Source organism: Bufo bufo, chromosome 8, assembly GCF_905171765.1.
Source record: "Bufo bufo chromosome 8, aBufBuf1.1, whole genome shotgun sequence".
Classification (NCBI taxonomy): Eukaryota; Metazoa; Chordata; class Amphibia; order Anura; family Bufonidae; genus Bufo; species Bufo bufo.
This window is the reverse complement of record NC_053396.1, coordinates 184,215,687-184,359,865: the sequence shown is the minus strand read 5'-3', so window position 1 is coordinate 184,359,865 and position 144,179 is coordinate 184,215,687. Positions and strand designations below refer to the sequence as shown.

Genomic DNA, 144,179 nt, shown 5'->3' with positions numbered 1-144,179 from the left:
GGATAATTGCCTGCACAGGGGGCTGTTCCAGCACAGGGACAGACACAACTTGAGAGGCAGGAGGGGTGAGGGGAACCTCCTGTGAGGAGGAACTACTAGCCTGCGCTCCCATAGCAGCACCGCACATAAAAGACCCGGCCACACTAGTACATGCAGCCGAGGAAGAAGGGGGCGGAGCTAATGAAAAAGGGGGCGGAGCTAATGTCCCGGCGCGAACATGGAGCTGCCGGCTGGCCCGAGAAGAACCAGCACAGACAGCAGCGCCCGAGGTAACAGGGGAAAAGCAGGAGGGACTGTGACCAAGCCTAACAGGGGGGCGGATTTGCCGAGCAGACCGCCGGCCCCCCGCTGAGGCACTCGGGCAAGTATCAGGGACAACCTCCCCAGCAGCACACGCCATACCAGGGGAGAAGGAAGGCAAGGGAGGCCCAAGGCTGCCCAGGAACGAGCGCAGCCATCCCTCACCCCCCTCCGCCATTCTCGCCAGCAAAACCTCCCGTAAGGGAGCATCACCTGCAGCCATCTCTATGCAGAGCTGCACTCACGGCACCACGCTTCCGCTCAAAGAGGAAGGGGAAGGCGGGAACAGGGCTTAAGTAACCGCTAGCCCCCGCCTCCCCCATCTCCCGGGCAATTAACCCCTTCATATCCTCCTGAGACCCATAAAATCACTAGGGGACATAAACAACCGCCGCAGGGGCTAACAGGGAGGGAGAGGGGAAAAAGGGGGGGGGGGGGGGGAGGACCACCAGTCCCTGTCCACCCTCCCTATACAGTCAGGTGGCCACCAGAAGTACCCCCCTACCCACCCGCGATCCCCAGCCCTGAATGCCAGCATTTCTAAATTACTTGCCTTTCAAATGCTGTCATTCCGTCTGGTGGAGACGGATAGTTTTAAAGGCCTTATGGCGGTGGCTGTCCCACAGTACGTCGTGCCCAGCCGCCACTACTTTTCAAGGCGAGCCATCCCTTCGCTGCATAACCTGCGCAACGCCGTCTGTGGCAAGGTCCACCTGACTACGGATACGTGGACCAGTAAGCACGGTTAGGGCCGTTATATCTCCATAACAGCACACTGGGTAAATGCAGTGGCGGCTGGGCCTGAAGCGGATAGCAGTTTGGCACATGTTCTTCCACCACCGATGATTGCAGGGCGCTTCAGTTTGCATCCTGTTGCTTCCTCCTCCTACTCTGCTTCCTCAACCTCTACCAGCTCCTCATCCGGTCAGCGTAACACCTTCACCACCAACTTCAGCACAGCCAGGGGAAAACGACAGCAGGCAGTTATAAAACTTATCTGTTTGGGGGACAAACCCCACACCGCGCAGGAGCTGTGGACGGGCCTTGAACAACAGACCGATGAGTGGTTTGTGCCAGTCAGCCTCAAGCCCAGCCTGGTGGTGTGTGATAATGGGCGAAATCTCGTAGCAGCTCTGGCACTAGCCGATTTGACGCACATCCCTTGCCTGGCGCATGTACTGAATTTGGTGGTGCAGAGATTCCTTAAAAATTACACCGGCATGTCAGAGCTGCTGCATAAAGTGCGGGCTGTCTGTGAGCGCTTTCGCCGTTCTCACCCTGCTGCTGCTCGCCTGTCAGCACTGCAGCATAACTTCGGCCTTCCCGTGCACCGCCTCATATGCGACGTGCCCACAACGTGGAACTCCACCATGCACATGCTGCCCAGACTGTGCGAGCAGCAGCAGGCGATAGTGGAGTTTCAGCTGCAGCACGCACGAGTGAGTTGCTCGGCGGAACAGCACCACTTCACCACCAATGACTGGGCCTCCATGCGAGACCTGTGTTCCTTGTTGCTCTATTTCGAGTACTCCACCAACATGGCCAGTGCCGATAACGCCGTTCTCAGCGTTACTATACCACTTCTATGCCTCCTTGAAAAAATGCTCCTGGCGATGATGGAAGAGGATGTGGCACAGGAGGAGGAGGAGGAGGAGGAAGAGGGATCATTTCGTAGGGTTTCCGGCCAGTCATTCCCAAGTGGCTTCGAGGGTGGGTTCCTGCACCCACAAACCCAAGGTAGACAATTGTCCAACCAGGGCACAGTTCTGGAGGATGAGGAGGTGGAGGATGAGGAAGAGGAGATGGAGGAGGAGGAACCATGTTCACAGCAGGGTGGCACCCAGACCAGCTCATGGCCATCACTGGTGCGTGGATGGGGGGATATAGAGGATACAGACGATACACCTCCCACAGAGGACAGCTTTTCGTTGCCTCTGGGCAGCCTGGCACACATGAGCGATTACATGCTGCAGTGTCTCCGCAACGACCGCCGAGTTGTCCACATACTAAATTGTTCTGATTACTGGGTGGCCACGCTGCTGGATCCCCGTTACAAGGACAACGTACCGTCCTTAATTCCGTCACTGGAGCGTGATCGTAAGATGTGCGAGTACAAGCGCACGCTGGTAGACGCGCTGCTAGTGGCATTCCCACCTGACAGCGGGGGCACAGTGGAAGCACAATGCGAAGGCAGAGGACGAGGAAGAGGTCGCCAACGCAGCTGGGGCACCGCCAGCACCTCAGAAGGTAGGGTTAGCATGGCCGAAATGTGGAAAAGCTTTGTCAGCACGCCACAACAACCAGCACCACCAGCTGATATGGAACGTCTTAGCAGGAGGCAGCATTTCACCAAGATGGTGGAGCAGTATGTGTGCACACGCCTACACGTACTGAATGACGGGTCTGCCCCCTTTAACTTCTGGGTCTCCAAATTGGGCACATGGCCTGAGCTTGCCCTTTACACCTTGGAGGTGCTGGCCTGCCCGGCAGCCAGTGTATTATCTGAACGTGTGTTTAGCACGGCAGGGGGCGTCATCACAGACAAGCGCTGCCGCCTGTCCACAGCCAATGTGGTCAAGCTCACGTTCATTAAAATGAACCAGGCATGGATCCCTCAGGACATGTCCGTACCTTGTGCAGAATAGACATGTATACCGGCACTAACCAGCCATTGTTATACTGCAGCACAATTGCTCATGTTTGTATTTTGGATATTTCACACTCTTTTGGAGTGTACCTTATTTTTTCAAAATTAAATTAAAACCAAAAACCTGTGTTGGCTACCTCGTCCTCCTCCACCGCCGCTTCCACCTACTCTGCTACGTCCACCGCATCCTCAAACTCCTACTCCATATGGAACTCCACCTCATAAATCCATTTTTTTTTTTGTACGTGTTTTATTTTGTATCATTTCACTACTTTGTCATTAACATTTTCGGGTGAAATTCACCAATTTTTGGGTGTATAGTACCACTGCTATACCTAGTAGACAGGTAAAATAAAATTTAAAAAAATTGTCAGTTACATTTTGTGGTGAAATTAACAAATTTTTGGGTGTATAGTACTACTGCTGAACCTAGTAGACAGGTTAAACAAAAAAAAAATTTCATTTTTCTTTTTCAGGTGAAATTATCCAATTTTTGGGTGTGCAGTACCACTGCTATACCTAGTAGGCCGGTTAAAAAATAAATAAATTGTCATTTACATTTTAGGATGAAATTCACCAATTTTGGTGTGTATAGTACCACTGCTATACCTAGTGGAACGGTAAAAAAAAATAAAAAAAAATTGGCAGTTACATTTTCTGGCGAAATAAACTAATTTTTGGGTGTATAGTACCACTGCTATACCTAGTAGACAGGTTAAATAAAAAAAATTGTCAGTTATATATTCTGGTGAAATTCACAAATTTTTGGGTGTAATATACCCCTCCTCTACCTAGTTGACAGCTTAATACATTTTAATAATTTTTCTGGGGTTACATTCTTGGGTTGACATTATACAATTTTTGACGTGAATAAACAACTGCTATGCATAGGTGACAGGGAATAAAATTTTATAAATTATTCAGTAATTAATGCGCACCTCATCCTTACATTCAATGCTTAAACTTTGAAAAGTTGTCACACTTTTATGCTTTAATAATTTCTCCCATATTTCAACTCTAATTTTAAATTTGAAAAAATGAATCCTCCCTTGGATGTGGTCTCTCTTTCTCATGCTCCCTCTCTGGCCTGGAACGCTGATTCCCCGCCACCCGTTATCACAATGGTAGGTGCATAAAAGAACATCGAAAGTTGATAGAGCAGATATCAAATTGGATCGTGAACATCACGGGGACATGCGACATGGTGGGGCAGTAAGTGTGCACACGCTTACACGAACTGACTGACAGGGGTCAGCCCCTGCAACTTCTGGGTCTCCAAATTGGGCACATGGCCTGAGCTTGCCCTTTTCCCCTTGGAGGTGCTGGCCTGCCCTGCAGCCAGTGTATTGTCTGAACGTGTGTTTAGCATGACTGGAGGGGGTTATCACAGGTTATATTTCCCAATGTTTTGAGGTGTACCCTAATTTTAAAAATAAAATTTAAAACCAAAAACCAGTGTAGGCTACCTCCTCCTCCACCGCCGCTTCCACCTACACCGCCACATCCACCGCCTCCTCAACCTCCTACTCCATATGGACCTGGTACTCCTAGATCAAGATTATTATTTTTTATTTTTACATATTTTATGTTATTTAAAGTCATTTCCCTATCCACATTTGTTTGCAGAGCACTTGCCATGCTCTTAACCACATTTTGACGCCATTTGCAGTCCTCTAGCCCTTTCCATGACATTTTTACAGACATTTTAGTGCTCAAAAGTTAGGGTCCCCATTGACTTCAATGGGGTTCGGGTTCGGGGTCAAGTTCGGGTGCCGAACTCGAACTTTTTTCCGAAGTTTGGCCGATCCCGTTGAACCCGAACATCCAGGTGTCCGCTCACTCTAGTGCTGAGTCAATTGCAAAAACTGAAATACTATTCTCTAATGCATTAGTAGTCAACCCGTGAATGCGTACAAACTGTCCATCAATCAAGTTAACTCCTGCCCCACAATCAAATGCTTTGATTTTCACAGTTTTGGACTGTAGCGCCACCTCGGCAGACAGGAGAAAATGGGTACTACCAGTAAAAGACTAAAGTAGGTTTTCTTGCTCCCCACCCACACTACCAATAGTAATTTGGGGATTAAACTTTTTTTTTTCTTTTTGTTTACACCTTGATGCTGCAAGTACGGACAAATATTCACAAAATGTCCCTTCTTGCCACAACAAAAGCAGACTCCTTTCACATGACCCAAGCTTTTGCCAGTAGTTCCAGGAGTAGCTCCTCCTAACTGAATAGGATCATCACAAGGCACAACCACCCGTGTCTCTCCACCATAAGTGTCAAAGGAAGCAGTACCCTTATTGGACAGTACGTCCTGAAGGTGAGGACCCCTAGATCTCTCCCTCAGGCGTCTATCAAGACGTACAGCAAGGGACATAGCTGCTTTCAATGACTCAGGATTTTCATGAAAAGTCAATGCGTCCTGCAGTCTCTCAGAGAGACCCTGGCAGAATTGGCTACGGAGAGCAGAATCGTTCCACTCTGTATCCGTAGCCCATCTCCTAAATTCAGAGCAATAGGTCTCCGCAGAACATTCTCTCTGCCGCAAACCCCGTAACTTGGTCTCGGCCTGAGAGATCCGATCCGGGTCATCATAGATAAGACCCAAGGCTCTAAAGAATTCATCTACCGACCGGAGGGACGGTGATCCGGTCGGCAGAGAAAAATGAGCGTCCTCTTTAAGTAATGAAATAATCATACCCACATGTTGACACTCATCACCAGAAGAGTATGGACGCAGCCTAAAGTAAGGTAATTTACATGACTCCCTGAACCGGATGAAATTGTCACTACCCCCGGAAAACCTGTCCGGGAGAGCTACCTTCGGTTCAGGGCAGGCCTAGAACCCACCAACGGAACCAGCAGCCTGTGGACTCTGAATCTGAAAAACCATCGGACGGAGGTTTGCTACCTCCAAAGTCAGAATCTGCAGCTGTTCGACCAGTGCAGTCATAGCATCCATAGCTGCACAGATCAGAACAAAAAATGGCGGTATGGGCTCTGGATAAAGTCATAGATGTAGTAGGGGAGAACACCAAAAGACAACAAGGAGGAAGGGAAAAGACACTGCTAGGGAAGGAAAAGGGTCACCACCTATAAAACCCTGCTCCTGGCCCTAACTCCTATCCGTATGGGCACCTCCCGATGGTAGAGATGCCCATACACAGGAACCTAGAAAACCCTGGTGGCCCTCGGATGCCCTAATGGTAATGACAGAGCAGAGACAACCTTCTCCTTCCCTGGTGAAGGAACCAGCGTCTCGCTGAGGCCTAGCAAACAACAAAGGTGGGGGAGAATACAAAATACAACAAGCGGAACACTTAACTTCTGAGGCTGATGGATGATAGATGATGGATGAACAGGACTTCAACTAGAACCACACTCCAGCTCTTCCAAAAACCAAATGAAGCTATCCAGAGCAAGGAGTGATGGGTAAAGTCAGACTAAATAGGGGGAGGTAAAGGTCACATGATCCACACTTGAACAGGAGGTGTGGACATACAAGCAATCTGCTCTAAAGCCCTGATAGAAACCCTCGGGATATAAATACATACAATCAACGGTCAATAGACCAAAAAATATACCTTTAGGGGTCTCTACTAAATAAGTGTAGGATAAGAACGTATATCTTTATTTCTTCATTTAAAACACTAACTGTCAGGGAAAACAAGGGGGGATTTCTTTAAAAATACCTTGTGGCTACTAGTAATTACTAGCGGTAGCTGAGGGGGATTGGTGTCCCCTCTACTGGCTGTTATGTGCACAGCCAAGTGCGCTATGCACTCAATTTGGGGACAGGTCAGAAGACTGGTGTTATAGAATTGTTATTGGCTTTGGTGGGAGTATACTCTCTCCTTATTGAGGAGGACTGTTGGTAACAATGAGGAGCTTGATTTACAGTGGAGTCAGACAAACAGTTGCAATGGTTAATGTGCTTAATCCATTGGCAAACAGCTTGTACATGTAACATGTCTTTGTATCAAGCGTACATAGTGAGTAATTTGATTCCACAATTCGTTTTCTGTTAATTTTGCCTGTTTATATCACAGGCTAAACATTTACAGGTAATGAATATTCTTAAAAAACACTGGAAGATACTTACCAATGACCGAGAACTAAGTACGGTTGTATCACCATATCCCAGCGTCACCTACAGAAGAGGACAAAACCTCAGGGATAAATTGTTTTTTTACCTACAACACAAAAAACAAATGAAACTTGGTTAAAATCCAATATTGTGGGCTCATTCCCTTGTGGTAACTGTACATTGTGTAAGTACCGTATATACTCGAGTATAAGCCGACCCGAATATAAGCCGAGGCCCCTAATTTTACCCCCAAAAAATGGGAAAAATTATTGACTCGAGTATAAGACTAGGGTACATATAGCATCTTATGCTGGTCCCCCTCATGGCCCTATGTGTCCCCTCATGTGTCCTAAACTGTGCACATAACTGGCTTTGTGCGTAAAGTATTTTACTAGTGTGTAAAACAATCTCTCTCCTATTGATAACAGGTCCAGCATCTGTACTCACTGTCACTATGAATGCACTACAGCGAGCGGGAGCGAGCTGGCCGGCGTGTGACTGACTTCACTTAGTAACGCTCCTTCCACTTCAGGAAGCAGGAGCGTTACTAAGTGACGTCAGTCACGCGCCGGCCGGGCCGCTCGTTGCCGCTCGCTGCAGTGCATTCATCGTGAAAGTGAGTACAGAGGCTGGACCTGTTATCAATAGGAGAGAGATTGTTTCACACATTAGTAAAATACTTTACACACAAAGCCAGTTATGTGAGCGGGGCCCCTTCATATATAATCGCTGCATTTTCGGGTCAGCCAAATCGCTCCTACTGGGAGCTTAACAGAGGTGCCGCGCGGACGTGCTGGGAGCTGACCGGAGCAGCTGTAAAGGTAAGTAACAGCTTCTCCGGCCCCCAACATGTCATGGTCTGTATTATGGCAATGTAAGTTGCCATAATACAGACCTAGACTCGAGTATAAGACGAGGGGGGCTTTTTGAGCACAAAAATATGTGCCAAAAAACTCGTCTTATACTCGAGTATATACGGTATGTACCCAAGGTCAAGAAATTAAAAAATACGGTGGATGGCCGAGAATTTACAATAAGAGAGTTTTTTAATTGTCGTAGCAGTGGGATTGTGTATGTGGCATCATGTACCTGTCGGAAATTATATGTTGGTAAAACAACACAGGAGCTCAGGAGGAGGATATCAGGACATATTAGTGCCATTAATACAGAAAAAGACACCTCACTGTATAGACATATCACATATACTCACAACAGTAATCTTGATGTCCTAAAATTTTGGGAACTGTCTAAAATCAAATTGGGCCCTAGAGGTGGTAATTTGGATCAAAAACTGCTTCAGGAAGAAGCAAGATGGATCTATAGGTTACAGACCCTTAGCCCTAAGGGCCTCAATGAAGGATTCTCATATACGGCCTTCATTTAGCATTTTACATAACATTATTATGCGTATACAATGAAGTCACGTCGATGCGCCTGCATTAGTCAGTGGCATGCGCAAGTTAAGTTAACTTACCGGCCGATCATTGGCTACTGGCTTAGTGGGCGGGTTCCTGTTACGCATATCAGCTGGTGCACTGAAGCGCGCGCACGCAAGTACCCCATATCCCCTGACGAAGCCACTTCTGTGGCGAAACATGTCGGGAGGGGTGTAATAGTGCTGCGCTTCCATTTTTAGGCAGCTCAAGTCGGCCTCCTAGTGAGCGAGAGGGAATACTGAGGGGCAATCAGTCAGTCGTCTGTGTGATCAGTAGGTCTGCTACTGTGAGGCTAGGGCAGAGGACAGATGGAGTCAGTATGCAAACAGTGATTAGCAACAGTGTCTCCCACTGAGCTCATATGCTCAAAGTGAAACCAAGTGAAACCAAAACCAAAAGAGGCTATCAGATCACTAATGTGCAGATAATCTTTCAGACCTTCTAAAACCTGTCACCGGTGTGACATTTTCATTAGCAGGCGGGGTACCATCTGGTGTCTTTAGACGAGGAGAGCCTTTACACCTGCATCCCTCATGATATGGGTGTGATGGCCGTCCTGGACGTCCTTCACAACGTAGACATCAGCAATTTATTATGTGATTTTGTCAGTGAAGCTCTTATGTTTATTTTGGCCAACAATGTATTAATGTTTGGTAATCAGTGGTACAGGCAAAGACTCGACGCGGCAATGGTAGATAAGAGAAGATTTCACAGCAGCATATCCAGTGTGACTTTTATTGGGGACCAAGAGTGCACACACATAGCAATACGACGTTTCGGCTACGCAGTCGCCATTCTCAAGTATACTAGTACAAAGTTAGTCAAACATATAAATATCGTAATAAGCCCCCCATGTGACAGAATAAGACCAATAAGTACCACCTGTGTATTAATTAAAATGATCACTGCTACCAATAGAAATGTTGCACCACAATCATATGTACCTGGTATTCATTAAAGAAACTCTACCTGCATCGTCGTATTGGCAATACATGTCGGCGTCTCCATAGGTCCATTGCGCATGTCCGTGATGTCATCGCGTCGATGTATGGGCGGGGCGCCGTCACCACAGCCAGCAAGAAAGCCGCACCCATCTCTACAGAAGCGCTGCATGTGAACCAATAGACACCGCTATTATCGGTCACATGCCAAGCGCGTCATCAATCACGTGACCATCACATGACCCTCAAAAGGTCCTAGAGCACTGTAAACATACGAAGGATAACAATAGATCTGCTCTGCAAACCACAGCTGTATGTTATATTTAATGCACTAAAAAGAGCAGTCATATATCCCATAAGTCTCATTGTGTGGTTTGAACATAGAATAGAATATTAGGCAGAGCGCCAATATAATCGGTCACTGAAACCATATAGGAGACAATGACAATATCATTATCCACAAGTATTACCAAGACTCAGATACAAAAGGGAAATATATATAAAACAATGAGTAACCATGTACATTATGGGGCAAGTGACCATGTAAGTGAGATGCCTAAAAAATTCAAGTGAATAAAGGGGTGTGTAACAAATATATATATATAATAGCAAATACCGCAGCAGCACAGTCAGACAGTGTGCACTGGGTGCAATTCCTCACAGAGGTCGGCTTCTCCTCCACGATATGTACTTTTCAAAGGACGAGGAAGCACTTCCAGATTTCGGTGACAGGGTGAAGACCCCAAACTTTATTCCCCAGCAACATTTCGGCCTACTCAATGAGGCCTTTGTCAAGCTATGCAACAGTGCAAAAATACAGGGTATATATACCCACAAACCAGTGCAATCACAAGATACAATTAGTGAATTCACATGTTAACAATCATTACGGTAAGTGTCGATCACATGACCTCCATCGATGCTCTGTCACATGATACTCTTTATGTCAAATCCATATTAACAATAAATACATATGAGTACAAAATATAAAAAAATGTTATCAGTGATTGTGCAGTCATTGTTATACAGTGCAGGAGTGATTCCTATACATATATCTATAGCCCTTCTCATACAACATATAGGAGCCAAGCACCTACAGTATCTCTAGTGTAATACAAAAGTGCTAGGTGTATATCAAGAGTTAGAAATCTATTAGCAAATAAGAAGGATACAGCTGCATCCTATAGAATATTAAAATAGCAGCGCCTACCATCAATGGTTCAGCGTGGCCGCGAGTGTTGGGGTCCCCATCTTGGCCATGCGCATGCGCCGGGTCAGACAGTCCTCCCCATCCTTCCGGCTCCCGCTACGTACCCACGCTCTCACGTTCCCTGAAACGCAGCGTCATATCGTGGAGCGCATCGTACGAGTCGCAGAGGAGGGAGGAGAGTGAGGACCATGTGGCACGGCTACAATCACCCAGCATCAAGGGGGCGTGCCAATAGTCATGGCAACCCGGGATGTTTACATCCCGGCTTGGACATCAGTGGGGATACCCGGACAATCGTGAAAGAACACACAATCATCACATATGCCTCCGTGAATGTAAGGGGGGGCCGAGGGGTAGCACTGTGCTGTCAGTAACGACCGCTAAGGTCGCACCGCTCAGCACCCAGATCACACTGTTGTCCCATGGTTTCCCAGCTGACAGACCGAGGACCTACAGTGCCACTCTCAGCCACCCCCCCCCCCATCCACTCACTCTCACTGGTGCAACTTCAATGGGTTTTAACCCTTTACACCCACAGTGTATCATGGCGTGAACAATTCATGCTAACTGACCCCGCAAAACTTGTAACCAGTTTCTCCGCACTTCCATCACCACCACTGTACAGGTCATGATTACTTATTACATCCAGACTGACATCATGCAATTTGCAACACATCTCTGACAGCACCCACTGATGTCCACTTGATCTTCATACGGTTGAAGCAGCCACACTCGTGGACCCCCCTAGTCCATAAACGGTATTGTCCACTAGAAATAGACAAAGGGCCATTAAGCCTGTCCAGAGATTCTATAAAAAATAGAAATAGAAGATACAAGTCAGTTTCCACAAAATTAGCACTGTTGTATATATTTCCCATACCAGACTAGACAGATGTAGGTGGTGGTGATGGAAGGTGGTTTCCCGATTGTCCGGGTATCCCCACTGATTTCTAAGCCGGGATGTAAACATCCCGGGTTGCCATGACTATTGGCACGCCCCCTTGATGCTGGGTGATTGTAGCCGTGTCACATGGTCCTCACTCTCCTCCCTCCTCTGCGACTCGTACGATGCGCTCCACGATATGACGCTGCGTTTCAGGGAACGTGAGAGCGTGGGTACGTAGCGGGAGCTACATGTCGGCGTCTCCATAGGTCCATTTCTAAGGCGGGATGTAAACATCCCGGGTTGCCATGACTATTGGCACGCCCCCTTGATGCTGGGTGATTGTAGCCGTGTCACATGGTCCTCACTCTCCTCCCTCCTCTGCGACTCGTACGATGCGCTCCACGATATGACGCTGCGTTTCAGGGAACGTGAGAGCGTGGGTACGTAGCGGGAGCCGGGAGGATGGGGAGGACTGTCTGACCCGGCGCATGCGCACGGCCAAGATGAAGACGCCAACACTCGCGGCCACGCTGAACCATTGATGGAAGGCGTTGCTATTTTAATATTCTATAGGAAGCAGCTGTATCCTTCTTATTTGCTAATAGATTTCTAACTCTTGATATACACCTAGCACTTTTGTATTACACTAGAGATACTGTAGGTGCTTGGCTCCTATATGTTGTATGAGAAGGGCTATAGATATATGTATAGGAATCACTCCTGCACTGTATAACAATGACTGCACAATCACTGATAACATTTTTTTATATTTTGTACTCATATGTATTTATTGTTAATATGGATTTGACATAAAGAGTATCATGTGACAGAGCATCGATGGAGGTCATGTGATCGACACTTACCGTAATGATTGTTAACATGTGAATTCACTAATTGTATCTTGTGATTGCACTGGTTTGTGGGTATATATACCCTGTATTTTTGCACTGTTGCATAGCTTGACAAAGGCCTCATTGAGTAGGCCGAAATGTTGCTGGGGAATAAAGTTTGGGGTCTTCACCCTGTCACCGAAATCTGGAAGTGCTTCCTCGTCCTTTGAAAAGTACATATCGTGGAGGAGAAGCCGACCTCTGTGAGGAATTGCACCCAGTGCACACTGTCTGACTGTGCTGCTGCGGTATTTGCTATTATATATATATATTTGTTACACACCCCTTTATTCACTTGAATTTTTTAGGCATCTCACTTACATGGTCACTTGCCCCATAATGTACATGGTTACTCATTGTTTTATATATATTTCCCTTTTGTATCTGAGTCTTGGTAATACTTGTGGATAATGATATTGTCATTGTCTCCTATATGGTTTCAGTGACCGATCATATTGGCGCTCTGCCTAATATTCTATTCTATGTTCAAACCACATGTTTACAGTGCTCTAGGACCTTTTGAGGGTCATGTGATGGTCACGTGATTGATGACGCGCTTGGCATGTGGCCGATAATAGCGGTGTCTATTGGTTCACATGCAGCGCTTCTGTAGAGATGGGTGCGGCTTTCTTGCTGGCTGTGGTGACGGCGCCTCACCCATACATCAACGCGATGACATCACGGACATGCGCAATGGACCTATGGAGACGCCGACATGTATTGCCAATACGACGATGCAGGTAGAGTTTCTTTAATGAATACCAGGTACATATGATTGTGGTGCAACATTTCTATTGGTAGCAGTGATTATTTTAATTAATACACAGGTGGTACTAAAGAGTTGCTTGTGCTTATTAGTCTTATTCTGTCACATGGGGGGCTTATTAAGATATTTATATGTTTGACTAACTTTGTACTAGTATACTTGAGAATGGCGACTGCGTAGCCGAAACGTCGTATTGCTATGTGTGTGCACTCTTGGTCCCCAATAAAAGTCACACTGGATATGCTGCTGTGAAATCTTATCTACCATTATACATGGGACGGATTGGCGGTTCCATCACAGCTGATGCATTCCGGAGAGGTCAGAAGGTCCATTTTGTGCTGCTCTACAACTACTTCTTATCTCGGCACGGCAATGGGCACTCCCGTGTGATGTACATTCGCCAACATCTATGTTTCTAGATTAGAAGACAAAGTTGTATTCTTTACTGGAGGCCCCTACTTGTGTCACATCAAATTTTTTCTAAGATATGTCGATGATATTTTTATGGTATGGTCTGGTACTGAGGACCAATGTGTTGAATTTGCTGCCTTTTTGAATGATAATAACAATATGGGCATGCTTTTCACTCTCAACTTTGGAGGTTCCAGCCTCGACTTTCTGGATGTCACTGTCAGGGTGGTGGGTGACGTTTTGGTCACCAGTGTGTATCACAAACCCATGGCGACCAACTCCTTTCTCCACCATGGCAGTTTTTTCACAGAGAGAGTCAAAAGATCTGTCCCTTATGGGCAATTTGTCAGATTGAGGCGTATTAATAGTGCAACTGAAGGCCTTGATGCACAAGCACTAGAATTTAAAGAATGTATGAAAAAAATAGGTTACCCTGAAATTTTTTTGGACTCAGCCATAAAAAAAAACAGGGAATTGTCCCAATATGATCTACTTACCAACAGAAACAAATCTCATAGAAATGTGAAACACTTGGGGTTGCTGAGGAGGGCCAGAAGAAGAGATTTGTCTTTTCCTTTAAGTTTAGCCCGATGGCAGACTGTATACGGAGATCTAGCCATAGGAATTGGGAGATTCTGAAAAAAGATACTTCACTTATGGAGTGTGTAGATAGACCACTTATCACAGGAGGAGCCACACTATCAGAGACAGGCTAGTGTGGAGTCGATTCACATATGGCACCAATAGCAACCGGTTGCGTGACAGAAGACCTAAAGGCAACTTAAAGTGAGGCAATTGCTCATTTTGTAAGTTCAATTCCCAAAAGAAGACACTTAATGTGGGAGGTGTACACCACAGAGTGTCCTATTTTATTACATGTAGAAGCACATTTGTAGTTTACCTTCTTGCATGTGAATGTGGCCTCTTATACATAGGGAAGACCATCAGATGTATCTTTTAAAGGGTGAGGGAAAACTTTAACTCTGTACAGTCAGGAAAGGGCTGTCTCAGGTTTATCAAACATATGAGGGAAACACACAATTATAATTGCAGTACCCTCAGGTTTGCTGGTATTGAATTGGTTCCTAACCCCTCTTTGGATGGAGATAGGCAAAAAATGCTACTCCAAAGAGAAGCCAGGTGGATTATGCGCACAGGAGCTTTGGGTCAATTAGGACTTAATGACCGCAACGATTTAAGTGTTTTTCTGTAATGGCTATTAGGGTTGCACACTTGTTTTTATATTTATACTTATGGTATGTCTTACCACTTTTTTGTATGTATGTCATATGAAGCTTGTCAGTTGTTGTATATTGTCATTAGTGATGAGCGGCAGGGGTCATATTCGAATTCATGATATTTCGCAAATATTTTGTAGAATATTCGTTGAAAATGTGCAAATTCGAATGCTCGTTATATTCTACATTCTTTTTTTTTAAACTCAAATCGGCAAGGTAATGATCGTGTAATATGTGAATATTATGCGATCAATACAGGCGTGGGTCAAAAACGAATATATAGCGCTATAGAATATAGTGCTATATATTCGTTTTTAAAATATTCGTCGTTTTTTTCCATCTGAACACATGATTCCTCCTTGCTTCTTGCTTTTGGGTCAATGAGTCATTGGCCCACAAGCAACTCAGATGGAAAAAATGGCGAATATTCTAAAAAACAAATATATAGCACTATATTGAATATAGTGCTTTTTATTCGTTTTTTAGAATATTCGTCATTTTTTTTCCATCTGAAGTGAACACTGCTTCCCTTCAGATGGAAAAAAATGACAAATATTCTAAAAAAACGAATATATAGCACTATATTCGATATCTTCAAAGGATTTCTGTGAAAATGGGGAAAAAATGAAAGGAGGTTCTTGTAGGTAGCTGCGTTTGAGGTTTGCAGTTCTGAGCTACAGTTCTGGTAGGAGGCACAGCCAGCCTCAGCACCTCATTTCTCACTCCCTGGCTTCCCTGTTTGTCCATATTTTACTCACACAATTCTTCTTTGTAATTCTATGTTTTTCGCTTAACTGTCCTTGGTAGTAGTATACAAGCTTGATTGATTTCTGACTATCCCTGACTCCTTATGATCATTTTTCTGGCAGACACTATAAGACCCAATTACCCTGATTCACAGTTCAGCACAGAATGATGTTCTGCTCCTTCTGCTAGGGCACCTGTCTGCCTCTTGCAGCAATGATTAGCTCATCTATACACTGCGTGCAGAATTATTAGGCAAATTAGTATTTTGACCACATCATCCTCTTTATGCATGTTGTCTTACTCCAAGCTGTATAGGCTCGAAAGCCTACTACCAATTAAGCATATTAGGTGATGTGCATCTCTGTAATGAGAAGGGGTGTGGTCTAATGACATCAACACCCTATATTAGGTGTGCATAATTATTAGGCAACTTCCTTTCCTTTGGCAAAATGGGTCAAAAGAAGACTTGACAGGCTCAGAAAAGTCAAAAATAGTGAGATATCTTGCAGAGGGATGCAGCACTCTTAAAATTGCAAAGCTTCTGAAGCGTGATCATCAAACAATCAAGCGTTTCATTCAAAATAGTCAACAGGGTCGCAAGAAGCGTGTGGAAAAACCAAGGCGCAAAATAACTGCCCATGAACTGAGAAAAGTCAAGCGTGCAGCTGCCAAGATGCCACTTGCCACCAGTTTGGCCATATTTCAGAGCTGCAACATCACTGGAGTGCCCAAAAGCACAAGGTGTGCAATACTCAGAGACATGGCCAAGGTAAGAAAGGCTGAAAGACGACCACCACTGAACAAGACACACAAGCTGAAACTTCAAGACTGGGCCAAGAAATATCTCAAGACTGATTTTTCTAAGGTTTTATGGACTGATGAAATGAGAGTGAGTCTTGATGGGCCAGATGGATGGGCCCGTGGCTGGATTGGTAAAGGGCAGAGAGCTCCAGTCCGACTCAGACGCCAGCAAGGTGGAGGTGGAGTACTGGTTTGGGCTGGTATCATCAAAGATGAGCTTGTGGGGCCTTTTCGGGTTGAGGATGGAGTCAAGCTCAGTCCTACTGCCAGTTTCTGGAAGACACCTTCTTCAAGCAGTGGTACAGGAAGAAGTCTGCATCCTTCAAGAAAAACATGATTTTCATGCAGGACAATGCTCCATCACACGCGTCCAAGTACTCCACAGCGTGGCTGGCAAGAAAGGGTATAAAAGAAGAAAATCTAATGACATGGCCTCCTTGTTCACCTGATCTGAACCCCATTGAGAACCTGTGGTCCATCATCAAATGTGAGATTTACAAGGAGGGAAAACAGTACACCTCTCTGAACAGTGTCTGGGAGGCTGTGGTTGCTGCTGCACGCAATGTTGATGGTGAACAGATCAAAACACTGACAGAATCCATGGATGGCAGGCTTTTGAGTATCCTTGCAAAGAAAGGTGGCTATATTGGTCACTGATTTGTTTTTGTTTTGTTTTTGAATGTCAGAAATGTATATTTGTGAATGTTGAGATGTTATATTGGTTTCACTGGTAAAAATAAATAATTGAAATGGGTATATATTTGTTTTTTGTTAAGTTGCCTAATAATTATGCACAGTAATAGTCACCTGCACACACAGATATCCCCCTAAAATAGCTAAAACTAAAAACAAACTAAAAACTACTTCCAAAAATATTCAGCTTTGATATTAATGAGTTTTTTGGGTTCATTGAGAACATGGTTGTTGTTCAATAATAAAATTAATCCTCAAAAATACAACTTGCCTAATAATTCTGCACTCCCTGTAGTGTCTGTCGGCCTGGGAGCCAATCAAGGCAAGCCTATCGTGAGTCATGTGAGCACCCTTCTTCCTCCTTAGTGCTTTTTTTCTACAAACGCGCTGTTTTACTGGATTCGTCCGAAACTAACCTGAATTATTCAAATGAAGAAGCCCTGCTGATTGGACTAATCGATTCTAACAGGATAAATTGATTCTGTAGAATGTTTTCGCTCATCTGTAGATTAGACCGAACCTGATTTGCTACTAACTGGCTCACTCATCTTTACATCTCATTGACTAAAGTCCCTTGAGGGAACTCAAATATGTGTAAAAACAAGTTTAAAAAAATATTTTATAAAAATCTAAATAATATATAAAATTCTAATAAATTTCCCATAAAAAAATAAATAAAAAATAAAGATCATTTGCCCTGCCACATCTCCAAATGCCTGTGCTATTAAAATGTTAATTTTTTAAAAATGAATAAAAAGTAATCACCCTGCAAAAAATGAGCCATCAGTCAGCTCTTTCAGTCACAAGCGATCCAAAACGGATCCAAAATGTTAGTGACCAACTTCTATGTCTCCTTGAAAAAATCGTTTTGGGCGATGACGGAAGAGGATGTGGCACAGGAGGAAGAGGAGGAGGAAGAGGGATCATTTCCTCTGTTATCAGGCCAGTCATTCATAAGTGGCTCGGAGGGTGGGTTCCTGCACCAACAGAGGCCAGGTGCACAATTGGCCAGCCACGGCACAGTTCTGGATGATGAGGAGGATTAGGATGATGAGGAGGAGGAACCATGTTCACAGCAGGGTGGCGCCCAAAGCAGCTCATGGGCATCACTGGAGCAGGCTGGGGGGATACAGAGGACACAGACGATACACCTCCCACAGAGGGCAGCTTGTCGTTGCCTCTGGGCAGCCTGGCACACATGAGCGACTACATGCTTCAGTGCCTGCACAACGACTGCCGAGTTGCCCACATTCTAACCAGTGCTGATTACTGGGTGGCCACCCTTCTGGATGCCCGCTATAAGGACAACGTGCCGTCCTTAATTCCGTCACTAAAGCGTGATCGTAAGATGCGCGAGTACAAGCGCACACTGGTAGACACGCTGCTGACAAGGCAAAGGCAGAGGAGGAGGAAGAAGTCGCCAACGCAGCTGGGGCACTGCCAGCACCTCAGAAGACAGGGTTAGCATGGCCGAAATGTGGAAAAGCTTTGTCAGCACGCCACAACAACCAGCACCACTAGCTGATATTGAATGTCTAAGCAGGAAGCAGCATTTCAGCAACATGGTGAACAGTACGTGTGCAGACACGTGTGCACAAGTACTGAATGATGGGTCTTCCCCATTCAACTTCTGGCTCTCCAAATTGGGCAAATGGCCTGAGCTTGTCCTTTACACCTTGGAGGTGCTGGCCTACCCTGCGGCCAATGTATTGTCCGAACGTGTGTTCAGCGCGGCAGGGGGGGGTGATCACAGACAAGCGAGCGAGACCTATCCACAGACAATGAACCAGGCATGGATCCCACAGGACTTGTCCGTACCTTGTGCAGAAGAGACATGTATACTGGCCTTACCCAGCCATTGTTATACTCCAGCGCACTTTCTCTTTGTTTTCCTTTTTATATTTCCGAATGTTTTGGGGTCTTCCCAAATTTATTAAATAAATAAATAAATTAAAAAAAAATACAAAAATGGTGTTGGCTACCTCCTTTTCCTCCATCGCCGCTTCCACCTACACCGCCACTTACACCACCTCCTCAACCTCCTACTCCACTTTGATCTCTGCCTCCTAGTTCAAGATCATTATTTTTTAATTATGTTATTTTAATTCATTTCCCTATCCACATTTGTTTGCAGGGCAATTGTCCTGCTCTTACCCCTATTTTGCTTCCTTTTGCAGCCCTCTAGCCCTTTCTATGACTTTTTTAGAGCCATTTTAGTGCCCCAAAGTTCGGGTCCCCATTGACTTTAATGGGGCTCGGGGTCGGGGTCAAGTTTGGGTCCCAAACCCAAACTTTGCGGCAAAGTTCGGCCGAACCTGGCGAACCCGAACTTCCAGGTATTCGCCCAACCCTACTGATAGTGCCTCCAGTTCCTTCACATTGTCTTCCACCTGGTCCCCTGCTGAAAGCTCAGAGTTAGCACTGGTGGCCCATGGGCATCTGTATGCCACCTAAACCCCTTGCAAATCAGCCAAGCAGTAACTTATCCCTTGCAAATCAGCCAAGTCATGCAGCAGTCACTTATGGCTAACCACTTATGTTTGAGGATGAGGACATGGTAGGACCACTGCAGCATGTCTCTGATGATTATGATGATGAAACACAGGTCAGCTGCTGCGGCTTTCTGCAGTGCGCAGACTGGAAAGTAGGGCAGGGATGAGGAGTGGGTGGAAGATGATGTGGAGGATGATGAGGTCCTAGACCTCACATGGAATTAAAGGATAACTGTCGTATTTTTTTAATTATTTATTTGAGTATTGGATTGTGGTGATTAATATCAACTTTGTTGGCCCTATTTCAACTTTTCACTGTGTATTCAATTACCCCTTAATTCCACATTTTTGTTCCCTCTACTGCCTACTTTTACCTGTGCTTAAAATAGGGTTGCTAGGCATGGTCCGTCTGTCTGTTGATAGACGGAGCGTGCAGGGTCACATTACTGACAGCCAGGGACTGTAAGTAAATGATTAAAGCCAGGTCCTCCCCAGCAGCTGATAACAGTGCCTGGGCTGTGTGCACTTCTCCCTGTCTCTGCGCTTGGCAGACGCTCCCTCACTCAGCAGACTTGGAGAATGCAGAGTGGAAGCAGCGCATAGCAGGGAAGGGAGATCTGCCGTCTGCTCAGTGTATAAATGAAAGCAACATGTGGTAAGAGGACCCCTTTGTGCTGCAGGAGATTAACCCTTTAGGGGGGAGGGCTCTGGTTACTGACACTTTTGGGGGGCTATTGTTACTGGCTAGTGAGGGCAGGCGGGATTAGCCTCTTGGTGAGGGCAGTGGCGGCCATCTTAACTGAATAGTGAAATTGCAGTTTTATGCAGACTGGTTGCTAAGGGCTGAATCTTTTTAAATATGGGGTAAGTCAGTCTAATAGTAACTGATTCTGGAATATCATGTTATTAGTAACTACATATATGAAAATTGAAATTAGGGTTTAAATGTGACAGTTATCCTTTAACCACCTCAGCCCCCAGTGCTTAAACACCCTGAAAGACCAGGCCACTTTTTACACTTCTGACCTACACTACTTTCACCGTTTATTGCTCGGTCATGCAACTTACCACCCAAATGAATTTTACCTCCTTTTCTTCTCACTAATAGAGCTTTCATTTGGTGGTATTTCATTGCTGCTGACATTTTTACTTTTTTTGTTATTAATTGAAATTTAACGATTTTTTTGCAAAAAAATGACATTTTTCACTTTCAGTTGTAAAATTTTGCAAAAAAAACGAGATCCATATATAAATTTTGCTCTAAATTTATTGTTCTACATGTCTTTGATAAAAAAAAAATGTTTGGGTAAAAAAAAAATGGTTTGGGTAAAAGTTATAGCGTTTACAAACTATGGTACAAAAATGTGAATTTCCGCTTTTTGAAGCAGCTCTGACTTTCTGAGCACCTGTCATGTTTCCTGAGGTTCTACAATGGCCAGACAGTACAAACACCCCACAAATGACCCCATTTCGGAAAGTAGACACCCTAAGGTATTCGCTGATGGGCATAGTGAGTTCATAGAACTTTTTATTTTTTGTCACAAGTTAGCGGAAAATGATGATTTTTTTTTTTCTTACAAAGTCTCATATTCCACTAACTTGTGACAAAAAAATAAAAACTTCCATGAACTCACTATGCCCATCAGCGAATACCTTGGGGTCTCTTCTTTCCAAAATGGGGTCACTTGTGGGGTAGTTATACTGCCCTGGCATTCTAGGGGCCCAAATATGTGGTAAGGAGTTTGAAATCAAATTCTGTAAAAAATGACCAGTGAAATCCGAAAGGTGCTCTTTGGAATATGGGCCCCTTTGCCCACCTAGGCTGCAAAAAAGTGTCACACATGTGGTATCTCCGTATTCAGGAGAAGTTGGGGAATGTGTTTTGGGGTGTCATTTTACATATACCCATGCTGGGTGAGAGAAATATCTTGGCAAAAGACAACTTTTCCCATTTTTTTATACAAAGTTGGCATTTGACCAAGATATTTATCTCACCCAGCATGGGTATATGTAAAATGACACCCCAAAACACATTCCCCAACTTCTCCTAAATACGGAGATACCAGATGTGTGACACTTTTTTGCAGCCTAGGTGGGCAAAGGGGCCCATATTCCAAAGAGCACCTTTCGGATTTCACTGGTCATTTTTTACAGAATTTGATTTCAAACTCCTTACCACACATTTGGGCCCCTAGAATGCCAGGGCCCATTTGCCCACCTAAGCTGCAAAAAAGTGCCACACATGTGGTATCGCCGTATTCAGGAGAAGTTGGGGAATGTGTTTTGGGATGTCATTTTACATATACCCATGCTGGGTGAGATAAATATCTTGGCCAAATGCCAACTTTGTATAAAAAAATGGGAAAAGTTGTCTTTTGCCGAGATATTTTTTTCACCCAGCATGGGTATATGTAAAATGACACCCCAAAACACATTGCCCAACTTCTCCTGAATACGGAGATACCAGATGTGTGACACTTTTTTGCAGCCTAGGTGGGCAAAGGGGCCCATATTCCAAAGATCACCTTTCGGATTTCACTGGTCATTTTTTACAGAATTTGATTTCAAACTCCTTACCACACATTTGGGCCCCTAGAATGCCAGGGCAGTATAACTACCCCACAAGTGACCCTATTTTGGAAAGAAGACACCCCAAGGTATTTCGTGATGAGCATAGTGAGTTCATGGAAGTTTTTATTTTTTGTCAAAAGTTAGTGAAATATGAGACTTTGTAAGGGAAAAAAATAAAAATAAAAAAATCATCATTTTCCGCTAACTTGTGACAAAAATAATAAAATTCTAGGAACTCGCCATGCCCCTCACGGAATACCTTGGGGTGTCTTCTTTCCAAAATGGGGTCACTTGTGGGGTAGTTATACTGCCCTGGCATTTTCCAGGGGCCCTAATGTGTGGTAAGTAGGTAAATGACCTGTGAAATCCTAAAGGTGCTCTTTGGAATGTGGGCCCCTTTGCCCACCTAGGCTGCAAAAAAGTATCACACATGTGGTATCGCCGTATTCAGGAGAAGTTGGGCAATGTGTTTTGGGGTGTCTTTTTACATATACCCATGCTGGGTGAGAGATATATCTTGGCAAAAGACAACTTTTCCCATTTTTTTAAACAAAGTTGGCATTTGACCAAGATATTTATCTCACCCAGCATGGGTATATGTAAAATGACACCCCAAAACACATTGCCCAACTACTCCTGAATACGGAGATACCACATGTGTGACACTTTTTTGCAGCCTAGATGCGCAAAGGGGCCCACATTCATTTTATGAGGGCATTTTTAGATATTTGGATCCCAGACTTCTTCTCACGCTTTAGGACCCCTAGAATGCCAGGGCAGTATAAATACCCCACATGTGACCCCATTTTGGAAAGAAGACACCCCAAGGTATTCAATCAATGAGGGGCATGGCGAGTTCATAGAAATTTTTTTTTTTGGCACAAGTTAGCAGAAATTGATATATATATTTTTTTTCTCACAAAGTCTCCCTTTCCGCTAACTTGGGACAAAAATTTCAATCTTTCATGTACTCAATATGCCCCTCACGGAATACCTTGGGGTGTCTTCTTTCCGAAATGGGGTCACATGTGGGGTATTTATACTGCCCTGGCATTCTAGGGGCCCTAAAGCGTGAGAAGAAGTCTGGAATATAAATGTCTAAAAAATTTTACGCATTTGGATTCCGTGAGGGGTATGGTGAGTTCATGTGAGATTTTATTTTTTGACACAAGTTAGTGGAATATGAGACTTTGTAAGAAAAAAATATATAATTTCCGCTAACTTGGGCCAAAAAAATGTCTGAATGGAGCCTTACAGGGGGGTGATCAATGACAGGGGGGTGATCAATGACAGGGGGGTGATCAGAGAGTCTATATGGGGTGATCACCCCCCTGTCATTGATCACCCCCCTATAAGGCTCCATTCATATGTCTGTATGTGTTTTGCGGATCCGATCTATCTATCCGTGGATCCGTAAAAATCATACGGACATCTGAATGCAGCCTGACAGGGGGGTGATCAATGACAGGGGGGGTGATCAATGACAGGGGGGGTGATCAATGACAGGGGGGTGATCAGGGAGTCTATATGGGGTGATCACCCCCCCTGGAAGGCTCCAGGGAGACGCCTGTATGTGTTTTGCGGATCCGATCCATCTATCAGTGGATCCGTAAAAATCATGCGGACATCTGAATGGAGCTTTACAGGGGTGTGATCAATGACAGGGAGGTGATCAATGACAGGGGGGTAATCAATGACAGGGGGGTGATGAGGGAGTCTATATGGGGTGATCACCACAGTCATTGATCACGCCCCTGTAAGGCTCCATTCAGACGTCCGTATGCGTTTTGCGGATCCGATCCATCTATCAGTGGATCCGTAAAAATCATGCGGACATCTGAATGGAGCTTTACAGGGGTGTGATCAATGACAGGGGGGTAATCAATGACAGGGGGGTGATGAGGGAGTCTATATGGGGTGATCACCACAGTCATTGATCACGCCCCTGTAAGGCTCCATTCAGACGTCCGTATGCGTTTTGCGGATCCGATCCATCTATCAGTGGATCTGTAAAAATCATGCGGACGTCTGAATGGAGCTTTACAGGGGTGTGATCAATGACAGGGGGGTAATCAATGACAGGGGGGTGATCAGGGAGTCTATATGGGGTGATCACCACAGTCATTGATCACGCCCCTGTAAGGCTCCATTCAGACGTCCGTATGCGTTTTGCGGATCCGATCCATCTATCAGTGGATCCGTAAAAATCATGCGGACATCTGAATGGAGCTTTACAGGGGTGTGATCAATGACAGGGGGGTAATCAATGACAGGGGGGTGATGAGGGAGTCTATATGGGGTGATCACCACAGTCATTGATCACGCCCCTGTAAGGCTCCATTCAGACGTCCGTATGCGTTTTGCGGATCCGATCCATCTATCAGTGGATCCGTAAAAATCATGCGGACATCTGAATGGAGCTTTACAGGGGTGTGATCAATGACAGGGGGGTAATCAATGACAGGGGGGTGATGAGGGAGTCTATATGGGGTGATCACCACAGTCATTGATCACGCCCCTGTAAGGCTCCATTCAGACATCCGTATGCGTTTTGCGGATACGATCCATCTATCAGTGGATCCGTAAAAATCATGCGGACGTCTGAATGGAGCTTTACAGGGGTGTGATCAATGACAGGGGGGTAATCAATGACAGGGGGGTGATGAGGGAGTCTATATGGGGTGATCACCACAGTCATTGATCACGCCCCTGTAAGGCTCCATTCAGACGTCCGTATGCGTTTTGCGGATCCGATCCATCTATCAGTGGATCCGTAAAAATCATGCGGACATCTGAATGGAGCTTTACAGGGGGGTGATCAATGACAGGGGGGTAATCAATGACAGGGGGGTGATCAGGGAGTCTATATGGGGTGATCAGGGGTGATCAAGGGTGATCAAGGGGTTAATAAGTGACAGGGGGGGGTGTAGTGTAGTGGTGCTTGGTGCAACATATTACTGAGCTACCTGTGTCCTCTGGTGGTCGATCCAAACAAAGGGGACCACCAGAGGACCAGGTAGCAGGTATATTAGACGCTGTTATCAAAACAGCGTCTAATATACCTGTTAGGGGTTAAAAAAAACACATCTCCAGCCTGCCAGCGAACGATCGCCGCTGGCAGGCTGGAGATCCACTCTCTTACCTTCCGTTCCTGTGAACACGCGCGCCTGTGTGCGCGCGTTCACAGGAAATCTCGCGTCTCGCGAGAGGACGCGCCGGCGTGTCCACCCAGAAGAGCAGGGCCGCCGCAAAGACGCAATCCTGCGTACGGCGGTCCTGAGGAGGTTAAAGGGAACCTGTCACCGGGGATTTTGTGTATAGAGTGGGCCATGGGTTGCTAGATGGCCGCTAAGCACATCCGCTAAGCACATCTGAGATGTGTCCTGACTCATCTCAAGGACAGGACTCATCTCAGGTTAATTTGCATATGCATCAAATCGTTTTTTTTACACAATAAAAGCACACAGAGCTATGGGGACTTGATATTGCGGATGTGCTCGTGGCCATCTAGCAACCCATGTCCTCAGCTCTATACACAAAATCCTGGTGACAGGTTTCCTTTAAGGTAATCCGAGTGATGTAAGAAGAGGTAGTGGTCAGGCAGTGCCAGCCACAAAGTATAAGAGTGAGCAGGGTTCAAAAGCAGAGTGGCCGGCCCCTAGCCAGTATGCCTGCTACTGCTTACCATGCCGAGGGACAGAGCACACCAAAGATAGTTCAAAGGAGCTCCCTGGCATGGCAGTTTTTCAGACAATGTGCTCATGACAAGACACAGGTGGTTGCACTCTGTGCAGTCAAAGCCTGGAGCAAGGCATAAATGTTCTAAACCTAAGCACCACCTGTGAGCCCTGGCCCTGAATGTCATCATTTCAAAATTCCTGGCCTTTGAAATGCTGCCATTCCGTGGAGAGAAACACTTTTGAAAATTGTATAGTGGTGGCTGTCCCACAGTGCATGGTATCCAGCCACCACTACTTTTGCAGGCGGGCCATCCCTGCTGTGCACGAAAAAGTGGAAGACAAAATCAGGTGTGCACTGCACAACTGCATCAGTGGCATGATCAACATAACCACCAATACGTGGAGTAGTATGCATGGGAAGGGACATTATATCTCCCTAATTGCCCATTGATTAAATGTAGTGATGGCTGGGCCTGAGACAAAAAGCATTTTGGCGCATGTCCTACTGCCACTGAGAATTGCTGGACGTTTCTCATTGCCTCTTGTTGGCTCGTCCTCCACTTCCACCGCTACCACCTCCTCATTGTCCTCTACCGCCTCTTCATCCGGTCAGCATAATACCTGCACCACCAACTTTAGCACAGCTGGGGGGAAACAACAGCAGGCTGTTCTGAAAGTCATCTGTTTGGGGGAAAAACCCTACACGGTGCAGGAGCAGTGGACAGACATTTAAAAACAGACTGATAAGTGGTTGGTGCCACTGAGCCTCAAGCCTGCCTGGTGTTGTGCAATAACTGGCGAAATCTTGTAGCCGCTCTGGGCCTAGCTGGTTTAATGCACATCCCTTGCCTGGTGCATGTGCTGCATTTGGTGGTACAGAGGTTCCTGAGAATTTACCCCGAGAAATTACCCAGAGCTGCTGCAGAAAGTGCGGGCCACCTGTGCACTCTTTCAGCAAGGAACTCCACCTTGCACATCCTGGAGACACTGTGTGAGCAGAATCAGGCGATAGTGGAGTTTCAGCTGTAGCACACATGGGAGAGTCACTATGCAGAACAGCACCACTTCACCACCAATGAGTGGGCCTCCATGCGGGACGTGTGTGCCGTGTTGTGCTGTTTTGAGTACTCCAACAACTTGGCCAGTGCTGATGATGCCATCATCAACATTACTATACCACTTCTAAGCCTCCTTGAAAAATGCTTTAGGTGGAGGTGGTGGCACAGGAGGAAGAGGAGGAGGAACAGCGATATTTCACATGTTTATCAGGCTGGTCTTCCACAAGTAGCTCGAAGGGTGGGTGCTTGAACCATCAGCAGCCAGGTGCACAACTGTCCAGTCAGGGCACAGTTTTGGAGGATGAGGAGGATGATGAGAAGGAGGAGGAACCATGTTCACAGCAGGGTGGCACCCAATGCAGCTCATGGGCATCACTGGAGCATGGCTGGGGGAATACAGAGGACACAGAAAATACATCTCCTATCAAGGACAGCTTGTTGTTGACTTTGGTCAGTCTGGCACACTTGAGCAACCACATGCTACAGTGCCTGTGCAATGACTGCCGAGTTGCCCTCATTCTTACCAGTGCTGATTACTGGGTGGCCACCCTGCTGGATCCCCGCTACAAGGACAAATTTCCGTCCTTAGTTCCGTCACGGAAGATGTGTGAATACAAGCGCACGCTATTAGATGCATTACTGACGGCATCCTACCTGACAGTGGGGGTCAGTGGAAGCACGAGGTGAAGGAGGATGAGAAAGTCGCCAACTCAGCTGGGGCACTGGTGCCACCTCAGAAGGGAGCATTAGCGTGGCCAAAATTGGGAAAACCTTTGTCAGCATGCCACAACATCCAGCATTACCATCTGATACGGACCGTATTAGCAGGAGGCAGAGTACGTGTGCACAAGTCTGCATGTACTGACTGATAGGTCTTCCCCATTTAACATCTGGTTCTCCAAATTGGCCACATGGCCTGAGCTTGCCCTTTACAACTTGGAGGTGCTGGCCTGTTCTGCAGCAAGTGTATTGTCCGAATGTGTGTTTAGCACGGCAGCCAACGTCCACAAGATCACGTTCATTAAAATTAACCAGACATGGATCCCATTAGACCTTGGGCTGTACCTTGGGCTGAGTAAAGAAGTATAGCAGCCGCACCCAGCCATTGTTATACTCTAGCGCAGTTTGTTCATCTTGTTTGCCATTTCCCAATGTTTTGGGGCCTCCCAAAATTTGCTGTTGCTGTTGTGTCAGTTTTATGTCTGGCTTTGCTTTGTGTGCTTGCTCCAAATTTATTAAATGGTGCACCTTAATAATATATTTGGCGTGGGTGCAATGTGGTTTACACCTATATGTGTAAAAGTAAACCAGGAGGTTGCCTAGTGTAGGTAGCAACTATTTTGCAACTCTTGCAAAAGTTGCACATCTTAAATGTGCCATAATCCAGGTCTTATTTCACTCTTAGACATAAACCGATTTGAAAAGCAACAAAGAACAGAAATTGTTGCAAAATTTGACCAAATGTCATAGAAAAAAATGCAATCAGCATCACATGTGACATTTTTAAACCAAAAAGCTGACGTATCTGAATTAATACAGTAAATGTCCCACAAAGTATTTATCTATAGTTGGATCCTGCAGATCCAACCATATTGCTATACATTTGTTCCATATTTCTTGATAATGAACCAAAGGTAAATTAGGAAAAGTAGAGAGAAGACAGAAGGAAGGCTGGCTGAAGGATCAGACTGCGTAGAGTTTGTTTGTAGTCTGTTACCATGGAGACCCATGCTTATGAGTGGCAGGAAATGTTAAATCAAGATTATTAGCAAAGTCACTTTTTTTTCCAATTTCTCTGCCTCCTCCGTTGTCATCCTCAGTTTCTCTTTTTCAGTAGCCCTTCATCGTCCCTTTCTCTCAGTCACAAGCCCCTTAGCTCCCCTCCTCTTATCCTCCCTTCTCTGCCTCCTCCACTTTCTTCCTCTAGCATTTCCGTCTCCCATTCAGTTTTTGAATGTAGCCAGCTGCAATTTATTAAATAATTTAGATAATTTCTGCTATGTAGGAAACCAGGTTTTAATTAGGTGATAAACTGGCTAAATTCTATAACTCTATTGTGATTGCATGTTTGCCGATGCAGTAACTGCGCTGTCTGCCAGTACCCTAAGGTGCTCAAACTTAGTAACCTAACTCCCCAGCAGTCATTTCAACGCTTACTGTATATTTAGAAAATAAAAATAAAAAATGTTTGAAAATGTTAGACGTAGGGGAAGATTTATCAAAACTGGTGCAAGGAAAAATTGTCTTAGTTGACCCTATCAACCAATCATATTCCACCTTTCATTTTCCAGAGCTCTTTTGGAAAATTAAATATGGAATCTGATTATTTGCTATGGGCAACTGAGCCAGTTCTCCTTTGGACCAGTTTTGATAAATTATCCCCAATGTCTTTGTGGTGCTAACATATTGATGACCTAGCCATAGAATTGGTCCTAAATATCAGATCTTTGGGTGTCCAACAGCCAAAATCTCCCCCCCCCCCTCCAAATAGCCGTTAGTGGCAGCCTCCTTTCCAGAAGTGAATAGTGAACAGAGCCTGAGCACCTCAGCTCTGTAGACTGCGTTGTGACTGTTCTTGGGTAACTGAAAGTGGCTACTACCCAGTGTACAGCGCTGTCGTGTTTAGGCTCAGTCCATTGTTTACTTGGAACTGAGGCTGCAGCTAATACGTATAGATGAGCTGGGGGATGAAGGGTGTTGGATGGCCATCAATTTGACATTGATGACCTATTCTATGTATTGGTCATCAATATCTTCGTTTTGGAACATTCCTTTAAGTCTATATATTAAATAACTATGTACAGGGATGCAGCGTAATTAATCATCTATAAACGAAAGTTAATGAATATCAATTTCACATTTTACCATGGGACTTGGAAAAATATGGGGGTCATTTATGATGCTGAAATATGCCTAAATAAGGCGTATTTCAGGAGCAGATTGTGGCGCAATGATTATTTGCATAGCAATCTGCAACTTCTCCCTGCTCACGCCAGGGGCATGGCATGGGCGGGGAAGAAGATGAGCCAGTGTTCTAACAAAAATCCTTACTTCGTGAAAATACCTTACCCCTCGTGACTTCCGGGGGAGGGCCTCAACTTCTGGGGTGTGCGCCTCAGCGCAAGCGCACTACCACGGCCTGGGTAAGGTAAAATTACAGGGAGCGCTGACTCACGGACACGCCTGTGTGCGCCTCAGGGGTAAGGAGATCTGATGGTCTTTTCTACTTACCCTCACACTGCGCACGCGCGGATTGTGGAATCTCCTCTTGCTCCCAGCACTATCAGCCATCCGGGGGGTGGGTGGTGAGTGAAGCATATTGGGGGGCGTAACTCTAACCCTAACCCTTGTGAGGGTAAGGAGATTTCACAATCCAAGCATGCGCAGGGTGATGGTAAGGAGAAAAGACCGTCAGATCTCCTTACCCCTGAGGGCGCACGCGCGATGTCCGTGAGTCAGCGCTCCCTGTAATTTTACCTTACCCGTGCTGTGGTAGTGCACTTGCGCTGAGGCGCACACCCCCGGAAGTTGAGGCGCACACCCCCGAAAGTCGTGAGGGGTAAGGTATTTTCACAAAGTAAGGATTTTTGTTATAACACCGGCAAGCCCAATTCATTCAGGCGTAGAAAAAGGTATAAATGTGAGGCAACAAAGAAGCTGTCTTACATTTAGAACTGGCAGAGGATCCGCCAAAGTTAAGTACGCCTCTTCATAACTTCAGTGGATCCACCGCCAGCTCAGTGACCACTAATATGCCTTTTTACTGACGTAAACAACTGGGGGTTTTAGCTAAACAGCTGGCTTTAATCAATCATTACATGTTCCCAAAATGGTGCATTAAAAACTATAGCTTATCCTGCAAAAAATAAGACCTCATACAAGTACATTGATGGATAAACGAAAAAGTTATAGCTCATGGAATGCGATTTAAAAAAAATGTGTGTGGTCACCAGCATCTAAAACGCCAGTCTAAATGTGCCCCTATGTTTCTTATCCATTTGCAAATTGCATATTTTTTAGAAAGGTACAGGTTAATTAAAGGGTTTGTCTCACTTCAGTAAATGGCACTCATCATGTCGACAAAGTTAATACATACACTTACTAATGTATTGCGATTGTCTATATCGCCTCCTTTGCTGGCTTGATTCATTTTTCCATCACATTATACACTGCTCGTTTCCAGGGGTTTTGACCACTAGTGATGAGCGGGAGGTGCCATATTCGATTCCGCGATATTTCGGGAATATTCGATTGAATATTTGTCTTATATTCGTCGAAATCGAATATTCGTCATTATTATATTTATCGCGATTAATATGCAATTTAATTATTTGCATATTGTGAGTTTAACTGTATAAGGCAACTTTCCTATTGGTTGGCTATCTAGAATTAACGAAGATAACGAATATAGCGCTATATTCTCTATATTTGTTAATTCTAGCAAGCCAATAGGAAAGGTGCCTACGGACAGCTCTAAGTTGGATTCGCAATGCGAAAATATTACTTTGCCTATTTTTTGCAATAAATAGAATACTATTCGTTATATTCGTTAATTCGTTATATTCATTAATTCTAGCAAGCCAACCATTAGGAACTTACTTAAATTACTCGCATTGCGCATCCAACTTAGTTCTGTGTATAGGCAATGGTCGGCTTGCTGGAATTAACGAATATAACAAATACGAATATAGTGCTAGATTCTCTATATTCGTTAATTATAGCAAGCCAACCATTAGGAACGTTGCCTATACACAAAATTAAGTTGGATGCTAAATGCGTAATTTTTCTCGAATTGCGCATCCAACATTGAGCATGGTCTAGATGACCGTGATTCTCACATCCGAAAGTACATTCTAGCATGGAGGCGTTGCCATGGTGATGGGAACGCTCCATGCGCACACGAAGTCGGCACTCGGCAGACACGCCAACGGGCACTGACTGGAGCGGGCAAGGAGCACGGAGTCCCCCGGACATGTAAGAAGAACTGCTTTTGGGAAGTGGGAACAACTTTTAAAAAAAACTTATATTTGAATTAGTGAATATATGGCATTATATTCTAAATATTCGCGAATTAGCAAAGTGCTGATATTCAAGATTAAAATTCGCTATTCGAATATTCGCGCTCAACACTAATGACCACCCTGCAATCCAGCACACTATAGGAAAAAGTGCCAGACTGTCTGGAGTGCACATAGACGAGAACTTTTTCTTATAGTGTGAATGCACAGCCACTGCTGCTGGACTGCAGGATGTCCGTAACCCCTGGATATGTGCAGTGTATAATAGGATGGAAAATGAATCCAGCCAGCAAAGGAAGAAATATGGACAATCACAATACATTATTAATTGCCCTATATTAACTTTGTCTACATGATAAATGCCATTTGCAGAGGTGAGACCACCCCTTTAGGTTTGTCTTAAACTTTGTACTTGCAGCGCAGTGAGTCACAGTCCTGAAATTTGTTTCTCAGTCAATGGGATTGGATCCAACTTAAAGAACTGAGTTCACCCCTCAGAGAAAAAACTATCTAGATGGCTGTTGAGTAACCTGGTATTAGTTTTGACAAATACAACCCTCTTTTTGGATCCTACATATAAATAATCCTGATTTACCTAGTGAGACATTTAATTCTGGACAACGTTGTCAACATGGAACTCACCACTTTGTTACTGCTAGCATGCATAGTCTTCATCCTTCTAAGCATAACACAAACTACAAAAGGGAAGATCAAAGGCAGATTGCCACCAGGGCCAACACCATTGCCTATCCTCGGAAACCTTCTTCAACTCAATGGTAAAGAACCTTTTAAGTCACTTGTTAAGGTAAGTTTATATAAAAAAATGTTCTGGGTGAGAGTAATTTCAGTAAGTGGAAAGTTAAAATAGACACAGATCCATCCAGGTCCACCACCAGTCATTGCTAGATTATATATAACCTTCAATGACATTTTCTATTAGATAAGCATCTAGCCCTTTTCCAAATGCTGACATAGTATCTGCCATTAATACGTCTTGGGGTTGGCCATTCCATAGTGTAATAACATGTGTTAGAAGGGGTGGATATGTCACCCAGAGTCCTCATCTGGGTGAGATAAAAAAAAAAAGAATCCTGAAAGCTCTATTTGTTTCACCAAAGTGTAGTTTTGAGGGTCCATTAGCATATAGTGTATAGGCCCATAACTGCTTTTGTTTTTTAGCATTTTTTTTCTTTGTCATGACGTGGCTCCTTTAAAGGATTGTGAATAGTGTTGAAGTGGGAGGCGAGATCTTTTCCTGAGCTTAGTGGAGATGGCTAGAAGGGAGGAGATATAAAAGGGTGGCTATGGTGGGGCAGCAGTCAGTCTGGTTTACAGCTCCTTTTGTTTCTGCCACCTGTCGCCATACACAGTTTTATGCGTTACAACTGGCAGGTGGTAGCCCTTTAAGGGCCATATAGAGGAGGGTTGACACATGCCTCTATGAGGGACAGCTGGCATAAGGCCCTCCAGAGTTGTTTTTCTACTTGCAGTATAAAGTTCAATTCGGGGCAAACTGAAGTTGTTCCAATTGCGCTGAAAATTGGTATATAACCCCCTTTAGCCTCCTAGGACTAGGATTTTTAGGAAAACTTGTTATCTCCTTTTCATTTATTTTTTATGATTTTTTAACCTTTTTACCTCCCACCTCCAACAGCTGTGGATTGCGATGACAGCAATAGTATATGATCTCTGAGTGACACTGACATATACAGCTATGGTTAAACACACATTTGATGGAGTTAACATACAGTGTATTTAAAAACACATCAAGCTGGAACATGTGTCTTGCTTTTTCATATTCCAAAGCTTCCAAAATTTTACCTTTTTGGGGACAGATGATGTTTAAACACATACAATGTTATGGGATGAAAAAATAAAAAAATAAAATGTAAAAGTGACTTGGGGGACCAAGTGTCCAAACATTTTCCCTTGACAGGGTCGGAACGCCTGCCCATATCACATGTAGAAGTGTTGATTGTCAGAAGAAAAAGTGGTTGGTTGTGAACGAGCCTAAAAACATTTGCCCTTTTAATTGGGAGCAGCAGCATTACAGTCTGGATGTGGAAAGGGTACAAACGGCAAAGAAAAAAAGGGGGTCAGTCAGCACATCCCAATGCGCAGGTGCACGTTGCTATGGCTGAAAACACAAAGAAAAAAAATACAATGCAACAGCACACAGCACACCAAATAAAGTACAAAAAAGTATTCTAATGCTAATGCTATGCTTATTAAGTAAATTTGAGATTCTTGGCAAATACATTTTGTACAAAATTATTTTAGCCCGTCTGCAAACGTCAAGGTGATGTCTGTAAGACGGGAACCTAACACTAAATTCTACCTGTTATGTGCCATGAAGGTTACCATAAAATTCAAGGAGTGTAGGTTCCACATGCATGGTACGGTACTGATACAGTTTCATGCGGCTGCAATTGTAGCAGCTGCATAAGCAGCATAGGATGGAACATGCAAGGCAGTAGAACAGCAGTCTATGGCTATTACTAGTAATAGTAGTAGTAGAAGTAGTGGTAGAAGTGGTGTTTGCATTAATTTTGGTGACAGTAGGGGATTAGCAGATAGAAGCAGTGGTACTGCTGTTGGGCGCGAATATTCAAATAGCGAATATTAATCCCGAATATCGGCACTTTTCATCAGCATCCTCCCTTCTTGCTTGTGGGCCAATGAGAAGGCTGCAATGTCTTTGTCTGAGGTTAGCAACATCCCTAGCAACCAACAGAAAAGTTGCCGACCCCTTACTATATAAGAACCTCCCCAGCAGCCCTTGTATGCAGTATTTTGCAGATCTGAGAGAGACAGCAGGGTTATTGCTGTGCTCTGTGCTTTCCTGTGTCATTACATTAATAGTTAGTTAGTTAGTTAGTTAGTTAGTAGTGGTGAGCGGCAGGGGTCATATTCGAATTTGTGATATTTTGCGAATATTTTGTAGAATATTCGTCATATGTTTGCGAATTTGTATATTCGTTATATTCTACTTTTTTTTTTACGCGCAAATTGGCAAGGTAATGATCGTGTAATATGCGAATATTGCGCGCTCAATACAGGCGTGGGTCAAAAACGAATATATAGCACTATAGAATATAGTGCTATATATTCGTTTTTACAAATATTCGTCATTTTTCCCATCTGAACACATGATTTTTCCCTGCTTTTTGCTTTTGGGCCAATGAGTCATTGGCCCACAAGTAACTTAAGCAGGGAGGAATCATGACTTTAGATGGAAAAAATTACAAATATTCTAAAAAACAAATATATAGCACTATATTCAATATAGTGCTATATATTAGTTTTTTAGAATATTCGTAATTTTTTACCATCTGAAGTGAACACATGATTCCTACCTGCTTCTTGCTTGTGGGCCAATGACGTCATTGGCCCACAAGCAAAAAGCAGGGAGGAATCATGTGTTCAGATGGAAAAAATGACGAATATTCGATATAACGAATATATAGCACTATATTCTAAATATTCGCGAATTCTAGAAGTGCCGATATTCACGATAAAAATTTGTTATTGGAATATTCGCAATCAACACTATTAGTTAGTTAGCTTATTTATATAATACAGAAAGTTAGTGGGAGATAGTCAGTGTAGGTTAGATCATGATATAGTGTAGCTGTAGTTCTGCTGTCCATACATACATGCTACATGCATAGTGCCATATGTATGTATGTATGTATGTTTGCTACATACATACATACATAGTGCTGTAATGTCACAAGTTCACAACAATACTTAGTGCACCAGTCACTAATAAGTAGTCAGACCTGCTAAAATGTAAATTTGCACGTATTGCGCCAAAATATTCGCATCATTAGTGCCGATCTTGCAATCTCGAATATATTGGAGCACTCTATCTGCATATAAAGTTATTGAAATGTTCTGCCTTGCCAACCATTTTCTCCAGTCTTAGGAAACTTCTAGCAGCTTGAAAAATGTAGCTAAAGTGACCCACACCTGTATTTCGCGTGCATTACGCGAATAATACATTGCCGATTTTTCGCGATCAAGAAAATAATCTTGAATTTGCGAATATATGACGAATATTCTACCAAATATTAGCGAAATATCGCGAATTCGAATATAGCCCCTGCCGCTAGTCATCACTATACTGCAAATGTTGGCAGGCAGCAGCAGCTTTATGGAAGATAATGGTCGGCAGGCCGCAGCAGTGGAAGGATGATGGAGGTAGCATGATGGAGGCAACTGCAGCAGCAGCAGCCATACAGAACATAATGGTTGGCAGGTCGCAACAGTACCATGATGGCGGCAGTGGCATTATGGAGGCAGGCAGGTAGGCAGGCAGCAACAGTGGCAAGATGGCGCACCGCCAGTAAGACCAGATCTATCCATCAGCCTCAGTCAGAGAAGTGTTAAAGTCCTCCTGATTCCAGGCTTGGACACTGACGGAGGGCAACTTGGTCCATTTGTGTGTCACCACGCCACCAGTGTTGCTAAAAACCCTCTCCGAGATGACACTGGATGCTGGACAAGAAAGAAGATAGAGCGCGTCCTGTGCCAGTTCAGGCCACTGTTCGAGTCTGCCTGGCCAGAAATCCATGGGTTCAGGGAACAGGGTATGCACCAGATTATCAGACTGCTTGATGTCAACTATACACCTGTCACTGAGTAAGCAAGCGAGCGTACAGGTTGCCATTCTGGCCACGTGCTGGCAAGTTTTTTCCGGGTCTGCTCCCCGCTGAGATGATTGGGTATTGTTGCCCATGCCATCCTGATCATTGTTCTCTTGCTCCTCCAACTCTCACTCCTCCACCTCCTCTTGCAGTGACAGTTCCTCATCTTCATCCTCCTCCGCCATGGCAGATTCCTTATGTGTCTCGCCAATAGCTATAGGTTGGACAACAAGATGAGTCAGCTGCTATTTGTCTGTTGTGGTCCGTTGTGGCTGAGTGTATGTGTGTATGTGTGTGTGTATGTATGTCCGCTAAAGGAATCCGTCGGATTTACAATCATAAAATTTGGCACACAGGTACATCAGGTGTCCAGGAAGGTTTTAGACCGGGTCTCAGCTCCCTAGGATGTACCGTTCCTGAGATATTCCCAAAAAATGCAAATATGGCACATCACATGACATACATTAGCCAATAGAAGCCTGCAGGTCTTTCTCTTCATATACCAACTGCCACATACACAGTCTCATGTCCCTTAACAGCCAATAGAAGCTCGCAGGTCCTTAGTCTCCACATACACACAGTTTTACACCAGGTTTCCATAACAACCTAGCTATTTTTCTTCACTGCTGTAGGTCAGCTTTAAAGGGGCAGGGCGCTGTGGATGACACTGTTAACGGAGCCAAGTACTGTGGAGGTCACAGTTAAGGGGGCAGGTAGGGTGGTCATTCAGGCTACCCTCAAAAGGAGGACTTAAAAACCCTGACCCCAGGTCCTGCTAATCCATGCCCCCAACCCGGTTAGGCCACGTCCCCCTCACACCACGCAGCCGACGGGTATTGAAAAAGTGAACGTTAAAATCAACTTCTGTCAGCTGCAGGGGTGGGAGGGTGACTTTCTCCCTGCAGCTTATGCTCAGACAGCCCACTGCTGCTTTCTGAGAGTGAGCTGTTCAAAAGAACATCCCTATGTCCGTCCAGGCCCTGCACCAGACGGAGGACAGGGAGTCTGAAAGCCGGACTGTCCGGCCTAAAACCGGACCTCTGGCTACCCTATGGGCAGCCTGCTGTGGAGGTCACAGTTAAGGGGACGGTCAACTATGGAGGTTAGTGTTAAGGGGCAGATTGCTGTAGAGCATGGATGCTCAACCTGTGGCCCTCCAGCTGTTTTAAAACTACAACTCCCACAATGCCCTTTTGTAGGCTGTGGAGGTCACTTAAGGAGATGGGGTACTGTGGAGGTCACTAATAAAATGGGGAAGCCACTGTGGAGGTCACTGTTAAGGCGGTGGGATGCTGTGAAAGTCACTGTTAAAAGGGCAGGCACTGTGGAGGTGTCTGTTAAGGGGGCTGGGAATGGTGGAGGTCAGTTAGGGGACTGTAACGTATGATCAGTGTTAAGGGGCTGGTGCTGTAGAGATCACTGTTAAGGGAGCGGGCCTTGTAGAGGTCACTGTCAAGGGGATGGAGTGCTGTGGAATTCACTGTTAAAAGGGCAGGCTGCTGTAAAGGTCAAAGTAAAGGGGGTGGGCTGCTGTGGAGGTCCCATTTTAAGGAGACTGGGCACTGTGGGGGGTCAGTGTTAAGGGGTGGGGGCTGTGGATGTCATTGTTACAGTGGATACTGTCGATATCTTTTAACGACACACACAAACATTAAATGAAATATTATTAGATATTAATAATATACCCGTGCAGGTCCTTCAGCTAGTTTTAAATAGTGTTGATCAAGCATGCTCGGCTGAACACCAGGATTCGGCCGAATACCGCATGTGCTCGAGTGCCATGCTCGAGTTTCCTCCCCGCACATTTATTGGCTGCTACGCAGTCAATGAATGTGCAGGTAAGTACTGCCCTTCACTGTAATGCAGTAGCCATGTTGGTTACTGACATTACAGTGATTAGCTGTCCTGAACGCGTCATCGGGTGCTATATAGCACCCGATGAAACTTATTCGGCTCAGTGTTAGTCAGGGAGAGCTGTGCTGAAGAAGAGACAGATAGTGTAGGGAGTGAAATTTTCTTTTTTCAGTTGAAAAACTTTTCAGTGACCCAAAAGTCCTATTGTTGTGTTTGGCAGCAGCAATATATATTTTTATAGCAACCTGCGCTACATTGCTAAAACGTTACAAACCCAAAAGTCCTTTTACGGACTATTGCGTGTGGCAGCAATATCTATTTTTAGAGCATTATGAGCTAAATAGCGTGCAATAGTTAGGTCGCTGCAGACAGCGACATTATCTGCATTACATCTCCTGTGTAACGTGTGCACATCCAAAACATATCATGACATCCAGTGTACTTTCTCTGTAGACCTGGAGTACATCTGCTGTGTAACGTTTCCACATCCCAAATACCTGTGACATTCCCTGTAATTTTATATTAGCTGCAGGTGACATCAGTGACATTATCTGCGGTATTTCTCCTGTGTAACGTTTCTACATCCCAAATACTTGCATTTTAGTACTGCCATTTATATCCTTTTTTTTTTCTCTGCATGGTTCAGGGGTGTGGCAACCAGGTGCTATAAATTAAACCACTGAACTCTCCCAGAGCTTGCTCTACATGAGGCTTGCTGTACCAAGTGGCTGCTAATTAAGGGGAGTTTAAAGAACCAGAGTTTAAGACAAGAAGCAAGAAACTAAGGGTAGATAGATTTTCCTTGTGTATTGTTGGCTTGATTCTAGCTAGTCCTCCAACTACAGCAGACAGGGTCTAATTCTAACTCATATTTACTGTTTTCCTACTTTGATGTTCATCCCCATTTAAACATGTGCTCCATCTACAATGCCACTAAGTGTGTGTCCTGTGCAATGTATGCTTGCTTTGAATGCTGCAGGGCATTTCTCTGAGCAACCAGGAGGATGACCTTTGCAGGAGGGATGGGAAAAGGAGTGTAGCAAAGGTTGTCGCAATATTTATGCTGTCTCCGATTAACAGTCTATATTATTTATGTAAATAAATTAGAATCTGTAATGAAGGAGATTCTAATCTATTATCATAAATACCAAGCTAAAACGAGCTTGTGATCTGCGCTAAGTTAGACGACAAAAAGAAGGCGGTGGTAAATCAAAATATACACTGCTCAAAAAAATAAAGGGAACACTTAAACAACACAATGTAACTCCAAGTCAATCACACTTCTGTGAAATCAAACTGTCCACTTAGGAAGCAACACTGAGTGACAATCAATTTCACATGCTGTTGTGCAAATGGGATAGACAACAGGTGGAAATTATAGGCAATTAGCAAGACACCCCCAATAAAGGAGTGATTCTGCAGGTGGTAACCACAGACCACTTCTCAGTTCCTATGCTTCCTGGCTGATGTTTTGGTCACTTTTGAATGCTGGCGGTGCTTTCACTCTAGTGGTAGCATGAGACGGAGTCTACAACCCACACAAGTGGCTCAAGTAGTGCAGCTTATCCAGGATGGCACATCAATGCGAGCTGTGGCAAGAAGGTTTGCTGTGTCTGTCAGCGTAGTGTCCAGAGCATGAAGGCACTACCAGGAGACAGGCCAGTACATCAGGAGACGTGGAGGAGGCCGTAGGAGGGCAACAACCCAGCAGCAGGACCGCTACCTCTGCCTTTGTGCAAGGAGGAACAGGAGGAGCACTGCCAGAGCCCTGCAAAATGACCTCCAGCAAACCACAAATGTGCATGTGTCTGCTCAAACGGTCAGAAACAGACTCCATGAGGGTGATATGAGGGCCCGGCGTCCACAGGTGGGGGTTGTGCTTACAGCCCAACACCGTGCAGGACGTTTGGCATTTGCCAGAGAATACCAAGATTGGCAAATTCGCCACTGGCGCCCTGTGCTCTTCACAGATGAAAGCAGGTTCACACTGAGCACATGTGACAGACGTGACAGAGTCTGGAGATGCCGTGGAGAACGTTCTGCTGCCTGCAACATCCTCCAGCATGACTGGTTTGGCATTGGGTCAGTAATGGTGTGGGGTGGCATTTCTTTGGAGGGCCGCACAGCCCTCCATGTGCTCACCAGAGGTAGCCTGACTGCCATTAGGTACCAAGATGAGATCCTCAGACCCCTTGTGAGACCATATGCTGGTGCGGTTGGCCCTGGGTTCCTCCTAATGCAAGACTATGCTAGACCTCATGTGGCTAGAGTGTGTCAGCAGTTCCTGCAAGACGAAGGCATTGATGCTATGGACTGGCCCGTCCGTTCCCCAGACCTGAATCCAATTGAGCACATCTGGGACATCATGTCTCGCTCTATCCACCAACGTCACGTTGCACCACAGACTGTCCAGGAGATGGCAAATGCTTTAGTCCAGGTCTGGGAGGAGATCCCTCAGGAGACCGTCCGCCACCTCATCAGGAGCATGCACAGGCGTTGTAGGGAGGTCATACAGGCACGTGGAGGCCACACACACTACTGAGCCTCATTTTGACTTGTTTTAAGGACATTACATCAAAGTTGGATCAGCCTGTAGTGTGTTTTTCCACTTTAATTTTGAGTGTAACTCCAAATCCAGACCTCCATGGGTTGAAAAATTAGATTTCCATTTTTTTATTTTTGTGTGATTTTGTGGTCAGCACATTCAACTATGTAAAGAACAAAGTATTTCAGAAGAATATTTAATTAATTCAGATCTAGGATGTATTATTTTTGTGTTCCCTTTATTTTTTTGAGCAGTGTATATTTATTGAATAACAATAATACAGTGCAAATTTATATACCGTATATGATGACTTTCTAACACTAAAAATTATTTTCAAAAGTCGGGGGTCGTCTTATACGCCGGGTATACTCAGATCCGATGGTATATTCTAACCCCCAGGCGTTCCCATGGGGACGGGGACGCTTGCCTGGGGGTTAGAATACACAGGGCCCCGCCGCTCAGAGGAGTACATTTATTAACTGTAATCTGTAAATTTAACTTTAAATGAGCGCTCTTCTCTTTACTAGGGTACCTTACTCTCAGCTCCGCTAACAGGCAGTGTGGGCGGCGCTCACTCACTGACGTTACGTGCCTGCTCCTCCCACTAGGCGGCGCAGGCGCGTGACGTCAGTAAGTTAGCGCCGCCCGCACTGCCTGTTAGCGGAGCTGAGAGTAAGGTACCCTAGTAAAGAGATGAGCGCTCATTTAAAGTTAAAGTTACAGATTACAGTTAATAAATGTATACTCCTTTGAGCGTCGGGGAGGGGGATCTGTGGATGGCACTGTCATAGCGGGGTGGGGGGATCTGTGGATGGCACTGTTATGGGGAGGGAGATCTGTGGATGGAACTGTCATGGGGGGATCTGTGGATGACACTGTTATGGGGAGGGGGATCTGTGGATGACACTGTCATGGGGGGGATCTGTGGATGACACTGTTATGGGGAGGGGAATCTGTGGATGGCACTGTTTAGGGGGGATCTGTGGATGGCACTGTTATGGGGAGGGGGATCTGTGGATGGCACTGTCATGGGGGGGATCTGTGCATGACACTGTTATGGGAGGGAGATCTGTGGATGGCACTGTTTAGGGGGGATCTGTGGATGGCACTGTTTAGGGGGGAATCTGTGGATGGCACTGTTTAGAGGGGAATCTGTGGATGGCACTGTTATGGGAGGGGGATCTGTGGATGGCACTGTTATGGGGAGGGGGGATCTGTGGATGACACTGTTATGGGGAGGGGGGATCTGTGGATGGCACTGTTATGGGGAGGGAGATCTGTGGATGGCACTGTCATGGGGGGATCTGTGGATGACACTGTTATGGGGAGGGGGATCTGTGGATGGCACTGTCATGGGGGGGATCTGTGGATGACACTGTTATGGGGAGAGGGATCTGTGGATGGCACTGTCATGGGGGGATCTGTGGATGACACTGTTATGGGGAGGGAGATATGTGGATGGCACTGTTTAAGGGGGATCTGTGGATGGCACTGTTATGGGGAGGGGGAATCTGTGGATGACACTGTCATGGGGTGGATCTGTGGATGACACATATAGCATAAGATGTCATCCACTGATCCCCCTCCCCATATCAGTGCCATCCACAGATCCCAGTCAGTTCCCTGGACTGGAGAAGATCGTCTTGAAGACAGGGAGGGCTGGGCATTCAGGGGTAGTCTTATACGGCAAGTATAGCCCAAACCCTATATTTTAAATGGAAAAGTTGGGGGTCGTCTTATACGCCCAGTCGTCTTATACGCCAGCATATACGGTATATAAAAATTGGTGACAATATAATTATAAAATCAATCAATGATCGGCAAATGCTTTAAGAAAGTCAAAGTACTGTAGAGTATACAGTGGGGGAAATAATTATTTGACCCCTCACTGATTTTGTAAGTTTGTCCAATGACAAAGAAATGAAAAGTCTCAGAACAGTATCATTTCAATGGTAGGTTTATTGTAACAGTGGCAGATAGCACATCAAAAGGAAAATCGAAAAAATAACTTTAAATAAAAGATAGCAACTGATTTGCATTTCATTGAGTGAAATAAGTATTTGAACCCTCTAACAAAAAAAGACTTAATACTTGGTGGAAAAACCCTTGTTTGCAAGCACAGAGGTCAAACGTTTCTTGTAATTGATGACCAAGTTTGCGCACATTTTAGGAGGAATGTTGGTCCACTCCTCTTTGCAGATCATCTCTAAATCCCTAAGGTTTCGAGGCTGTCTCTGTGCAACTCTGAGCTTGAGCTCCCTCCATAGGTTTTCGATTGGATTAAGGTCCGGAGACTGACTAGGCCACTCCATGACCTTAATGTGCTTCTTCTTGAGCCACTCCTTTGTTGCCTTTGCTGTATGTTTTGGGTCATTGTCGTGCTGGAACACCCATCCACGACCCATTTTCAGTTTCCTGGCAGAGGGAAGGAGGTTGTCGCTCAGGATTTCACGATACATGGCTCCGTCCATTTTCCCGTTTATGCGAATAAGTTGTCCTGTGCCCTTAGCAGAAAAACACCCCCAAAGCAAAATGTTTCCACCCCCATGCTTGACGGTGGGGACGGTGTTTTGGGGGTCATAGGCAGCATTTTTCTTCCTCCAAACACAGCGAGTTGAGTTAATGCCAAAGAGCTCTATTTTGGTCTCATCAGACCACAGCACCTTCTCCCAGTCACTCTCTGAATCATTCAGGTGTTCATTGGCAAACTTCAGACGGGCCTGCACATGTGCCTTCCTGAGCAGGGGGACCTTGCGAGCCCTGCAGGATTTTAATCCATTGCGGTGTAATGTGTTTCCAATGGTTTTCTTGGTGACTGTGGTCCCTGCTAATTTGAGGTCATTAACTAACTCCTCCCGTGTAGTTCTAGGATGCTTTTTCACCTTTCTCAGAACCATTGACACCCCACGAGGTGAGATCTTGCGTGGAGCCCCAGAGCGAGGTCGATTGATGGTCATTTTGTGTTCCTTCCATTTTCGAACAATCGCACCAACAGTTGTCACCTTCTCTCCCAGCTTCTTGCTAATGGTTTTGTAGCCCATTCCAGCCTTGTGCAGGTCTACAATTTTGTCTCTGACATCCTTGGACAGCTCTTTGGTCTTTCCCATGTTGGAGAGTTTGGAGTCTGCTTGATTGATTGATTCTGTGGACAGGTGTCTTTTATACAGGTGACTAGTTAAGACAGGTGTCCTTAATGAGGGTGACTAATTGAGTAGAAGTGTCTAACCACTCTGTGGGAGCCAGAACTCTTAATGGTTGGTAGGGGTTCAAATACTTATTTCACTCAATGAAATGCAAATCAGTTGCTATCTTTTATTTAAAGTTATTTTTTCGATTTTCCTTTTGATGTGCTATCTGCCACTGTTACAATAAACCTACCATTGAAATGATACTGTTCTGAGACTTTTCATTTCTTTGTCATTGGACAAACTTACAAAATCAGTGAGGGGTCAAATAATTATTTCCCCCACTGTATATCTATCCACTACAATGCTTTATAACGCTAATACCTTCTGATATACTTCAAATCAATTTGATACCTGATTTCTCTCAGCCGACAAATGTCTGATTAAACCCAAATCTGGTCTATTTCAGATTTCCTTTTTTATCTATACAGATATATATACATAATCAACCATACCAGCCTAGAACTGAACTCAATTCTTTGGAGATTATTCCGTGTTCTCACCAGTATATATATGAAAGAGGCAATTGTGGGTGAGGATGGTGAGGATGTGTAAACCTTATAAGTGGAAGTTCAAAGGGATATAAACACAGAAAAAATAATACTTGGTGTAATCTATAGACCCCTAACATCACAGAAGAGATAGAAACGCAACTGTATAACCAAATAGAGCGGGCGGCACAGGCTGCTACAGTGGTCATAATGGGAGATTTTAACTTCCCAGACATTGACTGGGGTAATGGTTCTGCCTCAACCGCAAAGGAGAGAAAATTCCTCAACTTGCTGCAGGACCACTTTATGGGCTAGTTTGTAGAAGCTCCCACTAGGGGCGATGCTCTGTTGGATCTGGTAATTTCTAATGATGCAGAGCTTGTTGGTAATGTTACTGTTCGAGAAACACTAGGTAATAGTGACCACAATATAATTATATTCCCCCTAAACTATAAAAAGCAAAGTCTGTCAGGGAGAGCAAAGACACTGAATTTCAAAAATGCTAATTTCCCTGGGTTGAGGAAAGCATTTCAGGGCATAGACTGGGAGCACCTACTGTCGCAAAATAATACTGAGGATAAATGGGAGAACTTCAAATCCACATTGAGTAATTGCACTAAAAAAATTATCACTTTAGGTAACAAGCATGAAATGCTAAAATTAAATCCCCCATTGCTTACAGCTACTGTAAAAAGGGGAATAAAAGACGAAAAGAAGGCATTTAAAAAAATACAAATCTCAGGGGTTAGCTGTAGCGTTTGTAGATTACACAGGGCTTAATAAAATTTGCAAAAAGGAGATAAAATTAGCAAAGATACAAAACGAACAGCAGGTACCAAAAGAAAGCAAAACAAATCCCAAAAAGTTATTTTAATTATATAAATGCTAAAAAAACCTAGGTCTGAGCAGGTAGGGGCCCTAAATAATAGTAAAGGGGGTGGTAGTCACTGAAGATAAGGAAAAGGCAGAGTTCCTAAATAGTTTTTTTTTAGCTCTGCATATACAAAAGAAGAGAAAGCAGCTGATATCTGTGGCGCCGGGGCTGTTAGTACATCAAAATTAAATAGGGTAAATGTGAACAAGTCTCCGGGTCCAGATGGATTACACCCAAGACTGCTTAAAGAGCTCAGTTCAGTCATTGCTGTGCCCCTGTTTATAATTTTTTAAGATTCTCTAGGTACAGTGCCAAGTGATTGGCGCAAGGCAAATGTGGTGCCCATATTCAAAAAAGGATTAAGGTCCTCCACAGGCAATTATAGACCAGTTAGTTTAACTTCTGTTGTGGGAAAAATGTTTGAAGGACTCTTACTATATACAGGAGACTGTGACTATAAATAATATTATAAGTGATAACCAGCATGGATTTACCAAGGACAGAAGTTGTCAGACTAACCTGATTTTGTTTTTATGAGTAGGTGAGTAGTAGCCTGGACAAAGGGGCAGCTGTGGATGTAGTGTTTCTGGATTTTGTAAAGGCTTTTGATACTGTCCCTAATAGACGCTTAATAGATAAAGGTCTATAGGCTTGGAAAGTATAGTTTGTAATTGGATTGAAAACTGGCTGGAGGACCGTGTTCAGAAAGTTGTGGTCAATGATTCCTATTCAGAATGGTCCCAGGTTATAAGTGGTGTACCCCAAGGTTCCGTGCTGGGCCCTTTATTATTTAATTTACTTATTAATGATATTGAGGGGATTAATAGCACCATATCTATTTTTTTCAGATGACACTAAGCTGTGTAGAACTGTACAGTCTATGGAAGATGTCCATAAACTACAAGCTGACTTGAACACTCTGAGTGATTGGGCATCAACTTGGCAAATGAGGTTCAATATGGAAAAATGTAAAGGTATGCATCTTGGTAGTAAAAATCTCTGTGCTTCATATGTCCTAGGTGATGTAATACTGGGAGAGTCACTTATAGAGAAGGATTTGGGTGTCCTTGTGGATGGTAGATTAAATTACAGCATACAATGTCAATCAGCTGCTTCTAAGGCCACCAGGATATTGTCATGCATTAAACGAGGCATGGACTCGCAGAGCCGGGATGTAATATAACCACTTTGCAAAGTGTTGGTGCAGCCTCATCTGGAATATGCAGTTCAGTTCTGGGCACCAGTATATAGAAAGGACGCACTGCAGCTAGAAAAAGTACAGAGGAGAGTGACTAAACTAATAGGGGGCATGGAGGGTCTTAGTTATGAAAAAAGATTAAAATAATTGAATTTATTTAGTCTTGAGAAGAGACGTCTAAGGTGGGACATGATTAACCTATGCAAATATATAAATGAGCCATACAAAAAATACGGTGAAAAGCTGTTCTATGTAAAATGCGCTCAAAAGACAAGGGGGCACTGCCTCTGATTGGAGAGGAAAAAGTTCAGTCTCTGGAAGCGTCAAAGCTTCTTTACTGTAAGAACTGTGAAGCTGTGGAATAGACTTCCTCAAGACGTCGTCACAGCAGGAACAGTAGACATTTTTAAAAATGCTTTAGACAAATTCTTAAAAGTAAAAAACATTAATGCTTATGAAAACATGTAGAAATCTGAGTCTCAATTCCTTTTGGGATTCGCATCACCACCTATCCCTTGGTTGAACTTGATGGACGTATATGTCTATTTTTAACCATATTAACTATATAACTATGTAAGTAACTATGTAACCTGTGACATTCCCTGTAATTTTATATTACCCGCTGCTGACATCAGCGACATTATCTGCGGTATTTCTCCTGTGTAATGTGTGTGCATCCCAAAAATATCTGTGACATCCAGTGTACTTTTTCCATAGACTGTCCGCTGCGGACAGTGACATTAGCTGTACTACATCTCCTGTGTAACGTGTGCACATCCAAAAAATATCAGTGACATTCAGTGTACTTTTTCCGTAGGCGGTGTCCGCTGCGGGTACATCTCCTGTGTAACTTTTCCACATACCAAATACTTGTGACATTCCCTGTAATATTATATTAGCTGCTGGTGACATCAGCAACATTATCTGCAGTATTTCTCCTGTGTATCGTTTCCACATCCCAAATACCTGTGACATTCCCTGTAATTTTATATTAGCCGCTGCTGACATCAGCAACATTATCTACGGTGTATCTCCTGTGTGACGTTTCCACATCCCAAATACCTTTATTTTTTTTCGCGCATACACTTACAAATCCTACACTACTATATGTGTGACATACTTTCAAACATATATAACATTTTAAATGAAGAAGGTGAGCAGTAAGGGACAGGGAAGTGGCTGTGATGCTGATGGTGCACACAGAGGCCATGGCCCTGGGCGCGTTGAAACTGTGCCTGCTGCCAGAGCACAAGAAATCATCCACGATACCAAGATTCATGTCCCAGTTTGCAGGGCGGCACAGGACAATGCACAGGACAATGCTCTCTAAGTCACACCAGTGTGACCAGTTGGTCGGTTGGATTGCAGCAGATAATGCCTCCAGTCGGTTAAGCACCACACTGTCTTCCACCATGTTGGCCAGGCTTTGTAAGCAGCAGAGGGAGGTAGTGGAATACCAGCTGCAACATGTTCTTTGCCTTTCCAGTCAGCTTCCGCTCTTCACAAGTGTGAAGTGGGCATGGATGTCTGACCTCTGTTAAGAAACTTTAAAGAATCAACAAAGATGGTGAGCGGCGATAACGCTATTATCAACGTCACCATACCACTTTTGTGTCTACTCAAACACTTGCTGTTCACAATTAAGGCCGACGCTTTGCATGTGGAAGAGTTGGAAATGGGGAAGACATTACACAGGGTGATAGCCAGACCACCTTCAGTTTGTTTTCTCAACGCAAATTGAATGATGATGATGATGATGATGATGAGGAGGAGCAGGAGACAGTTGCCTCCGCTACAGAGGGAAGTACCCATTGAAGTTTAATTCCATCTGTTCAGCGTGGATGGGCAGAAGAGGAGGAAGAGGATGAGGAGATTGAGAGTCATTCTCCTGATGACGACAGTGAAGTCTAGCCTGTTGTTACTCTGGCACACATGGCTGACTTTAAATCAGGATGCCTTTACCGTGACCTACGCATTTTACGCATTTTGGACAACACCGATTACTGGTTGTTCACCCTTCTCGACCCCCACTACAAAGAGAACTTCTCATTCCTGAAGTGGAGAGAACGAGCAAAATGGTGCAATACCAGAAGGTCCTTGTGGAAAAATTGCTCCAAAAATTTCCAGCTGACAACGCTGGCGGCAGAGTATGAGGTTCCTTGGGCAACTGAGGAGGGGAGATGAGGGGAACACACAGGATTTCCAACAGAGGCAGGGCAACACTCTCCAAATCCTGGGACAGTTTCATGACACCCCGCCAACACCCTTACCCTGATGCGTGGCCTAGTGTCACAAGCGTCCTCAATGACCCCTCTGTCCTTAAAACTATTGGGTGTCCAAGCTGGACACGTGGCACAAACTGGCGTTCTACGCCTTGGAGGTGCTGGCCTGCCTTGCCGCCAGCGTTTTGTCAGAGCGGGTATTTAGTGCTGCTGGGGGCAGAATACTGATAAGTGCATCCTCCTGTCAACTGAAAATGCTGACAGGATGACTCTTATAAAAATGAACAAAGCCTGGATTGCCCCTGACTTCTCTACTCCACAAGAGGAAAGCGGCTGAACATAAAGGCACTTTAAATGTGTTTATTAAAAATGTACTGAATACACTTTTATTCCACCACAAAAAAAGGGTATATGGCTCAATCTTCCTTTTCTCATCCTCCTCCTCTTCCATCATATCAACATGCTTATTAGTCTGCCCTCACTCCTAATGTTGTAGAGGGTCAGCTTACCTGCAGTCCCTCACCTACAATCTTTTAGAGGGTCAACTCACCTGCAGGCCTTCGCATATAATATTTTAGAGGGTCAGCTCACCAGCAGGCCCTCACCTACAATCTTTTAGAGGGCCAGCTCACCTGCAGGCCCTCGCATGCAATGTTTTAGAGGGTCAGCTAGCCAGCAGGCCCTCACCTACAATCTTATAGATGGTCATCTCATCTGCAGGCCCTCGCATATAATGTTTTTGAGGGTACGCTCACCAGCAGGCCCTCAACCATAATGTTTTACTGGGTCAGCTCACCTGCAGGCCCTCGCATATAATGTTTTAGAAGGTCAGCTCACCAGCAGGCCCTCACCTACAATCTTTTAGAGGGCCAGCTCACCTGCAGGCCCTCACATGTAATGTTTTAGAGGTTCAGCTAGCCAGCAGGCCCTCGACCATAATGTTTTCCTGGGTCAGCTCACATGCAGGCCCTTGCATATAATGTTTTAGAGGGCCAGCTCATCTACAGGCCCTAGCATGTAATGTTTTAGAAGGTCTGCTCACCAGCAGGCCCTCACCTACAATCTTTTAGAGGGTCAGATCACCTGCAGGCCCTCAACCATAATGTTTTACAGGGTCAGCTCACCAGCAGGCCCTCACCTACAATCTTTTAGAGGGTCAGATCACCTGCAGGCCTTCACATATAATGTTTTAGAGGTTTAGCTCACCAGCACGCCTTCACCTACAATCTTTTAGAGGGTCAACTCCCCAGCAGGCCCTCATCTACAATCTTTTATAGGGTCAACTCACCAGCAGGCCCTCGCATATAATATTTTTGAGAGTCAGCTCACCATCAGGCCCTCAACCATATTATTTTACAGGGTCAGCTTAACAGCAGGCCCTCATCTACAATCTTTAGAGGGTCAGCTCACCTGTAGGCCCTTGCATGTAATGTTTTAGAGGGTCAGCTCACCAGCAGGCCTCACCTACAATCTTTTCGAGGGTCAGCTGACCTGTAGGCCCTCAACCATAATGTTTTACAGGGTCAACTCACCAGCAGGCCCTCACCTACAATCTTTTATAGGGTCAACTCACCAGCAGGCCCTCGCATATAATATTTTTGAGGGTCAGCTCATCATCAGGCCCTCAACCATAATAATTTACAGGGTCAGCTTAACAGCAGGCCCTCATCTACAATCTTTAGAGGGTCAGCTCACCTGTAGGCCCTTGCATGTAATGTTTTAGAGGGTCAGCTCACCAGCAGGCCTCACCTACAATCTTTTCAAGGGTCAGCTGACCTGTAGGCCCTCAACCATAATGTTTTACAGGGTCAGCACACCTACAGGCCCTCACATATATTGTTTTTGAGGGTCAGCTCACTAGCAGGCAATCAACTATATTGTTTTACAGGGTCAGCTCACCAGCAGGCTCTCACCTACAATCTTTTAGAGGGTCATCTCACCTTCAGGCCCTCGCAAATAATGTTTTTAGAGGGTCAGCTCACCAGCAGGCCCTCAGCCATAATGTTTTTACTGGGTCAGCTCACTAGCAGGCTCTCACCTACAATCTTTTAGAGGGTTAGCTCACCAGCAGGCCCTTGCATATAATGTTTGAGGGTCAGCTCACTAGCAGGTCCTCAACCATAATGTTTTACAGGCTCAGCTCACCAGCAGTCCCTCTTTTACAATCTTTTAGAGGGTTAGTTCACCAGCAGGCCCTCGCATATAATGTTTTTGAGGGTCAGCTGACAACAGGCCCTCAACCATAATGTTTTATAGGGTCAGCTCACCAGCAGGATCTCGCCCATAATTTTTTCAATGGTCAGCTCAGCAGCAGGCACTCGCCCATAATTTTTTCGATGCTCATATCAGCAGCAGGCACTCGCCTCAAATGTTTTCCAGAGTCAGCTATATATGGAGTCAGAGCAGGGACTCCTAAGCCGCAGACTCACACTGAGGCATTCCCTCACTGTACAGCGATCTTCTGCATAGAAATAGAGGCTAAATTAGATTTAAATACACTGACTCGAGCATCGCGCTTGAGCACACACAGTGTTCGGCCGAACTCTGCTATGTGCCGAGCATAGTGATGCTCGAGCTGAACTGGTGTTCGGCCGAGCATGCTCGCTCAACACTACTGTTTATCCCTATTCTACACAGACAATTATTATTCTTCTTTGCAATTCTAGCCTTTCCCTTCACTTGCCCTGGCAGTAAAATACAAGTTTCATAGATTTTTCACTGTCCCTGACTCCCTTCATTTTCTGGAAGACACTGTAAACCTAAACACCCTCATTCACAGCCCAGCACAGAATTACGTTCTGCTCATTCTTCTAGGGCACCTCCCTCCCTGCTGTAGCACTGATTGACTGTCCAAGCTGTATCTCGGTCTGGGAGCCAATCAGGGAAAGCCCTCCCCCTTCTTCCTCTCAGGGTCAGGTGAAAACCCTTTTTTTTCCTCCTTAGTGCTTTTTTCCTGTCGACATGTGCACTAAAATGGCGCTACGGTGGTTTCATCAAAAATTAACCTGAAAAGTTATAGGTTCATCTGCTGTATGAAAAGTAGCAAAATTTAGACCGGACCCAGTTTGGTCCCAACTAGTTTGCTCATCCTTACATGCAATAGCAAACATTTTCAGATCTAGATGCTGGTTTGAAAACTGCAGAATATTTTTGGTGGGACCACCCCGTAATTCACATTCACTTTTTTAGATCATTGTAATGCATTTTATTCTAATGAAAAGCAGCTGCATCTCTAACAATCAATATGTTTAAATGCAATTCATAATCCACTTCTGTTGTTGTAGGATATCAACATTTAGAATACTATAGAAATATGTCATGTGACATTAAAATTTTGGTTGCAATTTTTTTTGTGTTGGAGGAAAAGGGCTATATAATTTGAAGGAAATCTGGGTAAACCTGCTCAAGAACTCTCGGGTCAGAAGTTCGGTAGGCAGGGGATCTTATGCGTTGTCTAAGGGTCCACACCTGCAGTCAGTATTAAATAATATTAACACACTCGCCATGAAATCGTCCTTTTTCACAATCTGTGTAAGGACGTTTTTTCTACCCCTCTTGTCACAATTACTGGTACTTTAAAAAGTAATCTATGTTGGATGTTTCGTTCATGGTAGAATATAACAATCTTTTTATGTATTCTGTTTTGCTTGCCTCCCTACTAGCTGAGAGAAAAGTATGGACCAGTATACACTATCCACATGGGCATGGATCCTGTTGTGGTATTGTTCAGTTGTGATGCAGTAAAAGAAGCTCTCATTGACAATGCAGAGGACTTTGGTGCCAGAGGAAATATGCCACTTCTGGACAAGATAAGCTCTGGAGGCCATGGTAAGAACCAAGACTGGACATGCTCATGTCAACACTTACAGGGTTGTTTAACTCATTTCAAAAGCTCTTAAAGCCCCTAAAGTCAGTAAAAGATTTTATAGTACCCCATTACAGCACTGTCACTTTGATCCTCAAAGCTAATGTGTGTTCACAATGCTGCAACAATGACGCAGTCGCATATGACATGTGACCACTGCAGTCAATTAGTGGCCTCAGTGATATATGGCACAAGATCATTGATGCCAGTGATTGGCTGCAGCAGTCAAGTGCCAATGGCAGCTGCATCACTGCTGAGGTCGTGGAAACACAGGAGAAGTGAGAACTAGAGTGGAAGTGCAAGAAATGGTGAGGGATTAAATGGTGAGTATACAGTATTTTATTATTTTAACACATTTATGGACTTTGCAGAGCTTTTGAAAAAAGTCAGACAACCACTTGTAATGAACTGCAGTGACTTCCTAATTTATAGCGGAGGGGGGATGAATAAAATGTTTATTAAACTTGGCATTTGAAGCTCATTTTTTTTTTGTGCAAGGCCACATTTAAACCACATATGCACAGAAACCATGCAGAGCCCTGGTATTATCCTCACACAGGACCATAGACCTTGCTACTCCATTATGCCCACCTGTATACAGTAGAAACATCACACAAATGTTGAAAGGCATACAGTGCCTGGTTTGGAGTGGCCCCAATGCTACACTGGGTTCCCTGGAGAACGTTGAGGTGTCACCACGTGTTGCTGCTCCCCGGAGGGGGAGGTAAGGAATTGTGCACCTCAATGGGAGGCAATACAGGTAAGGCATAGGGCTGGCTTCTCCAGTCTCCTCCTTGGATGAAGAAGGGTTTGATGCTGAGGAAAGGCCTGAGCTACCTGTCCCGCTATTCAACAAGAAAAAGTTCCAGCACTCATGTTTTCTTTGGTAGCTAAAATCCTTGTCTTTATTCAGGCAGTAGAAGCAATGTACAGGACATACTGTACACCCACTAGTGTAGCCACATTGAAGAGTTTCAAACAAAGTTCTTATTCTTAAGAATAAGAACTTTGTTCGAAACGCGTCAATGTTGCTACACTAGTGGGTGTATGTCCTGTACATTGCTTCTACTGCCTGAATAAAAAGCTACTAAAGAAAACGTGAGTGCTGGAACTTTTTCTTGTTGAATTGTGCTACAGAGGCTTACCTGTCTGTTCAGTGCACGCGGGCGATCCAGGTTGATTGAGTGAGCTGGACTTTTCTTTATTTACTGCTAGCTGTCCCACTCTCTTACTCCTTCTAGTGGGAGGGGTGGAGTGGATAAACTTAGCAAAAACACAATGTTACAACTCCCATCTGTCATAGACTTTCATTACAGCTTCAATGATACTCAATGGCAATGGCACAGCAGTTTTTCCAGACAAAAACAGGCTTTCAGACATGATTGATAACTAGAGTTGAGCGAACACCTGGATGTTCGGGTTCGACGAGTTCGGCCGAACTTTCGAAAAGTGTTCGGGTTCGGGATCCGAACTCGACCCGAACTTCATCCCGAACCCGAACCCCATAGAAGTCAATGGGGACCCGAACTTTTGGGCACTAAAAAGGCTGTAAAACACACCCGGAAAGGGCTAGAGGGCTGCAAAAGGCAGCAAAATGTAGTTAAATCCCCTGCAAACAAATGTAGATAGGGAAATGATGAGTTAACATAAAATAAATAAAAATTAAACAATATTAATTGGAGTGAGGTCCCATAGCACAGAATCAGGCTTCAAGTCACCCACCAATGGAGAAGGTCACTTACTATTATTTTGACCACAGCACCCAGACAAAGGAGAGAGGTCCCACAGCAGAGAACCAGGCATCATATCACCCACCACAGGAGTAGGCCACCATTTAGTTACTTTGACCCCTACACCCAGACGGAGGAGAGAGGTTACACAGCAGAGAATCAGGCATTTAGATCACCCACCACAGGAGTAGGCCACCATTGAATCAGACCCCGGCAACCATGTCAGATGGCACAAGCATAAGCTTTATATCAATCAGCACAGGAGAAGGCGACTTTGACAGACTTTGACCCCTACACCCGGACGGAGGAGAGAGGTTTCAAAGCAGAGAATCAGGCATTTAGATCACCCACCACAGGAGTAGGCCCCAATTTAATGGGACCCCGGCAACCATGTCAGATGGCACAACCATCAGCTTCATATCAATCAGCACAGGAGAAGGCGACTTTGAAAGACTTTGACCCCTACACCCAGACGGAGGAGAGAGGTTTCACAGCAGAGAATCAGGCATTTAGATCACCCACCACAGGAGTAGGCCCCCATTGAATCAGACCCTGGCAACCATGTCAGATGGCACAACCATCAGCTTTATATAAATCAGCACAGGAGAAGGCGACTTTGAAAGACTTCGACCCCTACACCCAGATGGAGGAGAGAGGTTTCACAGCAGAGAATCAGGCATCATATCAACCACCACAGGAGAAGCCACCATTTAGTTACTTTGACCCCTGCACCCAGGAAGAGGAGAGAGGCACCACAGCACATATTCTGGCATCATATCAGCCACCACAGGAGAAGCCACCATTGAGTTACTTTGACCCCCGCACCCAGGAAGAGGAGAGAGGCACCACAGCACATATTCTGGCATCATATCAGCCACCACAGGAGAAGCCACTATTGAGTTACTTTGACCCCCGCACCCAGGAAGAGGAGAGAGGCACCACAGCACATATTCTGGCATCATATCAGCCACCACAGGAGAAGCCACCATTGAGTTACTTTGACCCCTGCACCCAGGAAGAGGAGAGAGGCCCCACAGCACATATTCTGGCATCATATCAGCCACCACAGGAGAAGCCACCATTTAGTTACTTTGACCCCTTCACCCAAACAGAGGAGAGAGGTTCCACATCAGAGAATCAGGCATCATATCAACCACCACAGGAGTAGGCCACAATTTAATGGGACCCCGGCAACCATGTCAGATGGCACAACCATCAGCTTCATATCAATCAGCACAGGAGAAGGCGACTTTGAAAGACTTTGACCCCTACACCCAGACGGAGGAGAGAGGTTTCACAGCAGAGAATCAGGCATTTAGATCACCCACCACAGGAGTAGGCCCCCATTGAATCAGACCCTGGCAACCATGTCAGATGGCACAACCATCAGCTTTATATCAATCAGCACAGGAGAAGCCACCATTGAGTTACTTTGACCCCTGCACCCAGGAAGAGGAGAGAGGCCCCACAGCACATATTCTGGCATCATATCAGCCACCACAGGAGAAGCCTCCATTGAGTTACTTTGACCCCCGCACCCAGGAAGAGGAGAGAGGCACCACAGCACATATTCTGGCATCATATCAGCCACCACAGGAGAAGCCACCATTGAGTTACTTTGACCCCTGCACCCAGGAAGAGGAGAGAGGCCCCACAGCACATATTCTGGCATCATACTAACCACCACAGGAGAAGCCACCATTGAGTTACTTTGAAACCTGCACCCAGGAAGAGGAGAGAGGCCCCACAGCACATATTCTGGCATCATATCAGCCACCACAGGAGAAGCCACCATTGAGTTACTTTGACCCCCGCACCCAGGAAGAGGAGAGAGGCACCACAGCACATATTCTGGCATCATATCAGCCACCACAGGAGAAGCCACCATTGAGTTACTTTGACCCCTGCACCCAGGAAGAGGAGAGAGGCCCCACAGCACATATTCTGGCATCATACTAACCACCACAGGAGAAGCCACCATTGAGTTACTTTGACCCCTGCACCCAGGAAGAGGAGAGAGGCCCCACAGCACATATTCTGGCATCATATCAGCCACCACAGGAGAAGCCACCATTGAGTTACTTTGACCCCCGCACCCAGGAAGAGGAGAGAGGCACCACAGCACATATTCTGGCATCATATCAGCCACCACAGGAGAAGCCACCATTGAGTTACTTTGACCCCCGCACCCAGGAAGAGGAGAGAGGCACCACAGCACATATTCAGGCATCATATCACACACCACAGGAGAAGGCCTCTTTCAGTGATTTAGGCCTTTGGACCCAGACAGAGGAGAGAGGCACCACAGCACATATTCTGGCATCATATCAGCCACCACAGGAGAAGCCACCATTGAGTTACTTTGACCCCTGCACCCAGTAGGAGGAGAGAGGCCCCACAGCACATATTCTGGCATCATATCAGCCACCACAGGAGAAGCCACCATTTAGTTACTTTGACCCCTGCACCCAGGAAGAGGAGAGAGGCACCACAGCACATATTCTGGCATCATATCAGCCACCACAGGAGAAGCCACCATTGAGTTACTTTGACCCCTGCACCCAGGAAGAGGAGAGAGGCCCCACAGCACATATTCTGGCATCATACTAACCACCACAGGAGAAGCCACCATTGAGTTACTTTGACCCCTGCACCCAGGAAGAGGAGAGAGGCCCCACAGCACATATTCTGGCATCATATCAGCCACCACAGGAGAAGCCACCATTGAGTTACTTTGACCCCCGCACCCAGGAAGAGGAGAGAGGCACCACAGCACATATTCTGGCATCATATCAGCCACCACAGGAGAAGCCACCATTGAGTTACTTTGACCCCCGCACCCAGGAAGAGGAGAGAGGCACCACAGCACATATTCAGGCATCATATCACACACCACAGGAGAAGGCCTCTTTCAGTGATTTAGGCCTTTGGACCCAGACAGAGGAGAGAGGCACCACAGCACATATTCTGGCATCATATCAGCCACCACAGGAGAAGCCACCATTGAGTTACTTTGACCCCTGCACCCAGGAAGAGGAGAGAGGCCCCACAGCACATATTCTGGCATCATATCAGCCACCACAGGAGAAGCCACCATTTAGTTACTTTGACCCCTGCACCCAGGAAGAGGAGAGAGGCACCACAGCACATATTCTGGCATCATATCAGCCACCACAGGAGAAGCCACCATTGAGTTACTTTGACCCCTGCACCCAGGAAGAGGAGAGAGGCCCCACAGCACATATTCTGGCATCATACTAACCACCACAGGAGAAGCCACCATTGAGTTACTTTGACCCCTGCACCCAGGAAGAGGAGAGAGGCCCCACAGCACATATTCTGGCATCATATCAGCCACCACAGGAGAAGCCACCATTGAGTTACTTTGACCCCCGCACCCAGGAAGAGGAGAGAGGCACCACAGCACATATTCTGGCATCATATCAGCCACCACAGGAGAAGCCACCATTGAGTTACTTTGACCCCCGCACCCAGGAAGAGGAGAGAGGCACCACAGCACATATTCAGGCATCATATCACACACCACAGGAGAAGGCCTCTTTCAGTGATTTAGGCCTTTGGACCCAGACAGAGGAGAGAGGCACCACAGCACATATTCTGGCATCATATCAGCCACCACAGGAGAAGCCACCATTGAGTTACTTTGACCCCTGCACCCAGGAAGAGGAGAGAGGCCCCACAGCACATATTCTGGCATCATATCAGCCACCACAGGAGAAGCCACCATTTAGTTACTTTGACCCCTGCACCCAGGAAGAGGAGAGAGGCACCACAGCACATATTCTGGCATCATATCAGCCACCACAGGAGAAGCCACCATTTAGTTACTTTGACCCCTTCACCCAAACAGAGGAGAGAGGTTCCACATCAGAGAATCAGGCATCATATCAACCACCACAGGAGTAGGCCACAATTTAATGGGACCCCGGCAACCATGTCAGATGGCACAACCATCAGCTTCATATCAATCAGCACAGGAGAAGGCGACTTTGAAAGACTTTGACCCCTACACCCAGACGGAGGAGAGAGGTTTCACAGCAGAGAATCAGGCATTTAGATCACCCACCACAGGAGTAGGCCCCCATTGAATCAGACCCTGGCAACCATGTCAGATGGCACAACCATCAGCTTTATATCAATCAGCACAGGAGAAGCCACCATTGAGTTACTTTGACCCCTGCACCCAGGAAGAGGAGAGAGGCCCCACAGCACATATTCTGGCATCATATCAGCCACCACAGGAGAAGCCACCATTGAGTTACTTTGACCCCCGCACCCAGGAAGAGGAGAGAGGCACCACAGCACATATTCTGGCATCATATCAGCCACCACAGGAGAAGCCACCATTGAGTTACTTTGACCCCTGCACCCAGGAAGAGGAGAGAGGCCCCACAGCACATATTCTGGCATCATACTAACCACCACAGGAGAAGCCACCATTGAGTTACTTTGACCCCTGCACCCAGGAAGAGGAGAGAGGCCCCACAGCACATATTCTGGCATCATATCAGCCACCACAGGAGAGGCCACCATTGAGTTACTTTGACCCCTGCACCCAGGAAGAGGAGAGAGGCACCACAGCACATATTCTGGCATCATATCAGCCACCACAGGAGAAGCCACCATTTAGTTACTTTGACCCCTTCACCCAAACAGAGGAGAGAGGTTCCACATCAGAGAATCAGGCATCATATCAACCACCACAGGAGTAGGCCACAATTTAGTTTATTTGACCCCTGCACCCAGGAAGAGGAGAGAGGCCCCACAGCACATATTCTGGCATCATATCACACACCACAGGAGAAGGCCTCTTTCAGTGATTTAGGCCTTTGGACCCAGACAGAGGAGAGAGGTCAGAGATTAGCTTCATATCCCCCAGCACAGCAGAAGACCGCTTTATTTGACTTAGGCCTCAGCACCCAGACAGAAGACAGAGGTAGCATGGCAGAGGTTATGGCTTTATGTCACCCGTTAGTTTAACCGGCCACTTTCATCTGGTTAGGCCCCGGCGCCCAGACAGAGAAGAGTTTCATTCAACTGTGGGTTTCATAAAATTTGTATCAAATAAAGAAGTGGCCCGTAGCACAACAAGACATGTTTTAGGCAGTTAATAAGGACTACTCTGCACAAGGGAGGGACAGGTCCTGTGGGATCCATGCCTGGTTCATCTTTATGAAGGTCAGCTTGTCCACGTTGGCTGTGGACAGGCGGCTGCGCTTGTCAGTAATGACGCCCCCTGCCGTGCTGAATACGCGTTCAGATAAAACGCTGGCCGCCGGGCAGGAAAGCACCTCCAAGGCATAACATGCTAACTCTGGCCACGTGGACAATTTCGAAACCCAGTAGTTGAATGGGGCCGAACCATCCGTCAGGATGTGGAGGGGTGTGCAGACATACTGTTCAACCATGTTAGTGAAATGCTGCCTCCTGCTAACACGTTCCGTATCAGGTGTCGGTGCAGATAGCTGTGGCGTGGAGACAAAACTTTTCCACATTTCTGCCATGCTAACCCTGCCCTCAGATGAGCTGGCCGTGACACAGCTGCGTTGGCGACCTCTTGCCACTCCTCTGCCTTCACCTTCCACCTGTTCCCCTGTGACATGTGGGAATGCTCTCAAGAGCGCCTCTATCAGCGTGCGCTTGTACTCGCGCATCTTACGGTCGCGCTCCAGTTCAGGAATTAAAGTGGGCACATTGTCTTTATACCGGGGATCCAGCAGGGTGGCCACCCAGTAGTCTGCACACGTTAAAACGTGGGCAACTCTGCTGTCGTTGCGCAGGCATTGGAGCATATATTCGCTCATGTGGGCCAGGCTACCCATGGGTAAGGACAAGCTGTCCTCTGTGGGAGGCGTATCGTCATCGTCCACCGTATCCCCCCAGCCACGCACCAGTGATGGGCCTGGGCTGCCACCCCGCTGTGAACTTGCGTCATCCTCATCCCCCTCCACCTCCTCCTCCTCATCCTCCTCGTCCTCCAGTACAGTGCCTTGGCTGGCGACTTGTGAACCTGTCCTCTGCTGCTTAAACAAACCTCCCTCTGAGCCACTTCGAACAGACTGGCCCGAAAGTGTTAGAAACGAGCCCTCATCCTCCTCCTCCTCCTCCACCTGGGCCACCTCCTCTAACATCATTGCCCTAAGTGTTTTCTCAAGGAGACATAGAAGTGGTATTGTAACGCTGATAACAGTGTCATCGCCACTGGCCATGTTGGTGGAGTACTCGAAACAGCGCAGCAGGGCACACAGGTCTCGCATGGAGGCCCAATCATTGGTGGTGAAGTGGTGCTGTTCGGCAGTACGACTGACGCGAGCGTGCTGCAGCTGAAACTCCACTATGGCCTGCTGCTGCTCGCACAGTCTCTCCAGCATGTGCAAGGTGGAGTTCCACCGGGTGGGCACGTCGCATATGAGGCGGTGAGCGGGAAGGCCGAAGTTCCGCTGTAGCGCAGACAGGCGAGCAGCGGCAGGATGTGAACGGCGGAAGCGCGCACAGACGGCCCGCACTTTATGCAGCAGCTCTGACATGTTGGGGTAGTGGTGAATGAACCTCTGCACCACCAAGTTCAGCACATGCGCCAGGCAAGGGATGTGCGTCAAACCGGCTAGTCCCAGAGCTGCCACGAGATTTCGCCCATTATCGCATACCACCAGGCCTGGCTTGAGGCCCACCGGCAGAAACCACTCGTCGGTCTGTTGTTCAATACCCCGCCACAATTCCTTTGCGCTGTGGGGCCTGTCCCCCAAACATATGAGTTTCAGAATGGCCTGCTGACGTTTACCCCGGGCTGTGCTGAAGTTGGTGGTGAAGGTGTGTGGCTGACCGGATGAGCTGGTGGAAGCAGTGGAGGAGGAAGCCGAGTAGGAGGAGGAGGCTACAGGAGGCAGAGAATGATGCCCTGCGATCCTAGGGGGCAGAAGGACGTGCGCCAAGGAACTGTCCGCCGGGGGCCCAGCCGCCACTACATTCATCCAGTGTGCAGTTAGTGAGATATAGCGTCCCTGGCCGTGCTTACTGGTCCACGTATCTGTGGTTAGGTGGACCTTGCCACAAATGGCGTTGCGCAGTGCACACTTGATTTTATCGGACACTTGCATGTGCAGGGAAGGCACGGCTGTCTTGGAGAAGTAGTGGCGGCTGGGAACCACATACTGCGGGACAGCCATGGCCATCAGCTGTTTGAAGCTGTCTGTGTCCACCAGCCGGAATGACAGCATTTCAAAGGCCAGCAGTTTAGAAATGCTGGCGTTCAGGCCAAGGGCTCGAGGGTGACTCGGGGGGAATTTGCGCTTCCTCTCTAAGGTTTGAGATATTGAGAGCTGAACGCTGCTGTGTGATATAGTGGAGACGCTAGTTGACGATGGCGGTGGTGGTGGTGTCGGTGGCACATCCTCTGTTTGCTGCTCGGCAGGTGGCAACATTCCTCTCGAGGCGGAAGCCGAGGCAGCAGCGGTAGAGGGAGCAGGGGGAGCCTCAGCGAGTGCCTGGTTTTTAAGGTGTGTACCCCACTGCAGTTCATACTTTGCATGTAGATGCCTGGTCATGCAGGTTGTGCTGAGGTTCAGAACGTTAATGCCTCGCCTCAGGCTCTGATGGCAGAGCGTGCAAGTCACTCGGGTCTTGTCGGTAGGACATTGTTTAAAGAAGTGCCATGCCAGGGAACTCTTTGAAGCTGCCTTTGTGGGGCTGGGTCCCTGTTGGCGATGTCCAGTAGCAGGCGAACTCTGGGGGCGGCGGCTCGTCTGCTTTGGCCCCCTGCTCCCTCTTTGGCTTCGCTGTTGTCTCGGTCTCACCACTACCTCTTCCTCTGAACTGTGAAAGTCATCGCCACGACCTTCAGTCCATGTGGGGTCTAAGACCTCATCGTCCTCTGCATCGTCTTCCACCCAGTCTCCCTCCCTGACCTCCTCCTGTTCAGTCTGCACACTGCAAAAAGACGCGGCAGTGTGCACCTGTGTTTCGTCATCATCAGAGAGTCGGTGACTCTGCTGTGGTGGTATTCCCATGTCCTCTTCATCTGGAGACATAAGTGGTTGTGCGTCAGTGCATGGTATGTCTTCCTCCACTGGGGAAGGGCTAGGTGGACGCCCCTGGGAAACCCTGGAAGCAGAGTCTTCAAACAGAAGAAGAGACTGCTGCATAACTTGTGGCTCAGACCGTTTCCCTGATATGCTTGGGGGTGATGTGACAGACTGATGGGCTTGGTTTTCAGGTGCCACCTGTGCGCTTTCCGCAGAAGACTGGGTGGAAGACCATGTGGTGAACGTGCTGGAAGCACTGTCGGCCACCCAATCGATTAATGCCTGTACCTGCTCAGGCCTTACCATCCTAAGAGCGGCATTGGGCCCCACAAGATATTGCGGTACATTCTGCCGGCTAGTTGAGGGAGTTCGTTCCCTACTGTGTGCGCCTGGGGCCGAACGGCCACGTCCTCTACCAGCAACAGAGGCTCCACGGACACCACCACGACCGCGTCCTCGTCCCTTAATAGTATTTTTCTTCATTGTTGCGATTCAACTCGCACCACAATGAAATATATTATTTTTTATAAGCAAAATCCCCTCACTGGAATACTTTCAGTCTTTTGACTGTATGGATTACAGATGGAATGACTGTTATATGTGAGTACCGCTTTCTTTGACAGATTCTAGTATGGGTACATATATGTTTTCCCAACCCCAGCACATTAGTTTGCTAATTCCAGATGTATGAAACGCAGGCCTAACTGTATCTAGTACATTGAACGCCAGATAAACTAACTTGGCCTTTTTTAAATAAAAAAAAAATCCCCTCACTGGAATACTTTCAGTCTTTTGACTGTATGGATTACAGATGGAATGACTGTTATATGTGAGTACCGCTTTCTTTGACAGATTCTAGTATGGGTACATATATGTTTTCCCAACCCCAGCACATTAGTTTGCTAATTCCAGATGTATGAAACGCAGGCCTAACTGTATCTAGTATATTGAACGCCAGATAAACTAACTTGGCCTTTTTTAAATAAAAAAAATCCCCTCACTGGAATACTTTCAGTCTTTTGACTGTATGGATTACAGATGGAATGACTGTTATATGTGAGTACCGCTTTCTTTGACAGATTCTAGTATGGGTACATATATGTTTTCCCAACCCCAGCACATTAGTTTGCTAATTCCAGATGTATGAAACGCAGGCCTAACTGTATCTAGTATATTGAACGCCAGATAAACTAACTTGGCCTTTTTTAAATAAAAAAAATCCCCTCACTGGAATACTTTCAGTCTTTTGACTGTATGGATTACAGATGGAATGACTGTTATATGTGAGTACCGCTTTCTTTGACAGATTCTAGTATGGGTACATATATGTTTTCCCAACCCCAGCACATTAGTTTGCTAATTCCAGATGTATGAAACGCAGGCCTAACTGTATCTAGTATATTGAACGCCAGATAAACTAACTTGGCCTTTTTTAAATAAAAAAAATCCCCTCACTGGAATACTTTCAGTCTTTTGACTGTATGGATTACAGATGGAATGACTGTTATATGTGAGTACCGCTTTCTTTGACAGATTCTAGTATGGGTACATATATGTTTTCCCAACCCCAGCACATTAGTTTGCTAATTCCAGATGTATGAAACGCAGGCCTAACTGTATCTAGTATATTGAACGCCAGATAAACTAACTTGGCCTTTTTTAAATAAAAAAAATCCCCTCACTGGAATACTTTCAGTCTTTTGACTGTATGGATTACAGATGGAATGACTGTTATATGTGAGTACCGCTTTCTTTGACAGATTCTAGTATGGGTACATATATGTTTTCCCAACCCCAGCACATTAGTTTGCTAATTCCAGATGTATGAAACGCAGGCCTAACTGTATCTAGTATATTGAACGCCAGATAAACTAACTTGGCCTTTTTTAAATAAAAAAAATCCCCTCACTGGAATACTTTCAGTCTTTTGACTGTATGGATTACAGATGGAATGACTGTTATATGTGAGTACCGCTTTCTTTGACAGATTCTAGTATGGGTACATATATGTTTTCCCAACCCCAGCACATTAGTTTGCTAATTCCAGATGTATGAAACGCAGGCCTAACTGTATCTAGTATATTGAACGCCAGATAAACTAACTTGGCCTTTTTTAAATAAAAAAAATCCCCTCACTGGAATACTTTCAGTCTTTTGACTGTATGGATTACAGATGGAATGACTGTTATATGTGAGTACCGCTTTCTTTGACAGATTCTAGTATGGGTACATATATGTTTTCCCAACCCCAGCACATTAGTTTGCTAATTCCAGATGTATGAAACGCAGGCCTAACTGTATCTAGTATATTGAACGCCAGATAAACTAACTTGGCCTTTTTTAAATAAAAAAAATCCCCTCACTGGAATACTTTCAGTCTTTTGACTGTATGGATTACAGATGGAATGACTGTTATATGTGAGTACCGCTTTCTTTGACAGATTCTAGTATGGGTACATATATGTTTTCCCAACCCCAGCACATTAGTTTGCTAATTCCAGATGTATGAAACGCAGGCCTAACTGTATCTAGTATATTGAACGCCAGATAAACTAACTTGGCCTTTTTTAAATAAAAAAAATCCCCTCACTGGAATACTTTCAGTCTTTTGACTGTATGGATTACAGATGGAATGACTGTTATATGTGAGTACCGCTTTCTTTGACAGATTCTAGTATGGGTACATATATGTTTTCCCAACCCCAGCACATTAGTTTGCTAATTCCAGATGTATGAAACGCAGGCCTAACTGTATCTAGTATATTGAACGCCAGATAAACTAACTTGGCCTTTTTTAAATAAAAAAAATCCCCTCACTGGAATACTTTCAGTCTTTTGACTGTATGGATTACAGATGGAATGACTGTTATATGTGAGTACCGCTTTCTTTGACAGATTCTAGTATGGGTACATATATGTTTTCCCAACCCCAGCACATTAGTTTGCTAATTCCAGATGTATGAAACGCAGGCCTAACTGTATCTAGTATATTGAACGCCAGATAAACTAACTTGGCCTTTTTTAAATAAAAAAAATCCCCTCACTGGAATACTTTCAGTCTTTTGACTGTATGGATTACAGATGGAATGACTGTTATATGTGAGTACCGCTTTCTTTGACAGATTCTAGTATGGGTACATATATGTTTTCCCAACCCCAGCACATTAGTTTGCTAATTCCAGATGTATGAAACGCAGGCCTAACTGTATCTAGTATATTGAACGCCAGATAAACTAACTTGGCCTTTTTTAAATAAAAAAAAAATTCCCTCACTGGAATACTTTCAGTCTTTTGACTGTATGGATTACAGATGGAATGACTGTTATATGTGAGTACCGCTTTCTTTGACAGATTCTAGTATGGGTACATATATGTTTTCCCAACCCCAGCACATTAGTTTGCTAATTCCAGATGTATGAAACGCAGGCCTAACTGTATCTAGTATATTGAACGCCAGATAAACTAACTTGGCCTTTTTTAAATAAAAAAAAAATTCCCTCACTGGAATACTTTATGGCTTTTCACTGTATGGATTACAGGTGGACTGGTATTAGTAGGGGTGACACAAGCACACCCAAGTCCCTGATGTAGGATTTCTATGGCACAGACCACTATTACAAGTGATTAATGGACGTTGGGAGAGATTGTGCTGCAGCACTAGTCCCAAGATGGCCGCCGCCTATCAGCCCAGTAACATGTGCCACAAAATGGTCTGCACAACCTTTAAAAAAAATAGCCTTGGACTGTGCTGCTAAATCGCTATTGGTCTGAATCCCAGGTGTAGATGTCTGACTTGTTTGGAGCTTTGGAATGCACACTGTGGCAGCTTCTGCTGCAGCACTACAAGTCGCAAAATGGCGGCCGGCGGTCAGCCCAGGTACATGTGGATGGAAAAATCACTCTGGCCACTCTAAAAATAGCCAATCCCTATCAAAAAAGCAGCTCAGCTGCAGTTGTTCAGATGAATCACAGGTGGAGGAGAGAAATTTGCTTCCAGTTATTCAATTATCCCTGCCTATTCTCGCCCTAGCATCAGCTGCGTCTATCCCTGTTCTATTCACATCGGGAGTGAGCACGTCCCGACGTGCGCACAAGCTTATAAAGAGGCTGAGTCACATGCTGCACTTGGCCAATCACAGCCTTGCCAATAGTAGGCATGGCTGCGATGGCATCTTAGGGCAAGTAGTATGATGCATGTTGATTGGCTGCTTTGCAGCCTTTCAAAATGCGCCAAAATACATGCCGAACGACGAACCCGAACCCGAACTTTTACGAAAAAGTTCGGGTCCGTGTCACGAACACCCCAAAATTCGGTACGGACCCGAACTATGCTCGAACTGTTCGCTCAACACTATTGATAACTAGAGATGAGCGAAGTTTAGAAAACTTTGAATGGGCTGCTTTGCCAAATTTCATAAAGGCATTTTCTTTGTGACAAATTACTTAATCACAAAGAACATTTCTATGTCAGTAGCGGGCGCAATGATTGTGCCACCCCCCGTAATTGAACCCCTCAGATGCTGCTTTCATCACTGATCCCAACTTCTGAGATTAAAAAAAATTAGGGCTTTTAGGGGTTAACGGGTGAAAAAAAATTACTCACCTTATTTGAGCACGAAGTAGTCGCCGCGGCCATCTTGATTAAATATATCCCACACGAAATCTTGCGCGGTGCATCATGATGTCATCACTAGAGATGAGCGAATTTTTTAAAAAGATTTGATTCACCGGTTCGCCCAAAAAATTTGGTTTGATCCGAATATATTCGCAGTAAATTATGTTAATAAACGGCTATTTCCTGGCTGCTGAGAGCCTTTATAGTAGTGTAGAACACTGTGCCTTGTAGTAACACCTTTCTGATATTGCTCCACTATCTTTCTGCGCAACATTGTGGGAATTGGTGATCCTCTACCCATCTTGGCTTCTGAGAGACACTGCCACTCTGAGAAGCTCTTTTTATACCCAATCATGTTGCCAATTGACCTAATTAGTGTTAATTGGTCTTCCAGCTCTTCGTTATGCTCAAATTTACTTTTTCCAGCCTCTTATTGCTACTTGTCCCAACTTTTTTGGGATTTGTTGACACCGTGAAAATTGGAATCAACGTATTTTTCCTTTAAGATGATACATTTACTCGGATTAAACGTTTGATCTGTCATCTACGTTCTACTACAAATAAAATATTGACATTTGCCATGTCCACATCATTGCATTCAGTTTTTATTCACAATTTGTTTAGTGTCCCAACTTTTTGGAATCCGGTTTGTACTGTGAGTCAGTATGACATGCAGATGACAGGCGTCGCTCTTAGAATATCTGCACACTTCACTTATTAGGGCATTCACGGGGTCAAAACTGACCAAATAACTCAAGTACGGTATGCACTCAGCCTTACAGGTCGATGATAGCGCCAAGAAGAAGCGCACTCCTTTTACACTGTCGCCAGCTGGTTCCACATAGATGTCTACAGAACCTGTTCTATTAAACGCATATACAAGTAGAGCCCCCCAGACAGAATGGAGAGGGTGTCAGCAGTAAGTTTGTGTTGATGTCACTGATTAATTTGCCCTACCTCTGATCCGTCAGAACAATCACCCACAAAAACAGATAATTTCTGTGGAGCATACGCCTTCACTCGGTCAGCATTTGCTCAATAATCCATCAGTATTGCTAATGCCCAAAAAAAAACAGAAGTGAATCTAAAACAGATGACAAGTTAATGGACTATTTGCATGTCTTCTGTGTTTTGTACCCACTCCTGCTTTTGGCTACCAAATCATAAGCCAATTCTGATGGGACCATACCGGCCTTACAGCTGCTACACAGACAGGATCCGCTGTGCATCTCATTTTTCCTTCCTTCTGACAGATCAGAAGAAAGGTCAAATAAATCATGATGTCAGCCAGGCCGAAAGGCAAAATAGTGGCCCAGTCATGAAGTGGGGAGGGTGGGAACAGCATGAGGAGTCCACAGAGTAGACCTATGACATAGTGGTGAGGTGGAAGCAGCATGAGGAGACCATAGAGTGGGCCAATGACAGAGTCTGGAGGTGGCGGAAGCATCAGAAGACCACGTGGCACGACGACAAAAAATTGTGGAGGTGGCAGCAGCATGAGGAGGTCACAGAGTAGTACGACGACGAAAGATTGTGGAGGTGGCAGCAGCATGAGGAGGCCACAGAGTGGCACGAAGACAAAGTGTGGAGGTGTCAGCAGCATTAAGAGGCCAGAGAAGCACGATGACGAGAGATTATGGAGGTGTCAGCAGCATGAGGAGGCCAGAGTAGCACCATGACGAGAGATTGTGGAGGTGGCAGCAGCATGAGGAGGCCTCAGAGTGGCACACAGACAGATTCTGGAGTTGGCAGCAATATGAGGAGGCCACTGAGTAGCACAATGACCAAGTCTGGAGTTGGCAGCAGTATGAGGAGTCCACCAAGTGGTACAATGACCAAGTCTGGAGTTGGCAGCAGTATGAGGAGGTTACCGATTAGTGTTGGGCAGGAATATTCGAATCGCGAATATTAATCGTGAAAATCGGCATATTTAGAATATAGTGATATATATTCGTAATTTCGAATATTCTAGATTTTTTTTTTCATCAGTAACCTCCCTTCTTGCTTGTGGGCCAATGAGAAGGCTGCAATATCTTTGTCTGAGCTTAGCAACATCCCTAGCAACCAGTAGTAAAGTTGCCTACCCCTTACTATATAAGAACCTTCCCAGCAGCCATTTTATACAGTTTTTTAAAGTTCTGAGAGAGACAGTAGTGTCATTGCTGTGCTCTGTGCTTTCCACACTACATAGATAGATAGTTAGATAGCTTATATATATATATATATATATACAGATAGTTAGTGGGAGATAGTCAGTGTAGGTTATATCCTGATATAGTGTAGCTGTTGCTGTGCAGTGTGTTAGGTAGTGTGATAGGTTCTGCTGTCCATACATACATGCAGACCTGCTAAAATGTGAACTGTCACGTATTGCGCCAAAATATTCCCATCATTAGTGCTGATTAGCGCAATCGCGAATATATTTGAGCACTCTAACTGCATATCAACCATTTTCTCCAGTCTCAGGAAATTTTAGCAGCTTGGAAAATGTAGCAAAATTGACCCACGCCTGTATTTTGCGCGCATTACGCGAATATTACATTGCTGATTTTTTGGAATCAAGAAAATAATCTCTAATTCTTGAATTCGCGAATATATGACAAATATTCGCCCAAATATTCGTGAAATATTGCAAATTCCAATATAGCCCCTGCCGCTCATCACTATTACCGAGTGGCACAATGACAGAGTCGGGAGTTGGCAGCAGCATGAGGAGACCACAAAGTGGCCTAATGACAGAGCCTGGAGGTGGCGGCAGCAGCTTTATCAGGAGGAGGCCACCTAGTGGCACAATGACCGAGTCTGGAGGTGGCAGCAGTATGAGGAGGCCACCGAGTGGCACAATGACCGAGTCTGGAGGTGGAAGCAGTATGAGGAGGCCACCGAGTGGCACAATGACAGAGTCTGGAGGTGGCGGCAGCATCAGGAGGCCACACAGTAGCAGGACGACGAGAGATTGTGGAGGTGGCAGCAGGAGGAGAAGGCCGCAAAGTGGCACAAAGACAAAGTGTGGAGGTCTCAGCAGCATGAGGAGGCCAGAGTAGCACAACGACGAGAGATTGTGGAGGTGGCAGCAGCATGAGGAGGCCACAGGGTGGCAAAATGACAGAGCTTGAAGGTGGCGGCAGCATGAGGAGGCCACAGAGTGGCACACTGACAGAGTCTGGAGTTGGCAGCAAAATGAGGAGGTTACTGAGTAGCACAATGACCGAGTCTAGAGTTAGCAGCAGTATGAGGAGTCCACCGAGTGGTACAATGACCAAGTCTGTAGTTGGCAGCAGTATGAGGAGGTTACCGAGTAGTGTTGGGCACGAATATTCGAATTGCGAATATTAATCGCGAATATCGGCACTTTGAGAATTTGCAAATATTTAGAATATAGTGATATATATATTCGTATTTTCGAATAATCTAGATTTTTTTTTCATCAGTAACCTCCCTTCTTGCTTGTGGGCCAATGAGAAGGCTGCAATATCTTTGTCTGAGCTTAGCAACATCCCTAGCAATCAGTAGGAAAGTTGTTGCAGTGCAGTGTGTTAGGTAGTGTGATAGGTTCTGCTGTCCATACATACATGCAGACCTGCTAAAATGTGAACTTTCTCATATTGCGCCAAAATATTCCTATCATTAGTGCCGATTAGCGCAATTGCGAATATATTTGAGCACTCTAAATGCATATATAGCCATTTTTAATGTTCTGACGTGCCAACCATTTTCTCCAGTCTCAGGAAACTTCTAGCACCTTGGAATATGTAGCAAAAGTGACCCACGCCTGTATTTTGCACGCATTACGCGAATATTACATTGCCGGTTTTTCGGAATCAAGAAAATAATCTCTAATTCGCGAATTCGCAAATATATGATGAATATTCGCCTAAATATTCATGAAATATCGCAAATTCTAATATAGCCCCTGCCGCACATCACTATTACCGAGTGGCACAATGACAGAGTCTGGAGTTGGCAGCAGCATGAGGAGACCACAGAGTTGCCCAATGACAGAGTCTGGAGGTGGCAGCAGTAGCAGCATCAGGAGGAGGCCACCAAGTGGCACAATGACTGAGTCTGGAGGTGGCAGCAGTATGAGGAGGCCACCGAGTGACACAATGACCGAGTCTGGAGGTGGCAGCAGCATCAGGAGACCACACAGTAGCAAGACGACAAGAGATTGTGGAGGTGGCAGCAGGAGGAGAAGGCCACAGAGTGGCACGAAGACAAAGTGTGGAGGTCTCAGCAGCATGAGGAGGCCAGAGTAGCACAATGACGAAAGATTGTGGAGGTGGCAGCAGCATGCGGAGGCCATAGAGTGGCATAACGACAAAGTGTGGCGGTGTCAGCAGTATGAGGAGGCCACTGAGTGGCACAATGACCGAGTCTGGAGTTGGCAGCAGCATGAGGAGACCACAGAGTGGCACAATGACAGAGTGTGGAGGTGTCGGCAGCAGCAGCATCAGGAGGAGGCCAAAGAGTGGCATAATGACCGAGCCTGGAGGTTGCGACAGCAGCAGCATCAGGAGGATACCACAGAGTTGCAAGGTGACATAGTGTGGAGATGGCAGTAGCAGCAGCAGCAGCAGCATCAGGATACCACAGAGTGGGAAGGTGACATAGTGTGGAGATGGCAGTAGCAGCAGCAGGATGATACCACAGAGTGGCAAGGTGACATAGTGTGGAAATGGCAGTAGCAGCAGCAGCATCAGGATACCACATATGGTGACGCAGCATATGTTGATGCAGGGCTGTGGTGCCATCATTGGCACCCTGGCCACGCTTCACCTTCTGCCCACATATTCTTCATATGGCCATGTTAATCTGCCACACCGCCGAGTAGGTGATTTTCCCCCCAACAGTCCGCACTGACTGATTGCTCTCATCGCTGCTTCCGTGAACCCCTGCACCACTACTTCCCGGGCAATTAGGCTGCTGCGAAGCAGGTGGTCTACCCCAGTCACGTTTGGCTCCCGACCTCCCACTGTTGCCACCCTGCTGACTCCCAGCTATGCTTTCAACACATATAACCGCCGACGGGAACTGAGAATATATTTTTCTTTTTGTACTGAAATAGACCACTAAACGCTTTCAACACAAATAACCGCCGACGTGAACTGAGAATATATTTTTGTTTTTGTACTGAAATAGGCCACTAAATGCTTTCAACACATATAACGGCCGACGTGAACTGAGAATATATTTTTCTTTTTCTAATGAAATAGGCCACTAAACGCTTTCAATACATATACCCGCCGATGTGAATTGAGAATGAATTTTTCTTTTTGTACTGAAATAGGCCACTAAATGTTTTCAACACATATAACCGCCGACGTGAACTGAGAATATATTATTCTTTTTGTGATGAAATAGGCCACTAAATGCTTTCAACACATATAACCGCTGAAGTGAACGGAGAATATATTTTTCTTTCCGCTGCTGCTTCCGTGAACCCCTGCACCACTTCTTCCTGGGCAGGTAGGCTGCTGCGAAGCAGGTGTTCTACCCTGAGCACATTTGGGTCACGACCTCCCACTGTTGCCACCCTGCTGACTCCCAGCCATGCTTTCAACACGTATAACCGCTGACGTAAACTAAGAATATATTTTTCTTTTTGTACTGAAATAGGCCACTAAATGCTGTCAACACATATAACCGCCAACGTGAACAGAGAATGTATTTTTCTTTCTGTACTGAAATAGGCCACTACTTGCTTTTAACACATATAACCGCCGACGTGAACTGAGAATATATTTTTCTTTTTGTACTGAAATAGGCCACTAAACGCTTTCAACACATATAACCGCCGACGTGAACTGAGAATATATTATTCTTTTTGTGATGAAATAGGCCACTAAATGCTTTCAACACATATAACCGCTGAAGTGAACGGAGAATATATTTTTCTTTCTGTACTGAAATACGCTTTCGCAACAAATAACTGCAACAGTGAAGTGCATATATTTTTTTCTTCCTGTACTGAAATTGGCCACTAAAAGCTTTTGCCAGAAATAAATGCACCAGTGTAGTGCGCTCCTATTTTTCATTTTGTACTGAAATAGGCCACTAAAGTCTTTCACCACAAATAAATGCAACAGTGAAGTGCGTATATATTTTTTTTGGTAATGAAATAGGATACTGAACCCTTTACCACATATAACTGCAGAAGTAAAATGTGTATATATTTTTTTTCGTTTTGTACGGAAATAGGCCACTAAAGTCTTTCACCACAAATAAATGCAATAGTGAAGTGAATATATTTTTTTACTTTTGGTAATGAAATAGGACACTGAACGCTTTCACCACATATAACTGCAGAAGTTAAATGTGTATATATTTTTTTTTCTGTACTGAAATAAGCCACTAAAGTCTTTCATCACAAATAAATGCAACTGTGAAATTTGTATATATTTTTCCTTTTTGTACTGAAATAGGCCACTAAACTAATTCAACACAAATAACTGCAGAAGTGAAATGCGTATATATTTATATTTTTCCACCGATATAAGCCACTAAAGGCTTTTCAACATAGCACTTGCACCCCAATAACAAATTTCTGGAATGCCAGAGCTGTATAATGGCTATTTGGATCCCCAAATAATGTTTCTCTGCACTTGTAAATCATTTATTTTTTTCATAATGAGGTTTTTCTAGCACTGTCCCTAGCGACTTTAGGCGTCTCTCCCTGCACTAAGATGCTGTGAAATGATTCCTTCCTATACTTTCCCTGCACTTGTAAATCGCTTTTCTGGCACTGTCTCTAGCTCCTTCTGCCTTCTCTCTCTACACTAAGATGCTCTGAATATTTATACTCATATTTATAGGGCTGTGACATCACAGGGCTGGCTGCTGATTGTCTGCATGCATGGCATTATGGGTCAGTCCGCCTTCCCAGAGTTCCTTGCCCCATGTCCACACATGTGTAGCCACCATTGTAACTGCCATTTTAGGAAAAATTGTGATTCGATACCACGAAGCGCAAGGAAATTCGCATTCGCTACAAATCTAATTTTTCCTGAAATTCGGATCGAATTCTACTTCGTCTGATTCGATTCGCTCATCTATAGTCATCACGCTGGCCAGCGTGGTGACACAATACATCAACGTGCATGACATTTTATGCTGCTTCTTCAATCAAGATGGCCACAGTGGCCTCTTCGCGTTCAAAAAAATGAGGTGAGTATGTTGTTGTTTTTTTACCGCCATTTCAGGGAATATTGATTTGTTACCACGAAGCACAAACAAATTCAGCTTAGTGGCTAATCAAATTTTCCATGGCAGCATCTGGCATTCAAAAGGTCAGGCAATCAGGTATATCCCCATGCATTCAGAATGGAGAGTAATCCGTTTAGGATGCATCAGGATGTCTTCAGTTCAGTCATTTTGACTGATCAGGCAAAAGAGAAAACCGTAGCATGCTACGGTTTTATCTCCGGCGAAAAAAACTGAAGACTTGCCTGAATGCCGGATCCGGCATTTTTCCCTATAGGAATGTACTAGTGCCAGATCCGGCATTCAAAATACCGGAATGCTGGATCCGTCCTTCCGGTCTGCGCATGCGCAGACCGGTAAAAATGTGAAAAAAGATGCAAGACGGATCCGTCTGTCCGCATGACAAGCGTAGAGACGGATCCGTTCTTGCAATGCATTTGTGAGACGGATCCGCATCCGGATGCGTCTCACAAATGCTCTCAGTCACATCCAGATCGGCGGATCCGGCAGGCAGTTCCGACGACGGAACTGCTTGCCGGATCACACTGCCGCAAGTGTGAAAGTAGCCTTAGCCAGAAAGTCCCACAAGTATTCATTAACCCTTTTCACAGAGCCTCGCAAATGAACAATATATATTTCCTAACATACATATAAAATGCAGTTCCATGGTATTAAACAGCATGTCAGTGCTGGTTAACCCTTTAAAGTGGAATAAAGTATGTAGTTGATGACTTTGAATAGGGAAAAAAAAGGCAAATGTCAACAAATGTCCAGACTCTGCTCAAGGGCACTATAGGCACAGTACCTGACCTGTGAAATAAATGTATGGTAACCATCAGAATGACCAGTGGTGCTGGTCAATGCTCTAATCAGCTTAAGTGGGATCACCCCCTTACATACAGCTTAAGCCTCTCCCTTTGCCTACTACTTTTGATAGGTTTCTCCCTATCAGCTCGTACAAGCAGGAGGCAGAAGTGTAGGGTGAAGCTGTATCTCATGTGATACACTGGAGATTCTGTACAGAAGACACACTTAGATATTATAGATAGGGTTGAGCGAACCCGAACTGTAAAGTTCGGGTTTGTACAAAACTTTAGGATTTTTGGACCCCGAACATTTCCGTAAAAGTTTGGGTTCGGGTTCGGTGTTCGGCGCTTTCTTGGCGCTTTTTGAAAGGCTGCACAGCAGACAATCAACAAGCGTCATACTGCTTGCCCCAAGAGGCCACCACAGCCATGCCTACTATTGGCATGGCTATGATTGGCCAGAACAGCATGTGACCCAGCCTCTATATAAGCTTGAGTCACGTAGCGCTGCACGTCACTCTGCTGTTACAAGTGTAGGGAGAGGTTGCTGCTGGACTTGTGATTTCAAGGAGAGAATAGTAGAGAATCTAACTCAGCGATCTACAGAGAAATAGTTGTGTGGGTGCAGGGCACAATCGTTTTACCCTCCCCTGAGGCCATTGACCAAAAAAAAACAACTTTTATAATTCTATTAGTTAGGTGGGTGGCGGCGGCGGCCATTTTATGCAAGCTCATTGCACCAGCACTGCATCTGAGATTTTGGGACATTGCAAATCACCATTTTTGGGGGCAAACTACAACATCTGGATTAGTCAGTGTGTAATTTAAGGTAGAAATACACCCATCATTTTCTGGGGTTATAAGAACATACAATATTTTTTCAAAAAACAGTATTTTCCAGATCTGCAAGTGTTATATTCAAGTTTAATATATACAGCTTTCATATTATGTTAGCAAAAAAAGACTTTTTTGACAAACTACAACATCTAGATTAGTCAGTGTGCAATTTAAGGTAGAAATACACCCATCATTTTCTCTGGTTCGAAAAACACACTTTAAAAAAAAAAAAAAATACAGTATTTTCCAGATATGCAAGTGTTAAATTCAAGTTTAATATATACAGCTTTCATATTCTGTTACCAAAAAAGACTTTTTTGGCAATCTACAACATCTGTATTAGTCAGTGTGCATTTAAGGTAGAAATACACCCATCATTTTCTGGGGTTTTAAAAACACACAATTTTTTTCAAAAAAACTGCATTTTCCATATCTGATTAAAGGTGGTCGGTCAGGAGAGGCAATAGTGTCTCCCTGAATACTGCTCAATTATCAATCAGGAAAAACTATGAGGGGCAGTATACTTGGTAAAACTTCACTTTTATTAGCGTATAGGAGATAAAAGACGGCCCCTACAGACGTACAATGAGTAAGACCTGCAAACACTCAGCCAGGGTGGTGAGTGGTGAGTGAGCATGGACAATTACATAACAAACAAAAAAATGTAGGTTGTGGACTGGACCAAATGTGGCAAGGCGGGCGAGACTGTGTCAGAAAATCTAACCAACTGGCCCTATTGCCTCCCTGCTTGTCCTAGTCCGCCCTACAAAGTGTGTCCACGGGACGGGATCCAAAAAAGCCCCGCAAGGGGTGGCCCAGACTGGAACTCTCTTTCTGTATAGGTGACCCTAATAAGGCCCTAGCACAGGGAAGAAAAGGAAGCCCGTCCAGGGGATCCACACATATACAAAAATAATAATAGAGACGTAACCCCACAATAAATCCACTACAAGGGGATGGGGTGGGGGATATACTCATGTGTCCCGACGCGTTTCTTCAGAGGATGCCCCAGGATTCATCAGGGGACACGGGGCAATTACTGCAGTCAGAGTATGGCTGAGTCTGAGGATAACATTAAAAGGCAGAAAACCAGAGTAAGTAAAGTAACGTAACATAGATAAACCTCCATCAGTCAACCCATGTGGGGTCATGGAGGCAGATCATTTAGTTGGCAGCGGTCGGCGTATGGTTCTAGGTCCACCATCAAAAAAGGACCCAGGGTGGTGGTGTCTGCAGTGGTGGGGTGACCGGCAACTAGTGGGGCAGAACCGCCCCCTTATAAGGGCTGTAGGGCCGAATTGAAGCGTCCCACAGCCTCCGGCGCCTATTCATGACGTCACAGGAGGTGTATCCCTAGCATGGCCATGTGATCGGAAAAGTCGCGATCACATGTTCGCGCATGCGCACATCGCCTCCATGCGTTTCATGAGGCTGAAGGTGGAACGCACGGCTGTACTTCCGCATCACGTGTCCGCCGCGATGTGCCCGTGTCACAGGCTGTTGCGTCACAGCGGGGGTCACATGATCGGGGCACAGCAATAGCAGATATGTCCCAGGGGTTTGAATCAGGGATTTGAAATACAGCCATTTGAAATAAAGCCATTTTGTGTTAAGAAATATTTACTTCAGGCCTACACTGGTTCAGACCGTGTGAGATATCCCCTCTACATACAGGGGTTTGAATCAGGGATTTGAAATACAGCCATTTTGGGCAAAGAAATATTTACTTCAGGCCTACACTGGTTCAGGCCCTGTGAGATACTCCCTCTACATACAGGGGTTTGAATCAGGGATTTGAGATACAGCCATTTAAAATACAGCCAATTTGGGCAAAGAAATATTTACTTCAGGCCTACACTGGTTCAGACCGTGTGAGATACCCCCTCTACATACAGGGGGTTGAATCAGCCATTTTGTTCAAACATATATTTTCTTCAGACCTACACTGGTTCAGGCCCTGTGAGATACTACCTCTACATACAAAGGTTTGATTCAGGGATTGGAAATACAGCCATTTGAAATACAGCCATTTTGTGCAAAGATATATTTACTTCAGGCCTACACTGGTTCAGGCCCTGTGAGATACTCCCTCTACATACAGGGGTTTGATTCAGGGATTTGAAATACAGCCATTTGAAATACAGCCATTTTGTGCAAAAATTTATTTACTTTAGGCCTACACTTGTTTAGGCCCTGTAAGATACCCCCTCTACATACAGGGGTTTGAATCAGGCATTTGAAATACAGCCATTTTGGGAAAATAAATATTTACTTCAGGCCTACACTGGTTCAGGCCCTGTGAGATACCCCTCTACATACAGGGGTTTGAATCAGGGATTTGAAATACAGTCATTTGAAATACAGCCATTTAGGGCAAAGACATATTTACTTCAGGCCTACACTGGTTCAGGCCCTGTGAGATACCCCCTCTACATACAGGGGTTTGAATCAGGCATGTGAAATACAGCCATTTGAAATACAGCCATTTTGTGCAAAGAAATAATAAATTTAGGCCTACACTGGTTCAGACCGTGTGAGATACACACTTTACATACTGTCGTTCTATTCTACTATTAATTAAACACCCATTTAGGGCAAGATCCTAAATTCGAAAAATATGAGGAGAGCATCAAATAAGGGACGTGGCCCAGTTCGTGGTGCTGCTGGAGGAGCTCCTGTTGCAGGGAGAGGACGTGGTCGATCTGTGCCAGCTACACGCACAAGTGAAACCCCTTCCTCAGGTGCGAGTAGGCGACAAAACCTGCAGCGGTATTTGGTCGGGCCTAATGCTGCTCTACGAATGGTGAGGCCTGAACAAGTACAGACGATTGTACAGGGTGGGCCATTTATATGGATACACCTTAATAAAATGGGAATGGTTGGTGATATTAACTTCCTGTTTGGGGCACATTAGTATATGTGAGAGGGGAAACTTTTCAAAATGGGTGGTGACCATGGCGGCCATTTTGAAGTTGGCCATTTTGAATCCAACTTTTGTTTTTTCAATAGGAAGAGGGTCATGTGACACATAAAACTTATTGGGAATTTCACAAGAAAAACAATGGTGTGCTTGGTTTTAACGTAACTTTATTCTTTCATGAGTTATTTACAAGTTTCTGACCACTTATAAAATGTGTTCAATGTGCTGCCCATTGTGTTGGATTGTCAATGCAACCCTCTTCTCCCACTCTTCACACACTGATAGCAACACCGCAGGAGAAATGCTAGCACAGGCTTCCAGTATCCGTAGTTTCAGGTGCTGCACATCTCGTATCTTCACAGCATAGACGATTGCCTTCAGATGATACGAGATGTGCAGCACCTGAAACTACGGATACTGGAAGCCTGTGCTAGCATTTCTCCTGCAGTGTTGCTATCAGTGTGTGAAGAGTGGGAGAAGAGGGTTGCATTGACAATCCAACACAATGGGCAGCACATTGAACACATTTTATAAGTGGTCAGAAACTTGTAAATAACTCATGAACAAATAAAGTTACGTTAAAACCATGCACACCATTGTTTTTCTTGTGAAATTCCCAATAAGTTTGATATGTCACATGACCCTCTTCCTATTGAAAAAACAAAAGTTGGATTCAAAATGGCCGACTTCAAAATGGCCGCCATGGTCACCACCCATCTTGAAAAGTTTCCCCCCTCACATATACTAATGTGTCACAAACAGGAAGTTAATATCACCAACCATTCCCATTTTATTAAGGTGTATCCATATAAATGGCCCACCCTGTAGATTGGGTTGCTGACAGTGGATCCAGTTCCTTCACATTGTCTCCCACCCAGTCTCCTGCTGAAAGACCACAGTTGGCACCTGCAGCCGATGTCCATCAGTCTTTCACCTCACCCCCTTGCAAATCAGCCAAGCAGTCTGAGCCCCAAGTCATGCAGCAGTCTCTTCTGCTTTTTGATGACTCTGTTAGCAGGGTTTCCCAGGGCCACCCACCTAGCCCTGCCCCAGAAGTGGAAGAGATTGAGTGCACCGATGCCCAACCACTTATCTTTCAAGAAGAGTACATGGGAGGACTATCGCAGCACGTCTCGGATGATGACGAAACACAGGTGCCAACTGCTGGGGCTTTCGAAAGTGTGTCGACCGACAAGGAAGGCAGGGGTGAAGACTGGGTGGAAAATGATGTGGAGGACGATGAGGTCCTCGACCCCACATGGAATCAAGGTCATGCGAGTGACCTATGTAGTTCGGAGGAAATGGCGGTGGTCGCACAGAGCCACCAGCACAGCAGAACAGGGAGCAGGGTGTAAAAGCGGAGTGGCCGTCCTCTAGACAGTACGCCTCCTACTGCCCACCGCAGCAAGGGACCGAGCACACCAAAGCCAGCTCGAAGGAGTTCCCTGGTGTGGCAGTTCTTCAGACAATGTGCTGACGACAATGGAGTACTCCACCAACATGGCCAGTGCCAATAGCGCCGTTATCAGCGTTACTATACCACTTCTATGCCTCCTTGAAAAAACGCTCCTGGCGATGATGGAAGAGGATGTGGCACAGGAGGAGAAGGAGGAAGAGGGATCATTTCGTAGGGTTTCCGGGCAGTAATTCCCAAGTGGCTCCGAGGGTGGGTTCCTGCACCCACAAACCCAAGGTACACAATTGTCCAGCCAGGGCACAGTTCTGGAGGATGAGGAGGTGGAGGATGAAGAGGAGGAGATGGAGGAGAAGGAACCATGTTCACAGTAGGGTGGCACCCAGACAAGCTCATGGCCATCACTGGTGCGTGGATGGGGGGATACAGAGGACACAGATGATACACCTCCCACAGAGGACAGCTTTTCGTTGCCTCTGGGCAGCCTGGCACACATGAGCGAATACATGCTGCAGTAACTCTGCAACGACCGCCGAGTTGCCCACATTCTAACTTGTGCTGATTACTGGGTGGCCACGCTGCTGGATCCCCATTACAAGGACAATGTACCGTCTTTAATTCCGTGACTGGACCGTGATCGTAAGATGCGTGAGTACAAGCGCACGCTGGTAGATGCGCTGCTTTTGGCATTCCCACCTGACAGCGGGGGCACAGTGGAAGCACAAGGCGAAGGCAGAGGACGAGAAAGAGGTCGCCAACTCTGCTGGGGCACTGCCAGCACCTCAGAAGGCAGGGTTAGCATGGCCGAAATGTGGAAAAGCTTTGTCAGCACGCCACAACAACCAGCACCACCAGCTGATATGGAACGTCTTAGCAGGAGGCAGCATTTCACCAACATGGTGGAGCAGTATGTGTGCACACGCCTACACGTATTGAATGACGGGTCTACTCCCTTCAACTTCTGCGTCTCCAAATTGGGCACATGGCCTGAGCTTCTCCTTTACGCCTTGGAGGTGCTGGCCTGCCCTGCAGCCAGTGTATTATCTGAACGTGTGTTTAGCACGGCAGGGGGCGTCATCACAGACAAGCGCAGCCGCCTGTCCACAGCCAATGTGGACAAGCTCATGTTCATTAAAATGAACCAGGCATGGATCCCTCAGGACTTGTCTGTACCTTGTGCAGAATAGACATGTACAGTCGTGGCCAAAAGTTTTGCGAATGACACAAATATTAGTTTTCACAAAGTTTGCTGCTAAACTGCTTTTAGATCTTTGTTTCAGTTGTTTCTGTGATGTAGTGAAATATGATTACAAGCACTTCATACGTTTCAAAGGCTTTTATCGACAATTACATGACATTTATGCAAAGAGTCAGTATTTGCAGTGTTGGCCCTTCTTTTTCAGGACCTCTGCAATTCGACTGGGCATGCTCTCAATCAACTTCTGGGCCAATTTCTGACTGATAGCAACCCATTCTTTCATAATCACTTCTTGGAGTTTGTCAGAATTAGTGGGTTTTTGTTTGTCCACCTGCCTCTTGAGGATTGACCACAAGTTCTCAATGGGATTAAGATCTGGGGAGTTTCCAGGCCATGGACCCAAAATGTCAACGTTTTGGTCCCCGAGCCACTTAGTTATCACTTTTGCCTTATGGCACGGTGCTCCATTGTGCTGGAAAATGCATTGTTCTTCACCAAACTGTTGTTGGATTGTTGGAAGAAGTTGCTGTTGGAGGGTGTTTTGGTACCATTCTTTATTCATGGCTGTGTTTTTGGGCAAAATTGTGAGTGAGCCCACTCCCATGGATGAGAAGCAACCCCACACATGAATGGTCTCAGGATGCTTTACTGTTGGCATGACACAGGACTGATGGTAGCGCTCACCTTTTCTTCTCCGGACAAGCCTTTTTCCAGATGCCCCAAACAATCGGAAAGAGGCTTCATTGGAGAATATGACTTTGCCCCAGTCCTCAGCAGTCCATTCACCAAACTTTCTGCAGATGATCAATCTGTCCCTGATGTTTTTTTTGGAGAGAAGTGGCTTCTTTGCTGCCCTTCTTGACACCAGGCCATCTTCCAAAAGTCTTCGCCTCACTGTGCGTGCAGATGCGCTCACACCTGCCTGCTGCAATTCCTGAGCAAGCTCTGCACTGGTGGCACTCCGATCCCGCAGCTGAATCCTCTTTAGGAGACGATCCTGGCGCTTGCTGGACTTTCTTGGACGCCCTGAAGCCTTCTTAACAAGAATTGAACCTCTTTCCTTGAAGTTCTTGATGATCCTATAAATTGTTGATTGAGGTGCAATCTTAGTAGCCACAATATCCTTGCCTGTGAAGCCATTTTTATGCAACACAATGATGGCTGCACGCGTTTCTTTGCAGGTCACCATGGTTAACAATGGAAGAACAATGATTTCAAGCATCACCCTCCTTTTAACATGTCAAGTCTGCCATTTTAACCCCATCAGCCTGACATAATGATCTCCAGCCTTGTGCTCGTCAACATTCTCACCTGAGTTAACAAGACGATTACTGAAATGATCTCAGCAGGTCCTTTAATAACAGCAATGAAATGCAGTGGAAAGGTTTTTTTGGTATTAAGTTAATTTTCATGGCAAAGAAGGACTATGCAATTCATCTGATCACTCTTCATAACATTCTGGAGTATATGCAAATTGCTATTATAAAAACTTAAGCAGCAACTTTTCCAGTTTCCAATATTTATGTAATTCTCAAAACTTTTGGCCACGACTGTATACCAGCACTAAGCAGCCATTGTTATACTGCAGCGCTATTGCTCATGTTTGTATTTTGTATATCTCACACTCTTTAGGAGTGTACCTTAATTTTTCAAAATTAAATTAAAACCAAAAACCTGTGTTGGCTATCTCATCCTCCTCCACCGCCGCTTCCACCTACTCCGCTACGTCCACCGCCACGTGTTTTATTTTATATCATTTCGCTACTTTGTAATTCACCAATTTTTGGGTGAAATTCACCAATTTTTGGGTGTATAGTAACACTGCTATACCTAGTAGACCGTTAAAAAATAAATAAATTGTCATTTACATTTTAGGGTCAAATTCATCAATTTTGGTGTGTATAGTACCACTGCTATACCTAGTTCACCGGTATAAAAAAATAAAAAAATTGTCAGTTACATTTTCTGGTGAAATAAACAAATTTTTGGGTGTATAGTACCACTGCTATACCTAGTAGACAGGTTAAACAAAAAAAAAATTGTCATTTACTTTTTCGGGTGAAATTAACAAATTTTTGGGTGTATAGTACCACTGCTATACCTAGTAGGCCCGTTAAAAAAAATTGTCATTTACATTTTAGGGTGAAATTCACCAATTTTGGTGTGTATAGTACCAATGCTATACCTAGTGGACTGGTAAAAAAAAAAAAAAAAAATTGTCAGTTACATTTTCTGGCGAAATAAACAAATTTTTGGGTGTATAGTACCAGTGCTATACCTAGTAGGCTAGTTAAAATATACATAAATTGCTATTTACATTTTAGGGTGAAATTCACCAATTTCGGTCTGTATAGTACCACTGCTATACCTAGTGGAGCGGTAAAAAAAAAACTGTCAGTTACATTTTGTGGCGAAATAAACACATTTTTGGGTGTATAGTACCAGTGCTATACCTAGTAGACAGGTTAAACAAAAAAAATAAAATTGTCAGTTATATATTCTGGTGAAATTCACCAATTTGTGGGTGTGATGTACCACTCCTATACCTAGTAGACCGAAAAAAATTAAAATTGTCATTTACATTTTTTGGTGAAATTCACCAATTTTCGGGTGTAATATACCCCTCCTTTACCTAGTTGACAGCTTAATAAATTTCAATAATTTTTCTGTTACATTCTTGGGTTGACATTATACAATTTTAGACGTGAATAAACCCCTGCTCTGCATAGGTGACAGGGAATAAAATTTAATAAATTATTCAGTAATTAATGCGCTCCACGTCCTTTCATTCAATGCTTAAACTTTGAAAAGTTGTCACACTTTTATGCTTTAATAATTTCTCCCATATTTCAACTCTAATTTTAAATTTGAAAAAATGAATCCTCCCTTGGATGTGGTCTCTTTCTCATGCTCCCTCTCTGGCCTGGAACCCTGATTCCCCGCTACCTGTGATCACCATGGTAGGTGCATAAAAGAACATCGAAAGTTGATAGAGCAAATATCAAATTAGATGGTGAACATCACGGGGATGTGCGACATGGTGGGGCAGTAAGTGTGCACACGCCTACACGAACTGACTGACAGGGGTCCGCCCCTGCAACTTCTGGGTCTCCAAATTGGGTACATGGCCTGAGCTTGCCCTTTACGCCTTGGAGGTGCTGGCCTGCCCTGCAGCCGGTGTATTGTCTGAACGTGTGTTTAGCACGACTGGAGGGTTATATTTCCCAGTGTTTTAGGGTGTACCCTAATTTAAAAAAATGAAAATACATTTTAAACCAAAAAGCAGTGTAGGCTACCTCCTCCCCCTCCACCGCCACTTCCACATCCACCGCCTCCTCAACCTCCTACTCCATATGGACCTCGTCCTCCTAGATCAAGATTATTATTTTTTATTTTTACGCATTTTATGTTATTTTAAGTCATTTCCCTATCCACATTTGTTTGCAGAGCACTTGCCATGCTCTTAACCACATTTTGACGCCATTTGCATCCCTCTAGCCCTTAACCATGACATTTTTACAGCCATTTTAGTGCTCAAAAGTTCGGGTCCCCATTGACTTCAAGTTCGGGTCAAGTTCGGGTCCCGAACTCAAACTTTTTTCCGGAGTTCGGCCGAACCCGTCGATTCCGAACATCCAGGTGTCCGCTCAACTCTAATTATAGACAGTTCATGTGAGCCACATGAGTTTTATACTCTGCAGCTTATCATACCAGGGCGTCACCTGCTACATCACTGCTCTCTTAGGCTAGTTTTATATCTGTGGCATGAAGACCAGCCACCTGATCCGACAGAGAATGTTGGGAATCAACTGGACACAAACCACAGCATGTCCGGCAGATCCCTGCATTTTTTACAGAATGCAGCCGGATCTCTTCCAGACTCCACTATACTTAATGGGGCCGGCAGACATTCCGCTTATATCTGGTATATCGGCACGGATCTAAGAATTACAGCAGGCTGTTCTCTGCAGCAACAGCCTGCTGGAATTCATGCCGTAGATTTGAAACTAGCCTTATAAAGAAATGGTATTAACAGCTCTGTATACATGGAAGAACATGCAGAGTGTAAAGCAGGGATCTGAGATCTCCTGGGAGGTATATGATCAATGATGCTGTAATCCTTTAGTTTACAGATAGTTAGCCACACAGGAGAGACTGACGTCCCGACTATACAACACAACATTCTCCAAACTGGTAGTAAAACTACAATCAAAAGACACAGTTGCCTATAATGCAAGGATTCAAAATATATGGCTACAACGAAACTGGGGGGAAAAAAATTATTCTCCTAGAATATTGCTGGTTAGTAAGCATTATATGTCCAAAAATTGGTACAATGGTAACATAGTAACATAGTACATAAGGCCGAAAAAAGACATTTGTCCATCCAGTTCGGCCTGTCATCCTGCAAGTTGATCCAGAGGAAGGCAAAAAAAAACTAACCCTGTGAGGTAGAAGCCAATTTTCTTTACTTTAGGGGAATAAAAAATTCCTTCCCGACTCCAATCAGGCAATCAGAATAACTCCCTGGATCAACGACCCCCCTCTAGTAGCTATAGCCTGTAATATTATTACACTCCAGAAATACATCCAGGCCCCTCTTGAATTCCTTTATTGTACTCACCATCACCACCTCCTCAGGCAGAGAGTTCCATAGTCTCACTGCTCTTACCGTAAAGAATCCTCTTCTATGTTTGTGTACAAACCTTCTTTCCTCCAGACGCAGAGGATGTCCCCTCGTCACAGTCACAGTCCTGGGGATAAATAGATGATGGGATAGATCTCTGTACTGACCCCTGATATATTTATACATAGTAATTAGATCTCCCCTCAGTCGTCTTTTTTCTAAAGTGAATAACCCTACTGTTGATAATCTTTCAGGGTACTGTATGCCACCCATTCCACTTATTACTTTAGTTGCCCTCCTCTGGACCCACAGTACTCCATGTGTGGTCTGACTAATTTGTATCTATCTGACTAGATTTGTAAAGTGGTAGGACTATGTTCTCATCATGGGCATCTATGCCCCTTTTGATGCAACCCATTATCTTATTGGCCTTGGCAGCAGCTGCCTGACACTGGTTTTTGCAGCTTAGTTTGCTGTATATTAAAATTCCTAGATCCTTTTCCATGTCAGTGTTACCCAGTGTTTTACCATTTAGTATGTACGGGTGACTTGCATTATTCCTTCCCATGTGCATAACTTTACATTTATCAGTGTTAAACCTCATCTGCCACTTATCTGCCCAAACCTCCAATCTATCTAGATCCATCTGTAGTAGTATACTGTCCTCTTCAGTGTTAATTACTTTACACAGTTTAGTGTCATCTGCGAAAATTAATATTTTACTATGCAAGCCTTCTACAAGATCATTAATAAATATATTAAAGAGAATAGGGCCCAATACTGACCCCTGAGGTACCCCACTAGTGACAGTGACCCAATCTGAGTGTGTACCCTTAATAACCACCCTCTGTTTTCTATCATTGAGCCAGTTACTTACCCACTTACAGACGTTTTCTCCCAGTCCGAACATTCTAATTTTATATACTAACCTTTTATGTGGTACAGTGTCAAATGCTTTGGAGAAGTCCAGATATACGACATCCATTGATTCGCCGCTGTCAAGTCTAGAACTTACCTCCTCATAGAAACTGATTAAGGCCTCATTCACACGACAGTTGTTTTTCTCCGCCTCCGTTCAGTTTTTTTTGCGGATAGGATGGGGACTTATTAATTTCAATGGGTCAGCTAAAAAATGCTGATAGTTCATCCGTTTGTGTTCCGCGTCCGTGTTTCCCTTCAGCCAAAAAAATAGTGCATGTCCTACTTTTATTACATTTTCGGACAAGGATAGGCATTTATTACAAGGGATCTGTGGAAAAAAACGGATCCTACAAAAAAAATGGATGCCGCATCAGTTTTTTTTAGCGGATGCACAATTTGCGGACGCAAAAAACAACTGTCGTGTGCATGAGGCCTAAATTAGTTTGGCATGACCAATCCCTCATGAAGCCATGCTGATATGGCGTTATTTGCTTATTTACGTTGAAATGCTCTAAGATAGCATATCTCAGAAAACCTTCAAATAGTTTACCCACAACAGATGTTAAACTTATCGGCCTATAGTTTCCCGGCTCTGTTTTTGGACCCTTTTTGAATATTGCCATCACATTTGCTCTGCGCCAATCCTGTGGAACATTCCCTGTCAGTATAGAGTCTGCAATTATCAGAAATAAGGGTCTGGCTATGACATTACTTAATTCCCTTAGGATACGGGGGTGTATGCCATCCGGTCCTGGCGATTTGTCTATTTAAATCTTTTTAAGTCGCTGTTGTACTTCTTCCTGGGTCAGACAGGACACTTTTAATGGGGAATTTATTTTTAAATTCAGCATTTCATCTGACAGTTTATTTTCCTCAGTGAATACATTGGAGAAAAACATATTTAACAGCTTTGCTTTCTCCTCGTCGCTCTCTGCGACTCCCCCCTCATTACTCTTTAAAGGGCCGACACCTTCAAATTTATACTTTTTTACATTTATATAATTGAAGAACATTTTAGGGTTAGTTTTACTCTCTTTGGCAATTAATCTCTCGGTCTCTAGTTTGGCCGCTTTTATTCCTTATAGTTTTTCAGTGCTTCCGTGCCACCCTCCTGTTTTAGTGATTTATATGCTTTCTTTTTGTCATTTATTGCTTTCTTTACAGTTCTGTTTATCCACATTGGTTTCTTTTTGTTCCTTAACCTTTTATTCCCCTAAGGTATGTACCTCTCACAATGAGATTTTAGGATGCTTTTAAAGATATCCCATTTTGTGGCTGTATTTTTATTTTTGAGGATTTTGTCCCAGTTAGTTAGGCCTATGGCCTCTCTTAGTTGGCTAAATTTTGCTTTTTTGAAGTTTCTTATTTTCGTTCCTCCCTGTAGAAACACTCTTTTGAATGATAATTGGAAGGTTATTACTTTATGGTCACTATTTCTCAGGTGTCCCCCAACCTGCACGTCTGTTGTTCTGTCAGGCCTATTGGTTAATACTAAGTCCAGTATGGCCGTCCCTCTAGTCGGGTCCTGAACCAGTTGGGAGAGGTAATTGTCTTTGGTTATTGCCAAGAACCTGTTTCCTTTATGAGATATACAAGTTTCAGTTTCCCAGTCTATATCTGGGTAGTTGAAGTTCCCCATAATAACCACCTCATTATGATTTTCTGCCTCGTCTATCTCGTTGAGTAGTAGATTTTCTGTGGACTCTGGTATATTAGGTGGTTTATAGTAAACTCCTATTAGTAATTTATTATTGTTTTTAGCTCCATGTATCTCTACCCACAGTGACTCCACATGTTCATGTCCCTCTCTTATATCTTTACGGAGTGTGGGCTTTAGACAGGACTTTAATGGTCAATAGAAATTGATGCAAAATATGTAATAAAAGCCTATATTATTGTTTTTGATAGCTCTTACTATTGTCAAGAGTTTTCTTACCAGTCATTCTACATATTGTTTTAGGTATAGTGGGCAGTAATGGAGAGCGCTGGAAACAGCTACGCCGCTTCTCTCTGATGACGTTAAGAAACTTTGGGATGGGTAAAAGAAGCATTGAACAGAAAGTTCAAGAAGAGGCCCAGTTCCTTATAGAAGAATTTCAAAAGAGTAATGGTGAGAACTAAAGGGAAATAAACATAATTGTAAACATATTGAAAAAGGCTTCTTATCTCAGTAGATTTTATTGACATAAAAAATGCAATAGTTGGGCACATAATATCTGCGAATCAAGTGTTTTATATTAATGGGTGTTTTTGTTTTTCATATAACTGTCTATATAAAAATTTTAAAATATTGCAGCCAGGTTAAAGGAAAGCTGTTAGGTCCCTTATGCTGCCCTCTCTTAGTATAGTAACAGACTAGTGATGAGCGACAGGGGTCATATTCGAATTCGTGATATTTTGTGAATATTTTGTAGAATATTCATCATATATTCGCGAATTCGTATATTCATTATATTCTACATTCTTTTTTTTAACGTGAAAATCGGCAAGGTAATGATCGCGTAATATGTAAATATTACACGCTCAATACAGGCGGGGGTCAAAAACGAATATATAGCACTATAGAATATAGTGCTATATATTAGTTTTTACGAATAATCTTCATTTTTCCCATCTGAACACATGATTCCTCCCTGCTTCTTGCTTGGGGGCCAATGAGTCATTGGCGCACAAGCAACTTAAAAAATGACAAATATTCAAAAAAACAAATATATAGCACTATATTGAATATAGTGCTATATATTTGTTTTTTAGAATATTCGTAATTTTTTTCCATCTGAAGTGAACACATGATTCCTACCTGCTGCTTGCTTGTGGGCCAATGACGTCATTGGCCCACAGATGGAAAATGCAGAATATTCGATATAACGAATATATTGCACTATATTCTAAATATTTGCGTATTCTCAAAGCGCCGATATTCGCGATTAAAATTTGTTATTCGAATATTCGCGCTTAACACTATAACAGACAAGAAGATTTTATTTGTCTGTTATTTAAAGAGGTTGTCTGGATTCAGAGCAGAACCTGGACACAACCCTTTCTTCACTCATTCAGCATGAATGAATGGAACACCGGAGCATTTCATTCTCCAATGCTCTCCCTTGCCCTGCGCTGCTTCACCTAGGGCAATGGCTGTTTTGTTTAAATTCTCACACTGCTAGGAAGAGGCTTCTGCCTAGCAGTGATCTTGTTGCCGTCACCAACACTAATGGGTGGTCTATAGTGTTGATCACGAATATTCGAATTGCGAATTTTAATCGCGAATATCGTCATTTCGAGAATTCGCGAATATTTAGAATATCGCTAAATATATTTGTAATCGCGAATATTCAATTTTTTTTTAAAATACCAGTTCATGCGATTTTTTATGTGAATATTTTATGCGAATTTCATGCGAATTTTCGCATTCAAGAAAATAATGCCTGGAGATCATGAATTCGCGAATTCTCGAATATATGTGCAAATATTCGCGAAATATCACGGATTCGAATATTGCCCCTGCCGCTCATCATTAGTGGTCTATAACGCTGCCCTAGCTGTTTTCGGTGCTCATGCGGAATGAGTGAACAAGGGGTAATGTCCAGTTTGAGCTCTGAACCAAGACAACCCCTTTAAGGTCCCTTTACATGGACCTCTCCTGCAGGGTTGCCAACCATCCATCAATTCATGGACCGCCCGTAAAAACAGGGTGTTTTCTTCTGCTTTCCTTAGCGTCTAGCAGAAAAAAAAGACTGTTTGTGAATCATCTTCAGTATTCACAGTGCATTTGCCATGAATACCATGGATGCATGTGATGTAAGCCACAGGCTTCTTGCAGCCAGACTGCAGCCTGAGTTAGCTCTTCCTGGAGAAGGCCTTGAACGATGATGTAATCACGTCTCCGTGCTCGCAATGATGTAATCGCATGGTGCAACACCTGCATTGAGAAAGAGTCAACTCTGCAGGCTGGCTGGAAAAGGCCTTAAAGCAAAGGTAAATATAAATGCAGTTAGGCACCTAACTGCCTAGATGAAGCAGAGCACAGAGAAACCAGGCAAGTCCAAAAGCTCTTATTCACACTATACCAATAAAGATGCACATATCACTGCATGTTTCATCCAACAATAAGGCAGAGCTTCTTTTGTATTCTGAATACTTTGTGAGTATGGAATACAACCTATGGTTTTAACATTGTCTACCAGTCTGCTCTACCTCAATATTTCATCTAGAGATCTCTTCCTTTAGAGCGACTTGCCACACCGATATCTGAGGATTGCCATTTACTCCATCTGGGTTCAGATGAGAGTTATGACATTCTGCGAGTGTGGATAGCAGTTTTTGTGGTGAGAGACATCTGTGCCCAACCAGGAGCTACTATCCTTCACTAGTGTGAACAGCAGTAATTGTGGTGAGAGACATCTACGCCGACAGCATGTGGAGTTTATGGAATAATTACGAGGAGATAAAGTCCTCTCTATCCTACATTCCCTTTGAGGTAGAGGTAAGTCTGAGGCCTCTGCCTTATTGTTGGATAAAATTTTATAGAGGCGGTGATACGCGCATCTTTATTGGAAAAGGACTGCAGCCTACATCACGGATGGCGGGATGGAGTAAAAATGAGGTGAGCATTTAATTTTTCTTTTCTTGTTACCGCTGAGCTACAGACCATAGGGGCACTATAGGGGTCTATCTAAACTAGGGGGCATGGTAGGGGGCTATGTAAACTACTGGGAGGACTATAGGGCGGCTATCTAAACTACTGGGGGAAGCTATCTAAACTAATGTAAGCACTGTAGAGGAGTATCTAAACTACTGGGGGCACTATAGCTGGCTATTTAAACTACTGGGGACACTATAGGGGGCTATTTAAACCAATGGGGACACCATATGGGCCTATATAATCTACTGGGGACACTATAGGGGCTATCTAAACTACTGGGGCACTATAGGGGCCTATCTAATCTACTAAGGGCACTATAGGAGGCTATCTAAGCTACTGGAGGCACTATAGAGAGCTATTTAAAATACTGGGGACTCTAAAGGGGTGCAATCTAAACTACTGGGGGAAATATAAGGTATTATCTAACCTACTGGGCATACTATAGGGGGTTATCCAAACTACTGGGGGCACTATAGGGGGCTATATAAACTACTGGGGGCACTATGGGGGGGCTATCTAAATGACTAGGGGCACTGTTGGGGCTATATAAACTACTGGGGGTGCTATAGGGACTATATAAACTACTAGGGGCACTATAGGGGGCTATTTAAACTACTGGGGGCACTATAGGGTGCTGATTAAGGTACTGGGGCAGTATATGCATCATTTAAGCTACTGGGAACACTATCAGAGGTATTATAATTAATGGGGGGCCCATACTGCATATTATAATTACTGGGGGCACTATATAGGGGCCTTATTACTTCTGGCAGCAGTACTGAAGGCATTAAATAGATTGAGTGCGCTCAAAAATGTAAGTCAAAAATATATCTTTTAATCTTCCAAGATGTATTTATACATGATTTTCTATAGAAAATAAAGGTCTCATCTGTGTGTAATAAAATAGGTAGATGGTAAGAGGCATGGAAAAAATGCCCCTTTTAACCTTTTTGCCTAAACTTTTTCCAATTAAAATAATTCAAAGCAATTTCACTAATTCAGCAAAAAGGGTGTCTTGGTTTCGTAGGATAGCCACAACTAAAATGTTAATATCTAAGACCTTAATGCACTATATTTGGAATAAATATAGAGCTAAAGTTGGAGTATTACTTAGACATCTGAAGGATGGAGGAATTGAATGCCCACATATACTACAATATTTCTGAGCTACAATATTGGACTCACTTGGGCTTTAAGCAGTTTTCGCATGAAAAATATTCTACATTTTTCAAACTAGTACCTGAATGATTTTTAATTTGCATGTAATTAAAATTTTGTATAACCACTGAGTTATTCAATAAAACGTATCTGTACAGCACCACCTAGTTTGTTGTTTTCCTTATTTCTCCGTCCACCTCACTGAGGTGGTCGCACATGCTCAGTTTAAATCCTTAGCTGTCACCAGCCATATCTGGCAGTTTCAGAGAGAGAGAGAGAGAGAGAGCTGCAGTAGAAAGGACACGCTCTCTGAGCTGCCAGCATGAACTAAATCTAGCTGAACCATTGGAGCAATGCATGAGGTACAGGGCTGGTTTAGCTTTTACAGAAAGAGGTTGGCATGTACTATATGAAGTCTGATTTAGATTTTTTTACATCAATCATAGCATAACACCTTTAACAATATACTGTGGTGTTTTGCGTGTTTATGTAGTTGAGGTTGGTCGGCAATGATAAACTCTTATACTTCTGAGGCTAAAGGTCCAAACAATGTTTATTTTACTCATAAACACGATAAGATTCAGCAGAATACAGGGCGTTCAAGTTAACCATCACTTGAGGTGAAGCCATGACAAATAAACATCAAATAATACTCCTGCCCATCTGGGCACAAAATATTTTAGAGAACTCTCTCACTTTTTTTTTACAGCATGTCAGGAGGGTTAGACTTTGCACAGACTCATGGTCACATACCCATCATACTCTTACACTGACTGAGGCTTTGAGGCCCCCTAATTATTCCCCCGAATTGATTCAAGTAGCTGCACCTGAGATCTCTTCAGGCTAGGGGGAATAGTTCTGCTGGAGCAAGAGTGTGGACTGGTAGGTCCCACTACCAAATCTACCTACCAGTCCAAAAAAATCCAGCTCACAACTCAGTCTTCAAGGGGTATTCTGGTTCCCTGAATTGGGTCTGCTTTGAAAGAACTGTGCAGGTTTAACATATGTCTAATATATTGCTATAAACATTTTTGCCCTGTTCTCTAATAATACCTAATTACCGTACTTCCTAGTCTCCCTCTGCCTTGTTTACATTCCTACATCTCTTATTTATGACCTGTCTGCTCTCTCCTGCTGCTGGTCAATGATGCTCTGTTTCTCTGCTCTGTGTCTAGTCCAAGGACTATGAATGGGCACCTGGGACTAGCTCTGGTTGGAGCTTCTCTGCTCTGAACTTCCTGTCTGCTGAGAGAGGGAGCTGTCTGCTGATTCCACAAGGCATGTAAGGGAGCAGTGCTCTACATCAGGCATGCTCAACCTGCGGCCCTCTAGCTGTTGCAAAACTACAACACCCAGCATGCCCGAACAGCCTACAGCAGGACATTGTGGGAGTTGTAGTTTTACAACAGCTGGAGGACCGCAGGTTGAGCATGCCTGCTCTACATCACGTAAAGCTGGTTTGCTGAAAAATCCTGACATGTAGCAGTAAACTAAGGTTTTGTTGTAGCTTTTTTCACCTTACCTATATAGACCTTGAGTGTCAGTTGGTCTTTTCCCTATCTGCTTCACCTGTTGCTTGTTGTTTTAAACTGCTCTCTGTGTGAGTGTCTTAATGCTGTTTGTTTCTACTTTTTAAATATCTGTCTGTATTTGTCTGTTTCTGTATTACTATGTATGCTGCAAGCTGCGGATTTGTGTCCAGTCATAAAAATGGAGAAAAAAAAGGGTCTGGCACTAAAAACAATATAAGGCCCCTTTGCGTGCTGGCCGTACCCGTGTTGCATACTGTAAATTGCGGTCCGCAATGCACGGGCACCGACCGTGGGCCAGCCGCATGCAGATCGCGACCCCATTCACTTGAATGGGGTCCGAGATCTGTCCGTTCCGCAAAAAGATAGGACAAGTTCTATCTTTTTGCAGAACGAAAGCACGGAACAGATCCCCACGAAAGCTCTCCGTAGTGCTTCTGTTTCGTGGTTCAGTTTCGCACCCATCTCCGGTATTGCGGACCCATTCAAGTGAATGGGTCCGCATCTGTGAGGCAGAATGCACATGGCCGGTGTCCCGCGTATTGAGGATCCGTCGTATACAGGCCGACATAATACTTGTGTGCCCCATTGTTGCTGCCCATACATATCAAACATATCAATAGCAACTGTTGTAGCAAACATAAAAATACCCATATCACATATCTCTCAATATATTACTTCTCTTTATTAACAGATGGGATATTTGGCTCTCATCTTTACAAAGCACAGTATGTACTTAAAATGTGGTGCAGTGCTTAAGCTACTTTCACACTAGCGTTTTTGCTGGATCCGGCAAGATTCAGCAAAAACACTTCCGTTACTGATAATACAACCATCTGCATCCGTTATGAACGGATCCAGTTGTATTATCTTTAACATAGCCAAGACGGATCCGTCATGAACTCCATTAAACGGATCCGTCCCTATTGACTTGCATTGTGGGTCATGACGGATCCGTCTTGCTCCGCATCCCAGAACGGAAAGCAAACCGCAGCATGATACGGTTTGCTCTTCGTAACTGTTCAGTTATGTTTTGTCCCTATTGACAATGAATAGGGACAAAACGGAAGCGTTTTTTTTCCGGTATTGAGACCCTATGATGGATCTCAATACCGGAAAATAGAAACGCTAGTGTTAAAGTAGCCTAAATTTTACATTTATGTTGGCCTGGCTCTTTTTTACGGCAGATATTCGCTACCGAACATTTGCATGAATGCTCGCTAACGATCATCTGGCAGTGTAATATTGCTGCCAATTGCCCGATGAACGAACAAATGCTCAAACATCGGGCAATCCAAATCTTTTGAAATGTTAAAAACTATTGTTTGTCGGCAGATCATGCTGTCTAATAACGATCTTCCGCCGGCAAACGACTATACAGTACAGCATGGGGACGAGCGATGGCATAATGATCGCTCCTCCCCATGCTGTGGAGGAGATTGCTGCATGTAATAACAGTGTTCTCCTCTGCTAGCGAGCAGGCGATTGCCGGGAGGAAACGCTTCTCTCCTGACAATCGTCAACAGTTCAATCTCTTGTAAGAGGTTATGGTTTACTCCCTGGAAAGCTCCTTTAACTTTATTCTTAATAGCTACCATGAAAAAGTAAAGCTGTCTTGTTATAATTGCCTCTTCTCTCATGACAGGCCAGCCATTGGATCCAACATTCTATTTTTCCAAAGCTGTTTCAAATGTTATCTGTTCAGTGGTATTTGGAGATCGATTTGACTATGAGGACAAAGAGTTTCTGAAGCTCCTGGGCTTTCTGAATGAAATCTTCAGAGTACTTAGCTCTGTTTGGGCACAGGTAAGAAACATTTATTTGTTTGTATTATAAAAATATATTGATGTCAACTGTTAAATGTCTACGTGCTATGACTTTCATACATAAATTTCTTCCAGATATACAATATCTATCCTAAAGTTATGGAAAAGATCCCAGGGCCTCATCAAAAAATGTTCAATGCCATTGACAGTATTAAGGAATTTATTAGAAAATGTGTCAAAATGCATATGGAGACTCTGGATCCCAGCGATCCTCGGGATTTCATAGACTGTTTCCTCATTAAGATGGAACAGGTAAGTTGGTTCAATTTATGTTACACAAGGGGTTCTGGTAGAGCATGTGTCTCAAGTACTAAAAGCATTACCAGTTGTGGGGCACCAACAAGACACTTTTCTTTGGCCAAGATATTCGTATAAGAGATAGCGCTGTGAACTAAATTTTGTCCTAGATGGAAGAAAGACTAGCTATGCCTTTGTCTTACATCATTTAGGCAACATATACATTTGTAGACAAACAGTCTGGTATACAACACTATGGACTTATACCAGGATCGGAACATTTCCCTTAGTTATGTCCCTGCCTTAAATCAGTGCCTCTAATAATAGACAAGGAAAAACTATATAGTACAGTGACATTATACTTTTCTCAAATATTAAATGGGTATGGTTACTCTATATATTACAGATGGAAAAAAAACTAACATGCAATGGTACTTGAAAGTTTGTGAATCATTACAAATTGTTTATATTTCTATATAAATTTGACCTAAAACTACATCAGATTTTCACATAAAGTCCTAAAAGTAGATGAAGATAACCAAATTAAAGAAATGGGTCAGAAATATTAGACTTGCTCATTTATGTATTGAGGAGCACGATTCAATATCACATCAGTGAGAGCTAAAATTGTGAACCTTCGAAAATAGCAAATAAGTTGAAGGTGAAGTTACAGTAAAATGTTTTCAATAAATGAGATCACCATCAGGTGTAAGTAGGTGACCTGTTTTATAAAAAAAAACAATATAGGGATATTTCAAAGTCTGATCTTCACAACACATGTTTGTGGTAGTGTTTCATGGCATGAGCAAAAGAACTCATGGCTGAAAAATTTTAAAAATGTATATCTAAAGAGCTTGGGGTCCACCAATCCACAGGCAGTCAGATTGTGTACAAGTGGATGAAATTAAAGGGGTTTTCGAAGATTTTGATACTGATGACCTATCCTCAGGATAGGTCATCAATCAGTATGTGATCGGTGGGGGTCCAACAACCGCGACCCCCACCAATCAGTATCATACATTACATAGCAGCTGTGCTTGGTATCATGCTCAGCTCCATTGAAGTGAATGGGGCTGAGCGTGATACCAAGCACAGCTGCTATACAATGTAAGGCACTGTGCTTGGTAAGCTGGGAGAAGGTTATGGAACTAGTTCCATAGTTATGCGGGCTGCCATCTTTAGTAAAGGTAGACTCACCCATCCGGTGATGCACAGGTAAGCAGGCAGTTCCGAGAACAGCGCGATGAAGGCCCCCGGCGGCTGTTCTCGGAACTACCTGCTCCCGGTGACTGCATTTGATTTCACACCGGCTCCCGACACAGGCACAGGTAAGGGCTTACCTGTGCATCGCCGGACGGGTGAGTCTACCTTAGTAAAGATGGCAGCCCGCATGTGTTCGCTGGCGAACACTGCAAACTGACCATCACTGCTCCAGGCCTCAATAGGAATTGAATCTCTGATACACTGGGTCTCTTCAGAGAAACTCAGCACATTAAACTGAACAATCGGCTTCCCTGATTGCTACATGTGTACATGTATGAGGATGGTAGTCTAAGGGTTAAATGAGAAGTGTTATATTTAGAGAAAGGAAAACCACACATTCCAACATAAAAACCTCATTCAATCTGTTAATCACAGTGGCGGTGGTATAATGGTTCGAGTGGTAGTATTATGATTTGCTGCTTCTGGGCCCAAGAAGGCTTGCCACCACTGATGGAGCAATCAATTCTGAATTATACCAGCAAATTCTAAAGGAAAATGTCAGGACATCTGCCTGTGAGCTGAATCTCAAAAGAATGTCATGCTTCAAAATAACACTCAAAGCACACCAATGAACCAAAGAATGGTTAAAGGGGTTGGTCACTTTCTGGTTACTGTTGACCAGTGGGTTTGTAGGATGATTTTATGGCACTTACTAATATAGCCTTTGTTGAAATTCAGCACCATTGTTTGTCAGATCTTTTGTGCTGTCCACAGAGAGGTCTTGTCCATAAAATGGCTTCTGATGGAGGGTCATGTGACCAGACACATTGACTCCATGTGATGTCTCCTTTATTCAAACACACTGCACCTGCGCTAAACTCCCAACAGAAAAAGTGCACTTGGCACTTGAAAGGAGGATACATCACAAGGAGGTGATTTGCCTGGTCACATGACCCTCCATCAGCGGACATTTTATGAACAGGACCTCTGAACAGGACCTCTCCAGTGTGGACCATGCTTATCTTATGAGACTTTTTAATAGAACATGCAACTTTTTTGTAAAGACGTGCGACTTTTGTAAAGCTGCTTACTGATGGATAAACTGCTACCGTCAAACCACATTTATTACAGTCTTAAAGGGCCGATCATAAATCTGACTTGGCTAAAACTGACTTTAGCCATATGTGAAAGGGGAGTGAGCTGTCAGAGTAATGATAAATCTGGCCCTTTACCTTTATTTATGAAAAAATCCCAAATTTACCCAAAATTTTGAAAAATGTCTCTGCTTTTAAAACAGAAAGTGATACCTCAAAATATGTATTACTTATCATTTTGTAAATGTCATTTAATTTTTTTAGGACGTTAGAAGGCTTAGAATTTTAGAAGCAATTCTTAAAATTTTTTCCAAAATTTTCAAAACCCACTTTTTAAGAACCAGTTCAGGTCTGAAGTCACTTTGTGGGGCTTACATAGTGGAAACTAGAAACTACACCCCTCAAGTTACTCAAAACGGATTTTACAAACTTTGTTAACCCTTTAGGTGTTCCAAAAGAACTAGAGCAAAATGGAGATCAAATTTCAAAATTTCACCTTTTTGGCAGATTTTCCATTTTAATAAATTTTTTCCTTTAACACATCGAGGGTTAACAGCCAAACAAAACTCAATATTTATTACCCTGATTTTGCGGTTTACAGAAACACCACACATGTGGTCGTAAACTGGTGTAAGGGCACACGGCAGGGCGCAGAAGAAAAGGAGCGCCATATGGTTTTTGAAAGGCAGATTTTTGCTGAACTGGATTTTAGATGCCATGTCCCATTTGAAGCTCCCCTGATGCACCCTTACAGTAGAAACTCCCAAAAAGTGACCGCATTTTGAAAACTAGGGGATAAGGTGCCAGTTTTATTGGTACTATTTTAGGGTACATATGATTTTTAATTGCTCTATATTAAGTTTTTTTTAGGCAAGGTAACCCAAAAATGGCTGTTTTGGCACTTTTTTATTTTTGTATTTTTTACAACATTCATCTGACAGGGTAGATCATGTGCTACTTTTTATAGAGCAGGTTGTTATGGATGCAATGATATCAAATATGTCTACTTTATTTGTTTGTTTCAGTTTTACATAATAAAGCATTTTTGAAAAACAAATGTGTTTTTGTCTCCATTTCTGAATGCCATATATTTTTTTATTTTTCTGCCGATCTTCTTGTGCAGGGGCTCGTTTTTTGCAGGAAGAGTTGACGTTTTTATTGGTACCATTTTTGGGCACATATGATTTTTTGATCATTCATTATTACACTTTATGGGGCAAGGTGAACAAAAACTTGGTGGTTTTATTTATTTATTTTTACAGCGTTCACCTGAGGGGTTAGGTCATGTGACATTTTTATAGAGCAGATTGTTACGGATGTGGCAATACCTAATATTGTTACACAATAAAAGCATTTTTGAAACAAAATTTTTTTTAGTGTCTCCATAGTCTGAGAGCCATAGCTTTTTTATTTTTTGACTGATTGTCTTAATTAGGGTCTCATTTTTTGCAGGATGAGGTGATAGTTTGATTGGTACTATTGTTGGGGGCATATGCCTTTCGAATAGCTTGGTGTTGCACTTTATGTGATGTTAGGTGATTTTTTTTTACAGTGTTCACCAGAGGGGTTAGGTCATGTGATATTTTTATATAGCTGGTTGTTACGGATGCGGCGATACCTAATATGTCTACTTTTTTAATTTATTTCACTTTAACGCAATAATAGCAGTTTTGAAGCAAAAAAAAAAGAACATATTTTAGTGTCTCCATGGTCTGAAAGTCATAGTTTTTTATATTTTTGACTGATTGTCTTAGGTAGGGTCTCATTTTTTGAAGGATGAGGTGACGGTTTGATTGGTACTATTTTGGGGGGCATACACATTTTTGATCGCTTGGTGTTGCAATTTTTGTGATGTAAGGTGAAAAAAATTGTTTTTTTTGGCACAGTTTTTTTTTATGGTATTCACCTAAGGGGTTATATCATGTGATATTTTCATAGAGCTGGTTGTTACGGATGTGACAATACCTAATATGTATACTTTTTTAAAGTTATTTCACTTTAACACAATAATAGCATTTTTTAAACAAAAAAACTATGTTTTATTGTCTCCATGTTATGAGAGCTATAGGTTTTTTATTTTTTGAGCAATTTTCGGATTTAGGGGCTCATTTTTTGTGGGTTTTATTGGTACCATTTTGTGGGTCATGTGCCTTTTTGATCACTTGGAGTTGCACTTTTTGTGATGTAAGGTGACAAAAATGGCTTTTTTGAAAAAAATATTTTATGGTGTTTATCGGACAGGGTGGATCATGTGATATATTTATAGAGCTGGTCGTTATGGATGTGGCAATACCAAATGTCTATTTTATTTTATTTTTATAAAATTTTTAACATATGTTTTAATAATTAATTGGGGATTTTTTATTTTTTTTTATATATATATTTTTTTACACTTCGCGTCCCCATAAGGTCATATAAGACCTCTGGGGGACATTTAGCTTCACTTTTTTTTCACTATAGATTTTTTCTATAACTGAGGCTGACATAGTAGCCCCAGTTACAGGGGAAATACACCCCCCAGAGAGGCTGTATGGCACTATATAGAGCTGTACAGCCTTAGTGCAGGGCTGATCGAGGTTTTTGGAAGACCCGACAGCTCCTGCACTCCCCTGGCCCCGGCGGTCACATGACCACCAGGCCTGGACCTTAAGCACATAGCGATTCCTGAGCGCTGTGTATACAGCAATCTAGAAGGCAGGGACACCTAGGAACTGTCCCTGCCTTCTCTCTGGGGTGCCTTGCTGTCACTGACAGTGGGCCCCTCGCTCTGCAGCTGCACGATCAGCGTGCAGCTGCCATCTCTGAATGGAGGTTCTAAAGCGTCTATTCAGAGATAAACAACCGCCCATAGGATGTTTATAGTCAATGGGCGGTCTTGAAGTAGTTAAAGAAGAATAAAGTTAAAGTTTTGGAATGGTCAAGTCAAAGTCCTGACCTAATCCGATGGAAATATTGTAGAAGGACCTGAAGTGAACAGTTCATGGGGTTGTAAATGTTCTGTGCAGAGGAATGGGCTAAAATTCTGCCTAGCCGATGTGCAGAACTAATCAACAATTACTGGAAATGTTTAGTTGCAGTTATTGCTGCCCAAGAGGATCACACCATATACTGAAAGCAAAGGTTCACATACTGTACTTTTGCCACTCTCAGACATAGCATTTGGTTAACTTTATTTATTTTTAGGACTTTTGTAAAAAATCTGATGTAGTTTTAGGTCAAATGTATGCAGAAATACAGAAAATTCTGATGGGTTCACAAATGTTCTAGCACCATTGTATGGGATGTGGATGAAGGGGACTTCAAGTACTGTAGCTAACATTTAATCCTATTTTTACAGGAAAAAGACATACCTGAGACTGAGTTTCATATTGAAGCCATTGTCAATACCACATATGATTTGTTTGATGCTGGGACAGAAACTGTTAGCACAACACTGCGTTATGGATTCTTGATTCTCCTCAAGCATCCAGATGTTGAAGGTTGGTAAAGTGCTTGAAATATTAATATACTTCTACTGTTGAAGAAGGCGTTAACCCCTTAAGGACACGGCCATATTTCACCTTAAGGACCAGGCCATTTTTTGCAAATCTGACCAGTGTCACTTAAAGTGGTGATAACTTTAAAACGCTTTTACTTATCTAGGCCATTCTTAGATTGCTTTTTCATCACATATTGTACTTCATGACACTGGTAAAATGTAGTAAAAAAAATTAACTTTTATTTATAAAAAAATACAAAATTTGCCCAAAAATTTGAAAAATTTGCACATTTCCAAGTTTCAATTTTTCTACTTCTATAATACATAGGAATACCTACAAAAATAGTTATTACTTTACCTTCCCCATATGTCTACTTCATGTTAGGATCATTTTGGGAATGACATTTTATTTTTGGGGGACGTTACAAGGCTTAGAAGTTTAGAAGTAAATATTGAAATTTCTCAGAAATTTTCAAAAACCAACTTTTTAAGGACCAGTTCAGGTCTGAAGTCACTTTGTGAGACTTAAATAATAGAAACCACCCAAAAAAGACCCAATTCTAGAAACTACACCCCTCAAGGTATTAAACACTGATTTTACAAACATCATTAACCCTTTAGGTGTTTCACAAGAATGAATGGAAAATAGAGATACAATTTCAAAATTTCATTTTTTGGGCAGATTTTCCATTTTAATATTTTTTTTCCAGTTACAAAGCAAGGGTTAACAGCCAAACAAAACTCAATATTTATGGCCCTGATTCTGTAGTTTACAGAAACACCCCATATGTGGTCGTAAACTGCTGTACGGGCACACGGCAGGGCGCAGAAGGAAAGGAATGCCATACGGTTTTTGGATTTTGCTGGACTGTTTTTTTTTTACACCATGTCCCATTTGAAGCCCCCCGATGCACCCCTAGAGTAGAAACTCCATAAAAGTGACCACATCTAAGAAACGACACCCCTCAAGGTATTCAAAACTGATTTTACAAACGTCATTAACCCTTTAGGTGTACCATTCCCGTTTTATTCTTGCTAGAAGTTATGAATGAATTGCTAGCAGTCTGCAGTAAGGGTACAGAGGGGTGGTAACAAGTTGGGGGGGGTGCCTGTACAGACTAACTCTATTCAATCAGTGCTGCCATTTTCAGACTGTGCAGGTACTCACCCCCAAGTGGTTACCATCCCTCTGTACCCTTATTGCAGACTGCTACCAATTCATTTATAACTTTTAGTAGAAATAATAAAGAAATGACACAACATAGAGACATAAGAATAGATGCTCCAGAATTGTTATTACATGGGGAATGCATGAAGATATTAAAACAGGCATGTCAGGAATGGTGACAGGTCCTCTTTAAACAATTTATATAGTCCAAGAGTCAAAGGTAACCAAATTCTAGGCCTTGCATGCTGTACTGTAATAATCCTGGAGCATCTATTCTTATGAAAGGTGGATATTACCAATTGAGGATGTCCCTGCCAGTGATTCTAGATATTCGCAAATTCTCGAAGTTCCAATTTTTGCGATTAAAATTAGCGATTAAAATATTCGCGATCAACACTAGTCCCTGCATAGTCTGACACTGGCTGCACTGTTTGCATAATGTTACACTGTGCAGGGACACACCCTCAACTGGCAACACCCATGCAGATTTTCGTCACAAACTACTAGTAATGGAGGCCGAGGAATGACATATCACTGAGTCATAAAAATAGATGCTCCAGAATTTAAATTAAAAGAGGGATGCAACTAGTTTCTAAGACTGACCATGTCAGAAGAAGTTGAAGTTCCTCTTTAACTGTTGCACTCATGCACCAGCAGTGGGCTCAAAATGTGTGGCACTATGTTACACCAAACCTTTATCTGACTACACCTTTAAGATTGATTCAATCAGCATAGCCGCATGACATTTGGATTCCTAAGAGAGACCTAACCATGTACCAATTTCTCAACAGAGAGTGACTTAAGAGTAAAGTTGTCAACTAGTCTTGGTCTTTAAGTAGACATAGATGCAAGCATTTTCCCCGCATGTCACAAGGACATAGACAAGTTGTGTTTAACTCTCTCTTTACTGTAATAGCTTAAAGGGGTTCTCCAGGAATTAAGAAAATGAAAATGTGTAAATATTACTTTATTATAAATATATTCTCAAATTTATTTTATTAGTTATAAAGAAAAGCCAGACTGAGATCTATAGCCGTAGGGGGAGGCGACCATGACGGGGGGGGGGGGGGGGGGGGTGGTTTATGGAGACCCAGGGTTGGGATTGGTGAATTTGTAGGGGATTGGGGAGGAGTTATGGGGTTTATGAGAAGAGTGCGGCCGGTAAGAGGGGCCATTTTGTTGAGGAGAAACATCTGAGAAACATCTGAGCTCACCGGAGATGGAGGCCTTGCTGGCAGAGTTACAGGCGGCAGCAGCGGAGCGTGGCGAGGGATGGCTCCAGGAGCGGGTGCAGGAGCTGCTGAGAGGGGCGGCGGAGGTGCCTGCCTTGCCTCCCCCACACGGCGTCCCGGCCGCGGCGGTCTATCCCACCAGCGCGCCTTAGCCCGGATAGCGGACCCCCTCGGGCTCAGCGCCGGAGATGGAGCCCCAACATGGACCCTCCACGCCTACGGGCGGCGGGCCCCGTTCCTCCCCGCACGCCCAGGCGTGAGAGGAATCCGGTTAGTAGGCGGAGCCCCCATGCAGGCCGTGCCAGGTCTGCCCGGCCAGTGTCGCAGCGCAGGGAGTAGGGAGCAGGTTCGGCGTGCCCAGTCATGGGAGAAGTGGCTGGGGTCCCTCGGCGCGCACAGGGAGGAGAAGATGGCAGAGCTGCTGCGGGCCGCGTGGCAGGAGGCAGCAGGCTCTTGTCCAGGACCACCGGGACGCAAGAGGGGGTTGGCTCCGCCTCCCCTGAAGATGCAGGTGAAGACGGACTGGCCGACATCCCTGGCTCCAGCCTAGCCAGGGGACACACAGGAGATGACTGTCAAGGAGGATCTGTGCAGAGGACCGGTCGGGAAGCAGGATCTGCGGCTGGTGGGGTCACAGCACCCATGCAGCCAGGTGAGCAGCAGTGGGGACCTTTAGTGCAGTGGGGTGCTAGTTTAGCTGCGGGGGGAGGGGGGCCCAAGACAGAACTGAGTAAAGGTTTGGGTCAGTTGTTGGGGGAGTTAGCGGGTTTGGTAGCAGGATGGGACATAGGGGGGGGCGCCCCCATTACCGGCGTGGTGGTGTTTGGGGGGGCTCTGGTGGCGTTGGGGGCGCTGGGCTGGCGGTGTCGGGTGTGCAGGTCAGCACGGTGTCGGTTCAGACGCAGACGGGGTGCTCAGGGCAGCAAGATGCGACGCGGTTCGATGACAGGGCGAAAGGGGAGGTATGTTTTGAGGGTCCCCTGGGGGCGCATTTTTAGCAGGAGGTGAGGGAAAAAATATTGAAAGGGCAGTACGTAGATATTTTTTCCTTGCTCCCTTTGGCGAAATTTAACTTAGATAAAGTTCAGAAGGACGGGAGCAAGAAGGAGGACAAGGAAAAGCGCAGGCACGGGCTTATACCGAGGTCGTTTGCAAACTGGTTACAGGCGTTTGCGATACTGGCGAGCGTAATAGGGGAAAAAGAGCCGGACTGTTGCTCCTGGATGCCATTGGGGAAGTGTATAGGGTATATGGGGGTTTAGCGTGGCTGCGATATGATGAACAATTCAGGCAGCGGAAGGCAGTGCGTCCGGGTATCAGATGGGATCACAAGGATATTGCCTTGTGGTTAAGTGACGGCCCCGGTTAGATCAGGGCAGTCCTTTCGGGGGGAGGCCAGGGGCGGAGGGCAGTCGGGTTTTGCGGCAGCTTCCGCAAAAGGACTGTGCTTCCTGTTCAATGAGGGTGGATGTAAGTTTGGGGCCAAGTGCAAGTTTAAGCATGAGTGCTCCAACTGAGGGGGCTTACACGGGGCAGCACGGTGTTTTAGGAGCGGCAGGCAAAAGGGGCAGACGCCGGTTCGTCTGGAAAAGATGGAGCCGTATCTCGATAAGTATCCTGACAGGAAGGCCGCGGAGATGCTAGGGGAGGGATTTGCGTTGGGTTTTCGGATCCCGTTTGTTCCGTCTGGCGCTAGGTTAGTTACAAAAAATTTGCGTTTTGCAATTGAGCACTTGGGGGTGGTTACGGAAAAGTTGGAAAAGGAGGTTAGACTAGGTAGGATGGCTGGCCCTTTTGCGGGGCCACCCTTGTTGGATTTGCGTGTATCCCTGTTGGGGGTGGTCCCAAAAAAGGAGGTCAATAAATCCCGGTTGATTCACCACCTGTCGTTCCCTAAGGGAACGTCGGTCAACGATGGCATTGACCCGTCCTTATGCTCGGTGGTCTATATGTCGTTTGACGCGGCAGTGGCATGGGTGAGGCGGTTATGTCGGGGAGCGCTAATGGCAAAGACCGATATCGTTTAGGCTTTTGCTGGTAAATCCTGATAGTCTGCACCTATTGGGCTGTTTTTGGAATATTCTTTTTTTTTGGGGGATCAGTGTTTACGATGGGCTGTTCATTGTCCTGCGCTTATTTTGAGATGTTTAGTTCTTTTTTGGAATGGACGGTTAGAGATTCGTCTGGGTGTGATTCTGTTATCCACTACCTGGACGTTTTTCTTTCCGTCGGCCCTAAGGAGTTGAGGGTTTGTTCGGTTTTGTTGCATACGTTAGAGGGGTTGTTCGGGTCGTTTGGGGTTCCTTTAGCTAGGGAGAAGACGGTGGGCCCTACGACTAAATCGAGCTTTCTCGGGATAGAAATTGATTCTGAGCGCATGGAATGTAGGTTTCCTCTGGATAAGTTAGTGGACTTGAAACAGGAGGTGGCACGGGCAGGGCGGTTACAAAAAAATTCAGTTGCGGGAGCTTCAGTCGCTTCTGGGAAAGCTTAATTTTGCGTGTCGAATTATGCCCATGAGCAGGAATTTCAGCAGATGGTTGGCGGGGGCGACAGCAGGGGTTCAGGCGCCCCATCGATTCATTAGGCTGGGGCGGGAGCTGAAGGGGGACTTGTTGGTTTGGGGCGCATTTCTGGACAAATATAATGGTCGTTCCTTGTTCATGGCCGAGATGGTGGATTTGTTCGATTTCAACCTGTTTTCAGATGCGGCGGGGGGTTGTGGTTTTGGGGTTTATTGTGCAGGGGAATGGTGTGCAGGGAGGTGGCCGGACAGTTGGTTTTGGAGGGGTAGGGTTAAAAATTTGGCGTTGTTAGAACTTTTCCCGATCGTGGTGGCAGTGATGTTGTGGGGGCGGGTTTTTAGGAATAAGAAAATCCGGTTCCACTGCAACAACCTGGGGGTAGCGAAGGCGATTAATAGTTTGACGGCCTCATCGACATTGGTAGTTTGGCTGTTCCAGAAGTTGGTGTTGGAGTGTTTGTCAATTAACGCATGGGTAGTAGCGGTTCATGTGCCTGGCGTTGACAACTGCATTGCTGATGCTCTCTCTCGTTCGCAGTAGGACCGTTTCCGTCAGCTGGCTCCGGGGGCAGCGGAAGTGGGGCTGGAGTGTACAACCTGTCTTTGTGAAGTGCTGGAATTACAGTAACGGGTCTTATCCGGTCTTCACTGGCGCCTGGTACGTGGGAGCTGTATTCGAAAGCTTGGCATTGGTGGGAGGAGTGGACGGGTAATTTAGGGGCTGGGGAGGGAGATTTGGAGATTGCTCTGCTGTTGTTTATAGGCCACTGTAGGGATGAGGGTTGGTCTGTCGCGAAAATGAATGGCTGTATGGCGGGGTTAGCATTTGTTTTCGGGTCAGAAAGATGATGGATTTAACGAAATCGTTCTTGGTAGCGAGGGCTTTGAATGGTTGGCGCCGGGAAAAGGGGGGAGGTGATGATCGGCAGCCTGTATCTTTCGCATTACTGTTGCAGTTAGGTGAGCAGTTGGACAGGGTCTGTAGTTCACTGAGGGAGGCGCGGTTATTTTGCTTGGCTTTCTCGTTGGCGTTTTTTGGGGCGTTGCGGTTGGGGGAGTTAGTTTGTCCTTCTGTTCATAGAGCGGGAGGTTTATTGATGTTGATATTTTTTCGGACAGGGTAGAATTCGTTATTAGACGATCTAAAACGGATGTGGAAGGGAGAGGTCGCAGAGTAGTGTTGTTTGAGATCCCGGATTGTTTAATGTGTCCGGTGCGTTGCATGAGGGCATATTGTCCGGACATGGGAACGGTGTTGTCTCCGTTGTTGGTTCATCAGGATGGGTCGTTTCTTTCGCGTTATCAGTTTACAGCTGTGTTTAGACGGTGCTTAGGTCAAATAGGAATGGGGTGGAAGGGGTACTCTGGTAATTTGTTTACAATAGGGTGGCAACCAAGGCTGCCAGATAGGGTTTGAGGGATGACGTTATCTGGATGATAGGGAGGTGGGAATTTGTACGGTTCCGTTCGTACGTCCGGCCAGAGAAGTTGTGAGGTCGGGGAGTGATTTTACGGTTGATCATATATGTTTATTTATTTATTGTGGTGGCGTGCGGGATTACTCCTCGTATTCTTCTGTGTTTTCTCGTTTCAGGTTCGGAGCCGGTGCTGATTTGGGTTCTTGGGCACTCATATGTTTTTTGGGGTGCTCTCAGGGCAGCGGTCAAGCCGGATGGTCAGCAGCTTGGTTTCGCTCGGGAGGTGGCGGTGGTGAGATGGATAGGTCGGCGGGGCATGATATGGAGCAGGGTTTTACCGGAATTTCACAGGTATGTCAAGCAAGATAGGGCCCCGGACGTATTAGTCCTGCATGTGGGAGGTAATGATTTGGCTGCCCGGCCGTTTAGGGAGTTAGTACGGGACGTGAAATTTGACTTTCTGCGTTTATGGGCGTTGTTTTCCAAAAATGGTAACGGTCTGGTCTGACATCGTTCCGAGAAGGGTGTGGCGAGGGGCGCGTTCAGTTGACGGTATCAACAAGGTCAGAGTGAAAGTTAATAGGGCTATTAGCAGGTTTATGTCTAAGAATGGGGCCTTGTCGATTCGACACATGGAGCTTGAGAAAGAGCTTGGGGGGTTTTGGCGTAGTGATGGGGTACATATCAATGCTCTGGGTTTGGACATGTGTTGCTTAGCGTTGCAGGAGGGAATGGAGATTGCTGTGCGTGTGTGGAGGGATGCCAAGGCTTAAGGGGTCAAGCCGGTGCTTCTGTGGCGGTGAGTAGAGTTGAGCGAACACCTGGATGTTCGGGTTCGAGAAGTTCGGCCGAACTTCCCGGAAATGTTCGGGTTCGGGATCCGAACCCGACCCGGACTTCTTCCCGAACCCGAACCCCATTGAAGTCAATGGGGACCCGAACTTTTGGGCACTAAAAAGGCTGTACAACAGCCCAGGAAAGAGCTAGAGGGCTGCAAAAGGCAGCCACATGTAGGTAAATCCCCTGCAAACAAATGTGGATAGGGAAATGAATTAAAATTAAAATTAAAAAAATAAAAATGAACCAATATCAATTGGACAGAGGTCCCATAGCAGAGAATCTGGCTTCACATCAGCAGAGAATCAGTCTCTTCATGCCATAGCAAAGAATCTGGCTTCATGTCAGCAGAGAATCAGTCTCTTCATGCCATAGCAGAGAATCTGGCTTCATGTCAGCACAGAATCAGTCTTCATGTCATAGCAGAGAATCAGGCTTCACGTCACCCACCACTGGAACAGGCCACTGTCACACATTTAGGCCCCGGCACCCAGACAGAGGAGAGAGGTCCCGTAACAGAGAATCTGGCCTTATGTCAGCGCAGAATCAGTCTTCATGTCATAGCAGAGAATCTGGCTTCACGTCACCCACCACTGGAACAGGCCACTATCACACATTTAGGCCCCGGCACCCAGACAGAGGAGAGAGGTCCCGTAACAGAGAATCAGGCCTTATGTCAGAACAGAATCAGTCTTCATGTCATAGCAGAGAATCAGGCTTCATGTCACCCACCACTGGAACAGGCCACTGTCACATATTTAGGCCCTGGCACCCAGACAGAGGAGAGGTTCATTCAACTTTGGGTTGCCCCGCAATATAATGGTAAAATGAAAATAAAAATAGTATTGAATGAGGAAGTGCCCTGGAGTAGAATAATATATTGTTAAGGGGAGGTAGTTAATATCTAATCTGCACAAGGGATGGACAGGTCTTGTGGGATCCATGCCTGGTTCATTTTTATGAACGTCAGCTTGTCCACATTGGCTGTAGACAGGCGGCTGTGTTTGTCTGTAATGACGCCCCCTGCCGTGCTGAATACACGTTCAGACAAAACGCTGGCCGCCGGGCAGGCCAGCACCTCCAAGGCATAAAAGGCTAGCTCTGGCCACGTGGACAATTTGGAGACCCAGAAGTTGAATGGGGCCGAACCATCAGTCAGTATGTGGAGGGGTGTGCACAGGTACTGTTCCACCATGTTAGTGAAATGTTGCCTCCTGCTAACACGTTCCGTATCAGGTGGTGGTGCAGTTAGCTGTGGCGTGGTGACAAAACTTTTCCACATCTCTGCCATGCTAACCCTGCCCTCAGAGGAGCTGGCCGTGACACAGCTGCGTTGGCGACCTCTTGCTCCTCCTCTGCCTTCGCCTTGGGCTTCCACTGGTTCCCCTGTGACATTTGGGAATGCTCTCACTAGCGCGTCTACCAACGTGCGCTTGTACTCGCGCATTTTCCTATCACGCTCCAGTGTAGGAAGTAAGGTGGGCACATTGTCTTTGTACCGTGGCTCCAGCAGGGTGGCAACCCAGTAGTCCGCACACGTTAAAATGTGGGCAACTCTGCTGTCGTTGCGCAGACACTGCAGCATGTAGTCGCTCATGTGTGCCAGGCTGCCCAGAGGTAAGTACAAGCTGTCCTCTGTGGGAGGCGTATCGTCATCGTCCTGCGTTTCCCCCCAGCCACGCAACAGTGATGGGCCCGAGCTGCGTTGGGTGCCACCCCGCTGTGAACATGCTTCATCCTCATCCTCCTCCACCTCCTCCTCATCCTCGTCCTCCTCGTCCTCCAGTAGTGGGCCCTGTCTGGCCACATTTGTACCTGGCCTCTGCTGTTGCAAAAAACCTCCCTCTGAGTCACTTCGAAGAGACTGGCCTGAAAGTGCTATAAATGACCCCTCTTCCTCCTCTTCCTCCTGGGCCACCTCCTCTTCCATCATCGCCCTAAGTGTTTTCTCAAGGAGACATAGAAGTGGTATTGTAACGCTGATAACGGCGTCATCGCCACTGGCCATGTTGGTGGAGTACTCGAAACAGCGCAACAGGGCACACAGGTCTCGTATGGAGGCCCAGGCAATGGTGGTGAAATGGGGCTGATCCGCAGTGCGACTGACCCGTGCGTGCTGCAGCTGAAACTCCACTATGGCCTGCTGCTGCTCGCACAGTCTGTCCAGCATATGCAAGGTGGAGTTCCACCTGGTGGGCACGTCGCATATGAGGCGGTGAGCGGGATGGCCGAAGTTACGCTGTAGCGCAGACAGGCGAGCAGCGGCAGAGTGTGAACGCCGGAAGCGCGAACAGACGGCCCGCACTTTATGCAGCAGCTCTGACATGTCGGGGTAGTTGCGAATGAACTTCTGCACCACCAAATTCAGCTCATGCGCCAGACAAGGGATGTGCGTCAAACCGGCTAGTCCCAGAGCTGCAACGAGATTTCGCCCATTATCGCACACCAACAGGCCGGGCTTGAGGCTCACCGGCAGCAACCACTCGTCGGTCTGTTGTTCTATACCCCACCACAACTCCTGTGCGGTGTGGGGCCTGTCCCCCAAACATATGAGTTTCAGAACGGCCTGCTGACGTTTACCCCGGGCTGTGCTGAAGTTGGTGGTGAAGGTGTGTGGCTGACTGGATGAGCAGGTGGAAGAAGAGGAGGAGGAAGCTGAGTAGGAGGAGGAGGAGACAGGAGGCAAAGAATGTTGCCCTGCGATCCTTGGAGGCGGAAGGACGTGCGCCAAACAGCTCTCCGCCTGGGGCCCAGCCGCCACTACATTTACCCAGTGTGCAGTTAGGGAGATATAGCGTCCATGGCCGTGCTTACTGGTCCACGTATCTGTGGTTAGGTGGACCTTGCCACAGATGGCGTTGCGCAGTGCACACTTGATTTTATCGGACACTTGGTTGTGCAGGGAAGGCACTGCTCTCTTGGAGAAGTAGTGGCGGCTGGGAACAACATACTGTGGGACAGCAAGCGACATGAGCTGTTTGAAGCTGTCTGTGTCCACCAGCCTAAATGACAGCATTTCATAGGCCAGTAGTTTAGAAATGGTGGCATTCAGGGCCAGGGATCGAGGGTGGCTAGGTGGGAATTTACGCTTTCTCTCAAATGTTTGTGAGATGGAGAGCTGAACGCTGCCGTGTGACATGGTTGAGATGCTTGGTGACGCAGGTGGTGGTGTTGGTGGTACATCCCATGTTTGCTGGGCGGCAGGTGCCAACGTTCCTCCAGAGGCGGAGGAAGAGGCCGAGGCGGCGGCAGCAGCAGAAGAGGCCGAGGCGGCAGCAGCAGAAGAGGTAGCAGGGGGAGCCTGAGTGACTTCCTTGTTTTTAAGGTGTTTACTCCACTGCAGTTCATGCTTTGCATGCAGGTGCCTGGTCATGCAGGTTGTGCTAAGGTTCAGAACGTTAATGCCTCGCTTCAGGCTCTGATGGCACAGCGTGCAAACCACTCGGGTCTTGTCGTCAGCACATTGTTTAAAGAAGTGCCATGCCAGGGAACTCCTTGAAGCTGCCTTTGGGGTGCTCGGTCCCAGATGGCGGCGGTCAGTAGCAGGCGGAGTCTCTTGGCGGCGGGTGTTCTGATTTTGCCCACTGCTCCCTCTTTGTCTTTTGCTACGCTGTTGGCTCGGTCTCACCACTGCCTCTTCCTCCGAACTGTGAAAGTCAGTGGCACGACCTTCATTCCATGTGGGGTCTAGGACCTCATCGTCCCCTGCATCGTCTTCCACCCAGTCTTGATCCCTGACCTCCTGTTCAGTCTGCACACTGCAGAAAGACGCAGCAGTTGGCACCTGTGTTTCGTCATCATCAGAGACGTGCTGAGGTGGTATTCCCATGTCCTCATCATCAGGAAACATAAGTGGTTGTGCGTTAGTGCATTCTATCTCTTCCACCCCTGGGGAAGGGCTAGGTGGATGCCCTTGGGAAACCCTGGCAGCAGAGTCTTCAAACAGCATAAGAGACTGCTGCATACCTTGAGGCTCAGACAGTTTCCCTGATATGCATGGGGGTGATGTGACAGACTGATGGGCTTGGTTTTCATGCGCCATCTGTGCGCTTTCTGCAGAAGACTGGGTGGGAGATAATGTGAACGTGATGGATGCACTGTCGGCCACCCAATTGACTAATGCCTGTACCTGCTCAGGCCTTACCATCCTTAGAACGGCATTGGGCCCCACCAAATATCCCTGTAAATTCTGGCGGCTACTGGGACCTGAGGTAGTTGGTACACTAGGACGTGTGGCTGTGGCAGAACGGCCACGTCCTCTCCCAGCACCAGAGGGTCCACTAACACCACCACGACCATGTCCACGTCCGCGTCCCTTACTAGTTGTTTTCCTCATTGTTACCGTTCACCACAATAAGAAAAATATTATTCGGGGCAATGTATTGAATTAAAATTCAGGCCTTTTTTTACAGACACCTAACACTGTCTGGCTATCTATTTAGGTACCGTATTACACTAATACAGGCACACAAGTAATGACAGATTTGGTTGAATATAAATGTGAGGCCTATTTTTTTCGCGCTGTGTGACAGATATACCTTTAATCACAGAATTAGACTTGTATCTGCACTGTAGCGTGTGTGTTAAGTTTTTCAGAATGACAGTATCAGCACATTGAATCTAAGATATCCTTTTTGGGATAGGTTTAAAGTAGGCCTGATATAGCAGAAACTACTAATTTTGAGAATGGCAAATTTGGGAATAGTTTTTCAACCCAGAACAAAAACTGTGCTTTTACGGTCACTACAAATAATTTGACCAGCTAAAACAGTACAGATTTGGTTGAATAGAAATGTGAGGCCTATTTTTTACGCGCTGTGTGACAGATATACCTTTAATCACAGAATTAGACTTGTATCTGCACTGTAGCGTGTGTGTTAAGTTTTTCAGAATGACACTATCAGCACCTTGAATCTAAGATATCCTTTTTGGGATAGATTTAAAGTAGGCCTGATATAGGAGAAACTACTAATTTTGAGAATGGCAAATTTGGGAATAGTTTTTCAACCCAGAACAAAAACTGTGCTTTTACGGTCACTACAAATAATTTGACCAGCTAAAACAGTACAGATTTGGTTGAATAGAAATGTCAGGCCTATTTTTTACGCGCTGTGTGACAGATATACCTTTAATCACAGAATTAGACTTGTATCTGCACTGTAGCGTGTGTGTTAAGTTTTTCAGAATGAAACTATCAGCACCTTCAATCTAAGATATCCTTTTTGGGATAGATTTAAAGTAGGCCTTATATAGCAGAAACTACTAATTTTGAAAATGGCAAATTTGGGAATAGTTTTTCAACCCAGAACAAAAACTGTGCTTTTACGGTCACTACAAATAATTTGACCAGCTAAAACAGTACAGATTTGGTTGAATAGAAATGTCAGGCCTATTTTTTACGCGCTGTGTGACAGATATACCTTTAATCACAGAATTAGACTTGTATCTGCACTGTAGCGTGTGTGTTAAGTTTTTCAGAATGACACTATCAGCACCTTGAATCTAAGATATCCTTTTTGGGATAGATTTAAAGTAGGCCTGATATAGGAGAAACTACTAATTTTGAGAATGGCAAATTTGGGAATAGTTTTTCAACCCAGAACAAAAACTGTGCTTTTACGGTCACTACAAATAATTTGACCAGCTAAAACAGTACAGATTTGGTTGAATAGAAATGTGAGGCCTATTTTTTACGCGCTGTGTGACAGATATACCTTTAATCACAGAATTAGACTTGTATCTGCACTGTAGCGTGTGTGTTAAGTTTTTCAGAATGACACTATCAGCACCTTGAATCTAAGATATCCTTTTTGGGATAGATTTAAAGTAGGCCTGATATAGGAGAAACTACTAATTTTGAGAATGGCAAATTTGGGAATAGTTTTTCAACCCAGAACAAAAACTGTGCTTTTACGGTCACTACAAATAATTTGACCAGCTAAAACAGTACAGATTTGGTTGAATAGAAATGTGAGGCCTATTTTTTACGCGCTGTGTGACAGATATACCTTTAATCACAGAATTAGACTTGTATCTGCACTGTAGCGTGTGTGTTAAGTTTTTCAGAATGAAACTATCAGCACCTTCAATCTAAGATATCCTTTTTGGGATAGATTTAAAGTAGGCCTGATATAGCAGAAACTACTAATTTTGTGAATGGCAAATTTGGGAATAGTTTTTCAACCCAGAACAAAAACTGTGCTTTTACGGTCACTACAAATAATTTGACCAGCTAAAACAGAACAGATTTGGTTGAATATAAATGTGAGGCCTATTTTTTACGCGCTGTGTGAAAGATATACCTTTAATCACAGAATTAGACTTGTATCTGCACTGTAGCGTGTGTGTTAAGTTTTTCAGAATGACACTATCAGCACCTTGAATCTAATATATCCTTTTTGGGATAGATTTAAAGTAGGCCTTATATAGCAGAAACTACTAATTTTGAGAATGGCAAATTTGGGAATAGTTTTTCAACCCAGAACAAAAACTGTGCTTTTACTGTCACTACAAATAACTTGACCAGCAAAACAGTACAGATTTGGTTGAATATAAATGTCAGGCCTATTTTTTACGCGCTGTGTGACAGATATACCTTTAATCACAGAATTAGACTTGTATCTGCACTGTAGCGTGTGTGTTAAGTTTTTCAGAATGACACTATCAGCACCTTGAATCTAATATATCCTTTTTGGGATACATTTAAAGTAGGCCTGATATAGCAGAAACTACTAATTTTGAGAATGGCAAATTTGGGAATAGTTTTTCAACCCAGAACAAAAACTGTGCTTTTACGGTCACTACAAATAACTTGACCAGCTAAAACAGTACTGATTTGGAGGAATATAAATGTCAGGGTTATTTTTTAGGTGCTGGGTGACAGGTATACCTTTAATCACAGAATTAGACTCTTATCTGCACTGTAGCGTGTGTGTTAAGTTTTTCAGAATGACACTATCAGCACCTTCAATCTAAGATATCCTTTTTGGATATAGCATTTGAGTCATTTCCAAAAAGGGATTCCCAATGCCAAAATGGGACATTGTAGCCCACAAAAAAGGCCACTCCATCCTGACAAACGCCCTTGCGGCGTCCAAAGACAGAATGGAGTGGTCTATACTACCCCCAACAGACAGATTCAAATAAACCCTATATAGACTCATCTGTATTTGCCGTCCCGGAATAAAGCCCGTCTGATTGGGGTGTACCAAACCCGCTATAACCCTCTTTAGACTATTAGACAAAATTTTGGCGAAAATCTTATAATCCGTATGTATGTATTAGTGTCAATGGTATTAGATCTTCCCCCGTTACGATGCAAAGAGGGATGCAACAGGGTTGCCCCCTCTGTCCTCTCCTCTTCGCTCTCTTTATTGAACCATTGGCTTCTCGGATTCGCTTGGATAGCCGTATAGATGGTTTTGGAGTAGCGGGAGCGGGCGATAAAATAAGTCTATATGCCGATGACGTGATTCTGTTCCTGGACCAGGGGTGGAAAATTCTCCCGTATGTCATAGAGGTAATAGAAGATTATGGTAAACTATCAGGCTATAGAATCAACTGGTCAAAATCATCGCTCCTCCCGCTAAACCGGAAAGCTGTAGACGAGGGGAGGCGAGTCCGTGTTTTGGTGCCCAATGACACTTTAGATTATTTGGGGGTTAAGATTGGGCTCCCCATAAATAGGTTTTATGATCTTAATCTGGCCCCGGTTCTGAATAAAGTCAGGGACAAAATCTGCGCTTGGCGGAAGCTGATACTGGCACAGACGGATCGAATAGCTCTGATTAAAATGATTATCCTCCCGATAGTTTTATTTCCGTTGTGTGCCTCCCCCATCTGGATAGAAGATATTCTCTTTCATAGATTAGAGGCTATGATCAATGATTTAATTTGGGGAAGGAAGAGGGTTCGCATAAAGCAGAGATATCTATGGTTGTCGGAGGCAGATGGTGGGCTGTCATTACCCTTTTTTCAAGGTTATTATTTGTGTGCACAGATTCAGCGTTGTTGCTGTTCTAAGGAGAGCTTACTTTCACGATATTTGACAAAACTTTTCGATAAACCAGTTGATAATATTTTTGTATGTTTGGAGAATGGGTTTATGGGAATGAGGAGGTCCTTGCTGATCCCGTGCTCACTGCAGAGGGTTTGGAACAGACTGAAGAAGATCCTTAAATCTTCTGGTCCGTTTGTTTTCACCCCTCTGTGGGAGAACAGGGGGCTGGAGGAGTTCTTCAAAATTACAGATTTTGGTTATTGGGTACGTAATGGTATCAACAGGGTGTCTGACTTTTTTTATATGGGTCAATTTAAATCACTTTTGGAATTTGGTTTTACTGATAGTTCACCATTAGATTTATTTATGTATTCACGTTTGAAACATATATTTGAAGCCTCTAGGAATAGAGGCCCCTTTTTTCCACGAGAGAATATATTTTTTGATTTTTGTGACGCTCAGAAGTATGAAAAAGTGAAGTTATCCAGACTTTATGCAAAACTCCGAATTGCCCTGGCAACTGTAACACCTTTCAAAAGTACAAATAAGTGGGAGCAAGAGCTGAATTGCCCCCCACTACAGTTGTCTACTATTTATAGGAATGTGAGAAAGGCGTCAGTTTCCAGTGCGCACAGGTTAATCCAATTTAAGATCCTCCACAGACTTTATTATACGCCTAAAATCCAAGGAAAATTTCCCCAAAATAAAGATCGGGATTGCTGCTGCTCCAAATGTGGATATATTAATGCGGACTATGTCCACTTGCTTTGGAGCTGCAGCAAAATAAGAAGCTATTGGGATGAGGTTTTCGCTACCCTAGAAAGGGAGAGTTCAATGAATTATAACCCGGGGGTCAGAAGTGGAAGTCCCGGCCCAGGTCAGACGGATTTGGATGCGGGGATTGATGGTCGCTAAAGCTATATTGATAAAGTATTGGGGCTCTGTCTCCCCGCCCTCAACAAGGGAGTGGGGGTCATATCTTCAAAAAATTAGAGTTTATGAGGACATTGAAAGGAAACGGAGAATTGCACGCAGATCTACATAGCTATAATTAATATTATTTTACACATTGATGAATGGAGTGGACGGCAGCCAATGGGGGGGGGGGGGGGTGGATATAGTTATTATTATATATTGTCGTGAGGGTGTTCTTAGGATGTTGTATAGAATTTTTCTTCTTGTAAGGATGTTTATGATTGTCATGCTAGGCATACCGTTGTGATTATTACTGTTTTATGTACTAATATCATGATTTGGAAAATAAAAATATATATTTATTTTAAAAAAAAATAGTATGGGAAGCGGACCTTTTAATTAACTTGTGTTTTAATTTATTTGTGTATTAATAAATTATTGTGGTCCGATAAAAAAAAAAAAAAAAACAGATATCCTTTTTGGGATAGATTTAAAGTAGGCCTGATATAGCAGAAACTACTATTTTTGAAAATGGCAAATTTGGGAATAGTTTTTCAACCCAGAACAAAAACTGTGCTTTTACGGTCACTACAAATTACTTGACCAGCTAAAACAGTACTGATTTGGAGGAATATAAATGTCAGGTCTATTTTTTAGGCGCTGGGTAACAGGCTCAACTTGCTCCTGATGTAGTATATGGCCAAAAAATAACCACACTATTGATGGTTAAATGCACTTGGGTGACACAGGCTCAGCCTGCACCTGATGTAGTATATGGCTAAAAAATAACCACACTGTTGATGGTTAAATGCACTTGGGTGACACAGGCTCAGCCTGCACCTGATGTAGTATATGGCCAAAAAATAACCACACTGTTGATGGTTAAATGCACTTGGGTGACACAGGCTCAGCCTGCACCTGATGTAGGATATAGCAAAAAATAACCACACTATTGATGGTTAAATGCACTTGGGTGACACAGGCTCAGCCTGCACCTGATGTAGTATATGGCCAAAAAATAACCACACTGTTGATGGTTAAATGCACTTGGGTGACAAAGGCTCAGCCTGCACCTGATGTAGTATATGGCCAAAAAATAACCACACTGTTGATGGTTAAATGCACTTGGGTGACACAGGCTCAGCCTGCACCTGATGTAGGATATAGCAAAAAATAACCACACTATTGATGGTTAAATGCACTTGGTGGTAGCTTGTGCTGGCGCACCACAAGCCACAAAATGGCCGCCGATCACCCCAGAAAAAAGTGATATAAAAACGCTCTGGGCAGCCTAAAAAAAGTGAGCAATTCAATATCAGCACTTCAATGATCCACAGCTGGAGATCGATCACTGAATTAAGTCTTTTGGAGGAGTTAATCTGCCTAATCTCGCCCTAACGTCGCAGCAGTGACGTGCAGTGCTACGTGACCCAAGCTTATATAGAGGCTGGGTCACATGCTGCACTGGCCAATCACAGCCATGCCAATAGTAGGCAAGGCTGTGATTGCCTCTTGGGGCAAGTAGTATGACGCTTGTTGACTGGCTGCTTTGCAGCCTTTCAAAAAGCGCCAAGAAAGCGCCGAACACCGAACCCGAACCCGGACTTTTACGAAAATGTTCGGGTCCGTGTCACGGACACCCCAAAATTCGGTACGAACCCGAACTATACAGTTCGGGTTCGCTCATCCCTAGTGATAACCCTATCATAGTCGGGATAATCTAAGCAGACCAGCTAGCTCGCTGTCATTTGGCCATCGATAATTCCTTAAGATTACACAGTAACATTCGATAACATAACCAAAGATCTATAGTAGGGTAATATATCGTTAGGTTTCTCGATCAAAGTTAGTCCCGTTATGTAAGGCATATTATCAGAGGCCCAGAAAGGGGAGAAAAAGTCAGGAAGAATCTTCATAGACATACATATAGGGAGTGAGAGGGAAAGTGTAGAAGGAGAAGGGTGAGATCATTATACTCATCATATTAGACACAGAATAGGGAGAAGCTGCTATTCTTGCTTTAGAAGACGTCTGCAGCTATGCGTCTTGGAGTAAGAGGTTGGTTCTTCTTCTTTTCTCTCTGCCTCAGGGCTTTAGGGGTGCTCTTCGGTTCAAAAGGCAAAATTTTTGGGAGTCCCGGCAGTGATGTTAAATCCTGGACCAAGTCCCAGTCTTAAATTTCCAGGGGAGGAATGTCCAGAAGATCAAATGCAGGGCCTAAGTCCATGTGAGACTTGATGGTGATCCTCTTGCCTTGGTAAGAGAAGGACAAACCAAACGGGAATTGCCATCGATATAGGATTTTTTTTACTTCTAAGCCAGTCAATGAGGGGCTTGAGGGACCTTCTTTTTTGAAGGGTAACTGGAGCTAGATCCTCATAAATGCTAATCGGAACCCCATTATATTTAACTCCATTTGGTAAGCGCGCCTTGGTTATTACTTCTTCTTTGTCTTGGAAGTGGAGAAAACGGCAAATAAGATCCCTAGGGGGCTCATTGCCTTTTGGTCTCGGCCGCAGGGCCCGGTGAGCTCTCTCTATTACTATTGAAGCAGAGCGTTCAGGGCCAAGTATATTTTCACAGATCTCCTTGACTTTATCTGAGGAGACTTGGGGAGAATCGGTTTCTGGGACCCCCCTAAACCGTAAGTTGTTCCTTCTCCCACGGTTCTCCTGGTCCTCCAGGGCATTAAAAGCTTCATTTAGATGTGCTTGACACTTATGCAGGCTAATGGCTGTGGCTTCTTGGAAATCCAGGATCACGGCCTGATTGTTCTCAAGGGTTTCAACCCTGCCGCCCACATGTCTGACGTCTTGTCTTAATGAAGAAAGCGGCTCCATCGCCCGTTGTAGTGCTGAGTCCAGATATTTTCTGGAGATCGGTAGATGTTTGTGATGTCTGTAGTCTTCTACATCGCTGCCTTCCGCCTGGAGATCTGTCTCACTCTCTTCAACTTCTTTACAAGGCTCCGGCGCCATCTTGGCTTCCCGCGCTGCACTTTTGCGGCTGCCTTTTTGATGAACTTATCCATATCTCCGCAGTTCGTTGATTGCTTGTGGGAGAGGGATGAGTCCCCCGCTCTTTGCTGACCGATTTTGCCCATGTTTTAATCCGAGCAGCTAACGTTAGCAGATAAAAGGCCAGGTCTGAACAGCAGAGCTCAAGCGCACACGTTCATTCCGGTCTGGCGCTAGCTCCGCCCCTAGCGAATCGAATTTATTATTATTTTCTTTCCGTGTCCGTTCCATTATTTTTTTTTGTGGACCGTATACAGAGCCATTCATTTCAACAGGTCCGCAAAAAAAAAGGAAGTTGCTCTGTGTGCATTCTGTTTCCGTATATCCGTATTTTCGTTCCGCACAAAGAACATGTCCTATTATTGTCCGCATTACCGACAAAGATAGCACTGTTCTATTAGGTGCCAGCTGTTCCGTTCCGCAAAATATGGAATGCACACGGACATCATCCGTATTTTTTGCGGACCGCAAAGTATATATATACGTTTGTGTGCATGAGACCTAACCCTGGTATTTTATATCATTCAGCACGAATGCTTTGTTTATGTTTCTAACCCAATTGCTTTCTATATCTACAGAATACATCCATCAAGAGATTGAGAAAGTCATTGGAAGGAACAGGGCCCCGTGCATAGAAGATCGATCGCGAATGCCCTACATGGATGCTGTAATCCATGAAATCCAAAGATTTATTGACCTTGCACCATTAGGACTCCCACACGCAGTAACACGTGACGTGAAGTTTAGAGAATTTTTTATACCAAAGGTAAAACCATGTGTCATCTATGCTTAGTGGTGGAGTCTAGCTGATATGGATAACAACAGCTATAATACAACTTAATAGGATAATAATCTTGAATAGATAAATTAATAAGTGGTCATAATAGTTATTATTTATCTAATTGGATTGTTATGCTTAGGATACAATCATCTTCCCACTGCTCAGTTCTGTTTTACGAGATCCAAAGCAGTTTAAATACCCACATCAATTCAATCCAGGACATTTTTTGGATGACAAAGGGAAGTTTTGTCGGAATGATGGATTCATGCCGTTCTCTTCCGGTAAGAGTTCAGAATTAATAATTGGATAAGTGTTAAGTAGAATATCTTAGTTTTGGTCTGTGTAATTATGGGTGAGGTGGGGATTAGTAATGGGCTTTAGAGTATTTGGGTGTATGTTAATTAATTTAGGGTATATTTACACACAGTGTATTGGACATTTCAGGTCCAATTTCCCATGTTATTTTGGAGTTTTCTGGTTTAAACAAATACATTTTTGAAGTCCATAATAAGGTATTCTGATTTAATAGAGGAGAAACCCTCATTTAAAGCCTCCATCAATATCTGCTACAGAGTACATCTCTTGGAAAACCCACCAGATTTGTTTATTATATTGGCAGACCATTGGTAGCATGAAATACACAGCTGAGCCACATGGTTATAATCAACAGCTAATAACCAGAGTAACTGCCGTGTGCAGCATGGACAGCAGCTAGATGGGCTGGGAATGACTCAGTAAGGTCTTATATGCTGAGAGAGAGTAAAGAGGCACGGTTAATCAGATCTTAGGGAATGATTTATCCGAAAGATAAGAAGAACTTGGGGCGCCAGTGGAATAGGAGTATTCGTGGTGAATAAACCACTTGATAGCCAAAAAAGTAAGTGGAAAAAGAGAATAGAGTCGCCGGTAGGTGGTATAGGGGAACGGCTGCTACTGGGATGACAACGCAGATGTCGATCCGCATGTAAATCTCGTAAAGCAAATAAAGCCAGTAGCATGTGGGCTCATTAATTCTAAATGGACCCAGAACAAACTATCCAGTTTCTGTCCCAGAACAGAGCGCCAAACCCTTATAGTGAATTACTAATTTTTAGGTAGTGACTAGTGATGATCGAGCATGCTTGGCCAAACACCTGTTCGGCTCAAACATCTCGATCCTCGGCACATGGAGGTTCTCGGCTGAGTACTGCATGTGCTCGAGCACCATTGCTATGCAGCCAATAAACGTGCAGGTAAGTACTGCCCTTACTGTAATGCCAGTAGCCATGTTGGCTACTGGCATTACAGTGATTGGCTGGCTGGAACGCATCATCGGGTGCGGGTCATCGTAGTCAGGAAGAGCTGAGCATAGGAAGAGACAGAGAGTGTACGGAGTGTAGTTGAATATTTTTTTTTACAAAAACATTTCAGAGACCCAAAAGTCCTTGTAAGGACTACTGTGTGTGACAGCAGCAATATATGCTTGTAGCGCAACCTGCGCTAAATTGCACAGTGTTAGGGAGAGCTGTGCATAGGAAGGGACAGACAGTATAGGGAGTGTAATAGGAAGATTTTTATACAAAAAACTTTTCAGAGACCCAAAAGTCCTTTTAAAGACTATTGTGTGTAACAGCAGTAAAATATATTTTTAGCGCATCCTGCGCTGATTACCATGTAATAGGCTGCTGCGTAAAGTGTGAGCATCCCTAAAATATCAGTGACATCCAGGGCACTTTTTCCGTAGCTGGTGTCCGCTGCGGAAAGTTAAATTATCCGTGCCACATCTCCTGTTTAAAGTGTTGCATCTCTAAAGTATTAGTGACATCCAGTGTACCTTTTTCCGTAGACGGTGTCCGCTGCAGACAGTTAAATTATCCGCGCCACATCTCCTGTTTAAAGTGTGCGGATCCCTAAAATATCAATGACATCCTGTGCACTGTTTCCGTAGACGTGTCCACTGCGGATAGTTAAATTATCCGCGCCACATCTCCTGTTTTAAGTGTGTGCATCCCTAAATCACTATTCTCAAATACCTTTGTAAAAAAACTTGCGCATACACTTCCAAATCCTACGCTACTGTATGTGTGACATACTTTCAAGCATATATCACATTTAAAATTAAGGGGAGCAGTAAGGGACAGGGAAGTGTCCGTGATACTGATGGAGAGCGCAGAGGCCCTGGCCCTGGGTGTGGAGAAACTGTGCCTGCTGCCAGAGCACAAGAAAAACAATCATCCACGATACCTAGCTTCATGTCCCAGTTTGCAGGGTGGTACAGGACACCACTCTTGAAGTCAGACCAGTGCGACTAGGTGCTCGGTTGGATTGCAGCATATAATGCTTCCAGTCGGTTAAGCACCACCCTGTCTTCCACCAAGTCCAGTCTCAGTAGCCAGGAGTCTGGTCAACACAATCGTGACCCTTATCCTTCTTCCTCCCACCATGTACATTTTGGCCAAACCAGTGATACCACACTCGGACCTCTTTTCATCACCATTGCTTGATTTGGCCCTCTCGCAAAGAAAGAAGGCTTGAAGAGGGACATGAGATCTTGTGCCCTGATTCCCAAACTTTTGAGAATCCACAGTCACAAGAACATGACGGTGGGAAACTGCAATTAGTGTTTAATGAGGTGGATGATAATGAGACACAGTTGCTAATGAGTCAACCGCAATTACTGTCTCAAGAGGTTGATGAAGAGGATGAGACACAGTTGTCAATCACTGAGGTTGTGGTTAAGTCAACAAATCAGGAGGATGATCAGAGAGTCACTGACCCAACCTGGGAAGGTGAAAAGCCGAGCGAGGACATCAGTACAGCAGTACAGAGGGGGAGGGATCTGCAGCACCACAACAGTCTGGAAGAGGCAGTGGGGTGGCAAAAGGGAGAAGGCGGGCAACACCAAACGGGTTTCACGGAGCACACCCTTGCGGAAATCTCCCTTGCCAAGGGGTAGATGTTCAGCAGTATGGTGCTTTTTTGAGGAATGTGCGGATGACAAAAAAATAGTCGTTTGCAACCTGTGCCATATGAAAATGAGCTGGGACGTGAACACTGGTCACCTCACCACCACCAGCATGATCCGCCACATGGCATCCAAGCACTGTAATATGTGGAACGAATGCCTGGGTCCACAATCTGTGTCTGCGGGTCACACCACTGCCTCCTCTTCCCCTATGGTATGTGCTGGCCAATCCCCTGTTGAAGGCTCAGGCCCGGATGCCTCCCGCCCTGCACTTGGACTTTCACAAGCACCATCAGCGACCATATCCACTTCCGTGTCTTAGCACAGCGTCCAAATGTCCTTACCCCAGGCCTTTGAACACAAGCGAAAATACCCAGCCACCCACAGGCCATAGCACTAAATGAGCCAAATTACTGGCCCTGGAAATATTGCCATTTAGGCTTGTAAACACTGAGGCCTTCTGCAGCCTGATGTCGGCGGCCGTCCCGTGTTACGCAGTCCACAGCCGCCACTATTTTTCAAGGTGTGCCGTGCCCGCCTTACACCAACATGTGTCCCGTAACATCACACGTGCCCTGACCAACGCAGTTACTGGGAAGGTTGACTTAACCATGGACACATGGACAAGTGTTTTTGGCCAGAGACGCTACATTTCCCTGAAGGCACACTGGGTGAATGTTGTGGAGGCGGGAGCAACTCATACCCTGGGATGGCACAGGAGCTACCGAGGCCAAGGATTGCGGGCCCTACGTCGATCAGGGTTTCCACCAGCACCTACGTTAATGGCTCCAAACCCCACTGCTCCTCCTCCGCCTCCTCCTCCACTTCCACCTCCGAATTATCCGCTTGCAGCACCAGTCAGTCATTAGTCAGTAGCTGGAAGCAGTGTTGCACTGCAGTGGGGAAGTGGTAACAGACCGCGCTGAAGCTGATATGCTTAGGGGACAAACAGCACACCGCCGCAGAGCTGTGGCAGGGGAAAAGAGACCAGACTGAGCTGTGGCTCTCACCACTCAACCTACAACCAGGCATGGTTGTGTCTGATAATGGCCGTAACTTGGTGTCGGCTTTGGAGCTCGACAAGCTCAAACACATCCCATGCCTAGCCCACGTGTTCAACCTTGTGGTTCAGCGGTTTCTCAAAACCTACCCCAATTTGCCTGAGCTACTGGTAAAGGCAGACAGCTCCACGTTCCACATGTTGGCCAGGCTATGAGAACAGCAGAGGGCAGTAGTGGAATACCAGCTGCAACATGGTCGTTGCCTTTCCAGTCAGCTTCAGCTATTCACAAGCGACGAGTGGGCATGGATGTCTGACCTTTGTGAGGTTTTAAGAAACTTTAAGGAATCAACACAGATGGTGAGCGGCGATAACGTTATTATCAGCGTAACCATCCCTCTTCTGTGTCTACTCAAACGCTCGCTACTCACAATTAAGGACGACGCTTTGGATGTGGAAGAGGTGGAAATGGGGGAAGACATTATACAGGGTGATAGCCAGACCACAGTCAGTTCATCTTCTCAGCGCAAATTGGACGATGAAGAGGAGGAGGAGGAGCAAGAGACGGTTGCCTCCGCTACAGAGGGTAGTACCCATGGAAGTTTAATTCCATCTGTTCAGCATGGGTGGGCAGAAGAGGAGGAAGAGGATGAGGAGATTGAGAGTGATCCTCCTGATGATCACAGCAAAGTCTTGCCTGTTGGTACTCTGGCACACATGGCTGACTTCGGCCCTCTAGGCTGCCTTTCCCGCGATACGCGCATTATACGCATTTTAGACAACACGGATTACTGGTTGTTTACCCTTCTCGAACCCCGCTACAAAGAGAACTTCTCCTCTCTCATTCCTCTGGTGGAGAGGACGAGCTAAACGGTGCAATACCAGAAGATCCTTGTTGAAAAATTGCTCCAAAAATTTCCATCTGACAACGCTGGCGGCAGAGTCTGTAGTTCCTTGGCCAACCGAGGAGGGGGGACAAGGGGAACACACAGCAGTTCCAACAGAGGAAGGGCAACACTCTCCAAAGCCAGGGACATTTTCATGACACCCCGCCAGCATCCTCACCCTGATGCGCGGCCTAGTGTCACATGGAGGGAAAAATTTTGGAAGATGGTGAAGGAGTACATAGCAGACCGTGTCAGCGTCCTTAATGATCCCTCAGTGCCTTACAACTACTGGCTGTCCAAGCTGGACACGTGGCATGAACTTGGAGGTGCTGGCCTGGCCTGCCGTTAGAGTTTTGTCTGAGTGGGTATTTAGTGCTGCTAGTAGCATTATAACAGATAAGCGTATCCACCTGTCAACTGAAAATGCTGACAGTTTAACTCTTATAAAAATGAACAAGGCCTGGATTGACCATGACTTCTCGACTCCACCAGAGAAAAGCGGCTGAACATAAAGGAACTTTAAATGTGTTGTTTATAATTTACTGAATACACTGAATTCCCATGCACCCCTTCCACCACAAACAAGGGTATATGATTGAATCTTCCTTTTCTCATCCTCCTTCTCCTCTTCCATCATATCAACACATGCTTATTTATCGCATATTATAACCTCGCATATATGCGATTCGCATATAATATTTTACAGGGTCAGATCAGCTGCAGGCCCTTGCATATAATTTTTAAAGGGTCAGCTCACCAGCAGGCCCTCGCATATATTTTTTAGTGTCAGCTCACCAGCAGGCCCTTGCATATAATGTTTTACAGGGTCAGCTCACATCATATCAACACATGCTTATTTATCGCATATTATGCCCTCGCATATATGCGATTCGCATATAATATTTTACAGGGTCAGATCACCAGCAGGCCCTCGCATATAATTTTTTAGAGGGTCAGCTCACCAGCAGGCCCTCGCATATAATGTTTTACAGGGTCATCTCACCAGCAGGCCTTCACCTGCAATCTTTTACAGGGTCAGCTCACCTTTAGTCCCTTGCATATAATGTTTTAGAGGGTCAGCTTACCTGCAGGCCCTCACCTACAGCCTTTTAGAGGGTCAGTTCACCAGCAGGCCCACACCTAAAATCTTTTACAGGGTCAGCTCACCAGCAGGCCCGCACCTAAAATCTTTTACAGGGTCAGCTCAACAGCAGGCCCGCACCTAAAATCTTTTACAGGGTCAGCTAACCAGCAGGCACTCACATATCATTTTTTACAGGGTCAGCTCACCAGCAGGCCCTCGCATATAATTTTTTACAGAGTCAACTCACCAGCAGGCTTTCACCTACAATCTTTTACAGGGTCAGCTCACCAGCAGGCCCGCACCTAAAATCTTTTACAGGGTCAGATCACCTACAGGCCCTCACCTAATTTTACCTAATAGGTAATTTCCGCGCATGCTGCCTTACTTGAATGTGGTAGCCATAGCTGTTTCTCAGGCTCCCTCTCCGGAATCAAACCCTGATTCCCCGTTACCCATAGTCACCATTGTTTGCGCTGACAATAACATCAAAAGTTGATAGGCCAGACATCCGAATGGATCGTCACCATCACGGGGACGTGCGATCGGCCCCAGGTTATCTAGAGTCACCAAAGCAGCAGCAGGCCCTCACCCATAATATTTTAGATGATCAGATCATCAGGCCCTTCTCCAAATGTTTTTGAGGGTCACCAGCAGGCCATCAATCATAATTTTTCAAGGGTGTGTATGATGCCCTCCTTTATGTGTAACAAAGGGTGTATTGTAGTGCCAGTTCCTTGTAATTTTTGGTAGCCCTTTCACTTAGTGCCTAGTATTTTTAAGTGTAGGAGTCCCACTACATGAACAATTGTATCACAATGTGAATGAGGCCCTCCTTCTTGTGATATATATAGGTTGTATCAGAGTGCCTCTTCCTTGAAATTTTTGGCAGCACTTGCACTTAATATACAAGTATATATACAGTAAAGAATGTTTCCTAACAATTTTTCCTCTAAAATCGATTTTATCTTCGGTTTTGTGCGTATTATTGTCAGTCTGTAAAAGTGGCGTACTACTCGGACAACAACGTTCCCAGCAGCGACCTGGGAGTCCAAGATGCATCCAGACATTCTTCCCATGCTGTTCCCGAACCATTTCAGTGGTGTTTCCATCAATTTCTGACCTTTTCCTATGAACCAGGCACCCTCCCCTCTTCAGAGCAGGGGGTGCCTGGTTTAATGCTCAGGTTCTCCCATTGACTTCCAATTTTCTCAGGTCCGAGCATCCCGATGTGTTCGACCTCTATGGTGTTCGATCGACACTAGTAGTGACACATAAAGAGGTGAGACACTAGAGATGAAAGTAAAAGTTATGCTACACGTGTTATTCACCTTTTGAATTAGGCTGATCAGTATAGTATAGGGTTTCAAGTTTAAGAGTTTTAGGGAAACCACAGTGAAGGAGATGGCCCAAGTGTTATTAATAATAATAGTAATAATAAGGAGAGGCTAAAAAAAACATTATAAGAAAGTCATTCCAATATATAGTTTACTCACTTCACTGTGGGGTGGTTGCTGGATAAACTCAAGACACCAGCAGAACTTTCTAAAATGACTTTCTAATATTGGAATACCACCACCCTTGGCCTGAAAGCCTATAATCATCCTTTTTTGGAACTCTGGTAAATTGTCCCTTTTCCCCATGACAGCTACAAGGGATATGTATGTAGACAGCCTATCGCACACCTTTATATACCCACCAAGTCAGCTCACGACACGTACTGTAACTTCATTCATGAGATACGCGCTGCCGACATCAAAAGCAGGAAATGGCCATAATAATATAAAAATTAAACATTTGTTACCAGTTTAACCTACACAAATATAGCTGATTGTCGGAGGTTTCAGCAGCATGACTCCCTGTTATCAGCTTTCAGGTCTTCCTTCTGTATAAAAGCAATCACATAAAGTAGACAGCATCTTAAATGTTTTAGGTCTAATTTAACTTCCTCCAATGTTATTAAATATCTGCCCGGGATCATATGTCTCACTGTCCCAGTTAGAGGACCACACCCTATTGCTACAGAAAAAAAAATTGTGTTTCAAATCATTTCTATACTCTGCCACTGTGTAACAGGACAATTTCTCCTAGACTGCTAAACCATTATTTAACCCTAACCAGGTCTTTTAGTTGTTGCCTGAGTTGCAGCTCCTGTTAGTTACTGCCCCTAGCTTACTCCTATTGACTCCTGTATTCAGACTTTACTTTGACCCTGGGCTCTGCTTCTTGCCTTTCCCCTCGGATTTCTTACTATCGTGTTTATCTATCCTGTTTGACCTCTGTGCTAATCTTTGGCTCTGCAATTGTTTGCTTCTTCTGGATTGGTAATATTTTCACATTAGTTTAATCTTCTGGTTCTGACCCACGGCTCTGTCTTACTACTCTCCAATTCCATTATCCCTACTGTTTCACTGCTAACCACTGATTACTCTTTGAAGTGGAGATCTGATTAGTTGCAAACTTTCTTGCAGTTACCCATACTAAAGAATCAGGGATCCCATAGAACATTTTTTACATTCTTAATTCCTCTTATAAAACCTAATTACTTCACATCACAATGTAGAGTCTTTAAATTAGAATGTTAGTCAAGTACAGCTAGCGTTATGAGATTAAAGTAGCTACATGATCAAAATTCTATCCTATAGTATGTATATATAATCCCATTCCTATCAGTGTGAGATTGCTTGAAATTGATTAGGCCTATCAGAAATCAACACTTGTAACTGAAAAAGAGTTTAAAATGGGTCCCACTGGAGAACTTCGAAAAAGCTCCCATTCCATCATGGCCACCTCCAGAAGCAAGTGTAGTTGATTTCTCCTTCTCTTGTTAGGAAAAATTAATTGATAAGAAAGGCAGAGAAATACTTTTTTAAAAGCAATAAATTAACTCAAAAGTTCCTTTGGGTAGTTTTACATAGACTGACAAGTAAAGAAGGGCTACTGTTCATATGAATGTTTGTTTCTAATAAGTGTCCAATGTAAAGGTGGTGCTGACTACCCAACATATGACATACAATGTACATTGTATCATCATCTGGTGATAGCATATTTCATATACTGTAGAACCTAAAATAATCGTTTGCCAGCAGCACATCACCCTGTGTAAATGAATCTGTATAAGAATGAAGATAATAGTGTCGACCTTTTATCCCTATATAGAAGGAATTATTGCTTCATATCCGTTGCATCTGCAGGACCTTGGGGGATCTGCAATTGTTTTATTGTTTTTTTATTGTTATGTATTTCATATTTTGGCCAGAACTTCCAGTAGAGTGGTCATGGATGGCAAAAGATTGACAGGAACAGGACTAACCACTATGCCACTGCCTCATTGGTAGAAGTAGGCTGGTCCCACTTTCTGCCAGTAGTGGGGGTTTATTTCTAGGTAGAAGGAGGAAGCACACAGTAGAGCTCCTTCTCCTAGAACAAACTTGATCACTCTAGAGAGACAAAGTTTTTTTTCAGTTTCAACAACGCACTTGAGAGACAAGACAGCAAAGAGAACAAAAAAGCACAGCTTTTCAGACACTACTGCAAGGTGAGGGACAAGGGCTAAACCACCCATCACCCAAACAGCACTAGGCCAGATACAGTTCAAGTCTGAACCTTACAGTGGACACCGATAACCACAAGTGCCTGCAATTCCTATTCCATTGCCAGCCAATCTGCCACCATACCTCCTCCAATGGGACCAAAAAAAACTGCACTTTAAATTTGCTACTACTGGATGCACCGCAAGTTATATTTTGTATTAAGTAAAAGGAGACTGTTATATGTTCACTTCTGACCTCATTCTTGAAACTACATTTTCAATGCACTTATCCCAAGGGAGTAATGGCTTTGGGGAGTACACTCAACATTGTATCTTATCTGGGACACTACCACGCCTATTTGCTGTATCAGCTGTTAAGGTCTCACTGCACAACATATTCATGTAAAAGGGCCTTTAGGATACCTAACTACCAGTCATGCTATGCACCTTTAGAGTTTGGATCTAAAATTTTAAATATTTGGGAGTACAGACAGCTATTTGTTGATTTATCCAAATATTCCCTTACTCCCCAGGAAAACGGATCTGTCTTGGAGAAGGTCTTGCAAGAATGGAGCTCTTCCTGTATTTCACCACCATTTTACAGAACTTCAGCCTCTGGTCACCTATGAGCATAGAAGAAATAGACTTAAGACCTCAAATGAGTGGATTTGGAAATGTTCCTCGTTCTTACCAGTTGGCCTTCATCCCACGTTGATTAATTTTGCTATTGAATTTTTACTTTTAGCATTTACGAGTATGAATTGTTGCAAGTTGTTGGAAGATAAAAGTCATGAGCCAACAGCCAAAGGACATAATAAATTAATGTCTTAAAATTGAAAAGAGCTTTTTATGCAAAATAAAATGTGTGCTAAAATAAATCTACTAAATTGTTAGTTTTGGACCATGTTTGGACCATAAACCGTGTCTTGTTAGGGGACCAAGCATCCAAAAATGATGCCTTTATAGGGGCAGAAAGCCTGCCTATATGACACACACAAGTGCTTCTTGTAAAAAAAAAGAGTGGTTTGTTGGGACCGAGCCTCCAAATTATCCCTTAACATGGGCAAAATGTACATCCAAGGGTTAATTGTCAGAATAAAATGTTGCTCGTTCGGAACAAGCCTAGAAAAATTCTCCTTGTAGTTTCACCACAGCTGAAGTGCTGTTGGAGGTTGCCCATCACTGGCATAGGGTATCGATCAGAAACAGCAAAGTCTAGGTAGGAACTAACCTGCGCATTGAGGCAGGAAGTCTCTGCTTGCTGATTTATCTCAGCCTACTGTGGCATGTGAAAAAACTATTCCATCATACTAAGGAGACTGAACTGGCTGATACTGAAGCTTGTGGCAGCAGAAAAAGCAGCAGGAGGTGGGTGAGTCTTCGGGGGGCAGAGAATTGCCTCCCTTTCAGACATGCTAATTTGGCCTTTCTTTTGGTGGGAGAAAAACATTCCTCCATTTTGTTTTGATAGCGATGGTCTAAAAACATGGCTATCCAATATTTATCAGACTGATTAATGTCAATGATGAACCTGTCAGTGCTTAGGCAAGCAAATATATTTGCAGCCAATGTAATGATTTGGTGTTGTGGCCGGTGTCGCTGTCATCATCATCCTCCACCTCCAGCTCCTCCTTCAGTAGCAACTTCTCATCCTCCTCTTCCATGGGAGGTTCCAACAGCTATAGGGTGGACAGAAAGATGTGCTAGCTGTTCTCCTTCTGCCATTGTCCTTTGCTGCATAAGTGTGAGTGGCAGTTCTAAGATAAATATAGGTGGAATGAAATCATTCATGATGCAGTTATCCCAACTGGCAAATTTTGTGGCCTCTTCAAAGGGCCTCAGAATGCAACATCTCATCTCTGATGAGCAGCCACTCCCTGACCTTGAAAAAATACATGCTCCCTGCTGAGGCACGCTAGCATGTGCAAAGTGCCCTTCAAGAGAGTTATAATATCACAGATTAAGTGGCATAATGTCAGACCGTCCAGCCGCTGCATGTCCAGGAGAGTGTTCCTTGCCACATAAGAATGACCTCCTTGACAATGCCAACACCTTCTGCAAGTCAGTATTCTTTTTAAAAAGCATTACACTAGGTTAATCACGCTAATTAGTTAGCAGGGGGACAGCCAGTGGCTTACATAGAGAAGTAAGGATCAAACCAGGCCCCCCACAGAGGACAGAAGGGTTTCCGCCTAAACCCCTTTCAATGACCATTAGGCCATTTTTTTCTCTGCTTCATTTGCTAAAAGTTGTTCTTTTAGAGGGTAGAGTCCTGACCAAGTTTTTACCCCGCAGTAGAAGAGGGGATGATCCCAACTGGGCCCCCTCTTGCCTTGGGCCCCATAGCAGTCACACGGTCTGCCACTATGGTAGTTACGCCCTGGAGACAGCCAGCGGGATGTTTGCTGATACAGATTAACAACTGCTCGCCTGTGTAACTACTCTTGCTGATCATCTCCAACACCACATGGCAACGACAACACTTGATAGGAGAGAGAGGGAGTGGGAACGACACTGTGACCTGCTGTTGTTGAGGATGGGAGCATGTCCATGGAGAAGGAGGTGGAGGAGTCAGGCCAACATAAATTTGGAGGGGTCAAAAGGACCTAGCCTTGTTGCTGGGGTGTTGCCGATTGTCTGCCACAACCCCATGGGCCATGAATGACGTGTCCTGTCCCTGACAATAATAGCTGCTCCAGGTGTCGATGGTGGCGTGAACTTTGCCAAACAGAAACAATCACAAGGAACAGCCTATGTTCTGCGCTGCAAGAGAGCGCAAAGTATGGATGCCTTTTTGAGAGAAATAATGCAGACTATGTATCTTCCAGCAAGGCTGAGTGCACACCATCAGGTCCCTAAAGGCAGAAAACTGTACTAAATGGTACGACAGTGACTGCACCGCCAGCAACTTGACCAGGTGGGGGTTAAGCTAGCGCTAGAGTGGAAAAAAACGGTAAATGATGATGACAATGAGAAACACACCGTAGTACCCTGAATGCAGCCTAGCTGTCACAAAGGAAACCAGGAGAAGGAGTATACTCTTCTTGCACTACCTGGTGGACACCTCTGTTTGCTCCTTCATGTGGTTCAATAGAGCTGTGGTGCCTATTTTTCTGCTTTTGACTTCCCACGGCTTATTTTATTCTTGTATATATTGCACACATGCTGTTGTCTTACAGCAGCAGGGAGAAAAACTGCCAGATGGGAGATACATGCTCAGAGCTAACAGCATCTAAGCTTGGCTTAGCTCTGGCCTGTTATGGTCCTAATGCACCCACAGTATCAGCAGCATCACCAGCTCCTAAAGCAGATTTGGCTCTGGCAGTTCTTTGGGAGCTTCTGGCTGTACGTCGCCTCTGCTGTTTTTTGCTGCTGATGCCACTGCTCTACTCCTCAGATGTTACCTACTCTTCAGCACCCTGATTGGGCCAAAAAAACCTTTCAAGAGTTCACTTTAATCCTCATAGAAAACAATAGAATGATTACTTACATCACATAGCCGAGATTAGTCCATACTGTGTGTAATTTCCATAAGAGTACTTTCTAAGTCCCAGATGGTGAATTATAGGGCTCATTCAGATGGACGTATTTTACTTTCCGCCTCTAATCTGCAAGATTAGATGCGGACCCATTCACTTCTATGGGGCCCAAAAGATCTGGACAGCACTCCTTGTGCGGTATGCATCTTTTCTTTTGTTTCACGGCCCTGCAAAACAAATAAAACATGTTTTATACTTGACAGTGAAAATCTGGACGTGACCCCATTGAAGTCTATGGGTCTGCAAAAATGCGGAATGCAATCAGTTTTTTGCAGAACTGACCACAAAAAAAAGGATCTGCATTTTTGCATACAGCAAAAACACATGGCCATCTGAATGAGTCCTTAGAGACATGCTGAACTGACCACAAAAAAAATGGATCCCTATTTTTGCATACGGCAAAAAACACATGGCACTGTGAATAAGCCCTTAGAGACACAGTGTTCCGAGGAGATTAGCACACAGTAGCTCTGTTTTAAGGGAACCCAGTCTCCTTTTTCAAGCATGCGTATACTTTGCTTCTCAGACATTAAACAGCAGCTACTTTTAACCATTAATTTGCCATCTTCATAAATATATCATGCACAATTAACAAACCCACATTTAGGCTAGGGCTACACAGACAGCGGCATGTGTCACGCAACAATTAGTCGAGCAACATATAGGGTAAAACTACATTGCAACAAGTGTTGTGCAATGTCTTTTATGATGATAGTCTATGGCAGGGATGGCCAACCTGAGGCTCTCCATCTGTTGCAAAACTACAACTCCCAGCATGCCCACACAGCCTACAGCTATCAGCCTACAGCAGGGCATGCTGGGAGTTGTAGTTTTACAACAGCTGGAGAGCCGCAGGTTGGCCATCCCTGGTCTATGGTGTTGCACTGGGACATGCAACATTCTGAAACTGCGACACGACAGTTCAAAAAAATCCATCTAAGTTGGATTTTTCTTCGACTGTCACGTCATAGTCGCTGCATGTTGCATGCCGCAGTACGACACCATAGACTATCATTATAGTAAATGTCTTGTGACACTTGTCGCAATGTAGTTGTACACTTTTTATCGCGCGACTTATTGTTACAAAACACATGTCGCCGTGTTGTCCGAACCTTAGACAATCTAAGGTGTGGACCCAACATACCTCTTTTCGTAGAAGCTTTATTTTTACAGTGTGTCGGCTATCATTGCCCCACACCTTTTCTAGCACAATACAGAGACATTGGGGGAGAATTATAAAAAGTAGCATAAGGGAAAACTGGCTTATTTTCCCCTAGCAACCAATCAGCTTCCACCTTATACTTTTCAGAGCTCCTTTGGAAAATGAAAGACGAAATCTGATTGGTTACCATGGACAACTAAGTCAGTTTGAACCAGTTTTGATAAATCTCCCCCATTACATTTAGCCTCAAAAAAATGTTTTGCCACAGTTGTTTCATAGTGACATTTGCAACAAGCCGCACCCCAGGGCAGATCGTATCCCAGGTCTATAGGAATGCTGAGTGGTGTGGTGCGGCCCTAATAGTCTCTGTGTCTGTCACGATGCTCCTATCTGGATGCCGTCGCTCCCCAGGGTTAGGCTCTGAAGCATTAAAGGCAAGAGTAATGCTGGAAGTAGAGAAATAGTCGAGTCCAAACTTTTATAAAGTTCAACTGCTTAACTTGAATTAACTTGCATCCAGACAATATACAGTGTTTCCCTTGGTTACAGCAGGTTTTGGCATAAACTGGCAGGCAAACTTGAATATTTTGCTTTATCTCTCTCTCTGCTGTGCTAAACTTTATTCTGGTCGCTGGACTTTAGGGCTGCTCTGGTACCTGGGGTGCCTTTGGCTGTTGATCCACTTGCAACGCTCTGTCTTTAAACCTGTAAGGATTCAGGGTAACCCTCCTCTCCTTCCAACTCTAGACTAGACTAAGGCCTCTTGCACACAAACGTATTTTAATTCTGTTTCCGTTCCGTTTTTTTTTTTTTGCAGGCCATATACGGAACCATTCATTTCAATGGGTCCACAAAAAAACGGAAGGTACTCCGTGTGCATTCCGTTTCCGTATATTTCCGTTCCGCAAAAAAATAGAACATGTCCTAATATTGTCCGCATTACGAACAAGGATAGCACTGTTCTATCAGGGGCCAGCTGTTCCATTCCGCAAAATACATATGGTCGTGTGCAAGAGACCGAAGACTGACTGAAAACTTTCTGCAGCCCCTCTCATGTTAGGAAGCGAGACTGGCCCATTTCTGCCCAAAAGGGGGAGAATGGAATGGTAAGTTCCATTCTATCTAAAAATCCCTTTGCCATTTATCCGCTGCCACCTGCTGGTGAACCAGGCACACTACATGTACAAAACATGTACAAAACATGTACAAAACAGTTTCATAGCGACATTGTCAATGAACAGTGACAGAGGACCTGGAATACATACACAGATAACATTGTGGTTAGCAGTTAAAGACAGTAGCAGAATGTAGAAATGGTAATACCACTCTGGGGTATTGCACATTGTTTCTGGCTAGTCTTTTGTGTGGGCATATTGCTTATTTTGTTTTTGTTTTTCCCATACAGCCTAATTGGTGACTGATGTTCATTTAATCGCAGCTTGACCGCGTGTAATGTTAGGCTAACATATACCTTGCTGCTGTGTCTCAGCATCTCACCATATAAAAAGTGAAATAAAGAAAATTAAAAATGTTATAGCTATAGATATTAGTTTTAGCAATAGTATATCAGACTATTGGGGTCATTTAGCAAACTGGTGTAAAGTTGAAATGGCTTAGTTGCCCATAGCAACCAATCATATTCCACCTTTCATTTTCCAAAGGAGCTGTCGAAAATGAAATGTGGAATCTGATTGGTTGCTATGGGCAAATAAGCCAGTTCTACTTTACACTAGTTTGATAAATGACCCCATATAAACTGACACATATGCACACATTTCCCCCTTTTTCTTTCATAAAAAAATTAATTAAAAATGTACATATTTATTAGTTTTAGAAATAGTAGAACAGACTGTGTGTAAAATATGTGAACATAAATGAAAAAATATATATTTTTATAGTACAGCTTTTTATTTTATTTTTTTATTTTTTTGGGAGGCATAAAATATACAAAAACATGGGTATTGTTTTCATTCATAAAAAAAAAAAAAAAAAGCTGAAAGCTTAAAATGTCCAGATTTCCCCAAAATGAACACTATAGGTTCGTAAAAATTCACTTTGAAGGAGCCTTTCATGTTTTGGGGGGCGTGGCTTGGAGCGCACCAGAGCGGTCGCATGTCTTTGTAGCTCCGTGACCTACAGTCTAAAAGCGGCTCAAAGGACTTCCTTACAGAAGAACTAACTAGCCTTATTACATCCCTATCTGCCAAAGGGTTCAAACGTCATGCTCAAGATGCCGAGGGGCAAAAGAAGACCTGGAACTCCAGCTAAACCTACTAGCTTCTTCAGCCCGGCATTGCTCCAAAATGGCGCCGGATCGCGGGAGTCCCTAACCCCCGCGCGGGATGAAGCTGCTCCTGCCTGTGGTTCTTTTCATAACTCGCCAGCCGACCGATCGCCGTCCTGTATATCGGACAAATCGCAAGGCAAGTCACACTCCTCTACCTCATCCCCTGTACACCCAGATTTTATGGGTACAGAGAAATCATCTAATGCGGGCCCTATAACTCTAGAAGTTATGAAAGAGCTATTGTCTGATCTTAAAACGTCCCTTAACAATGATCTTAAGGCAGCTCTCTCCTCGCTGAAAGCGGACATTACTGCTATAGGCGACCGCACGGCACATCTAGAGGAGAAGATGGAGGAGTTTACAACTGCTCATAATTGCCTTGTGGACGCTCATAACTCTGCTGAAGAGGATATAGCTGCTATTAAGCTAAAACTGGCAGATATTGAAGACAGATCCAGAAGGAACAACATTCGATTTAGAAACATACCAGAAGCAGTAAAAGACGAACAGCTGCAGGAATACCTGATTGACCTGTTCTCAGCTCTTCTACCTCAAGCTTCCAACGCGGACCTATTAATAGATAGAGTCCACAGGCTTCCTAAGCCTAAGTCTATCCCAGCTTCCCTGCCCAGGGACACTATAGCAAGGATCCATTATTATCACATCAAGGACTCAATTCTCAAAGCTGCAGCCAAAAAGCCTGATCTTCCTGAACGCTTTCAAGAAATTTCCCTATACACAGATCTTTCACCTGCCACCCTAGCTAGACGCAGGGAATTCACTAAAACCACACAAATTCTAAGAGAGCAAAAAATTCTCTATAAATGGGGATTCCCAGTCAAGCTTATAGTTCACTTCAACGGACGCACCTCTGTGTTACTTTCTCCTAAAGAAGCAATGAACTTCCTATCCAAAAACGCTCTCATTAAGGATCCAGAAGAACCGAGAAGCCCACCAAAGAAAAAACAACACACACTTGCCCAGGAATGGACAGTAGTTGGTTCTCCAAAATCTTCTACATCTCCAAAATGAGAAACCATTTCAAAATTTTGGCTAGTGCCAATACAGCTGCTCTGTTATCAGTCTGACTCTAAAAACAGTAATAGACTGGTTTGAAAATGTTAAAAGAAGATTAACACTTTAATCTTTACCACCACCTCCCATGTCATGTTAGCGACCTGGGGTCGCATTGGTTCACTTAGAACCGGACTTTACTACCTTATTCTTATATTTCTTATTTTAGTTTTACACTATTTCACTGTTCTGTTTAATACTACTTGTTTGTGGTACATTAATATTCTACTGAACTTCTCACTACTGCAGGTATTTTTTTTACTTGGGTCCCCTCTGCGCACTTCTTTCCTGATAACGCATTATGGTCTTACAAATTGCTTCCTTAAATGTTAAGGGCCTTAACAGCCCAGCCAAACGCTCATTTCTATGGAAAGAAGCCCACAGATTGGGATGTGATATATTCTGCGTACAAGAAACGCACTTAAATGAAGCAGACAGCTTCAGAATTAGTCATAAAGACTTTCCTACTATTATGTTTTCACATGCCTTCAATAAGAAAAGGGGTGTATTAATTGCTATCAAAAAATCAATCGCCTTTCAAACTCTATCTCTTGATGTAGACCCAATGGGTAGATTTATTATTGTTACATGTCTGGTTAACAACTCACCTTACACTATAGTGTCTGTATATGCCCCTAATTCTAAAACTTTAAGTTTTATTAGGTCTGTCTTGGAGTCCGTCTCAACCCAAAAGAAAGGTTCCATCATCATCTGCGGAGATTTTAATCTGGTAATGGACCCCCGTATTGACAAATCTACTCCTGTAAGTAAGAAGGACAACTATAAACTTAAAGACCTATGCCACAAGGAAGAGCTGTTTGATGCCTGGAGGTCACTTCATGCCTCGGAATCAGACTACTCTTTTTTTTCAAATCCACACAACTCATATTCCCGGATAGATTTCTTTTTGGTGGATAAATGGCTACTCCAAAAGGTAGTGGACTCCAAGATAGGCCTGATTACTTGGTCTGATCACGCCCCTAATACACTCTTCATTCAAGAAACTTTTAATCTCAAACATTCTTCCCCATGGAGATTAAATAACCTTTTACTATCAAATAAACATTACAAGGAATTAATATCTAAGGCACTAACAGAATACTTCCAACTTAACACTAATTCTGAGATTAACCCAACAACAATATGGTGCGCCCACAAAGCGGTAATCAGAGGTCTTTTTATCAAATATTCTTCAGAAGAAAAAAAGAAAAGAATGCACAAATTAGAAGAACTACGCGACAAACTTAGAATTTTGGAAAAAGACAACCAAAAATCCCCAACCTCCCATATCTCTCAACAAATAATTAGCATCAGACATGAAATATATCTACTCATGCAAAACAAATTTGAAAGACATCTCAGACAATCCAGGGCACAATTTTACAGACAAGGGAATAGAGCCTCCAAAATGCTAGCCAATAAACTTAAAAACAAAGCAGCAAATTCCTGAATTCCTTTCCTGTGGTCCACTAATGAGAATAAAATAATAAATCCCCTTAAAATTGCTATTACCACTCCCTTTATAATTTAAAAAACAACCTAAACTCCCACCAACCAACCGCAGAAGATATTAACCTGTTTTTGAATAACATATCACTTCCCCTTTTATCCCCAGATCAACTTTAATTTTTAAATAAACCTATTTCTTTACAAGAAATACTTGACACTATTTCCACCCTCAAAATAAACAAATCCACGGACCCAGATGGTTTTATAAATGAATATTATAAATCCTTTTCTCATATCTTAACTAGGGATGAGCGAACCCGAACTGTATAGTTCGGGTTCGTACCGAATTTTGGGGTGTCCGTGACACGAACCCGAACATTTTCGTAAAAGTCCGGGTTTGGGTTCGGTGTTCGGCGCTTTCTTGGCGCTTTTTGAAAGGCTGCAAAGCAGCCAATCAACAAGCGTCATACTACTTGCCCCAAGAGGCCATCACAGCCATGCCTACTATTGGCATGGCTGTGATTGGCCAGTGCAGCATGTGACCCATCCTCTATATAAGCTTGGGTCACGTAGCGCAGCACGTCACTTTGCTGTTACAAGTGTAGGGAGAGGTTGCAGCTGCGACGTTAGGGCGAGATTAGGCAGTGATTAACTCCTCCAAAACACTTAAGACAGTGATCGATCTACAGCTGTGGATCATTGAACTGCTGCTATTCAATTGCTCACTGTTTTTAGGCTGCCCAGAGCGTTTTTATATCACTTTTTTCTGGGGTGATCGGCGGCCATTTTGCGGCTTGTGGTGCGCCAGCACAAGCTGCCACCAAGTCCATTTAACCATCAATAGTGTGGTTAATTTTTGCTATATCCTACATCAGGGGCAAGCTGCCACCAAGTCAATTTAACCTTCAATAGTGTGGTTATTTTTTGGCTATATCCTACATCAGGGGCAAGCTGCCACCAAGTCCATTTAACCATCAATAGTGTGGTTATTTAAATCTATCCCTAAAAGGGTATATTAGATTCAAGGTGCTGATAGGGTCATTCTCAATAACTTCACACACACGCTACTGTGCATATCCAAGTCTAATTCTGTCCGTAAGCGTATACCTGTCACCCAGCGCCTAAATAATAAGCCTCAAATTTATATTCAGCTAAATCTGTGGCTATTGCTGTAGCTGCTCAAGTTATTTTGTGTCCGTCAAAGCACAGTTTTTGTTCTGGGTTGAAATACAATTCCCAACCTAGCAATTTTCTAAATGAGTGGTTTCTGCTGTATCAGGCCTACTTTAAATCTATCCCTAAAAGGGTATATTAGATTCAAGGTGCTGATAGGGTCATTCTCAATAACTTCACACACACGCTACTGTGCATATCCAAGTCTAATTCTGTCCGTAAACGTATACCTGTCACCCAGCGCCTAAATATTAGGCCTCAAATTTATATTCAGCTAAATCTGTGGCTATTACTGTAGCTGCTCAAGTTATTTTGTGTCCGTCAAAGCAGTTTTTGTTCTGGGTTGAAATACAATTCCCAACCTAGCAATTTTCTAAATGAGTGGTTTCTGCTGTATCAGGCCTACTTTAAATCTATCCCTAAAAGGGTATATTAGATTAAAGGTGCTTATAGGGTCATTCTCAATAACTTCACACACACTCTACTGTGCATATCCAAGTCTAATTCTGTCCGTAAACGTATACCTGTCACCCAGCGCCTAAATAATAGGCCTCAAATTTATATTCAGCTAAATCTGTGGCTATTGCTGTAGCTGCTCAAGTTATATTGTGTCCTTCAAAGCACAGTTTTTGTTCTGGGTTGAAATACAATTCCCAACCTAGCAATTTTCTAAATTAGTGGTTTCTGCTGTATCAGGCCTACTTTAAATCTATCCCTAAAAGGGTATATTAGATTCAAGGTGCTGATAGGGTCATTCTCAATAACTTCACACACACTCTACTGTGCATATCCAAGTCTAATTCTGTCCGTAAACGTATACCTGTCACCCAGCGCCTAAATAATAGGCCTCAAATTTATATTCAGCTAAATCTGTGGCTATTGCTGTAGCTGCTCAAGTTATATTGTGTCCGTCAAAGCACAGTTTTTGTTCTGGGTTAACCACCTCAGCCCCCAGTGCTTAAACACCCTGAAAGACCAGGCCACTTTTTACACTTCTGACCTACACTACTTTCACCGTTTATTGCTCGGTCATGCAACTTACCACCCAAATGAGATTTACCTCCTTTTCTTCTCACTAATAGAGCTTTCATTTGGTGGTATTTCATTGCTGCTGACATTTTTACTTTTTTTGTTATTAATCGAAATTTAACGATTTTTTTGCAAAAAAATGACATTTTTCACTTTCAGTTGTAAAATTTTGCAAAAAAAACGACATCCATATAGAAATTTTGCTCTAAATTTATAGTTCTACATGTCTTTGATAAAAAAAAAATGTTTGGGTAAAAAAAAAATGGTTTGGGTAAAAGTTATAGCGTTTACAAACTATGGTACAAAAATGTGAATTTCCGCTTTTTGAAGCAGCTCTGACTTTCTGAGCACCTGTCATGTTTCCTGAGGTTCTACAATGCCCAGACAGTACAAACACCCCACAAATGACCCCATTTCTGAAAGTACACACCCTAAGGTATTCGCTGATGGGCATAGTGAGTTCATAGAACTTTTTATTTTTTGTCACAAGTTAGCGGAAAATTATGATTTATTTATTTTTATTTTTTTTTCTTACAAAGTCTCATATTCCACTAACTTGTGACAAAAAATAAAAAGTTCTATGAACTCACTATGCCCATCAGCGAATACCTTGGGGTCTCTTCTTTCCAAAATGGGGTCACTTGTGGGGTAGTTATACTGCCCTGGCATTCTAGGGGCCCAAATGTGTGGTAAGGAGTTTGAAATCAAATTCTGTAAAAAATTACCTGTGAAATCCGAAAGGTGCTCTTTGGAATATGGGCCCCTTTGCCCACCTAGGCTGCAAAAAAGTGTCACACATCTGGTATCTCCGTACTCAGGAGAAGGTGGGGAATGTGTTTTGGGGTGTCATTTTATATATACCCATGCTGGGTGAGAGAAATATCTTGGCAAAAGA

The 144,179-nt window shown here is 44.4% G+C and overlaps 1 protein-coding gene across 1 annotated transcript; it reads left to right on the top strand.

The window, feature by feature from the left end:
* Nucleotides 1-32,507: 32,507 nt before the first annotated feature.
* On the top strand, nucleotides 32,508-132,287 carry LOC121009532 (cytochrome P450 2C5-like). Its single transcript, XM_040442732.1, has 9 exons — nucleotides 32,508-32,681; nucleotides 52,557-52,722; nucleotides 89,030-89,179; nucleotides 96,044-96,204; nucleotides 96,300-96,476; nucleotides 102,096-102,237; nucleotides 121,925-122,112; nucleotides 122,267-122,408; nucleotides 132,105-132,287. Exons 1-9 carry the CDS (start codon nucleotides 32,508-32,510, stop codon nucleotides 132,284-132,286), a joined length of 1,482 nt encoding a protein of 493 aa, XP_040298666.1. The 3' UTR covers nucleotide 132,287.
* Nucleotides 132,288-144,179: the final 11,892 nt, after the last annotated feature.

Excerpts from the sequence above, each read along its gene's own strand:
- LOC121009532 (XM_040442732.1), top strand. The coding sequence starts at position 32,508 with ATGGAACTCACCACTTTGTTACTGCTAGCATGCATAGTCTTCATCCTT. Across the intron at positions 89,180-96,043 it reads AGAATTTCAAAAGAGTAATG|GCCAGCCATTGGATCCAACA; the intron begins GTGAGAACTAAA and ends CTCTCATGACAG. Across the intron at positions 122,113-122,266 it reads GAGAATTTTTTATACCAAAG|GATACAATCATCTTCCCACT; the intron begins GTAAAACCATGT and ends TGTTATGCTTAG.